Below are 144,179 nucleotides of genomic sequence, written 5' to 3' on the forward strand. Positions count from 1 at the left end.
GATCAGTGGCTGTTCAATTACTGTCCATTTCATGTCGGTGGGTTTGTGTCCTACTTCTAGAAAAAGATTTGTCAGCCTCGTCGCCTGCTTCTGACATCTGATTGAGCTCTTATGTTCAGAAATGAGGATCTTGGTTTTACGCATTGTCATCCCTACATATTTCATGTTACAGGGACAGGTTATAAGATACACAAGGTTCTGACTATTACAGTTTGTAAACCGACGCTGCTCCCAGGGACGTGCAGTACCTATGTCGATACTAGTTGTTCTAGAAGTTTGGGGACAAGCCGCACAGTTGCCACAGGGGTGGTGGCCTGTAACTGCTGGCATATCCCATAAAGTGCCCACTGCTCGAGAAGCCTTAGCCTTTGGTCTTGTATGGACCAATTGGTCCTTCAGGTTCTGTCCTCGCTTAAAAGCGAACAGAGGTGGAGGGAGTTTATCTGTTCCCGTATTCAGGATCCCCCAGTGTTTTTTAATGATCTTCTGAATCTTATTAGACTGTGTACAGTAAGTATTAACACATGTAATTCGATCTTGTTTTTCTTTTGGGGGCAATAATTCTAACAGGCTCTCTCGATTGTTATTGGAGGCTCTGTTATTTGCCCTACGGATCAGGTATTTTGGATATTTTTTAGCTACTAGATTTTCTTCCAGAACTTTAGCATGGTTCATAAAGGATGTTTTTGTTGAGCAATTCCGCTGAATTCTCAGAAATTGCCCGTAGGGCAGGTTATCCCGTAAGGCTTTCGGGTGACAACTCTCATAGTTTAAAAGGGAGTTTCTGGCCATTGGTTTCCGGTATAATTCTGACTGTGGACCAGAAGATGTTGATGTGATCAAGAGATCCAAAAAGGCCAGCTGGTTCTTATTATATTCAATGGTGAATCTCAAGAACTGATTTCTCTCATTAAGCCACAAGTGAAAGCTCTCTAGGTCTTCAATTGTCCCCCGCCATACAACTAACATGTCATCTATGTAACGTTTCCACAGCCGAAGTCAACTGTGGTAGGGGTTAGTTACATTGAGAACATGGTCCTGTTCCAATTTGTGTACTTACAGATTAGCGAGACTAGGGGCAAAAACGCTGCCCATACTATTCCCGCTAATCTGTAGGAAGATGGACTCTTCAAATTGAAAAAAGTTTTCTGTCATTGCCAATGTGGCTAGGGTCATAATGAGGCCAACCGGTGTGTTGGAATTCAGCGCAATTGCTCAACAAAAACATCCTTTATGAGGTCACAAAGAGGTAGGTGTCTATATGACCCACACAACCATGATTAAAGCACTGCCTAAATGTACATTATATGTAGAAACCCTAATACTAACTAGCATGTGTTCTAGGGGCAAAAACGCTGCCCATACTATTCCCGCTAATCTGTAGGAAGATGGACTCTTCAAATTGAAAAAAGTTTTCTGTCATTGCCAATGTGGCTAGGGTCATAATGAGGCCAACCGGTGTGTTGGAATTCAGCGCAATTGCTCAACAAAAACATCCTTTATGAGGTCACAAAGAGGTAGGTGTCTATATGACCCACACAACCATGATTAAAGCACTGCCTAAATGTACATTATATGTAGAAACCCTAATACTAACTAGCATGTGTTCTTAAAAAACATATATAAAAAACATATATAAAGAAACATATATATTAAAAAACATATATATGGAAGTGTTTGCTGTCGAAAGGCAGGGCCCTCAAATGTTTGTACTGAAATAAGAGATCTTTGTCTCTATAGACGTTTACTATAGATTTTCACTATACCTAATATCAATAGTGCAAACTAGGTTGTTCGCAAGGTGGATTTTGAGACCATTTAGCCACCCCTATTTTTTTCTTAAATAAAGTAGAGAGTATACTGTGGGCAGATGTCGTTGCGTATCAATCGAACAACAAAATGAAAGAATCATTATCTCTTTGAAATAAAAGAATAAACAGGAGCGAGGCATATGCAGCTGAGCACTGATAATACTCGATTCTTTTCCGATGGGCTTACGAACAAAGAGAAAAAACACTCCGAGTCCCTTCTTCTATAAATTTTCTCATCCTTCATTTTTTATAGAAACAGACACGGTTTTCAATAAACTTTATCGAAAACATGGCCGGGGTCGAGTCTCTGTACGAGACGATGTTTTCCTCTCCAGGCATCTTTTTCTAAAAAAAAGAAGGGGTCTTAGATGCAGATAAAGACTTCATGTCCCATCAACACTTGCCGTGCGCGCGCATCGAGATGACGCACGGCACGTCAATCGCGCAGTGCATCAATACGGATATAGACGCATGGCTTACACCGGGTCGGTACCTCCCCGAGGCAGCACAGAAGGACGCCAGGGGTACCGACCGGAAGGTAAGCGTGCGATACACCATAACCATGTATGCTTTTGTTGTCTTTGCGTTACAATAGACCTCAGAGAGACGTGTGGCAGACAACTATCTGTTTAAATTTAAACTATATGTTCTTCGTAAGCTCCACGCACGTGCAGCACTCGGTTTGGAGTTACATCCAAACAGGATTTGAACGCTTTTGAAGAGTAGAAAGAATGAGCTTTTTCTGCGATTGTAAAAAATAAACCTAAAACATGCGCCTCGTTTACATGCCGAAATACAAGCATAATGTAATTGCGATTGAAATTTTAAAGCTACTCATTTATGGTATAGATAAACCCCTCGCATGAATATTGTTTGACTCAGAGTTTTAGTAAACGAGGAGTGTGATGTTCGATGAAGGGGTAATGGATCTGCACCAGTGAACATTAAACTCTTCATATCAGCCTCCTTCACGCTGAGAATATCAAGGTTATGTATTTTAAGATCAAACATTACATTGTCTAACAATTGATAACAATTGGTACGCTGTCTTGGTGCTATGAGTAGTGCTACGATAACAGTGTAACCGGTTGGTCATATTAAATCCCCTTTTCTATGACATTCTTGCCCTCTAGAGCGGTGCTCCATTGACCTGCGCTTTGGCCAGGTGAGGTGGAGTTTTTCTCTCCTGCCATATAGGTAAGTGAGAGCTTATACTCTACCTATCAGAGAGTATCTGTGCAATTATGGATGCACCAGACAACAAAATAGTTTATCTCAAAGCTAAATTACTTTATGAATTTTAACCAAACTTATAACAATGTTTGGTTGTGTGTTTTTCTACGTGTTTGTTTGTGTGTTTCCTGATCATCTATCGTTCTGGGGACTTCTAAAGAGCCAGGAGAATGATGACATACACAATACCCAGGTGAAAAAAATCTGTTTTATTTCTTCACTAACACTTAGAGTAGTAGTAACAATGGTCCTGATGAAGCAGCAGGATACCCTTTGCGATCCACATAGTCTGCAGAAACATGTCGACCTTACAAATCAAGCAGTAGTTATTTGCTAAAGCTACTGTTGTGTTGCTCTTTTTATTGATTTGGTCGTAAATAGGTGTCTCATTAAAGTGTTCTTTTTTCAACTTCACTATCCAATTTTAAGTCACACTTAGCACTTATTCACTTCACCACTCTTATACACTGCTCTACAGTTGTCACGTTACACCAAGGTATATCATAGTTCACACTGGGCCTCATTGGTTCGATAGGTTGTTTCCATCTTTCCTATCCACAGTGGGTAGAAAACAACCTTTACCTTCTGGTTGAGAAGGATCCCAGATGATGAACAGGGCGGTACCGATCGACAACTTATGGGTATTTTTCTCACAAAGAAGGAGTACCCATTTGCTATAACACTTACATGTGTTGTGTAGCCTTTGTTTTCAGACACGTAGTTAGTCCATGCTGTTTGTGTGACCCACTGCTACATTTTGTGTATTTAACGAGACGCAGACATCAGCACAAAAACAAATTAGTTCCCAAAGAAACACCTCTCTATCTCTCTCGATGTTCCCTTCTCATAGGACTTCGCACCCATTCAAAAGTTAAAGTTCAGAAAAATGTCAAAGTCTCTGCGCCATAAAAAGAATTGCGCAGACGGACAGCATCTCGGGGTGCAAAGATCAGGTCGAAAAGCAAGCTAGTTTTCAAAGTCCCAAATGTCTTCTTTTATACCCTTTTTCACTAACTTTTCTATCTAAATTCGTAACTCTTATGTCCTAAAACGTCCGTGATTGGTCAATTTAGAGTTGGATGAGCATCACCTCATCACTTTACTGTTCCATTTATGCAAAGTCATCCTTATGACTAGAAAAATAGTGGTGCAATTGTTCACATTTTTACTTCCTTCGAAGTGTCCTTTAAATGGTTATTCGGTGTCCCATTCCCACGAGTTATCTTGCTGACTTCATCAAACTTGGCATGTACTCCTTGAGGCAAGCCACGCTGCCCTTAACCCATACTGCTCAGGCGCAGGCAGCTCGCAATTCTAGTTGACGCATATGTACTTAGACCGTCACCTCGAAATTACAGTCAGCTTCCATTTTGTTTTGCTCACACAGGCCTCAATTTAGGAACTATTACAGAAACAAACACAAATAAACGAAAATTTACGAAATAAAGCCTTTCTGTTTACCTCCCCTTTTTAATAATATCCCAGTTAGTATTTACCTAGCTTTAACCACATCGCTGCTGCACATATTCCCCTCCGGTGCTGAGGGATAATAGCAATGGGTGTGGTCATGACAGAACGGTTCCGTCATCAGCACAGCTCCACTGTGCCTCATGACGGAACTGTTCCGTCATGACCTTCGAAGGGGTTATGCAACACATATGCATGTTTTTACTTACCAATTTTTATGATTTATGCCACACATAAACAGACAAAAAGGACATTCATGTAATTTTCAATTAAATTACGACAAAAGCGTACCTTTTATGACACAATATAAGACAAATTAGTAAATTATGCTTGGCAAATTCATGCAAATTAGTATCCCACATGTATTTGTGTGTGTGCATTCTATTCTAAGTTGGTTAATTTCAAAATCACACGTTTAGTACATATTATTGTTATGGAAAGTGAATTTTACAAGGGGTATACAAAAGTATTTGTTTCCACCTTGCTCCATCAGACCCTGAGCTCAGGCAGGTCGCTCCCTTCATCGCACAGCAGCACCTATGTGTTCTGTCCCTGTGAGCCCGATGCTGCTGCTTGAGGCCCTCCTCCACCCGCAGGCTACCACCTGCACCTCATCCGTGGTGGCCAGTGGTAGGCTGCTAGCTCCTTGCACTGGCTCCGCCCCTTTTTTCCTGTTGTGACTGTGCTTCGGCCCTCGTATTGTCCTTAGTTGCCCTCGTATTGTTATTACTGTATTTTGCCTCTTATTCCTTTTTTACTGTTGTACTGTACTGTGCCCTTTTGTATTTCGCCTCATTCCTTTTTTACTGTTGTACTGTATTGTTCTTTTTGCCTCGCATCCTCTGTCCGCTCTACCCTCTCGCTTTTCCCCCTGCTGGGGCCCCTGCGGCCCCGCCCCCCTGCTCGCCCATTTGCCGCCCGCTCCCAGCTCCCCCTCCCTCTCACCTCCCATTATATGGCAGCCGCTAGGCAGTGAGGAGAGCGACCCTTGACCCTGTCATTAGTCAGGTCGCTCCCCACGCCGCACACCACCACCTGTGTGTCCATGCCCCTGTGACCCCGCTGCTGCTGCTTGCTGGGAGTTGAGGCCCTCCTCCACCCGCAGGCTACCACCTGCGTCTCATCCCTGGTGGCCAGTGGTAGGCCGCTAGCTCTTTGCGCTCGCTCCGCCCCTTTTCTCCTGTTGTGACTGTGCTTCTGCCCTCGTATTGTCATTAGTTGCCCACATATTGTTATTACTGGATTTTGCCTCTTATTCCTTTTTTACTGTTGTACTGTTCTGTGCCCTTTTGTATTTCGCATCTTATTCCTTTTTTACTGTTGTACTGTATTGTGGCTTTTTGCCCATTCGCCGCCCCGCTCCCGCCTCCCAGCTGTTCCTTCCTCCCACCTCCCCTTATATGTCGGCTGTGCGCAGCGGGCGCGCCGCTTGCGCGCCCGTCTGTGCCCGTCCACACCTGGCCCCCGTGAACCACACGACACCCAACGCCGCTACGGTGCCAACACCGTCCACGCAATCAACACCGCACAAGCGCACAACTGCTTTCAGGACGCCCCGAAGCACACCAAAGGAGCCTTTTCCTGCCGGAGCTGCAGCTTCACAAGCCTCCGAGCCGCCAAACTACCCACCGTGACAGGGCCCAACCACTTCAGATGCATACTACTAAACACCCGCTCCGCATGCAAACACGCCGCTAAACTCTGGGACCTGCTCGACACATCCTTCCTGGACGTTGCCTTCCTGACAGAGACCTGGATGAACGCCTCCTCGGCACCCGACATCGCCATAGCCATCCCGGACGGCTACAAGATCACCTGCAGGACTGACCATCGCTGCATCCACTTCACCTTCCAGAAACCCACCACGCACCATCACACTCAACAGATCCCATGCCGCAGCTGGAGCAAAATCACTAAAGACCAGCTGAATACCACCCTCGCATGAAACCCACCCGTCAATCCCACCGACACCGACACCGCAGCCCTCAACCTCAGGTGTTGGATCGACGACTGTGCCAACACTCTCGCCCAGATCAAGAAACCATCCAACAGACACACCAACAAGAAAGCCAGCTGATTCACCACGGACCTCCAGGCCTCCAAGCAAACCTACCGAAAACTAGAGAAGAAAGAGCACGGCATACAGACACCGGACAGCCACGCAGCCCACAAGAACGCCATCCGCAGACACCATCACCTCATCAGATCCGCCAAAAGGGCCTCCTTCAAGGATCGCCTCGATAACAGCGCACACAACAGCAAAGAGCTCTTCAACATCGTGAAGGAAATCTCCAACCCTAGCTCCAATACAAATGACATCCCACCATCGCAAGACCTGTGCAACTCCCTTGCTACTTTCTTCTATCGCAAGATTTCAGACATTCACGACTGCTTCAACAACCAGACTGCCCCGACAGCCACTGACACCTCAGACCACACGGACTCCACCCACATCAACCCCCTGCTCACCTGGATCAACATAAACGATGACGATGACACCATCAAAATCATGAACACCATCCACTACGGCTCTCCGTCAGACCCATGCCCACACCACATCTTCAACAAAGCTAGAGCCACCATCGCAGCCCATCTCTGCAAGGCCATCAGCATCTCCTTCGAGACCACGAACTTCCTGGAGAGCTGGAAGCACGAAGAGATCAACGCCTTACTCAAGAAACCCAAGGCGGATCCGAGGGACCTCAAGAACTTCCGGCCCATCTCCCTGCTCCCATTCCTGGCAAAGGTCATCAAGAAACCCGTCAACAGACAGCTGACCCGCTACCTTGAGGAGAACAACATCCTGGACCCGTCCCAGTCCGGGTTCCGCAGCAACCACAGTACCGAAACTGCCCTAATCGCCACCACCGATGACATCAGGGCCCTTCTGGACAACGGCGAAACCGTGGCCCTCATCCTCCTGGACCTATCAGCCACCTTCGTCACTGTCTGCCACCGCACCCTAGGCACACGCCTCCACAACGCAGGGATCCGAAACAAGGCTCTGAATGGACTACCTCCTTCCTCTCCAGCAGAACCCAGAGGGTCCGCCTCCCCCTTTCTGCTCCGAAGCCTCTGAGATCATCTGCGGCATACCCCAAGGATCATCCCCCAGCCTGACATTGTTCAACATCTATATGGAAGCGCTCGCCCACGTCACCTGACTGCATGACCTCAACATCATCTCTTACGCTGACGACACCGAGCTGATCCTCTCCCTCACCAAGGACCCCCTCACCGCCAAAACCAACCTCCACGAAGGAATGAAAGCCTTCTGCGAGTGGATGAAGAACACCCGTCTAAAGCTGAACTCAGAAAAAACGGAGGTCCTCATCCTCGGCGCCATCCCCTCAGCCCACTGAACATGCATGCAACCTGTGGTTTATCTTCGACTCAACACTCTCCATGGCCAAGCAGGTAAACGCCGTCTCATCCTCCTGCTTCAACACCCTCCGCATACTCTGCAAGATCTACAGGTGGATCCTCACCAAGACACAAAAAACGGTCGCCCAGGCCCTCGTCTGCAGCAGCAGGGACTACGGAAACGTCCTCTACGCTGGAGCCTCTGCCAAACTCCTGAAATGACTACAACGCATACAGAACGCCTCTGCATGCCTGATCCTCGACATCCCTCACCACAGCCACATCACATCCCAGCTGGAGGCCTGCACTGGCTTCCTGTCAACAAGAGGATCACCTTCAAGCTCCTCATCCACACACACAAGGCACTCCACAACACCAGATTGGCATACCTCAACAGATGACTCACCTTCTACACCCCGAAGCGCCAGCTCCGCTCCGCAAACCTCACACTCGTGACCGTCCCCCGCATCCAAAGAGCGACCACCGGTGGCAGATCGTTCTTCCACCTCGCCGCCAAGTCCTGGAACACCCGGCACCTTCTAACCTTCAGGAGGCTACTCAAGACCTGGCTATTCGAGCAGTAGCAGCACCCCTCCTCCCCCCCCCCCCCCCCCCCAGTGCCTTGAAACCCTCGCGGGTGAGAAGTGCACTTTACAAATGTTCTGATTGATTGATTGATTGATTGATTGATTGTAGCAGTAAATCCGGAGGTTAAAACTAGCAGAGCTACAGAGAAGTCTAAAAACTGCCTAAGAAAGGACAACATTGCTTGCAAGTGTAAATGTCCGATTACTGATAATGCTACGAAATGATTATATCAAAGAAAAATAAAACGTTGCACATAATGAAAAGGGAGGGCATGCATTTGTGACAGAATATGGAAAAGATCTGTTAACATAAACCAAAGAGGACCTATGGGCAAGATTAACAATCGCTGCTTGATGAAGTGGATACAATCGACTGCAGATTACATTATATCCCCATTTTCAGCAACAGCTCGATCATTTTGTCCTTGAACAAAATGAGGACATTATAACTATTTCAAAGGCTGAGTTAGGAAATAAGGCAACTGAACTATCACTGTTAATTCATTATGTCTGTGATCTGGATATGACTAAGACTTTGGTGGGGGGAAGCATAAAAATATTTTAGAGGAGTTAGGCGAATGGTTATTAAGGCTTAGGGCCTAATTACAAGTTTGGCGGTCCCTGGGACCGAAAAACTCACAGTGGAGTTGCGGTGACAGTTGGGGACCACTGCATCAGCAGTCTGACCACCGTATTACAATTGCAGCAGTCGGACCTCTCTAGAACCGCGATCCCTGGCGGTGGAGTGGTGGTCTTGAGGCTTCAATATGCATGGTGGGGCGGCTGCAACACGCCAAGTATATTACAAGTTTCCTCACCGCTGGCAGTCTCATGGTGGTTCCTACTCCATGAAACTGCTAGTGGTGAGGAAACAAAGGGGGGCTACAAGGCCCCCTCTTGCCCTATGCATTGGGGTGTTTGCAGGGGGGCACATGTTCTACCCCCCTGTGTGCATGCACCCCTGTTCCTGCATGGCATGGACTGCTCAGTCCATCCCGTGCAGGAATGTGCATTGGTGGTCCTGCAGAAATGCAGTTCTAAGGCTCACATATGAGCATTTGTACTGCACTGCTGCCTGCCCACAATGACGCCCGCCCACCATACCATGAACATACTCGTAATCTGGCATGCGGTGGTCGACTTTGGCGGTCCTGGAGCAGGGCACTGGCGTTGCAGCCCGCTCCATGTCCGCCAAAGTCGTAATCATGCCCTTAGTCTGGGGGAATGGTTTTCTGATTTGCACCTCTTAAAACAACAATACTGTAAAGTTATTAGTGTAGCAGCAAAAAAGGCATCATTACCAACAGACAAAAGTATGTTGTCTTTTAAGAATTCTTGTGCCTTCTGTACTAATATTGTTCATCTTGCATAGCTTGCGTATTATATTACCCTCCCATTAGCTTCTGAGGTACGTAGAAAACATCTGCTGTTTCATATAGGAATATATCTTTATTTATGATTATCAGGGGTACGGTCAAATATATCAGAAGTAAGTCAAATGTATAGATTGTGCAATATTAAGACTAATACCATTCCTCGTCTATTTTTTGAGAGCCCGGGGACATACGATTTGGAGGAGTATATATCTGCTGTTACATGCTGATTGCCAAAAAAAGCATGCTAGCTTATAAATTTTGTTTGCCGCAACTGAACAATTTACTAACAGATGAAAATATTTAGGGAGTTATTTAGAAGCATATTTACACCAAGTGGAGAGAAAAATAACTTATAGTTGTTAGAAAGTAGATTATTTAGTACCACCATTAGTAGTCCACCACAAGTAATAAATTCACTATTCTTTTTAGGTCCGGAAAAGGTTACAGTAATTTAAATCTGAGCTCAAACCCTGATAGCTATAGCACAGAGCAGACAGGCTTAACTTAAGAAAATGTGCAAAGCATTTATAAGTATCAAAACAGTTAAAACGTAAACGACAAGACGCAATAAAAAAACTACTCTCATTTTGATAAAGTAGAGAATACTTTAATAAACAGTAGGACACCAAAACAACAAAAAAGGGAGGGTGGGTGGACTGTAGGTCTTCACTCAGGGATGAAGGGGGAGGGGTTGGGGGAAAAGCATTTGAAAAAATAACTCAGATGTCCTGGTTTCACAAGTTTATTTTCACAGGGGCTGCATAGGGTGAGGGGGTTGTGTGTGACGTTTTAGATGACTGGGAATAGTAGTAAGCAGTTGAAAGTGTTGTCTTGGAATGTTAATGGGCTTCGGGTGAGGGGTAGGAGAGATAAAATAATGCAGTATTTGAAGGATTGTGAGGCACAAATTATTATCTTACAAGAGACACATCCGACGGAAGAAGAGAGTAGAGAGATCTTTAAGGCACAGAGGTGGGTGGCACATGCATTGTATACAAAACAGACAGCAGTTACTAAGGGTGTAGCAAAAGCACAACGTGAGTATAATGATAGAAGAGAGTGTCTCAAGTACTTCAGGAAGATGGTTAATAGTCAAGGCAAAGGTCTACAGGAAGAATATCATATTGGTTGGTTATTATGATCCCAATCAGGATGATACTGGTCCCTTAGAAGAACTATTAAACAAATTGTTAGGGTTCACCGGACAGATTATTATGGCAGGCGACTTTAGTACAGTCTAGTTAGATAAATCTTTAAACAGTAGAGCGTCAACCACTCCCAAAATGTCGGATAGAGTACGTCTAATGATGTTGCAATGGGGCTTGTGCGATATATGTAGATGTAAGGCTGGTTAAAAAAAAGGCTTTACGTATTATAATGAAAAATATAAGCATAAGTCTCGAGTAGATTATTTCTTGGTGGACCGTTGGATCGTGCAAAAAAGGATGAGGTGGTAGAGGTGGAACATATTGGAGTAAACCTTTTAGATCATTCAGCCATCCTGTTATATGTGAGACTAGAGGAGGGAACGATCAGTTCAAGATGGAGGCTGGATCGCACGATCTTGTGTGAGTCAGAGACGATTGAGATCTTAAAGGGGGAAACCAGGGAGTTTTTTTTAGAAAAATCAGGGTTCGGCTAAGATAGGGATTATCTGGGATGGCTATAAGGTGTTCTTAAGGGTTAGTGTAGGCACTTTAGTGGTAGAAAAAAGACAAATATATTATAAAAAAAAGTCTCAGATTTGGAAGATTAGATTCGAAAATTAGAAGCAGTTATAATAAATGCAGGAATTCAGGAAAGTTGTGAAAAGGAGAAGAAGGAAATAATACATTTAAAAGTATGTCTGTCAGGGGTTTTAAGTAGCAGAGTTAAGGAGGAGTGGGAGGCTAACCAGTTGGCACATTATGAATATGGGGAGGGCTGTAGCAAGCCACTTGCCTGGAAGGCAAAAAGTGAACACGTTAGAAACCAGATTAAAGAAATTACTTGTGAAGGGTCAGATGTGGTTCTAAGTGATAGTGGTGGAATAGCCTCAGCCTTTTATGAGTATTTTAGAATGGTATATAAGGAAGATCTGGTTGTTAAGGAGAATGATGTGCTGATCTGGCTAGATAACATGGAGTCACTACCAGAAGAGGAAATGGGGGTATTGACTAAGGAGATTTCTGTAGAGGAATTGGAGGAGCCTATTAGGCTGGTAAGAAGGGGAAGGCCCCAGGGCCGGATGGCCTTCCAGTAGAAGTGTATAAAGTACTGCCTAGCAAGTTAATACCTATACTGAGACAACTTTTTAATGCCGCCTTTTTGTTTTGATTTTGAGTTACCGGAATCTTGAAAGGAGGCTAATATAACGCTAATCCCAAAGCCTGGCAAGTCATTAAAAAATGTGGAATAGTATTGGCCTATCGCTCTTTTAAATGCTGATTATAAGTTGTTGTCGCGAAGGTCATGGCAATTAGGTTAAATGCAGTAATGCCTAAATTAGTCCATGACGATCAGAAGGGTTTCATTAAGGGAAGAACTTAGAAGGAGTTGACATATTCATTGATAGGATCAATAGATATGGCTATGGCTTACCATCTTCCATTGACAGTAATAGCGCTAGATGCCGCTAAGGCGTTTGATTGCGTAAATTGGTTATACCTGCAGACGCTGGTTGAACGCCTTAATCTGGGTGCAAATTTTTGTAAAGTATTGAAAGCTATATATAAGACTCCGAATGCCAGAGTACTGGTTAATGGAATATTGACACAACCGGTACAGGTTGAGCAGGGTACTAGGCAGGGATGCCCCTTGTCCCCACTGTTGTTTGACTTATATATAGAACCCCTGGCCATAAAAATTAGGAGCAGTCAAGGTATATTACACTTTGAGTTTCATGGTTGGAATAAAAAAAAATTGGGCTCTATGCTGATGACATTTAAATTTTTACAACAAACTTGCAACACTCGATGGGGTGCCTGTTGGGTATAATGAACAATTTTGGGAAGATTTCCGGATATAGTCTCAATGAGCAGAAAACCGAGGTTATGACCTGAAATATGGATACAGAGGGGATAGAATGCAAAAAAGAAATTAGGTACTTGGGGGTTACACAAAATATTACAGATCTCACCTAGGTGAATTTTGATAAAGCTAAGAAGGAGATTAGTGCATGCCTACGAAGACAGATGCATCTCCCACTTACATTATATGGTTGAGTAAACTTGGTTAAGATGATTGTTCTACCAAAGATAACCTTTTTATTTGAAACAATCCCCCTTACGTTTCGGAAAGAGTGGTTCATAAGGCTTCAAAGTGAAACTAGTTCATTTATTTGGGTGTCAAAAGGACCACAGCTTTCTTGGAAAAAATTGAGAAGGAGACTGATTAAGGGTGGCTTAGTTTTGCCGGACCTAATATTTTATTCTTGGGCATTTCTCTTAAAGATTGGAAGGATGCTATTAGATTCCCCGTCGAATACAGAGATAGGTAGGATGTTTAGAGAAATGCTGAGAGAAGAAGAGGGAGCAGAAATGGGATTAATGTTTAAATTTGCTGATCCGAAGTATTTTAAGAAGGTTAAATTAAAGGTGCTAAAAGCAATGGCAGCAACCTGGTACCGAATTAGAAGAGCTTTAAAAAATCGGTACTTAAGTTGGTCAGCCCCGATCTGGGATGCGCCAGGTTCTCCAATGTGGGGTAAGGATTTTCTGGCTCAACCACTTAAAGAGGTGAGTATTTTAATGTGGAAGCAGTTGTTTCCGGATGGACACCTAGTTTATTGGGATTGGTGCGAGCAGGAGTTGGGTTTGAGCCTTTCAAGATTTAAATATCTTCAGATCCAGAGTTGGCACCGGGCATCGGGTGAAGAAATAGGTGGTTCAAATGAACTGGAGGAAAAACCTCTGTCTAGTTCCGTGTTCAAAAAAGAAATTGCGCTTTGGTACTGGCTGATGCTTGAAACGGAGGACCATGCTTTTACATTACCTGAAGATCTGTGGGAAGGTTGCTTGCCGGAGACTGCGATGGAAGATCAATGGCAAGTATATATGTCTATGCTATATAAAATAGTCAAACCTGCGTATCTCAGGAGGAACCATTTCTTTACCATGCACAGGGCGTATTGGTCCCCACGAAGGCTGTTGAAATTTGGGTCAGGAGGAGTGGTGGTGTGTCCTAAGTGTGGCAGTCCAAATGAAGTCGACCTTCACATGTTTGTACGCTATATGAAGATTCAAGCCTTTTGTAAAGGCCTGTCTAATATCTTGAAAGTGCAGATCAAGGTAAGCGCTGAATTAATAATATTTGGAAGATTAGATCTGCAGTGTAATGTTAATATGGACGGTGCAAAGTTAGTATTTTATGCTATACTCTTGGCTCACAGAGAGATTTGTAAATGATGGGTAGCTCCTGTCTTACCAACGGACTGTGGCTGGCTTCAATCGTTGAAATATATTGCCGAACTGGATACTTCGGTTCAGATGAGAAAGAGATATGAATTCTTGACTCCATTTCTGTCTTGGTGTGGTTGACGGTTGGGGAAATTTCTTTAAAAAAGTCCAATGTCTTTTATCTGCTTCGGCTGGCTTTTAGTCCCTCTTGTGTAAGCAGGAGGATTTGTCCAGTTTATATGAGGCATGAAACCCTGGGTTGGTTAAGTTAAAAGAAGGGTGAAAAAAAGGCAAATGAGGAAAAGAAAAAAAAATCCAAGATGTGAAAAAGTAGATATGAATTTTCAAGGTTTTAAAGGAAATAGCACCAAAAACTATTAAACGTCTACTGCTGTCATCTCATTGCTCTTGACTAGTACCTACGTGCAAGTTAAGGTCGACTACAATTGAGCATGGGTCAGATATAGCGAGCAGGTTGATTTCTAGTGGAAAGGTTACCTCTAGATTGTGACAGCCTTCAATGGAAGCAGGCAGTGGACTGGCGTCAAGAGAAGGGGCTCGGTGGTGATGGAGTCTGGGGCCAAGATGGAGCCTCGGCGAAACCGTTGGTTTATGCTCTATCAGCAGAAGTCTACGTTTTAGTGCCCAGGAGGTCTTTGGTGTTGATCAGGTCCTCGTCGAAAGCGGCCTTTGCATGGATAGATTTCGTAGCCAAGTGGATAATGAAGTGCACCCTCGACGAATTGGCTGGAAGGTTGGACTTGGTCCCTCAACGGTTGTCCGGGCAGAAGTTTCTCAGCCCCTAATTTTTAGGGTTAGGCCGCAGGAGTACACTCTGACACCATCCAAGTGTTCCAGGACCTCTGGGACAGTCCTTAGGGGTCAAGGCTCATTCTGACAGAAGACAAAAGCAGGATCCAGGGCAGGTCCAGTAGAAACTGGCCAGTTTGGCCCTTCCAGGAAAGTGGGTTTCTTGCAGCTTTTATGTCCCTGTAGCTTAACAGGAGATCAGCCAGTTGACCCTTGGAGTCCACTTCTTAGAACTGGGTACAAGTGGGAAAAGGTCCAGGCATTAGGGTTCACCTCACAGACTTCAACAGTAGGTGCAGTCCTTCTTATCTCTTCCAAGGGTCCAGTAGTGTTCTAAAGAGTGTGGCCGAGGATTTCACATTCATGCCTGGCACTAGTCTGTGGGTGGGGGTGGGGGTAACCATACCCACTTTTACAGTACTTCCTGGGTGCCGTACCGCAAACAATGCAACAGGGCTCTTGTTTACCTAAAATTACAATGGCTGAACCTTTTTCCCCAGTGCAGAGCTCATGTGCCCACCCTAGAGGTGAGGCCAGGGAAATGATCTAAATATTTTAAAACGTCCAAAAATCATCTTTTTAGCTGGTTCCCTAAGTGGAGATAACATTATTAAAATGTAATATTATACCCAATCCTTCTTATGGATCAGCTAACCCTGCTACAGTGAAAACAGCTTTGTGGGCCTTGTCACTGTAAGGATATGCTTTACAATCAAACCTTTACAAGTCCTACTTTAAAATACCATGCACCCTGCCTTCTGGGCACTCAAGGCTTCCTTAAGGGGTCACTTATAGCCACTCTAGTGGTGGTGCAAAGTGTGTTACAGTCCTGTAGTGACAATTACCATACAGGTTCCATGTACACAGTGTACTAATCACTAGTGAATTATACTTAGGGCTGCCAGTTTTCCTTTTTAACAGATAAATGCAGACATAACACAATGTGTTTCCTGTCTGTATTTATTTTTAAAAATGGAAAAATACAAATAATTGTGCTACTTGTGAGAGACTCACCATGCAGCCTTTCATGAACTCCAGGCAAAAACAGAGTAGATATACATCCCAGGCAATTAAACAAAATAAGATTTCCTACGGGCATATGTTAACAAATATTTGTAGTATAATGCTAATATGTACCTGTGGGTGTAGATTTTTGTTATAAGTGGCTGCTTAATTTGCTAAAACGCAACAGGCATCCACATATGAGTCCACATCTAGAGATAAATAAATGTGGTAATATACCATTTTATGACTCCATTTATCATCAAACCACAAAATAAATATGGATAAATACCAATAAAATTGCCACAAAGAAATATGGGTACATACAGACAGAAATGTTAAAAAAAGAAATACCATAAAACCAAAAGCTCTAATAATAGTTTATGTAAATTAGCCAAAATAGGAGTAATGCCCACTTCCACATGCTTTAGGGGTCAGGTCACATGCACTGGGGCCTGGTTAGTAGGGTCCCAGTGCACAGATTCAAAACAAGAGCAGCATCAGTTCAAAATAAATGGGGGTAATCATGCAAAAAGTTGCATTTTCCTCCTATAATCAAGAGGGATTTAAAATGTGTTATTTACTGGTTATTATGATTAATATTGTGTGTATAGCATGGAATGCTTTTACAATTTATAGTTGTGGGTTTTCTATATCAAGTGCTTATAGTGTGTTGCTTATGAAACTAAAATAAAATCATTTAGGATTCTACAAAATATCACCAACTGAAATCTTAAATACAGGCAGATCACCTTGATAAGAAGTAAGTAATGGTATTTCATTTCAGTGCCAGTACTGCTTAGATTGCTTAAAACCATTTGATCAAACTTTAGAATTTATAGAAATTGTATGGGAAGGTGTATTTACAGTAGTTGTTTCCACCAAAGGGTTATAAGCGAGATCAAGCAGAAAAAGAGAGAGAAGATCAAGTTGTCTATAACATCACCTGGAACCACAAGGTGGAAAACAACCCTGTTATTGACAAATACCCATCAACAATTTTATACTGTGTAGGCCTCTCCACCACGAAAAGACTTTTACCATGCACAGACAGGGGAAGAAAAGTCAGAGGGGAAAAATGCACAACATGGCCTTACCTTCCTCAGTCCCCCATAAAAAGAACCTGGCTCCCTACAACCAAGTACACCACCCTCTGCAATTTCTCCCTCCAAGGCCTAGCTCAAATATAAAAAAATAATTCTGCCACCCTCTCTCGCAGCATCTGGAAAGCTCCTCCGATCCAATCCTAAAGCAGTTACCTGGAATCCTGTCACACTTTTTGTCCTCTAGTGGCAACACCCTCTCAGTCCCTTTCCTCCAAACAAAAGTAGCTGATGTCCTGCCATACTATTCATCCACCCTCTGCAACACACTTCTCTCACCTTCCTCCTCTATACAAAATCCTCCTGCCCTGCCTCTTCACTCATTGCACTTTTCCTCCCACCCACTAAGTGAAGCTGCACTCTCTCGATGTGACTGCGTGAGTCAGGGTTGCTCATCACTGTGACTTGCTATTCCCTGTCAGTGAAAGTCAGTGTAGACCCTCAGATTAGAAGGGTAGATGATTGGTGGTTCACCAACAAACCTCATGAATTCCCTGCCTATCTGGTCTGCAGACGCCATGAGAAACTAACAGATCACTGCTCACCTGGCATTCTCTTTGGAGACCAGCAGAGCCTAGAAAAAAGTCAACATCTTTTTTTCACTGCTCTGAAATCAGAGCATTGAATAAGCAGTTTTGAAACCGGTTTTCACTAGAATGGCTCTCAATAACATTAAACATATGTATTCATTGGCACTTGCTTTTTGCCACCAAAGGTTTACATTCTAACCTGCAAAGAAAAATTGATTCTACCTTTTAGTAACATTCTTCCTTGTTTTCATTGCCTTTACATTATTAAACAAACATTTGCAATGCAATCGGTTTCGCCTATAGGACCTTATATGTATTTAGCTATGCAGCACATTAGCCTGGGTCAGGGCCGGCTCCAGGCTCATGGTGGCCCTGTGCAGGGAGCGTAGGTGGAGGCCCCGGAAGAGGGGGTCCGGACGGGGCGGAGCTCAGGAAGGTGTTTCATAATTAAAGCATCTCTTTAGAATACATGCTGCTTTAGGAAGACCACCTTATTCATTTCGTCTTCCGTCTTTAGGGGATTTCTTTCTTAGCATTTTTGCTTTTGGTTTAAATGAAGTATACATAGATGAATATGTTGGCTCTAGCAACAGCAAGTGCACAGTATGCCATGTTATATGTATTTTTATATAGCTAGGGCAACTAGTAGCTGAAGGCAGGGTGTGTGAGAAAAGGCTTCTGGCCTATGTTTATATGCCAAATTAGAGGGAATAGTGAATTGTGATTGCTGGATTGTTAGCCGACCTATGTATGTGTTTGTTTCACTTGGCTGGACTGTTGGCCCCAAGCCCATCCCATTAATTCAACACCTGTCCCACTACCGTCCCACCATTGCACAGACGCCATCAGATGAGTTTTCAGTGCTAAAGGCGGTATTCAATAATACGTTGATCCTATAATCTATAAAATTGTAGAGTGCTGCTAGGAAAGCATTTCGCCTTCATGCCTAAGAAAGACATTTCACAATTGCCGTTCTCCTTTTGTAGAGGTACTTTGCCACAAGAGACGCCTTTGTTGTTAATTGAGGCACACCACATTAAAAGTGAGACTGGCATGAAAGGCATATGATTATGATAACCGTTGACTTTATTTCCCCGTGTGATTTCAAGAGATCGTACTCGGGCCTCATGAGTCGGCCGGGGGGCCTGCCATGCCATGATGCGAAATTGGGCAAAGGGCTGCCTAGTAGTTAGTTTACAAGCAGCACGTCGAGCACCACCACACTCGTGCTTGTACATAAATTAAGTGAGTGCCACAAATGTCAAAAACAAATAATCCAGTCCAGACAATGAAATATAATCAATGAAATGAATCTTTCAGTACATGACGTTTGTACATAACATGATCATTCTGCCCTTACCCGCCAGGTCACAGGACAGGTGCGCAGCGTACACAGTAGGGGTATAACTGACTGAAACAACGTGAATATGGGTGAGTGAAGGTGTGTGTTAATGGTCTGGGGTGACTGTGTGTGCGCGCGCAATATGTTAGTGAAAAGGTTGAATGTCTGAATTAATGGTGTGCGGCTGAACGGGATTCCGTGAACTGAGTGGGCTTCCAGAGAATGGGTGGGTGCACGATTCACTGTGACTGAAGGAATGAGTAAACCGGGGTTGGAGCTTAGATTTCTCGAGTAGCGCTCGCTGCTGACCTCCAGGCGCTTTGTGACTATGTGGATTGTGGGTTACGTGTTACTTAAAGGTAGGCGCTATTCATTTAAAGCGCCTGCAGTTATTGGATTGCATCTGCGCCCGGTGAACATGTCATGATGTCAGGGTGTGTGGTATTACCCATCTGGACAGGCTTCGAGTTCTCTACCTCGAAGGATAACGGGTCGCGTGTGCCCTGCCTTGGTCCCAGCACCGCGCCTACAGACCACCCCAGCGGAGGCTCACTGTACAGACCTCACGGTTATACCGAAAACACTACAATTGAGGGACGCAGAACCCCATCTTTTCACTGCCCCGCAGGGCTGATTAGAGACAGCTCGTATAGTCGGATTAAAAGCCCCACTGGTGCGATAAAACCTACACATTTCTTATTAAAGGACTCTTTCTGGGGGGGGGGGCTCTGGAGCAGGGTCTGAGGCAGGCAGAGGCAGGAGTAGAGGCAGGAAACCATCAGGCACCTCCGATTGTTCCAACACATGCGTTTCCACTGAAGGGCGCGTGTTTCAAGCAGTGCACAATGGGGGCTTAGGGACAAACATGCAGCGCACCGGGCCAGCATGCCCTTGGAAGAGTGGGGTACATGTGCCAGGGGCCCCGCAGCGCCCCGGGCCAGCTCTGGCTGCCGCATCACCCCTCGAAAGAGTGGGGTACATGTGTGCTGGGCTTCCCCTGAGCGCCGTGCCAGGGCTGGGCGGTGTCACTCAACAGTACCCCTCAGAGGAGTGCGGTACATGTGTACTGGAGACCCCCTAAACACTAGGCCATTTCTCTGCTGTCTCAGACGGCAGCCTCCTGGGGTATATAAGTACTGGAGACCTCTAAGCACTAGACCAGCTCGGGCTGCCTCAAACTGTAGCACGCCTGCGGAAGAGTGGGGTACGCGTGTTCTGGGGCCCCCCTGAACACCGAGCCAGGCCTAGGGTGTCTCAGGCCACTTCACGCCTCGGGAGAGCGGAGTAGATGTGTTCTGGCGGCGCCTGAAACTCGCCTGTAACCCACACTGCCCCTGACTTGACCTTAGCTTGGCCGTCCACTGAGCCCCGGAGACAGCTCAGTGGGTTAACGCTCACGCAGCAGCGATCTGCGTGTAACCTCCGTGCTACGGATAGGAATCCTGCGTGATGGGCTCAGCCGTTCATTGCCCTCGGAGGGTTGTACTATGACCATGTCTGCTGCCGCTATCAGTCTTGGTGTAAATTTAGTGAAGCGCCTAGACATTCCTGGATGGATACTGCACGCTATATAAACACAGCAATTAGTAGAGCGAGACTACGTTGGGTATCCCAAGAGGAAACATGGAAATAACAACCCTGAATGAATGAAATGAAGTCTGAAAGGGAGGCTGAGAGGAAGGGGTAGGAGTGTGGGGTATCGGGTATGTGTAAAACTGGAGGCTGGGCTGCGTTGAGAGTAAGCGGCCGCGGGTCAATGACACGGGACCTGTGTTTTCCTGTCTGCTGTCACATTCTAGGGGTCTCCGTCCCCAGTTCTTTCTCATCTCCTGCTATGAGGTAATGCTCCGCTAGTAACACCTATGAAAAACGACCAATTATTTAAATTTTGATCCAGCAAGCATTTGCTAATATAAGCATCTGTTTACACCCTCCTAACTGGTATTTATGGGAACTTAGACGTGAGAGATAAATGGTTTGCCCAGGATGACACACACAATATGGCCTACTGGGAGAGCCGGGATTTAAAAACATCAGGACCCACAGTCTGTTGTCTAAAATGCTGGCACCAGTCCCAACCGCTCAGTTAAACAGCTCAGCAGGATAGGCGCATGCTGCAGAGAGTTAGATATCACTTGTTAACTACACTTTAATCTCCCGACAATTGTAACTCAGCAGGTCACCCGCTTTGGACTGATAACATGATCAGCAATAAATCGGGCAATAAAAACACATATCCTTGCATTAGGTTTGTGGTGTGTGAAGCGGCGATAGCAACATCCACACAAGACCCCAGTCTGAGATCTGAGCTCGGCTGTTGTGAGAAGGGTGCGCTTGCGCTGCGTTTAAGAAGTTGTTTCCACAGGTCTTTGCACGCGCTCAGCCTCTGACTAAAACACGTCATCCCGAAGTCATCATGTCATGTCCCCAAAAGAAGAGAAGTGTTCCTGCCCCTTTATTTCCAGTCTCACACAATCCGCACACCTCTTCAAAGCGCGAAGTATTTTTATATTATCAGAGCGCTATAGAAACAGCATCATGTAATGTAATATAAATTTTCAAGTACAGCGAACATGAGCATGCTATTAATGACACCGCACTATATGTACACGTAACGCATTTAAACACAGAGCCCTCCTATTAAATCAATTATTAAATGCCCGATCAAAACGAGATCCCACAAAATTCGCTTAAATCCTGTCCCCGCTGCATGCGTTGCAGGCTAAAACTGGGAGCGCATCGAAACTAGCCAACTCCAGTACCAAGCGCTATATGATTGCAGTGCCTGTACATTTCACATGTGTTTTCCATGCATCTACATTTCACCTTCGGGAAAAGCATTTAATTGTGGACATGATTTGCAGGCGCCCCCTCAGACTAGTTAACGCCCGGGCACTTATCGTCACATTATCTAAATACATGCTCCATCTGTCCCTGTGGGATGTTTGTATTGCACAAAGTTGGTTTAGAAGCAGAATAAAGTAAAAAATGCTTACACAATGGATATCTGGGTCTTGAAACAGTGGCCCTAGCTGCTAAGGAAGGACATTTCGGTGGTATGTTGGGTTTACCAGCCACCTGCATTCATAAATATTTGAAACATACCAGTCTGGCCCAATATCTGTCTCTAGCTAGACCTAATTTCCACCCTTAACGTCCTTGATATATACCAATAAAAAATAATATTTATATAGCGCCCAATGCAGTAAGTACTTCTTTAATCTGAGGCTGGGCTGCTCAGCTCAGGCTCACTCTCAGCTTACTCCGATCCGACGGACGGACGACGACCACCGACCACCACAGAATGCTGTTATGTTGCAGCTGAGCCAGAGACTAATAGACAAAAGCCACACAAGTTATGCACACGTGCCGGGAAGCAGCCAGGTTAGGTTGAGAGTCTGCGTGCGCGCGCGCTGCCGCGCCGCAGATCACCTTGGCTTCCGGCGTCTGTCTGTGCCAGCCCGCCGACCAGGCTGAGTTGACTGTCATCACCCCGGCACCCCTACTGCCCAATCAGGAGGTCGGTGGTGCGGAGCCAGAGAGGAGGCCAGGGAAGCGAAAGGGGGGGGGGGGGAATGGGGGAGTGACAGGGCTTGCGGAAGTGACAGTTAAAAACTGAAACTAAAAGCCGCCGGGGTCGGAGGCCGCCAAATCCTGCCAGGGGCTGCCAGTGCCACGGATATGTATATGATTCGATCCTCGTTGTGGCGGCCCCTGGGGTTTGGCAGCCCTGTGCAGGTGCACACTTTGCACATGCCTTGGCCCGGCCCTGCCTGGGTGCTGAAACATCTACTGTTCTTTAACATGGAGGGAAAGTAAGCACCAAACTGCGTGACACGCCAGGTATGGGAACATAGAGAGAAATATTGCCTTTCAGCGGGAAATGGTATAGTCCAAAGCTCTGTTTTTAATATAAAATAAGGGCCTTCGGTGGTCATATCAATGAAAATAGAAGATTTGAAAAAAATAATATGGTCTACGGGTGGTCGTGGACGACAATTTGTATGGACTGGAATCTAGAGAATGCTGAAGTGATTCAGGTATTTTACGGACCTCTGCTGGTCGTTTTTTATCAAAGTTAAATAGAGGCAGTTGCCAGAAAAATAAAAAAAAGAAAGTCCCTCAGCAGAAAGCAATTCCGGTATTTTACTGACCTCTGCTGGTCGTTTTCTATCAAGACAGTTGAATAGAGGCAGTTGAACAGAAAAAAGTCCCTAAGCGGAAGCATACAAGTCCTAGGGCTGATCTCCAGAGCCCATAAAGTACACGCACATATAAGTATATACTAAAGTATATACTAAAATATATACAAGAGGTCTCGAATGCTTGACCTAAAAAGGTTAAAAATAAAGAAACAATAGGATGCAGCTATTGTTCCTGAAGCAAACGTGAACACAAGCATAAAACCATGAAAGAAATCCAATTGAAATCTATACTATTTCAAGCATGGATGTCATTTAGGGACGCATGTGCGACCCCTTGCTTGCTCCTTGCGACCTGTGGCACTAGTTTTATGACCACTTGCCTCAAAGGTGGCAAATTCAGTGACTAGAACACTGGGGCATGTCACTATCATAGTTGTCTGGATCCACCATCCTTTTTGGTCCATTTTCATTATGCTAATAATGCATCATAGTGTTTTAATCACTGTTAGCAAAATAAAGAATGAGGCAGCAGGAGCTAGAACAGGAAGTTCTCTGGCAGCTGTGGCAAGTACTTGTAACTGTATGTTGTGTGCATGCATGCAAGTGTGTGATTGTGTCAGAGAAAATGTGTGCGAGTGTGCCTTTATGTGTGATCCTGCGTTTGTGTGAAAATGAGGGAATGACAGGTAGTGAGAATCACTGAGATTGAGGAGCAAATTTAGTATGACTTTGTGCTACTTTGCATTACCATGCAAATGCCACTATGTATAGGTCATGGGTGTATTTTGGCATTCCCACCCTAAAACTCAAGGTTTATGACACAAAGCCCTAGCTACTCAAAATATTAGATACAGCTGTGCACCAAAAAACAACATCTTCTTGAGGCAGGCATTACGCTGGAAAAATGTTTTAATTTCTTCTGACTTGTAAAATGTTGCATGTGCGCTGCACCATACAATTTCACATCTAATGTGAGAACAGTTTTTAAGTTTATCTAGGCATAGTACTTTTGTACTGGAAGCTTTACCTTGAAGTACAAACCCAATGCTAAATAACATGCACACACATTTACACTAGGTTGCAAAGTAATGTATGTGTGGTGCTAAGCAGCCTGTTTGTTACTCAGCGCTGGGAAAGAGAGCAGCAGTCCCATATCCTAGCAGATGTAGCTTTGCAACGCTTTCTTTCCCTAGCGCAATGCAGTGTACTATTTTTTCTTCTTTTTTGAGTCAGTGATGGAGATAAAGTGAGTGAGGAAAAGAGTGACAGTAGAAAAGTGGGATTATGTAGGTGGAATGAATAGGAGTGTGAGGGAGCTCCAGCAAGAATGAGTGAGTGAAACTGTGAGCAAGAATGAATGAGTGCAAGTGAGTGATAATGAAAACATGAGTATTAATGAGTGAATTTAAGTAAGCATGAGTAAGAATGTGGCGTTATGCTTGCGAGTGTGCCCTTGACCTTGGCATACCAGACCAATTCAGGAAAGCGCTATCTGCGATTAAATCCTCTCTGGGTCAGGTGATAAACAGATCTCTTGCCATGGCGGTCATGCCTAGAGCCTGTAAACAGGCAATGGTGATACCCCTGCTTAAGAAACCCACTCTGGACCCGGCTAAATCTGAAAATTATCGCCCTACCTCTGCTACCGTGGGTAGCGAAGATCATGGAGGCTTATGTCAACTCCCTCCTCACTGACTTCCTGACCACTAACAACACTCTCGACCTCTCCCAGAATGGCTTCCATCCAGGCCACAGCAAGAAGTCTTCTCTCTTGGCTGTGACTGAACATCTTTGAACAGCACTGGATGCTGGCCGCGCAACGGCACTGATTTTATTTGATCTCAGTGCCCCGTTTGACACGGTATCCCATGCCATTCTGTTACGACGCCTAGAGGAGGCTGGAATTGTAGGCTTGGCCTTGGAGTGGCTCACCTCATTCCTTGCTCAGAGATTGTTCGAGGTGTCAGCACCCCCTTTTATTTCGGGTATTCATTCCATCAAACAAGGAGTACCACAGGGCTCCTCCCTGAGCCCTCTGCTATTCAATCTTTACGTTCCACCCCTGGCAGCAGTAGCCAAGAGCAAAGGGCTGACCATGGTCTCCTACGCCTACGACACAAAGTTGGTGGTGGCGCTCTCGAAAGACTCTAAGCAGGACGCCCTCAAGTTCCAGAGCGACTATGCAGCAGTCAACGAGTGGATGACCACCAACTGCCTCCAGCTGAATGCGAGCAAATTGGAGGTGCTACTGGTGGGGAAGGACCATGGTCAGGGGAGCGAACTCTGGTGGCCCGAGAGCCTAGGTGGTGCCCCTCCTCCCAAGCAGGTAGTTAAGAATATGGGTGGACTCGTCCCTCAGCTTCCTAGTACAAACGAAAAAGGTGGCAGGGACCTGCTTTGGGCTATTGCGTGGGATCAGACCTCTACTGGGCTTTTTTGATGCACCTACACGACAGGTCATTATTCAGGCCTCGATAATGTTGAGATTGGAATATGCCTGCTCGTTGTTTATGGGATCTAATAAGGCAGAAATTCTTAGGCTACAGAGGGCACAAAACGCGGCTGCAGGAAACCTTCTCGGTCTGCGCAGAACGTGCTCTACGACAGACGCCATTCGTCGACTCCACTGGTTGCCTCTAGCCAGGCGAATTGAGTTCGAGGCTCTATTTAAGGCCCTGAAACATGCCACCCCTGATATACTGGCCAACCTGCTTGTGCTATACATACTCCCACACCAACTTCGTTCCCTGGGGCAACACCTGGCAGTGGTCCCCTGGGTAAGGACATGGGGGTTGCTCTTTCTGTAGCAAGGCGGCTATCCTCTGGAACTCGCTGCCCGCACACATCCGCGGCCTCAACTACCTGGACTTTAGGAAGCAATTAAAACACACCTCCTTCCTGCACTATAGGCCTGCTCTCTGCTCCCTTTGAACTTGTCTGTTGCTCTGCTGTCAGCCCCGGGACGCCTCTTTGCTGGGGCAGCTGTTGTGCTTTACAAGTTGTGGTAACATAATATAACATAACATTACATACCGAAGGTAATTCTAGCCTTAAAGAGGGACCCATGGTAAAAGTCTGACACCAACATACCGGAGGCAGTCCTTCGCATGGCAGGCACCTGTGACAAAAAGTTAAATAAAGAGGGCTCACTAGAGGTTATACTTGGCATTTAATGGCACTCATGACAAATGCTGGCACTGGCATACTGGGTGTAATTCTTGGCATAGAGGCACCAGCTGAAAACTGTTGTCCCTGGCATAAAGGAGGAAATTCCTGTCAAAGGCGGCACCTGTGGCAAAGTGCTGGCTGACACATTGAAAGTAATTTTTGGAATAAGGGAGGACCATCATGGTATATAGAAGGGGAAAATTATGACAAAATGCTGGCCCTGACATATGAGAGACAATTATTGACATAAGAGTCACCCATGGCTTATGGACAGCACGTATGGAAAAACTGAGCATTTGGCATATTGTATGTACTTTTTGGACTAAAGGGGCACCCATAGCATATGGGGAGCACCCATGGCAGTATGCTGGAACTAACACACTGAAGGTACTTTTTAAAATAGGGGGCCCTCCCAGCACATTTTAGAAAAAAATTGGGTACATTTTCCTGGCACGCAATCAAAGTCTTGTGTAGCTAATGAGTGCTTTCTCAGAACATATGGATTTTTTGCAAATTTATGTGAAAACTGTCCTTTAAAATACATCTGGTCCAATGTTTTCAATATTTGCGTGGTGAAAACACCTCCCCAAAATTTTGGAGTAGAAGATTTCGGGCTCACTTGCTGCAAATCAGGGTATTACAGCCTGCCACTTTCAAAAATCCCCAGCCATCACTACAAGAAAGTTAGGTAAACAGTGTTTGATGACCACTGTTTATTTTCTGCCGCTTCCACAGGGACATTACATGTTAGACTTTGTAAACATAATAAATTCAGAGGTGTAATGTGTGCTCTTCTGATTTAATGAAACAATTAACTAACAAAACAAACTTTTTTAAGCAAGATGTTGCCATGTTTCATTATTGTGAATATGTGAAACGTGATCTTAAATTAAAATCGATTAACAATAAGGAATCATTTAGGCCAAAAATACAGTTGGTGTTCAAGATATGATCTATGCCAATTAATACACAAGGAAACACGCACTAGTGTTTTATTTAAATCTCTTTTTCCTCTCCCCATGCTTTATCAACACATTTCTAATTGCAGTACATAGTAGAACTAATATTTCATGACAATTTGTGGTATAAATAAGTGTAGGATCCCAGTGCTGCTGTTTATTTTGTGCCACTATATCCTCTTGGGATGAACACATACTTTTTCATATACAAGTAAGAGAAAATGAGTAATTATTCCCTTGCATATCATGTCAGCACCCTAATACAGGTGGTATCTAAAACAGATGTTTGTCTATGTTGTATTTTTATATTAATAATGCATTTATTATGGAACTTCAGCAATACCAATTATTGTGATGTCATCATGTGACATCACTTTCAAGGAAGATTGAGAGACAAAGGTCATATGATGTACCTCCTATGATGTCATTAAGTCAAAGGTGTGAGAGGTCACTGCTGCTACCCCTGGCATTTTAATGAACCAATGTTCTTGAATTCTAGATTCGCTGACGTAAGTAGAAAAAGTGTTCGCTTTTTTTTACTGGACCTTTAAACATCTACCATACCAAACAGACGTGTGATGTAATAAAAAAGTCAAAATAATCACCCCAAAAAAGTAGTATGTGTATTAAGAACAAAATTGACTATTTTTATTTTAATGTTTATCTGGCTACTGCTGCCATACCTTTCCAAATATCACACGGCAAGGTCACAGTTTTAATTTAAAATCTCAGGATTTTTTTCCAACAGTTGAAGAAGGAGTTTAAGGCTCCTGAATGAAATAGTTATGAAATACAACTTGTACATATATTTTGTCTCTTTTGGATAACACCAGCCGCGGCCCGGGCAGATGAGAGCGGTGGGGCCATTTGGGTGGGGGACGGGGGGGGGAGATTTCAAGAGACAACGATGAGGGAAAATGTATTAGTTATTTAATTTTGCCTCATCGTCATCTGTTGGAATACCCCCATCCCCCCCGCCCTTACATGCACAGGCCGCGGCTGGATGGCACAGTTTAATCACTGGCTTTACAGAGAACTGTTTCGTACAGAACTGGACCCTAGAGAGGTGGTGAACCACACATGAATTTGTTTGATGCAGCTTTTACTAAGTTAATTTACCTAGGAAAGATGTTCACCCATCAGGCAGTAGTGAATAAGCAGAGTGTCACTCTAAAAAGATCATTTTAGGAAGAAAGTGCAGGCTTCTCCCTAAAACACAAGGCACCTAGACTAATCTAAGCTGAACTCCCTTCACCTGGGATCATTGTAAACAATAATCAGTTCTTACACAGCTTGATTTTACTGTACACTTTCAGAACAATGCCTCTGCATAAACGTAGGAAGTGTAATTTCAGCAATTATTTTCCGTTCAAATGGGCTACCACAGGTTGAGGCACTATAGCTGTGTGGCTTTCGTTGTATTCTACTATAGTAAGAAAGCATTCAATAAAAACAGGGTACAATTTTACCATGGGGCAACATTAACTTCTTGTTCAGTTAATGGACCTGTCAACAAGAACATTCCATCTCTGTTAATGATCCCCTATAACAAAAATTAAAGCTAATTATTTTGGCCTTTTCTGGTCACATTCCTTAAGAGGGCCACCAAGCAAGTTGCAAATGAAATAAACAACTGCTGTACAAAGGACTTCAAAAGAAAATAGGAGAATGAAAGTAAGCACAGTGAAAAACCAGGTTGTTTACAGTGGTATAGTAGCATCACATGCTAGCTCTTCAGCAATACCAACATGCTTGCCTGAAGGTTGCTTCTCGTGTGACCAGCAGTGAAGGGGGCTGTGGTGGCAATGTTCATCATCTATTATCATCAAAAGATCAAGCCGGAAACAGTTTTTCAATCCCAGCGAGAAGCAATACAGCTTTCCTTAACATGTTTGGTTCTGAGACAAAGCCAAATACTTTTTGGATGTGTTGTGTAGCATAGATCCTGGAATGCTCATTAGCCATCCATTCAAAGAGTGTCATTTCATTGTTGACGTAGCTTGTCCAGTACCGGAGGTGCAGGAAGCTGAGAGGGGACAGGAGCTTTGCCAGGCACAGGGACCACAATTGAAATCAAAAACCATCCACACACCTGATTTTTGTTTTACAAAAAAGAAAACAATTAAAATAAACACTTCAGAACATTAGAGAGTTCATATGATTTGCTCTGTTTAATGTTTGGATTAACATATATTGGAATTTGGTGCCATCAGGGGCTTATTCCAGGATTTTCCTTCCCAAACTGTGGGTCTGAAAGGTCCAGGAGATTAAAGTGTCACCTCCGGTAGCAGCAGAATATAGGTCCGGGTACCGAAGGATAGAGCGGGGCCTCTCGTCCTGAGCTGTTGCCAGGTGAGGTGAGGCGTCCACCCGTGAAACTGCGGGTGATGACAACAAATCCTGTGGATCTTTCCAAACAAAAAGGATATCACAGGTTTTTGTATGATGTATTGTTCCACTTATACTATATACTTTCTTACACAGTCATCTTGGTCCTGAAGAAGGCCGTGATCAATTATTGATCACCATGGCCGAAACATGTTGACCTTTTGTTCAGACGTACGCGTTCGACAATTTTTTCAGATCATATTTGCACTTGCTTTTTAATATTGACACCTAGAGATAACTATTAAATGTCTTTTTTCTCCTGGTAGCCAATTTAAAATGTCACCTTTTTTGACACATTCCGTGCACTGCAACTCGCTTCACATCTTTATGGATTTTAGGTGATCCAACAATTTGATCTACCAAAACATCCCCGAGCTCCTACCTCACAGTGAGGCGGTTGTGGCCCTTGGTCACACTAGGATTTGTGAACAAGAGGAGATCCCAGATGATGAAGCAGTCCCCCTCGGTGGGTGATGGGATTCTGTCCTCTTAAATAGGACTTTCTTTCATGTCTGAGTAGGAGTGATTTACTTGTACTGTCAGTACTCTGCATCTCCGTTTGGAGATTCTGTTAGACGCGCAATCTTTTATGGTTGATATAGTATTGATTGGAGATTGCGTCCGCGCTGGTCTTTAAACTTTTTACCTGAGACCCTTCACTTACCTAATTTTTGTATTTGATTAAAGTGTCAGCCAGGAGGAAGGTGCATAATGATGACATGATGGGCTCACAAAAATTAATTGAACAAATTTATTGGAATATTAACAATTCAATAACAGACCAATAGTTCACAGATCTGCTTCTGTGAGTATGCTTTGTATTTCATTTTCTTTGCCAACACTTTGGGAAAAGAAAAGCATAATTTAAATTAAAAGTGCACGGAGTTTGTTGACAGAAAGGGATGGCGTGGCTCAATGTTCTTCATATGGCACTTTTTATTAATTACATTTTACATAAAAGCAAACATAATCTAGAATATAAAGAAAGGGCTATCAATACATTATTCTTGTGAAATGAGAACTGAGGTGCATGACATCATGAAACATGAGGTTAGCACCAAAAAACTTCAAAGTGTTGAATTGGATGAGCTAATGAGACAATTGTTAATGCTTAAATACATTCAAAATTATAGAACTGAATGATCGAAGAAGGATGAAAACACTTATGATGTAGTGATACAAAACAAGGAAAGCAAGTCAACCCAAAAGAGTGCAAGTAGCCAAGGTTGGTATAAAATAAGACTTTCGGTTCCATATGATTTTTTTCACAATCATTAGTTGAGTGAGTTTAATCTCAAAGTAAATATTAGTTGGATACTAATTTTATTGTTCTGTTTCCATTAATTTCGTATTAGCAATCTTTGTTTAATGCTGTATTCTTTTTGGATTCTTCCCATCTGTAGATGACACTACAGCAACATCTACCAAGCTGTGGGCTTCACTTTTTTCATATTTTCCCAACTTTATGTTTTTTAAAGTAACCCTTTTCTTTAACCTTTCTTAAATTATTCAGGTGAAAACCCCCTACCCACCCCTCATTTCCACTACCCCTACAAGAAAGTGCAGCTGTCTGGTTTCCTAAAGACATCTTTGAGACATTCAGAAAGTTGACCTAGAAATGCATCACACCCGTTGCTTAACATTGAGTTTGTGGTTTGTAACTTACATTTTTTGGCTTTCTATTTGCTGACTTTATTTGCTGTAGGCTGTCCAGCTTGAGTTTGTCCCTCATGTTGTTCAAACCTTGGTTACTGTATTCTCACACAAACTCGCTCTAAACAGGGATTTAAATCTTGTTCTTATCTTGTCACATTTGCTGCACATTCAAAGACAGAGATCAAGTGTCAGGTTGTGTCTTCCAGGGTGCTTGGTGTTTATTTTTCTTTCTTTGACTTCAAAGTGAGAGAATTTTTGTGACAAACATGCTGACCAGGGGGGGTCTGCTTGAGGAAGGCTCTACAGATATTGTTATTTTTTTTAGCACACAACTAAATAGAAATGTCTTTAAATGAACTGTGCTGACGATCAAAACAGAACATTGGGTGATGACATTTCCACACATTATCGTTTTAATTAACAATGTGCAATTTTACCATGGAACAAAAAGAACTTCCAGTTCAGTTAAACGACCTGTCAAAAAGGAAATTCCATCTCTGTTAATGATCCACTATAACAAAAATTAAAGCTAATTATTTTGGCTGTCCTGGTCACAACCATTCAAACGGCCACCAAGCAAGTTGCAAATGAAATAAACAACTGCTGTACAAAGGACGTCAACAGAAAATGGGAGAAAGCACGGTGGAAAACCAGGTTGTTTATGATGGTGTGGTAGCATCAAATGTTGGTGTCCGGATCGGACATAGTTGCCTGCCGAATATCCACTTGAATGGGAAAAACTAGAACTCCCAGAATGCTAAATGCTAGGGGAGGTCCAGGAAGGTATAAAGCCTCGCGAGGCACGAGGGTCCTCGCACGTGAGTCTTGTCCATTGGACTGTTGCGGTTCAGCGGACGCCCTGTTCCCGCGGAGCCGCTGCAGATTCCTCTGAAGTCCTACGTTGCATTTGACTCCGCGGCTGCGGAGTCGGAGTTCGCGTTATTGCTCGGCTGAGCAAGAACGCATTGGCGTTGAGCTTTGTTTGTTCTTCTTGTGTTTCGGGCTGGGAGACGCTGGATTGCCCCCTCCACGCCCGAACAGGAAAAGAGCCTGTTGTTCGCGTTCCACTCGGCTGAGCGAGAGCGCAGTTGCGCAAAAGCGCTCTATGTTCTTATTTCCTGAGATACGGGCTGGGAGCCGCTGGATTGCCAACTCCTAGCCTCATCAGGTTTTGAGCCGGTGTTTGTTATTCTTTGTTGTTCTACGGGCCAGGAGACGCTGGATTGCCCCCTCCCGGGTTGCTCCCGTCAGTCCAACATATTTTACTTCTTTTCTTCCAATAGGAGCAAACTCAAGGAGCCGCTTTGTATCATTCCGGAAATCAGAGTGAGTTATTCCAGAATTTCTACGGCAGTCGGTAAGATCCGTTTTTGAAACTATACTGTTGCTATTCTCTTATTTAACTTTGAGGAATTCACTAACTATCGGGAGCATCATCTTACTTTATGGAAGCCTATATTCCAGAGGGAATAGAGTGACTGGTATGTATGCCATTGAGTGTGAATTCATATATGACAGTTGTAAATGTATGTCCCCCAGGAATAACCGGTTGTCTTTTGAACCATAGGTCCACCTTGTGTTTGAGAGAAGTATCTCAGATAGAAGAAAGAGTTCATCTCCTGATCAGTTACCAGGTACTGTATTATAATCTAGTGAGACTGTACAGGAGGGTAGAGAGAAGATTGCAAGTATTAATGTGTGCCTTCTTTTGTTGTTACAGGTGTCCCTTCCACTGCAGCTCCAACCCTTACCTTTCCCTCGCTTGATTGCTTTTGTGCTCTTTATGCTTATAGCTAGTCAGAGTGCAGGGACATCAGGAGGTGGACCCCTTTGAGCATCATCCTGATTCTGAGGAGCTGGCAGTCGTGACAGTTGGCTCTTCATCGATGACAATATGAGTGCCTGCTGGTGGACTCTCATCTGACCAGGAGTGAAGGAGACTGTAGTGGCAATGTTCATCAGCTATTACTGTCAAAAGATCAAGGCCAAAAACAGTTTTCCAATCAAAGCGAGAACTGATACGGATCTCCTTAACATTTTTGCTTACTGGGGGAAGCCCAAAAACTTTTTGATGTGTTGTGTAGCATAGATCATGGAATGCTCATCAGCTGTCCGCTCGAAGAGTGTGTTTTCGTTGCTGACATAGCTTGTCCAGTCCCGGAGGTGCAGGAGGCTGAGAGGGGATAGGAGTTTTGCCAGGCACAGGTACAGGAAAACAGCAACGGCCACAATTGAAATAAAAAACTAGCTACACACCTGATTTCTTTTTACAAATAAAAAAACAATTAAAATAAACACTTCAGAACATTAGAGAGTTCATATGATTTGCTCTGTATAATGTTTGGATTAACATATATTGGAATTAGGAGCCATCAGGGGCTTATTCCAGGTTTTCCTCCCTAAACTGTGGTTCTGAAAGGTCCAGGAGATTAAAGTGTCAGCCAAGAGGAAGGTGCACAATAATGGCATGATGGGCTCACATTGAACAAATTGATTGGAATATTAACAATTCAATAACAGACCAATAGTTCACTGATCTGCTTCAGAGAGCATGCTTTCTATTTGATTTTATTTGCCAACACTTTGGGAAAAGAAAAGCTCAATTTAAATTAAATGCTCACAGAGTTTGTTGACGGAAAGGGATGGTGTGGCTCAATGTTCTTCTTCATATGAAACTTTTTATTAATTACATTTTACATAAAAACAAACATGATCTAGAATATAAAGAAAGGACTATCAATACATTATTCATGTGAAATGAGAACTGAGGTGCATGATGTCATGAAACATGAGGTTAGCCCCAAAAAGCTTTAAAGGGTTGAATTGGATGAGCAAATGAGACAATTGTTAATGCTTAAATATATTCAAAATTCTAGAACTGAATGATCGAAGTAGGATGAAAACACTTATGATGTAGAGATACAAAACAAAGCAAGCAAGTCAACCCAAAAGAGTACAAGTAACCAAGGTTGGTATAAATTAAAACTTTTGGTTCCATATGATTTTTTTCACATTCATTAGTTGAGTGAGTTTATTCTCGAAGTATATATTAGTTGGATACTATTTTTATCGTTGTGTTTCCAGTAATTTCGTATAAGCAATCTTCGTTTATTGTTGTATTCATTTTGGATTCTTCCCATCTGTAGATGACACTACTGCAACATCTATTAAGCTGTGGGCTTCACTTTTTTCACATTTTACCTACCTTTATGTTTTTGAAAGTAACCCTTTACTTTAACCTACCTTAAATTCTTCAGGTGAAGATCCCATACCCACCCCTCTTTTCCACTACCCCTTTTCCGGACGCAGCCTACAAAACAGCGCAGCTGTCTGGTTTGCTAAAGACATCTTTGAGACTTTCAGAAAGTTGACCTAGGAATGCATGCCAGCCATTGCTTACCATTGAGTTTGTGGTTTGTAACTTACATTTTTTGGTTTCTATTTGCTGACTTTATTTGCTGCAGGCTGTCCAGCTTAAGTTTGTCCCTCATGTTGTTCAAACATTGTTTACTGTATTCTTCGACAAACTCGCTCTAAACAGGAATTTAAATCTTGTTCTTATCTTGTCACATTTGCTGTGCATTCAAAGACAGAGATCAAGTGTCAGGTTTTGTCTTGAAGGGAGCCTAGTGATTATTTTTCTTTCTCTGACTTCAAAGTGAGAGAATTTTTGTGACAATCATGCTGACCATTGGGGGTCTGCTTGAGGAAGGCTCTACAGATATTGTTGTTTTTCATAGCACACAACTAAATTGAAATGTCTGTAAATGAACTGTGCTGACGATCAAATCAGTATATTGGGTGATGACAATTCCACACATTATCGTTATAATTAACAATGTGCAGTTTTACCATGGAACAAAAGAACTCCCTGTTCAGTTAAAGGACCTGTCAAAAAGGAAAATCCATCTCTGTTAATGATTCCCTATAACAAAAATGAAAGCAAATTATTTTGGCCTGTCCTGGTCACAACCATTCAAAGGGCCATCAAGCAAGTTTCCAATGAAGTAAACAACTGCTGTACAAAGGACGTCAACAGAAAATGGGAGTAAGCACGGTGGAAAACCACGTTGTTTATGATGGTATAGTAGCATCATATGTTGGCTCTTCATCGATGACAATATGCTTGCCTGCTGGTGGATTCTCGTCCGACCAGGAGTGAAGGAGGCTGTAGTGGCAATGTTCATCATCTATTACTGTCAAAAGATCAAGGCCAGAAACCGTTTTCCAATCCAAGCGAGAAGGGATACGGATCTCCTTAACATTTTTGCTCCCTGGGGCGAAGCCAAAAAACTTTTTGATGTGTTGTGTAGCATAGATCCTGGAATGTTCATCAGCTGTCCGCTCGAAGAGTGTGTTTTCGTTGTTGACATAGCTTGTCCAGTACCGGAGGTGGAGGAAGCTGAGAGGGGACAGGAGCTTTGCCAGGCATAGGGACAGGAAAACAGCAACAGCCACAATAGCAATCAATAGCCAGCCAGACACCTGTATTTTTTAAAAACAAAGAAAAAAACATATCAGAACATTAGCGAGTTCATATGATTTGCTCCATTTAATTTTTGGATTAACATAAATTGGAATTAGGAGCCATCAGGGGCTTATTCCAGGTTTTTCCTTCCCAATCTCTGATTTTGAAAGGTGAAGGAGAACGAAGTGTCAGCCAAGAGGAAGGTGCATAATAATTGCATGAGTGGGCTCACGTTTTACTTGAACAAATTGATTGGAATATTAACAATTTAATAACAGACCAATATTTAACTGATCAGCTTCAGAAAGCATGCTTTGTGGTTGATTTTATTTGCCAACACTTTGGGAAAAGAAAAGCTAAATTGAAATTAAATGCTTACGGAGTTTGCGGTCAGAAAGGGATGACGTGGCTAAATGGTCTTCTTCAAATGGCACTTTGTATTAATTACATTTTACACAAAAAGAAATACATGATCTAGAATATAAAGAAAGGACTATCAATACATTACTCTTGTGAAATGAGAACGGAGGTGCATGCTGTCACAAAACATGAGGTTCGCCCAAAAAAACCTTAAAGGTTTGAATTGGATGAGCTAATGCTTAAATATATTAAAAATTCCAGAACTAAATGACTGAAGTAGGATGAAAACACTTATGGTGTAGAGATCAAAACAAAGCAAGCAAGTGAATGCAAAAGAGTACAAGTAACCAAGGTCGGTATAAAATAACACTTACAGTTCCATATGATTTTTTTTCATTTTCATTAGTTAACTGAAATTAATCTCAAAGTAATTATTAGTTGGGTACAATTTTTATTGTTATGTTTCCACTAATTTCGTATTAACAATCTCAGTTTAAAGATGTATTAATTTCGGATACAGCCCATCTGTAGCTGACACTACTGCAACATCTACCGACCCGTGGGTTTCACTTTTTCTATATTTTCCCTGCCTTTTTGTTTTTTAAAGTAACTCTTTCCTTTAACCCTTTTTAAATTATTCAGTTGAAGACCTCATACCCACCCCATCATTTCTGCTCCCTCTTTTTAGGTCCCAGCCTACCAGACAGTGCAGCTGCCTGGTTTGATAAAGACTTCCTATGGACATTCAGAAAGTTGACCTAGGAAGGCATTCCACTCGTAGCTTACCATTGTTTTTCTGGTTTGTAACTCACATTTTCTGGCTTTCAATTTGCTACCTTTAGTTGGTTTACGCTGTGCAGCTTGAGTTCTCGCTCCCATTGCCCAAACCTTGTTTGTTGTATTCTTCCACAAACTCGCTTTCTTCAAACAGGCCTTTAAATCTTGTTCTTATCTTGTCACATTTGCTGTGCATTCAAAGACAGAGGGTAAATGTAAGGCTATGTCTTCCAGATTGTTTGGTGTTCATTTTTCTTTCTCTGACTTCAAAGTGAGAGGATTTATGTGACAATCATGCTGACCAGTGGGGGTCTGCTTGATTAAGGGTCTACCGGTGATTTATTTTTTCTAGTACATAACACAATTTAAATGTCTATAAAGGAACTGTGTTGACAATCAAATCAGTAAATTTCCACGTGTGCTGTATTCGTTTATCAGTAAAACCGTATGTGAGTGCAAATGTAATGGTCATTTCAATTGGAGATGTGCTGTCTGTAACGTCAGTATGCTACCATACCATGCATACTCTATGTTATCCCTCTCCACTCTACTCTGCACCACTCCACTCCACGCCACTGCACTCCTCTCTGCTCCATTACACACTACACCACTCCACTCGGCATCACTGCACTCTTCTTTGCACCACTCCACGCCTCTCTACTTTACCCCTCTCCACTCTACCTCAATACACTCTATCTCATACTACTATGCACCACTGCACTCTACACCAATCCACTCTGTCGCCCTTCTCTGCAACACTGCACTCTATGCCACTGTACACTACACCAATGCACTCTACTCTGTACTGCTCCTCTGTATGCCAGTGCAATGTATGCAAATCTCCTCTATGCAACTCTAATCTACTGTGCACCACTGCACTCTACTCTGAAATATTCTACTCTGCGCCACTGCATGCAGCACCACTCCACTCTACTCTGCACCACTCTATGCCAATGCACTCTAGACCACTTTACTCAAAACCAATACACTACGTCAATCCACTCTGCACCACTGCACTCTACACCATTGTACTCTGTCACTGCACTCTACACCACTTTATTCTGCACCAATGCACTCTAGGGCACTCTACTCTATACCCCTGCACTCTACACTTCATTCTACTCTGAAATAATCTACTCTACGCCACGGCAGTCTACGCCACTCTATTCCATTCTGCACCCCTCCTCACCACGCCACTTTACTCAAAACCAATACTCTTTACGTCACTGCACTCTATGCAAATCTACTCTACATCACTGTACTGTACACCCCTTTACTCTACACCATTGAACTCTATGTCACTTTACTCTGCACCACTGTACACCACTGCACTCTGCACTCGGCAGCACTGCAGCCAATGAACTTTATGCTTCTGCACTCTGTGCCACTGTACTTCACTCTACACCAATGCACTCTAACCACTCTAATTCCATCACCGCACTCTGACACTGCCCTCTACGCTACTTCAGTCTATGCTAGTCTACTCTACCATGCACCACTCTACGCCATGCCAGTGCACTCTACCCCACTCTACTATGCATCACTGAATTCTTCGCCACTGCACTCTACCCCACTCCACTCTGCAACACTGCACTCTACGTCACTACTCTATACTACTCCTCTATCCTGCACCGCTACACTCTACGCCACTTCACTCTACTCTGAAACAATCTACTCTACGCCACTGCACTTTACGCCACTCTACTCCATGCCACTCCACTCAACGAAATTGCTATAAACGTTGCACCACTCTACTCTACGCCACTGAACTCTACCCTGCACCACTATACTATAACCTGGATCACTCCACTCTACTTCACTCTGAAACAATCTACTCTACATCACTGCACTCTATGCCACTCTGCGCCATTCCACACTGCACTAAACCACTGCACGCTATGCCAATTCACTCTACACCACTTTACTCAAAACCAAAGCACCCTTCCCAAACTACTTTGTGCCACTGCACTTTATGCCACTATACTCTACAACATTCCACTCTGTCACTGCATTCTATGCTACCGTACACTACATCATTCTACACCATTGCTCCCTACGTCCCTGCACTCTCCACCACTCTATTCTACTCTGCACCACTGTCCTATGTATCACTGCCCCACTCTAGTCTACACCACACTACACCACTGCATTTTATGCCATTGCACTCCATGCCACTCTACTGCACTCCATGCCACTGCACCACTCTACTCTATGCCAGTGTACTCTACCCTGCACCATTCCACTCTACACCACTCCATTCCACTCTATACCACTTCACTCTACATCACTCTGCAACACTGCTCTCTCCGCCACTGAACTCCACACCACTCTACATCGCTCCACTCTACGACTTCCCACTCTATTCTACTCTGCAGCACTGCACTCTACAACACTCTTCTCTATACAACTGCACTCTACGCCACTTCACTCTACTCTGAAACAATGTACTCTATGCCACTTTAGTCTATGCCACTTTTTTCCACTCTGCTCTACATTACACCAGTCTTTTCTACACCGTTGCACTCTGTGCCACTACTTTCTACACCAAAGCTTTCTATACCATGTTACTCAAAACCAATACATCTTACGCCACTTCACCCTATTCCACTCTAATCTGCACCACTGTGCTGTACACCACTATACTCTGAACTATTGCACTCTGTGCCACTCTACACCATTTCCCTCTGTCACTTTACTCTGCATCACTTTTTGCCTATGGACTCTACACTAATGCACTCCATGCCACTCTACTCTATGCCACTCTCCTCTGCACCACTCTTCTCTACACCACTCTATTGCATTTTATGCTAATGCACTCTACGCCACTCTAATCTACTGCGCACCACTGCACTCTACACAACTTCACTATACGCCTTTCTGCTCTACTATATGGCAATGCACTGCCTCACACTACTATGCACCATTGCACTCTTTGCCACTGCATTCTATACCATTCCAGTCTAGACCCCTACACTCTATGCCACTTTACTGTGCAACACTGCACTTTATGCCAATGCACTCCGCTCTACTGCTCTACACCACTCCACTCTACCCTGCACCACTCCACTCTACATCACTTCACTCTACTCTGAAACAATCTACTCTACGCCACTGCACTCTCAGTCACCCAATCAACTTGGATTTAAAGATTGCGGCTAATCCCCCATGAGGATATCCAGGCCCTGAGAACATGCAGCTAAGGAGTTCGGTTGAACAGCAAAGTCTTGAGTCCTTGCCTGAATTCCAGGAGAGGATGAGGTCCATAGGTGAAGGGGGAGGTCATTCCAGGATTTTGCTGTGAGGTAGGAGAAGGAATGTCCTGCGCTGTTGCTTCGGTGGATGCACGGGAAATTGTGAGGGAGAGGGAAGGTGGAGCGCTGGTGCCTGGAGGGTTGGTTGTAACTCAGGCGGTGGTTGATGTATGCCAGTCCTTGGTTGTGAAGGGCCTTGTAGGTATGGATCAGCATCTTGACTTGACACTGTTTCTGAATGGGGAACCAGTGGAGCATCTTGAGGTGGGGGTGGTGTGGGTACACTTGGGGAGGTTTGGGATGAGTTTGGCCGCTGAGTTCTGTATGGTCTGTATGCTCTTCAGGCAGTGCGGGGTGATTCCTACATAGAATGTGCAGCAGTAGTCTGGCTGGCTGTTGACTAGTATTTGAGTGTTGGTTCATCTGGTGTTGACAGGGAGGCATTTGAAGATCTTACGAAGCATGCGAAGAGTGAGGAAGCAGGCGGAAGAGACTTTGTTGTTCAGGTTTTTCATGGTGAGCTTGCTGTCCAAGATGATCCCAAGGTTGCGTTGTGGTCTGTCGGAATGGGCGCAGGTCCTAGTCCAGAGGGCCACCTGGTCCTAGTTCAGAGGGCCACCTGAATTGTTCCAGGGGGAAGAGTTGTTCCCAAAGATCAGCACTTCAATTTTGTCTGTGTTGAGTTTTAGACAGTTGTTTTTCATCCAGTCGGAGATGCTCGTCATGCACCTGCGGAGGTCGGCCTTCGTGGTGGAAGGGGCTTCTGTTAGTGAGAGGATGAGCTGGGTGTCATCTGCGTAGGATATGATGTTCATTCCTTCGGTTCTGACAATGTTGGCCAAGGGTGTCATGTAGATGTTGAACGGTGTAGGGCTGAGGGACGAGCCTTGAAGGACCCACTGATGATGTTCTTGGGTTGCGAGATAAAAGGAGTCAGGTGGATTCTTTGGGTTCTTCCAGTGAGGAAAGAGGCGATCCATTTGAGGACGTCTCCTTGGATTTGATGTGATGATGCCACTTGATAAGGGTGTGATGAGATACAGTGTTGAAAGCATCAGAGAGGTCTAAGAGGATCAGGGCTGCCATTTCTCCCTGGTGGAGGAGGGTTCTGATGTCGTCCATGGCAGCGATCAGGGTGGTTACAGTGTTGTGGTTGGTGAGGAATCCGAAATGGGTGTGGTCCAGAAGATTGTTGATTTCCATATGTTCAGTGAGTTGGCGGTTGAAGTCTTTTTACACTACTCTACTCTACTCCACACCACTGCAATCAACGCTGCACCACTCTAAACCACTCAATCTCTATGCCACTGTGCTCTAACCAGCAACCAATATGCTCTACCCTGCACCACTCCACTCTACTCTGATGCAATCTTCTCTACGCCACTGCAGTCTACTCCAATCTACAACACTGCACTCTACGCTGCGCCAATCTATGCCTCTGCAGTCTACGCTATGCCACTGTACTCTAAACCACTGCACTCTATGCAATCTACACTACACCACGTCAATCAAAAACAAAGCACTCTACGCCACTTTACTCAAAACCATTACACCTTATGCCACTGCACCTACGTCAACTACTTTGTACCACTACAATTTATGCCACTACACTCTACAACATTCTACTCTATGCCACTGCACTCTATGCCACTACGTGTTACATCACTCTACACCATTGCTTTCTATGCCACTCTAGTCTACTCTACACCACTGTACTATGCATCTGCACTCTACATCACTCCACTCTACGTAACTGCACTCTACGTCAATGATCTCTGCAGCACTCTACAACCTGCACTCTACGACCATGCACCCTGACAATCTACTCTGCATTCTGCACTCTACAACATAGCACTCTTCTGCACTCAACACCTCTGCACCCTACCCTGCAGTACTCCACTCTACCCTGTACCACTTCATCTATGCCACTTACTCTAGGCCACTCTACTCCACTCTGCACCACTTTACTCTATGCCACTGCACTCTATGCTACTCTACGTCACTGTACACTACATCACTTTAGTCAAAACCAAAGCATTCTAAGCCACTGCACTCTATGCTAATCTACTCTGCACCACTGTACTTTACACCACGTTCCTCTAAGGAACACTACTCAACTCTACTCCACTGTGTGACACACCACTCCACAATACTAAACTCTATGATGTTCTATTCCATTAAACTCTGTTCCACTGACACACTATTCTACTCTATGCCACACCACTCTATAGAACTGTACTCCAATCTATGCCACTCTACAACACTACTCTATGACGCTCTACACAACATACTCTATGCCTTTCCATGCCACTTTACTCCACTCTATTCTATGACAGACTACTACACTCTTTATCACTCCACTCTGACAATCTACTCTGCTCTACTTTACTACACTCTACACAACACCCTCTATGCCACTCCACAACACTCTACTCAACTCTATGCCCTTCCACTCTACAGCACTCTACTCCCTCCAAAACACTCTACAGCACTGTGCGCTTCTCCATGATACTCCACCTCACTCCTCTCCTTGCCACTCAACTATACTGGACCCCACTCTATGCCACTCCACAACACTTCACTCCACTTTAAAACACTCCACTCCATGCCATTCTACGCTACCCCACTAACTTTTAGCCATGCTGAACAGCAGCCACTTGGGTGTGAACAAATTAACATAGAAGAGGTTATGGAGAAATAAAATCAAAGCTGGGGTTTGGGATCAAATAAATGCAGTAAGAAAAATAAAAATGTCAAAAATTGCAAATAAAAATAGCAAAGCAGTCGGAGAAATGTACAAAGTAGTAAATGAGCCCTTAAAATGCATATAAATAGCAAAGTACCTCTTCAAATGTATAATCAACAACTACAAAAGGAGTAAAAGATAGCAAAATTCAGAAAGGTGAAGAAAAGATGTGAAGAACTAAAAACAGACCTACAAGCAGATAATAATTGAGCCGCTTTTAAAAGAGGCTGTCTCTTGTTAGTTTATGGCACTTTGCTGTTGCCTGTGTTCTATTTGGAGCCTTTGTATTGTGATTTGCATCTTGGGGGTCTGCATTAAAGGTTTATGCATAATGTCAGCCTCCGAGTCTTTAATGAAATCCAGATTCTCTAGTCATGTTAATATGAGAATCGCAATTTCAGTTCTATCGCACATCTTTGTCTTCCAAACATCATGTTTAACCCTTTCGATGCTGATGACGAGCTCAGCTCGTCATCACCCACGGGTGTCGTGTGCTGATGACGAGCTGAGCTCGTCATGGTGCCACTAAAATGGCATTTTCCAGCACAGGGGGGGGGGGAAACGCCCAGCAGCCATGTGGTTAATTATTTTACACATTTTCCTAAACGGCCTGTGCTGATAGTATGCTATCATGCTACAGCATTTTCAAACAATAACCATTCCTAATATTGCTCCCTGGTTTCCTCTCCCTTCTTATATCATGACTTCTAGCTCTCCAAAACTTCAATAACTGCCTCGTCTAATGGGTATATGATTTAGGAATTTTCAACTAATCCTAATAGATTGTCTAGTTTTCCACATGCACAATGTTCTAAAGAGTAAGAGTACAGTAGTAGCACAAAGGTTGTTTTCCCAATAGCTAAACCTCTATCTAGGCATCCCAATATTCATTTTGCTCGCTTTGAGACTCAGTGATGGTTTAATGACAGTTAAATAATAAAATATGAGAACTCCAAAACCCCTTTCATGTTCCATGACTGATTCACTTGTTGGTGCCAGATAATTGGATTTAGTGATGAAAAGCAGGCAGAGCCCTGTTGAAAAAGGAATCTTAAGTTGGCCAGTTTTTAATTTGTCCAAGGATTAAAACCTAATATTCATGTATTGGTATAGTCTCATGACTATATTCCATAAATAAGGTTCTCAGAAGGAGTTTTGATTCTACACCCTTCCATATAAAGAATATCAGTGTCAGAGGTGAAATATGAGGTTTAAACTACAAAAACAATACCATGTTATTGAATCAATCTTGGACTTCAGCTTATGTGCTGGTGTTGATAATGAGTAAGAATTCCTTCTAGTTAGGGTTTTATGCCCGTAAGCATGGGCTATCTTCGTTTGAGTGAGGATAGGGAGCCTTTGTGACAGTTGCAACACAAATGTATGAATTAATATTTTTGTGTATCATTAACAATGTGCCACATACATTTTCAGACACAATTTTACATCTACAGACTGAATTAATATAATTGCTTTTGAAATTATTTTTCTATGAGGTGTAGAAGTGTATTTATTATTTTTTTTAGTTAGGCTACATTTCTGTTCAATCACCTTATTGTTGTGGAGTTTCCACTCTCCAGTAGGAACTGTGCATTTGTTGGGCAACATAAATGTTGGAACGATGCCAGACTGATTCCTCAGGATATGTTGTCTTATTGACCAGCTAGCTCACAGTGCCACCAAAATAACCCCTAAACTTAGACAGATAACAAATGGTTTTGGCAACCACAGAACACAACAACCCTGACTCCCCCAGGAATCGTGGTAACAGATCTAGAGCCCTTTCGCTCACTCACTCATGCTCTCTCTGAGAAGTATACAATTAATGCACAGAGTTACGTTTTCAATATTTATTGAACCACTGTGATTCTTATATAGAATATATGTGCTGCAATGATCAATAGACTGAAGCAGATAAAAGTAATTAGCAGTATAAGGACAGAAAACAAAATACTTTCACCATCTTGCTAAAACAATGTATATATGCAGACATATAAAATGGTATATAGCATACTCCTACAATGCGTTCACTAACCTAGATTCCTAGGGTGTGTGTTCTGCCAAGAATCCCCTATTGGATGACCCATCCCCCTTTACCTGAAGGGAAGGTATGTAGGTCCAATTCTTGGTCACAGGTTGGACAGCCCTCCTTGCAGAGGGATCCTCAAGCAGCTGGGCTGAGGTTTCAGCGTGTAGTGACCTCGCAATGACAGCAAGTGCTTCTCAGCCATATTTATAACAAAAAGCATCCTTGCTCCCAAGCAGAGACCTTAGTCAGGCCGCCATTGTTTATGATCTATTGATAGCTGCGTCGCATGATGGACAAAAAACAACCGCATTGGCACACTGTATGTTCAGACCTTGTACAAGATGTTCAAGGTGTGATAGTGTTCTTATGAAGTGGAATTTGTAAGCAATGTAGTTTTTGGGAAATAATCCTGCACTGTCACACATCATGCAAATGTGTGTAAAATGTCATTGTGTGAAAGAGAAGGCAACCTAGGAAAAGTGTGCATGTTAAAATGGCTGCATTACTCCCTGGGCCTAACTGAACCACATGACAATATTGATCAAGATGGACGTAATCTCTGTCACTCAACTGTGTCCCCTCCCCCTGCTCAGATCGTCTCTCCGCAGCACATGGTCAAGCTGAAGTAATAATAGTTTATTTTCATTGTTATTATTCTGTCCTCAGTGAACGGTCCACAGTTCTGATGTAACTGGCAACATGTAACCACATTTTACATTTCTTCACTGGGATCTATCTATTCATTCGAAGAAAGTCTTATTGGCAATGTTTCTTGTTTGATCAAACAACTCCAGATGATATTAGCATAGAGAGTGTTGCATAATTGTTTAAGAAAATGGGATAGTGCCTAGGCGTTTAGATAATATGATGCTTATTTTTCTTATGGTCTGATGTACTGAAGAAATTATAAATTTGCTCACAACATGAAGATTTTGCAAAAGGTCTTATTTTGATATGCAAGAATTGTGTGTAAAAATCTTCCATTTTAGGGTAAACCCGAAAACTTTCCTGTTCTACTAGGGATACTGCACGATTCTTTTCTGATTTTGCTGCTCATTGGGAAATAAACTATTTTCGAACTTTTGCATACTCTGTGCAATTGGGAGCTTTTGTGGCACTGATTTTGTACCGCTTATTTCTGAAATTTGTAACCAAACCCTTTAACTTTTCATTAATCTAGAACTCAGTTATTGATCAGGCTTCTTCAATTCAATCAATTTAATCAGTTCTACCTTCAATGGGTTTGATGCTTTGGGAGGTGCCTTAATTAGGCGAGAAATTGTCACATGAAATTGAGGTTTAACACCGTCTCCTATTCAGTAATTGTGGGAGATTTCATTTAGGTCAATTTTTGGGGTACCATTTTGCTCCCACACGGTCGGTGTTGTTACTTGCACAGAATGTGAGATAGTTACAATTATTGACCTACTAATTAATCTAGTTCCTATTGCTCTATAGAGGGTCTTACGCATGCCAGATAACTGCACAGCGACTGACTTAATAAATAAGCTAGATTTAAATTCCCTTTCACTAAATGTATCTTACAAGGGTCTTCATTGAACATCCCTACTGTTGGTGAGAAGGGCTTCACCAGATTTCATGTTAAGACAAAAGTTGGAAGGGGAGAGGATCAAACCATGTCGGAATGACCGCTGTGTCGGAATGACCGCTGAAGTACTGTTTCAATTAATCAAATGTGTCATCCTCAAGTTGATAGCTGTCACTAGGGCCCCTTGAAAACATTTCTGTGCCAACTCCAAGAGCATTTGTCTTCTTTCCCTAGTCATAAGTTTGAGTGTGAAGAACAAAAGGAAAAGTATATCTGTTTGGAAATTTAATAAGAAAAAGAACCTGTAAAAGAACCACGACAGCCAGTTACTAGTACCAAAGTTTGCTTTTAATCCAATTGATTCTTTAACCCCTTGCATGCTTCTATCGGCCAACGGCCGTCGCGCGCACTACCTTTGTAGTGCTTTGCACATCCGTTGGCCGACGAGACCCCGCCCACTCCGCTGAACCGCCGCACTGCAGGGGAATTGCTGCCGCGGTTAAGCGGCTATGGGGTTATGAAATAAATATATATGGTTTTACTGTGATTCCTATGAGCATCTTTCCAGTGCATTAGAGAAAGATTATATTTTTAGAAACTCCATGAGAGAAAAAACTAATTTTTGCAAAATCTCCACACCGGCCAGTAAACAGGAGGGTAGTCTGCCACTCACTGATTTATTGCCATTGGAGAGGCAAAACATATATCAAGGTGTTATGCTTTCTGGGAGAAAACTTTCCTGGGGCCCCAGGGAGGTCAGAGTTTATTAGGCTGCAATTATTATCTAAAGTAAATCAAGGGGGGAGTGAAGCTCACCCGTCTTTAGACCAGAGTCTCAAAGAAATTGTCTCAGAGACCCTCAATCACGTTGTCTCCTCCAATAGTGTATGTTATCTCCATTGGGGTGATGCACTGGATAGTGTCATCATCGGGTCTCTTCACTTGAGTGTTCGGTTCTCCAAATGAATCAAACCGCCACCAGGAAGAGGTTGTCTGGGTGTAAGACAATGGTAAGATCTGGGTGATATGAGTAATATTACCTACTATACCTAAAAGTATGATTTATTGGAAAGGAAGGGATAGAGGTAAGACTAAAAACGTATTGATATTGATTAGGGCAATTAATGGGTCCTAAAGTTCTGGCAAACATGTTTCGGTCTTCTGTTGCCTCTGGAGGTTCATGGCCTTCATAAGGACCGTGAGTGGTAGATCCCAATATTCATTGATTATTGGGGAAATGTTTAGTAAGTATATTAACTTACAGTTCTTCTCTCACAGGCCAGAGACGGAAGAGACATAGAGAGCAAAGGAGCCAGGAGGAACATACCTAATAGGCTACAGACGGAACCCCTACTCTACCTGAACCCCATGGGACTAACCATAACCCATATTGCGTTACAGGCAAGAATAAAGACTATAACACAGAACTGTCATGTCCCCTAATGAGGCCTGTGAGAGAAGAACCATAAGTTAATATACTTACTAAACATTTCCACCAATAATCAGCTAATATTGGGATCCACCACAAGTGGTCCTGATGAAGGCCATGGACCCACAGAGGCAACAAAAGGCCGAAACATGTTGACCAGATCTTTAGATGTTTAGCACCCATTAAGTGTCACTCAGATCCCACCATTGTGTTACACACAGGTATTCTCCCTCCTAGTGAAGGTTTGATTCACTTGGAGAAGAGAACATTCAAGTGAAGAGACCCGATGATGACACTATCCACTACATCACCCCAACGGAGATAACATACACTGATGGAGGTGACAACTAGGTTGAGAGTCTCTGAGACAATTTCTTCGAGACTCTAGTCTAAAGACTGGTGAGGTTCACTTTCCCTTTGATTTACATTAGATTATAATTGGAACGGAGTGGGCCCTATCCAGCTTCTACTCCTTCTCTTAATTAAAAGTCGGCTGCAACTATGCCAACTGGAGTTGTTTACCACTGGGATTCTGAAGCATCAGCCCTATTGGAACTCAAATTTAATGCTCATGTACTCTAGTTAAGAACTTCTCTCTCTTACGATAGAGAGACTGAGCAGCCTAAGTCTTGCTCAAGGAGGTGATGCAATGTCTAGACAATCAGAACACAGGACAGTTCATTACCACCCAATAACTGATTATCTAGTCAGTAACATGTGAATCATTAATCAGTATAGAAACCAGAAATCTATAGCAACTTCCAGGATGGAGATAATACTCCAAGCAACGAAACATCGCTTGTCCCTGTAAACATAATTAGCATGGGGGTGAACAGCCACTGTTATCCAAGACGATCATGAAGCCCATGTCCAAGGCCTTTGAACCAGAGTTTGTGGTCCTTGTGAAAAGACTGGGGTAAATGCAACACCAAATTCTTGGTCTCGTAAAGTTATACTAGTTGTTGTAGATGTTCACTTTGTTACATTTCAAAGGCAAATACATTTTTCTGCTTGTGAAGTAGTGATTTGGGGTTCAGTGACCGGTATAGGAATGTTTCGATGCAATTAATGGTCTGGTTTCAATACATATGTCATTGAACGCTTCAGGACCATTTGAACTGCTGTGGACCCCCATTACAAAGCGAAAGAGTACCCGCCCAATCCTGGCAAGAAAAAACGTCACTTTTTTGGGGGTGCAGGGACAATGTCTGTGGACCAGTGGACTGAGCACAGTCTATTAGAATCCAGCTAGCCACAAGCTAGCTTTCAGAAGGTAATCACTGGGTGTACTACCAGCACACCAGAATACCATCTAGATTGTAACAAGATAATTAAGAGTTCTGCATCTGGAGAACCACTAGTCATGGTAAAGAAATTACAGTACCACTGGTACGCAGAGATCCAATGGGAACTGCACTGGACATTACCAACAAGAAGGGCAAATTTGGAGACAATGTAAATTCTGGAGCACAAACCTGGGGTTTAGATGCAAAATATCTTTGGAACCCTTTGGGCTGGAAAGATGTATCCAGCAGTTCCAAAAATCAGAACAACTTCACCAAACTTTTCCTTCAAATCCCCAGGCCAAGGGGTGAAGCTCAGGTCATCCTTCGAGCACTCTGGTGGCAAGTGAAAGGTGCAAACAGGCTTCCCCATCAGCACAATAGGGGTCACTGATGATTGGGTCATAGAAGCTCACCCTCAAAGGTGACAGGCACTAGTGATGAACCAGATGGCTTTAGTACATTTTTGAGGCCCTGTCTGATGGGATACGTCATGTCCTGCAGCTGTTGCAGTCCTGTGGCAGCTCGCAAAGTCGTCTTAATTCAGCTTACCTTCAGACCTCACTGACGTGCAAGCACTGTTTCTGAATGATGAATTCCAGTATCTTGCAGCAGTCTCTTCTTGCACAGGACTGTCATTGAAGCACTTCCACTAAAGTCTTTGGTCCAGGCTTGGTCTCTGCCTTGCGTGTTGCATCCCACAAACACAAGAAATTGTATCACAGGGCTTACATTAACTATAAAGAAATCCCTGCCCTTCCAGTTAATGGATTAACATGTATTCTTATTTATTTATTTTCTTTTTATTTTATAGGTTTTATTTAGCGCTAACTAGACCCGAAGGTATCAGAGCACTATACATATTCGTCACAAACACAATATAATCAAGTCGCTGAGCATATGATGCGAGACACATTAGATTCTAGTACAAACAGAAATATATACAAAGAAAATGGTTGGGCAAAGAGGGTGGTAACCACATTTTTTTTGTTTTTGGAAGACCTTTATTTCACATTTGTCCATCATCATACAAGGTGTAGTGCATGGCCCACATAGGGGCGAATCAAATATTCAGGAAACAGAGTTATTCGGTATGGATGACACAGCCATTTAGCTGGCAACCCGGGGGTCCAGAGGCATTATACATGGTGGAAGCAGTATTGTCATTTGGAATTGTTCATAATAAGTGATCGGTCTAATTTTCTCTTTTTTTTGGGTGTAACAACAGTAGAAATGTGTCATTCAGTCAAGCATTGTGGCCGTCGCTGCTTATTCCCCGGGATCTCACCTAGGTGCATGTAGAGCTGCATAAGTGCATAGTAAAGCGCGGGTCCCGGGGTGGTTGTGGGCATGTCTCGCGTTTGCAATGCTCAACCGTGCATGACAATCAGTGTGTGGTATAGCTCACTGTGGCATAAAACTACCGGTGAAGGCTCGCGAGTCCAGTTCGCAGCCCTAAAAGCAATGTCCATGTGTGTGGCAGTAGGGCGTGCACACTAATCCTCAGGTCCCAAGCACAGCAGTCAGTCAGTGTTAGAACAGGCGCACTTCGCCTTGCCGCGTGTATGTCCACTGCTTGCGCCGGAGCCCTAAGCGTCAGTACCTCTCCGCACTCCAGATGTAGCATGCTTTTCGTAGTGTGTTGCCGCCTAGTGTTCGCTCTGTCCTCAGTGTCCATATCGAGAGCTAAGTATAAGTCTGGTCGGGGAACTTGACCAGCGGGTAAACTATCCCCCACACGCCATAACGGTAGGGGAAAACTGGGGTCGGGTAATGTATTGCGGTCAGGGAATGGGTGGAGGGGGGGCGCAAAGAAGATCATCGTATGTTGCAGCGGGGGTTAGCAGCCGTCCGGCGGGACGCAGAGGGGCCAGGATTAGGATGACAGAAGCTGTGTGTGGGGAGGGGGTTGCGGGGGGGGGAAGATAGTGCACACCCGGGCAAGGTCTCTGTGTGTGTGTGCGTCCAGCGTATCCATGAAGCAAGCAGTGGTCGCCTTAGGTCATCCCCTGTTCCTATAAACAACAGAGGTACCAGAGGGTCTCAGCAAATGTGCCCAGAAGTAGAGAAAACCAACCAGACGCCCAAAGGCTCTCACAAGTCGCGTCACAGAAAGCTCTCAAGGGATGAGGAAAAATACCCATCAGTCACCATTCGGATCCGCCCTTCATCATTTGGGATTTTATTCGTACCACCCGTCAGAGATGAACTGTGCCACACTCAGAGGTCAACCCGGTGGTAGGGGGTATCCTCAGTAGGTGTAGGCAGCGACAGTGTGGTGTGCCACTCGATGTTAGTGAGTGGCCATAGGAGTGGGACTGGGGTGTGCAGTGCAGAAAAAGTGTGGGAGAAAAGAAACCAAGAAAAAAGTGTGTTTAAAATTGGTTTTGAAAAAGCACTAGACAAAATTTATTCCACGTGTGCTTGACATACCAATGTTAAAAATAGTGCGACCTAAGGCTGTCTGTTTATGTAGACCGCCTGAGGTAAGGGTGGTCGACAAGTTTCAGCAATCTATGGACTATTGCGTCCTTGCATTCATCAGGACCAAAGTACAACAAATGCTACTGCACCAAGTGAAAAGTAAATTAAGTGAAAGGTGACACCAAGAAAACATGAACAAGTGCGCAAGGTCACCTGAATGCTCCGGGTGCCCTGACAGTATGTGTGGATCACTGTGGAGAGAGAAAGGGTTGGGTATAGCTATCAATATCTAGTGGGATAAACAGTAAGTCCATAGCATGTGGATCAAACTTGAAATCACACTGAGAGTGTTGATTTAAAAGGCACTTCATATTAATACCACCAAAGGTTAATGCATTTGGAAAGAGATTTCCAATACCAAATGTCGTAGTTCTTACCTAGATCTGTAAGGTAGACTGGCCTCACCCCACCTGGCAGCGGCTCAGGGGAAAATGAAGCACCGCTCTAGAAAACATGCAGGACACACGTTAAAACACAGCATGCACATGATAGGACAGAACACTTCTCACTATCAGTAACCGATAATGGATGGTCTCAGTATCCTGAGAAAGTGATGTCGTTCTCAGCAGTAACGGAGAAAAAGCTCCGTCTGGGTAGAGGCACCCATGGTGCAGAATACGCGGTAATGCGGAAAGATGGAAGAGCTCCTCTTACCTAACCGTCGGTACTCCGGGCCGGCGTCCTGGCCGTCTGGGGAGGTACCGAAGGCAAGCGCGAGGCTGTTGATAAACCGCGCTACCATTGGTCGCGTGGTCACGTGGGGCGCTTCGTCGCGTCTCGTGAATGGTAAAGACGCGTATAGACCTGCACTCCCATTGGCTACCAGACCTTAGACCCGGGATGGTCATTGGTAGATTGGCTGTTCCGTAGTCAAGGAGACATGGGTAAACATATTCGAGCAAGCGCGAGGCTGTTGATAAACCGCGCTACCAATGGTCGCGTGGTCATATGGGGCGCTACGTCGCGTCTCGTGGTTGGTAAAGACGCGTACAGACCTACACTCCCATTGGCTACCGGACCTAAGACCCGGGATGGTCATTGGTAGATAGGCTGTTCCGTAGTCAAGGAGACAGGGGTAAACATGTTCGGGGGACGGATGTAAACCTGGATATTAACACTATAAGCGCGGTACAGTCGGAAATAAGCTCAGGAATATAAACAGCGTTAAGATCAGATACGCTGAAGGACAAAATGTGAACCTGGATTAACTCTCATCAAGCAACACTCGCAGCCTTCATAATATAAAAGTCGGGCTAAGGCGAAGCGCAACAGAGTGCTGGTAATAGGTTGACAAGCGAGTTAATGCCAATAGAGCCATACATATAGTATCGTGGATAACCCACAAGGATCTGTTACCTTAGACCAGAGTGTCAATGTCAAAGGGAATGATATGTATCTATCTTACTCTTACTGTGGGTAAATCTGGACAGTTCACTGATGCTGAAGTAACCTAATGATAACTGAGAAGGAATTAGTTTACAGTGTAGACCACGGAATGTCATCATTCAGACCCTCTTTATGGGTTTTCAATTTGAGTACCCATCTTTGTTCTTTTTTCATCAGGTATTTGGCCACATCTGCTGTGTGTGTTGGTATGAAAGGTTGTTCCAAAACAGTCCACTTGAATTCAGTGGCCAGGTGTTTTGCCTCCAGGAAGTGGGCGGTTAGCTTAGTGGCTTGTCTGGCACACCGGATCGTACTTTTATGCTCTGATATCCGTATGCGGACCTTACGTGTGGTCATGCCTACATACTTGTGACCACATGGGCAGGTGATGAGGTAGATCACATGATCAATATTGCAATTGGTGAACTTTATTTGCTTCCAAGGTCTGGCAGTCCCAATATCGATCTCCAATGATTTTGTTGTCTGTGCACAGACCTGGCAATTACCACAGGGATGATGTCCCTGGACAGGTGGGAGATTCCACAATGTGCCTATAGCTCTAGGCATCTCATCACGTGGCCTGGTGTGCACCAGTCTATCTCTCAGGTTTGGGCCCCTCTTGAACGAAACTAAGGGGCGAGGAAGGGTTAGGCGTCCAGAGTTCAGTATTGGCCAGTGTTTCTTGACCATGCTTTGAATGCTGTTGGAGAGGCTCCCAAACGTATGAACAAAGGTGAGGCGGTCTAAATCCGGCTTGGGGGGTCTCGGTTCCAGCAAAGCTTCTCGATTGTTATTCATAGCCCTTTTCATGGACCTTTGCACAAGTTTGGGGGGATATTTTCGAGCCACCAGTTGCATGCTCAAATCCTTCGAATGTTTCTTGAAAGCTGTCCTCGTGGAGCAGTTCCTCTGAACCCGTAGAAATTGGCTAAAGGGGAGGCTCTCCTTCAATGCTCGCGGGTGGTTGCTGTCAAATAGCAGCAAGGAGTTCCTTGCAGTAGGCTTCCTGTAGAGCTCTGATTGTAGGCCTTCCGGTCCTGCAGTGATCAGAAGATCGAGAAAGGCTAATTGTAGTTGACCAATTTCAATGGTGAACTTAAGGTGGTTATTCCTACTGTTCAGCCAACCCAAGAATTCTAAACAACTCTCGCTAGACCCTCTCCACACAACAAAGACGTCGTCGATATACCTTTTCCAGGTTTTTAATTTATCGATGAAAGGATTAGCCTGGTTCAGTACATGATTTTGTTCAAACGAGTGAACATACAGATTCGCTAAGCTGGGGGCATAAACGCTCCCCATGCTGGTGCCTGATGTTTGTAGGTAAACCTGGTCCTCAAATTGAAAAAAAATTTGTTTCATGGCCAGAGTGGCACAGGCCATTATAAATTGGACGGGAGTGATGCTGTTTACTTCTCTGGACTCAAGAAGTTGGTGTACCACGTCCAATGTCTCATCCTGCGGGATGGAGGTATAGAGCGCCTCAACATCAAATGAAACTAAGAGGTCAGTATCCGTATCAAACTCGATGTTAGGTATCAATCTTAGCAGATCAGTAGTGTCTTTGAGATAAGTGGGCATTTCCTGCACCATCGGTCTTAAAAAGTGATCAACAAAGGTGGAAAGGGGTTCCAGGGCTGATCCTATCCCAGAAATTATGGGGCGTCCCGGAGGCGGTCGTTGCTCTTTATGAACCTTGGGTAAGGTGTAAAAGTAAGGCATCTTTGGGTGCTCAGTGCACTGTTCCTGACAGGCCTCCTGATACATCTGGAGGAGATCGTCCCAGAGCTGGGCGATGGGGAACTTGCGTAGTCCCGCCGTTTCCTCTCTTAGGAGCGCGGCACTTTCCGCTCGCGCCCAGTTGGTGAAGGACGCTCGCCAGTGCTGTGTGCGGGGGGGGGGACAGCAGATTTCCAAAGTTTGGTAATCAGGCGTTTGGCCGCGATGAGGCCCTTGTCCCAAAAGCGCGCTTGCACTTTATTGGACTTAGTGCGTTTGTATAACCCCAGAATGCACGCTTCCCAGGTGTGTGGTAACCTCTCTTCGGCTCCATGTGAGAGGAGCTTAAGGACTCCCTCCCAGTATTCCCTCACCCCAGAGCAGTGCCACAGCATGTGTAGCAAATCCGCTCCCGGTAGAGAGCAGCGTTGGCAGGCCGCATCCGCAAGCGGGAAATACCTATTGATTTTATCCGGCGTGAGGTATGCGCACTGGAGCAGGTAGTACTGTATAATCTTAAAGCGGGGGTTTCTAGGGATGTTAGTCGGTCCCGCCAAGACCATCGCCCACTCCCCATCGGTCCAGTCCCTGCCCCTGTCCGCCGCCCATTTGTCACGCAGCGGCTGTGTGGAAGGTTGCGAGTGTGTTTGTAACGCCTGAGCCAGCCAATGTATGATGTGCGATCCGTTGCCCATGACATGCAGGTACTGGATATAGCAATGCATCGGGAGTTCTTCCGTCATGTCAACCCAGGAAGCTGTGAACGTGCGTAGTAGCGACGCGTGTTGCAAGAATTGCCCTGCCGGGAGATCTGCGCTGTCAGCCAGGGCTACAAAGGTAAGCAATTCTCCCTCAGCGTACAGGTCGCTCAACGTGTCCACCCCCGCCCGTGCCCATGCTTCCAGGCGCGTTTCCATGAGGATCCCCGCCGGGGTCGGTGTGCCCAGCAGTGGTATGACCGGGGCATACGGCTTGGTCGCTCTGGTAAGGCGTAGGCATCTCAGGAAACATTTCCGCGCCACCGCCAAGTGCAGCTGGGAGGGGCACCGTGTGTGGGTGAGCGGGTGAAACAGCGTATTGATCTGTGTTTGCGTCCATGCAGCCTCGCCCGAGGCAGTATCCTCAAGATATTTGCCACTCAGCCAGTACGCCACCCATTGCGTCTGTGCCGCAAGATAATACAGCTCCAAGTTGGGAACTGACAATCCTCCCGAGTCAGTTGGCATGTACATCTTCGTCAGTGCTACCCGCGGGCGGCCGCTGCTCCATATAAGGTCGCGGAGGAGCACCTCTAGATCTCTAAATATCCTGGTTGGGACATATATGGGTATGTTCGCGAAGTAGTAGAGTAGCCGGGGCAACACAATCATTTTAGATAAAGCTATGCGGCTAGGGACATTAAGCGGGAGGGTATTCCAAAAGCGGACTTGTGCCCGTACCGAGGCGATCGTCCTAACGAGGTTCCCCTCTAAGATATCCAGTGGGTTCCGATAAATCTGTATTCCCAGATAGCGGAAGGAAGTGGGATACCATTGTAATCTGCCCCCGCCTAGTCGTATGTCGCACTCGGGCGTGTCTGGGCCAAAGGGGTTGGCCCCAGATTTGGACCAGTTGACCCTGAGGCCCGACATCTCCTCAAATGCAGCAAAGACGTCAGTGAGAGAGGTGGGGATTGCGGTTATGTCTCTGACGTACAGGAGCAGGTCGTCTGCATACAGCGACACCGCATGCAGACCATCCACCAACGGAATGCCCCAATCTGGCCCCTGTGCTCTAAGAATCGTGGCCAGGGGTTCCATGGCCAGGGAAAATAGCAGCGGGGACAGAGGACAGCCTTGTCTGGTGCCCCTACGCACTCGGATGGCATTGGAGTGTAGCTGGCCCGTGCGCACCCTGACCGATGGTCTGTCGTACAGCAAGTCCACCAAGGCCTCGTATCCTCCTCCCAGTTAGAACTTCTCCGCGACCGCTCGCAGGTACGGCCACTCTACGGAGTCAAAGGCCTTCTCCAGATCAAGAACGAGGCATCCCGCCCTGGGCCACTGCCGGATAGCATATTCCTGCACCCGGAAGAGACGACGGATGTTGTGGGAGGTGTGGCCCATTGGGACAAAGCCATTCTGATCTTGATGCACCAATTGAGGCACATGAGGAGCCAGCCTTCGGGCCAGTGTGGAGGCCAGTATTTTATAGTCCGTGTTAAGCAGCGCCAGGGGGCGGTATGAGCCCACCCTGGTGCCGTCCTTGCCCGGCTTCAGGATGGAGATCAGATTAGCCTCATTCAGCGTCGGGGGCAGGATGGAGTCCTCCGCTGCTGCATTGTACATCTTCAGAAGCTCCGGAATAAGGATATCCGAGCCGGCCTTGTAAAACTCCGCCGGGAGTCCATCAGGGCCCGGTGCTTTGCCGTTGGACAGGTGGATGATTGCCTCACGGAGTTCGTCCGCTGTGAGAGGGGCCCCTAGTTCGTTCTGTTGCGCCACTGTCAAGTGTGGCATCTGTAGAGGGGCTAAGTAGCCAGCAATGTCTGGGTGTGGGACTGGCAGTCTGGATCGGTATAGTAAGGTGTAATGCGCAACAAAGGTCTCATGTATGCGGCGCTGTGTGTACACAATAGCTCCGCCCGTCTCCTGTATGGCCGTCACAGGGGCCGCGCGGTCCTCTTGAGAAATCAGCCAGGCCAAGAGCTTACCAGGCCTATCACTAAGTTGATGTGTCCTCGCCGAGTGTGCAGCATAATTGATATGTTTGAGGCGTTCCAGCAGTGCCGCATGCTCTGCGCGCGCCCCCAGTAGTGGAGCCTCGTCACCCTCCACCGCGTCCCCCTCCCTAGCAAACAAGCCTGTTTCTAGTCTGGTGAGGTCGTTTTCCAGTTGTTGCCTAATCTGGCCCTGTGTCCGCAAGCAGTGTCCGCGCACCACTACCTTGAACGCATCCCATTCCACTTGGGGAGAGGAGGCCGTGCCTGCGTTGTCCTCAAAATACTGAGCAGTGCATGTGAGTAGGGAGTCGTGGAAGGTCGCATCCAGCAGCAGCGCAGGTTGCATTCGCCAGGTGGGCACAGGGGGCAGCGGTTGTTCCCAAGTGATAGATAAAAGGTGAGGGTTGTGGTCGGAGTGTGTGCGGCCCATGTAGTATGTGTCCGTCACGTGGGGCAGTATGTCAGTGGACGCCATGAATCTGTCAAGGCGGACGTGGAGGCCATGTGCGCCTGAATAGTACGAGCATACCCTTGCGCCCGGGTTGCGTGATCTCCAGATATCATGTAGGTCCCATCGCTCCGCCCACTCTAGTAGGTCTTTCGTGGCATTTCTCGTGGGGGCATGCAGTGGGGGGGGGGGCAGGGAACGATCCAATGTCGTGTCTAAGGTGCAGTTGTAGCCACCCAACACCCATGAAGACTCCCGCCAGACCGCCATTGTTTGCGAGAGGCGTTCCAGGAAGCCACCCTGATCAACATTAGGGGACTATAGAGACACCAGCGCTATCTGGTGCCCATCCAGCCTGCCCCGCACGGCTGCAAATCTGCCCTCATCGTCAATCGCAGCGTCCTCGCACACCCAAGGAGTCCCAGGACGGACCCATATCAGTGCCCCTCGCGCGTACGAGGAATACTCCGTGGCGTACAGTTTCCCCCGCCATCTACGGTGTAGTGCCCTCACCTCTGTCCCATTCAGATGCGTTTCCTGTAGCAGCGCGATGTTAATCTTGTGACGTTTCAGGTACGAGTATATGTGGTAACGCCTAGTCGGTGTGTGCATTCCCCTAACATTCCAGGTACATATCTGTGTGCTAGCCATTTGTGTCGTGATAGTCACGGTCCTCAGTGTCCGCCCCACATCGCCCCCACAACAGTTCATCCCGCCCGCCGTCGTATGCCACCTCTGCCACTAGTATGCAGTCGATGTCTCTTGTACTGCGCCTTAGCCTCCAGCAAGGTATGGGGACAGGGAAGAAAGGGAAAACATATAGCCATAACATGGCAACAGGGAATGTAATTCCAAAAGGTCGGCTGCACAAGATGTCGCCGTCCAAACACTCTAATGAGCTCGCAAACTATACAGTTCTGGGGGGTAAAAAGTGACTTGTAACCAGCAACAGGTACAGTATTGTAGTCTCTATGGGAACCATGTGTCCTTCCCGGGCAAGGTACAGAGCCCGCTGCGGATCAGGAGTTGCCCAGTGTCCGCCGCCCAACGCGGCGCCAGCGGCCCGCCCCAGCAGCCACGGGAGGGGCTATTGTTCCATAAGGGGGCGCCTCCCCCACGAGCGGCTCCCGTTGCGGCAAATGTTCGAAGCAGTTCTGCTAGCCAATTGTTCAAGTCCGCGCTGAGGGCGGTCAGATCGTGTGCATAGAAACGAAAATAGTACTTACAGTGCCTGGTGTCTCCCCCAGTGGCAGCAGCAGTCTCTCTCACCAATTAAGGGGTCCGTGATCCGCCCAGCAGGAAACAGACCAGCCAAGCGGCGAGTCGCACAGCGTCGCATCCCGTAGTGAGCGGGAGGGGGCAATCCCGGTCTCATGCTAACCAAGAAGGTCTGCCGTTTGGGGTGTGACGTCCGGGGGTTCCCCCGATTGCTGTGTATCTGGGATGCCGTAGATCGCCTCGTCGTCCGTCAGTGATGCAACTGGGCTAGCATCAGGGTGTGACGACTGTGCCGGGGAGATGTTAATTTCCGCAGCTCTGCGTAGTGCGTCCTGCTGTTCCTGCAAAATAAGGTGTACGGGCGGGGAGTGGATCGAGGCAGGTCTGGACTGCGGCGGCGTCGGAGTCCCGCGGCGGCGTCGTCGTCGAGGTCCTCGGTTCTTCTCCAAGGTAGAGGTCCCTTGCGCTCTCCGCGGAGCCTCAGGCATTCCCCCATCCAGCCAGGCCTCCACCTCATCGGGATTCGTGAAGAAGTGCGTTTTGCCCTGCGCCACCACTCTCAGTTTGGCAGGGAATAGGAGCGAATACTTCAGGTTCCCTTGGTGCAGTCGCTTTTTCACCGCCAGGAAGGAGTGTCTCTGTCTCTGGACCTGCACTGTATAGTCCGGGAAGAACATGACTGTGGCGTTCTCGATGGTAATGTCTCCCATCTTCCTGGCTTCACGAAGTATCGCGTTGCGGTCCCTGTAGTTGAGGACGCGAAGGATAAACGGCCTTGGAGTGGAGCCAGGGGGCAGGGGTCTCGTGGGTACACGATGGGCTCTCTCCACCACAAAGTAAGGCGAAAGTGTACCTTCCGGCAGCAGATCTCTCAGCCAGTCTTCCACATGGCGGGCTGGGTCCGTCCCTTCCCACTTCTCCGGAATACCCACTAGGCGAATGTTGTTCCGTCGCGCCCTTCCTTCCGCATCCTCCGCACGTTCCTCCAGGAACTCCACTCTGTTCAGGAGGTCCTGCACATGCCTGTCCACCTGCGTGACTTTGGGTTCAACGGTTGCCATCGTGCCTTCCAGTGCCGTAGTGCGGTCCTGTAGCTTCTTGTGGTCGGCCCTGAGGTGGGTGAGATCTATCGCCACTCCATCTATCCTAGCCTCCAGGGAGGTGCGTGTCTGCTGGAGTGAGTTCTCCATGCGTTCCATGGCGGCCAGGACACTGTCAAGCTTCGACGCCACCTGGTCCGCATCCATCTTGGCCGTTGTCTTCGTCTGCCTCCCCTTCGTTTGCGTGTTGCCTGCTCCGGTACGTGTTTTCACGCCTCCAGACATGAGCTAGGCAGTGCTTGTGTCGTCGACCCTCCTGTCTCCGTGAGGGGCCGTGTGTCCGGGCCTGGTGCAATGGCGGGGGGGCGACGGGGAGCATTGGGTCCTTATGCGGTCGCTGCTCCTCTTCCGCACAGCGAGCGCGGCGGCCTCTCAGACAACCCGTGCCACAGCTGCGGAATAGCGTCTGTGTGTTGGGAGGGCCCTGTGGGTGTCTCCGGCAGTGTGGATCGGTCTCCTCGGCTCCGTGGTCTGTAGGTCCAGTAAGTGTGCCCCCGGCGCACTCCGGGCGGACGCCTCTGTCATCCTCTTCCGACCCCGGTAGGGTCCACTCGGGCTAGGGACGCAGCCAGAGCAGTCCGATCAGTAGGGCGGTGGGGGGTGAGTTTAGTAGGGCCAGGGCAAGTTATTCGGGCCAATCGTTCTCCACCCTCAGGTTCATTAGGTCCGAGTGCGTCCCAGGCGCTCCGAGTACGACCAAGGAAGCCTCCCAGCAGGGGGCCGCGGCCACGTGCTGCGCCGCCTGGCTCTGATGGTGGACGTCGCTCAGTCCGCCAGGTGCACGGTCCAGGGGTGCGGCCCGGCTACACAAGTGTCCGAGCAGGTGGGCCACCGGGCTATGTGGCGTGTTCCAGGGGAAGGTACGGGCTTCCCGCCTTACCCTCCTAAGGCAGCGTCTGTTTCCGTCCCGCAGCAGGCCTCCGCCGCCGCCTCCACTCCAACGTCGTCAGGGAGTCGCCTTTGGGGCAGCAGTGCGGCAGCCAGGCCGGTCCGCCCGACCCCGCAGCCGTAGAGGCGGTGAGCAGCAGCTCGGGCCAGGTCCGCCAGGCGCCGCGCCAGTCCTCGCGGCCGCGCCGACCGCAGATGTCAGAAGTCGGGCGGTCCCGCCCGCGTGGGCCAGTCCGGAGGCAGCCACCAAGCTGAGCGTTGCTGTGTCCCTCTAATGTGCCTCCTCGGGGTGTCAGTAGGGCTCCAGGTGGTCCTCGGTCCGCTGATGGGCCCGGGGAATATCGGGCAGCCGCGCGGAGCCTCCGCCGCTGCGCCACTTCCAGCAATCCCCCTCACAGGGCCCCTTCGAGAAAGCGAAGCCCCGGCCTCAAATGATTCCGCCTCCCGGCAGGGTACGGGGCCGGGCGGCAACAGGCTCTCGGCAGTTCGCGGTGTGGAGCCCCGCCTCCAAATCCCCTAAAGAGTCAGTAGGGCCCCAGGTGGTTCTCAGCCCGCAGTCAGGCCCCGGGCAGTGTCGGGTAGCCGCACCGCCACCAGCAGGCCTCTTCACGGGGCCTTCCCAGGAAAGTGAAGCCTCGGCCTCGCGTGATCTTGCCCCCCGGCAGGGTCCGAGTTTGGGCGGCGGCCGGCTCTCGGGAAATCGCGGTGCGGAGCCCCGCTTCCAACTTCTCCCAAAATCGCACAGCTTGTGCCCGTGGGTCACGGGCAGGTCCGCCCGCAGTTTCGGGGCTGCAGCGGGAGAACTGACGGAGAAATGGCCCGGTATAGGGAGGCTCAAGCCGGAGCAATACCCAGGCACGTCCTGCAGCATCGCGTGTCAAGCCACGCCCTTTCAAGAGGGTGGTAACCACATGTGGGCAATAAGAACAATATGAGTTAAGGGAGAGAAAGACCTAATAGACAGTAGAAGCAAACAACTGACTGTCACAGAGGGTCTAGACCTAGAAAGAGAGATATTTGAACAGAGTTCAGTTTCCTTATGGGTTAAAGTATGCGTTGAGGAGATGAAGTTTCCTGTCTCTTTTAAAGTAAGAGAAGGAGGGAGTTATGACACTATCCACTAGAGAGTTCTGGCTCTTCATGCTTTTGTGAGTTTGTTGTCTAAATAGTTGGGGGTATGTGACTGAAAGGCTATGAGGGTGAAACAGGTGTAAGTACATCTTCCTTTAATGGGAAGCCAGTTGAGGATCTTAAGGGCTGGTGTGATGTGCTCAAACCGTTTAATACCTGTTATGAGCCGGGCTGCCATGTTTAGAACTGATCTAAGGGAGGCGAGGTGTGTTTTCGGCGTCCCTGTGAGGATGGTATTTCCATAGTCCAGTTTGGAGAGGACAAGAGATTGTACTACCATCTTGAAATCATCGGAGGGAATAAATGGTTTAATTTTCTTGAGGTGTTTTAGTGTGTAAAGCGCTCCTTTGGCTGAATTTTTGATGTGATCCTTCATTGACATGTTTTTGTCCAGGGTGACACCTAAGGACTTTGCAGAGTTGGACAGAGTGAGAGAACAATTTAGTGCATTCAGGTTATTGAGCCAGTCGTGGATTGGTAGGTGGTTACTTTTAGGGGAGAACAGTATTATTTCTGTTTTGTTAGGGTTTAACTTTAGGTGGTTGGAGTTAAACCAAGATTGTATTGTAACTTTAGCTCAGATTCCATTGGACTTGCTCTAAGTATGACAGCATGGAATTTATATGCAACAAAATGGGCTGTAGCACTATCTTTGGTTTGTTTGTGATTTAAAAATGTCTTCCAATTTCTATACTCTGGTACTGATGTAGACTTACTGGTGGCTGGAAACTTTCACATATAGATGTATTTGACAAAAAGGAAAATCACTGTTCTTCAGTGTAGGACTACTATGTTATGACATTAAAGACATTAAAGAATTGATGCTTATAATGAAGTAACAATTGACAGTGAAATTAATCATTGTTGGATCAATTGATCTGGGTTTCCTTGATCTGCCAAATTTGAATGTGGTTCAACCCAACACAACCTAAAGCATCCCTGCAATAAAAGCTGTAACCCACTGGACTTTTCTGTCTATCTACAACTTATGTTACATATAGTGCATTTATATAGCAAATTTTCACCGTTTTTTTATGGTCCTAAAATGCTTCTGAATCTTGACACACTTAACACCTTGGCAAGGACATTCTTCATTCTATAACATTAGCACTTCAGCCGTTGGTAAGAATATATGAATACTTATAACTTACCATTCGACATTCCATACCAAGCATTGGCAAAGCCAAGAGGTCTCGCCTGTGCGAGATCTGTTGGCTTTGTCAATGTTTTTCAGCCATATTATACGGCAGTGCTAGCTTCAGTGCAGCATAACTGAAAATAAAATACAAGCGCTACAATGCGGACAATGCTGGCTCTGTCATACCAAGTAACAGAGAAAATGCCAATACTGATAACATTTATTCAATGATGTGACTCATCATCCATATCAAGAAAATTGATTCAAGGTGGGGTATTGCTACTTAATCGCAATTTTATTTTATAGAAATTCAACAGTTATTACAAAATGTATCTGTTCATACAAAAGAGAAGCATTGAAAAAATTAGAACAATTAAGGACACATCAGACTGCATTCAATAGAACCTTCATACATCCCAAAACCTCAATCATGTCACAGTCAAGAAAGCATTCACCACATTCATACCTGAATCAAACATACCACATACTGCTGATGCGGTGGAAAGACAATACAAACTGGATCTGCGCAAATTATACAATCAATTTAGTACAATTATTCAAGAATATTACATTCCAATCGGTTTATGAATTTTATACCATTCATTAGAAATTAATACAATGATAGGTAATGTACGGAATATGGTAGGGAGTCTGGGAGTGATAATGACTCCTAGATCCTCAAGCAGACCAGTAGAAAAATGGCCTACGCGTTTCAAATCCCCTTCTATTCCTCAGGGATTCTCATCAGGGCCTCAAACACTGCAAGGAGGAGAAAAGAACATGGAAAAGAAAATTTAGAACCAGAACAAATAAAGTGATGATAGCGAGTGGAGGGGGGTTCAATTCAAAGGAAATGCAAAAATGCAAGATTAGAAGGGATTAAAAAGGCACATCAGGAGTCTTAAATATTAGCCATCCACCTGTCATCCACTTACAAAGGGCTGTGGAGATCATTATGTAAAAGATATTACAAGGAAGACCAATATAGGAATCTGATGGAATTAGGCACTAGAAACCAACTTGTAAGGAATCCTCGGGATACAAGTGGTACCTGTTTAACACTAAATTATCTAACTACTTACCACCCAATGGATTGTGTATCGATCCTATGGGAGTGGAAACAGAACCGGCTTCTCTAGGATGACAAAGCCTAAAAACAATCCAGAATGAGTAAGTAAGACTCTTATGAAAGCATTAGCGTTTAGCAAGATACGGGAAACAAGGGGGGTGAAAGGCTTCCCACTAAGTGGCTGAAGTTGAGCAAGCGTAACTCAAGGTTTATGGTGTGCTGGGAACCAACCAAGGACCTGCATCGGGGGATAGTAAAAGGAGGACCCTTGAGGAGGAGTCAAATGATAAATGACATACAACTGGTACAGACTAGCTAATTAACCAACATCTAGTACAAGGTGGACTTGGTTTCATACATTATAAACAACTGAATTATAATACCTCATAAGAGGAATCCAACCGCCACGTATGCAAGGCGGTATGGTGTGGGCGTTTTGAACGGGATAAATCTCCGTAGCCATCAAGAGCAGTAGACACAGCGCATCCCCACTCGGTTGAGGGTCGTTAGTGCTGTCGGGTATTTCTGCAAAACGGGAGGAAAAAGCAGAGCTTAGTATGGACGCAGGTGACGTGTGAACTCAGGGTGGTGTAAAGGATTTAAAATCTCGAGTTTGCAGCACCTTCAGACAAGATAGACCGTCGCTTCGTCTCCGTTGTGAAATGAAAGGGGGCAGCGTCAGCACATACCCGCTTAATCGCGTGTGCTGAAAGAACAAGAATAAGGGAAAATTAGATGGTGACGCCAATGGACCCGAATAATTTGCAAGAGCCCTGTTTAAAGGGGCATACAAGCGATCTAAGACGGTGAGAACCTAGAGTTACCGGGCAATGGATCTTACCGGTAGAGTTTAATCCAGCGGTGTCTCACTTTGTTCTGAGGTCTGTCGGCGTGTAACTTAGCGCTAGTCTCTCGCGCAGGCGCGTTACCATGCCGAGTGGGATTCTCCTTTATAAGGGAGAGGATACTTTTCTACTGGTGGAAACTGGGTGGGTGGGTCTGGAGGGGGAGCAGCGGGGGAGGGGCAGCTCTGAAAATCGACGCAGTGGAGAAAGGATTCCCGAAGTGAAACACTAGAAAAGGAGACACTGAAGAGTCCTAAAAAATGATTCCACAACAGTGGTTAGGTGGCCAGAGCACTGGGCTCGGTTGGCATATAAAGACCATCGCTTGGGCCAAAGCTTAATTGCAATAGGAGCAAAGGGTGGAAGTGGGTAACTGGAGGGGTGAACATGTGTAGCCCGGGTGCGGGGTCACTTGTTCCTATAGAGAGATAAAGTATGGTGCTTCCATTTACATAGATCATAATTTAAAAATTTCAGATAATTCATTCAAACCTGACACAGCCGTGTCAAATTTGACAATCAACAGTGCCTCTCTTTTGGATAGTTTGAGGCTCAAATCGCCACCCCGTGGGTCTTTTTCTATCCTGGAGATGACTGTCCATTTGAACTCATTGAGTCCATGTTGCATCCTGGTCCAATGATTTACCAACGGAGCGTTCTCAACGTTTCTTTTTAATCTGGACTTATTGTTGTGCTTGTAATTCCTCTGACATCATCACTGCTGATGTCTCTGGAGTGTTAGCCTGTGTTAATTCTATGTTCTCTATTCTGATCCTGGCGGTTGCTGAGGCAGGATAGATTTTACTTGTTGTCCTGCATTACTTACACTAAATCTACTCTACTCACGATTTTGGACTGCGACTCTTCACTTCATTTTGGCGACGATCTGGCCTTCCTCATCGATGAAGAGTTACAGCTGATCCTGGTCGAGGCGCTCGTCTGCACACCTTCTCCGTTTCCAGCTTTGCAATTTGCGCATTTCTGGCGTTTCTGTGAGTTTCTTCAGTGTCCGCTTCAACTCGACTCAACTCACAAGGTATATTTTGTTTTTATTTTCAAGTGCGCCTCGACTTTCTTGGGCAGTTGATGTGGCGCGTGAAGACCGACCCTTCCCCGTGCAACAACTCGCGAGCAACCCCACGCGAGCAACAGCGCGCATAATAATTCGCGTCTTTCAACTTCCTGACGCCGTCTGCGCTCTGACATCATCGCGCACACCGTCAAGCGGCCATCTTAAATCTTCTTTCTTCCGCCAACCACAGTCCATAGGAAACTGCTGCTTTTTGCCAACCACGCACTTCCAAACTGCTGCTTTTTGCCAACCACGCATTTCCTATACCCGGCAAAGTTGTTCTAGACATTAAAACTTCCCCATACAAAGGAACTTTCTTCTGAATAAGCGTTTTTACCATTCAGTTGCTTTCATGAATGTCTTCTTCTTCTACTGTTAAATATTCTCACGTTTAAGTGAATTTCTTTTTGCCTGCCTCAGCTTAATTCCGCGATTAAAAGTCTAAATTAAAGACATAAAGTCATAATTTACATGGCAACCACAGCTAATCATACTATTTCTCCTCCACCTGCTTTCCTAATCGAAGGAGAAATTCCTACCACTGAATGGGAGGAGTGGTTAGGTTTCTTTGAAAATTATTTAGAAGCCATAGATGGCCTTAGGTTTCCTGCATCAAGGAAGAAAGATATTTTATTGAATTCTTTGGGGAAAGCTGGACAACATGTTTTCAAATTCTTGCCAGAACTTCGTAATGCAGATGGTGAACTTATTGATAACCCCTACAATGAAGCCAAATTGAGATTGGAAAAATATTTTGGAAAACAAGTCAATATTGTCATGCAAAGACATAAATTTTACACTGCACCGCAGAAGGGTAAAGAGACAGTGGATCAGATGGTTGCTCGTTTAAGGGAGTTATCTCTAAAATGTGACTTTGGAGCTATGGCTGATCAAATGATTCGAGATCAATTGATAGTACAATGTAAGAATAAAAGGATGCAACAGAAATTGTGGGCAGCTAAGAATCCTACGCTTTTGGAAGCTATTACTATTACGAAAGTTGTTGAAGAGTCCGACAAGTGTATGGAAGAAATGCGACTTCTTGAAATAAAGAAAGAAGAGACTGTCAACGTTATCAACAAAGCTGACAAAGACCCTACTTCTAGTGTGGACAAATTTAATACTAAGCCAAAAGTTTTTCTTCCCAAACCTAGGTCTTTTTCTAATAATTCTGGGGGGAGAGGAAAATTTTTGGGGTGTTTTCGCTGTGGTGACATGTCTCATGCTGCTGACTTTCAGGGTTGTTTTGCAAGAGACAAAACTTGTCGTAAGTGTGGTAAGCGTGGTCATATCAGCAAAGTTTGTAAATCTCCTTCTTTTAATAGAGTCAACTTTGTTGAAGATGATTTTGTTCCTCAAGAAATGTCCCTTTGTGTGGAAGGTGATTCTGAAGACAACACTCAGTTTATTTTACAAAGACCAAAAGCTTCTTTTATTCTTAATGGTATTCCTGTTACTGTTCTGGTTGATCCGGGTTCTATGTTTTCTATCATTCGATATAATATGTATAAAGAGTATTGGTCTTCTATTCCACTTTCACACAGTGACATTTTGCCCAAAGGTTACACAGGAAAAGTTATTAAATTAGAAGGAGTCATGGATACTTCTTTTCAATTCAAAGGGAGATCTGCTGTTGGTAAAGTTTATATTTCTGAAGAGGGCCCAGCTATCCTTGGTTGGATACAACAATATGATTTGCATATCATTCTTGACCCAAGGTCTGATGATGTAGTACTGGTCATTGAAGATTTCAATGATGTTGAGACTGTTCTTTTTAAGTTTGCTGATGTTTTCCGCCCTAGTTTAGGTAAACTAAAAGGTTACTTACATGAGATTAAAGTTAAGGAAAATGTTTCTCCAGTTAGGCATTCTCTCAGAAGAATTCCTATTGCCGTTAGAAAAGAAGTAAAAGAAATGCTTGATGACATGCAAAAACAAGACATAATAGAACCGGTGGAAGCTTCTGAATGGCTTTCGCCCGTTGTGGTCACAAAAAAAAGATGGTAAGCTTCGTTTTTGTGTTGACCTTCGTTCATTAAATCAGAACATCATTGTTGATAAGTTTCCTTTGCCCAATATTTCCGAAATGGTCCTCTTGATGGACAAAGTTAAATTCTTTAGTAACTTGGACCTACGGTCTGCTTATCATCAAGTAGTTTTACACCCTGATTCGAAGAAATTTACTGCTTTTGTTACCATTGAGGGTGTGTTTCAGTTCAAGAGGTTGCTATTCGGCTTGGCTTCCGCAGCCAGCGTGTTTCAACGTATGATGCATTCCTTATTTAAAGATTTGAAGCACGTTCATTTTTTCCAAGATGACATCTTGATCACAGGTATAGATGAACTTGAACATAATTGCAATTTGTCAAAAGTTTTGCAAATCTTGTCTAGTGCTGGTCTTACCCTGAGAAGGGACAAATGTCAATTCCTTTTAACTGAAATTGATTACTTGGGGTACACGATTTCACAAGATGGAGTTAAGCCTAAAGAAGACTTACTGAAAGCAATTAGGTGTGCTCCTATTCCTTCTGATAAAGACCAGCTAAAATCTTTTCTTGGCTTAGTGGAGTATTACTCCAAATTTGTACCTAACTTCTCACACAAAACGGAACCCTTACGAATGTTACTTAGGAAGGGTGTGCATTTTGAGTGGGAGACTCAACAATCTCAAGCATTTGAAAAGATTAAGAGTGACATTATAAATGCAGGCATTTTGACTACTTTTGAACCAGGTAGAGACACATACGTTACTGTTGACGCTAGTGCTTATGGAATTGGTGCTATCTTATCTCAGAAGAGTGGTGGGATTGAGAGAACTGTAGCATTTGCTTCACGTTGTCTCAATTCCTCTGAGCGTAATTATGCTGTTATCGAGCGAGAGGCTCTGGCTGCTGTGTGGGGTGTATCCCATTTCCGCACCTATTTATGGGGTATGCAATTTTGTTTGAGGACTGATCATAAGCCCCTTATTCAGATCTTGTCGCCTGGTGGGGCTAATAATGGTTCTCCTCGTTTGATGAAATTTGCAGCTAAGTTGCAGGAGTATACATACAAGTTAGAACATATTTCAGGTTGGAGAAACACCCAAGCTGACTGTTTGTCGCGCCTACCTATTTCTTCTGAAGCTGTAATTGAGGACTTTGAAGATGAAAGTGTGTGTGTAGTTGCTGGTTTTGAGAATGCATGTTCTACTGAGTTTTGTTCCATTTCTAAAGAGGAGTGGCATCAAGCTGTTTTAGAGGATTCTGACTTCAGTGAGCTTGTTAATGCTATTCGTTTAGGTTGGAGAAGAGAAGGGGATGTTAAACCTTCTTTGCGTCCTTTTGTTAAGTTGCAGGAAGAACTTAGTCTTGGTTCTTCAGATGATTTAGTTTTGCGTGGTGAGAGGTTTGTTCCGCCCGTCTCTCTCAGAAGGAAACTCTTCTATCTAGCTCATGAAGGACATCTTGGGCAAAACATGACTCTTAAACGTCTTAAAAGAAACTTTTGGTGGCCTGGTGTTGACGAAGATGTTCGAAGGTGGGTTGAGTCTTGTCTGTTATGTAAAGAGAGTTAGAAGAGGTTGAAAATTATTTCTCCTTTACAGGGTTCTATTGTTAGTGTGAGTGATTTACCTTGGGATAAAATTTGTTTAGACTTTATTGGTCCAATGGATTCTTTGCCTTGTGATTGTAGGTTTGCCTTGGTCCTAGTAGATGTGTGTTCTCGGTGGTTGTGTGTGGAGTTTATGAGAAACATTACCACGGATGCTGTTATTAAACAATTGAGGTCATTATTTTTAAAGGAAAGCTTCCCGAAAGTTTTAATCACAGATAACGGAACTCAACTTACTTCTTCTTCTATGCAGTCCTTTCTAGCCAATCATGGAATCAAGCATGTGTGCACTCCTCTGTACAACCCTCAGGGTAATGGCATGGTTGAGCGGATGCATCGTTTGGTCAAAGGGACTATACAGTTGTCGTTGCAAGGACAGAGAGATGTGCGTAGAGCTGTGGAGGATATGGTTTGGTCTTATAACACCACTGCTCATGGTGTTACTGATCAAGTTCCTTTTGAGCGTATGCGTGGTAGAATTCCTAAAACCAAGTTGGTTCCACAGTGGTTGTGGGAAGGAGCTGTTGTTTCTAAGGTTGTTCCTGGAAAGGTTGGTAGAGTTGAAGTGGGTGACTTGGTTAAAGTTAAGTTGGGCCGTAGAGAGTTTGGTATGAATAAGTTTTCTGATCCTATGAGAGTTAAGGAGGTTCATAAATGGCATGTTGTTTTAGAGAATGGGCAAAGTTGGAACTTCCGTAGGATTGCCTTGTATTCTAAAAAAAGTCTTGTGAATGAAAGTCTTTCCCAGGATACCTTTGTGTCACCTAACTCTTCTCTAGTGACACCCAATTGTTCTAAAGAGTCTTCTTTTGTACCTGAGTCTTCAAAAGGAGCAACTCTGAATTTGGGTCGGGTATCTTCTGGTAGGATTCATCGTGTTCCTAAGAAATGCAATGATTTTGTTCGATATTAATGCTTTTACTTTGTTTTCTTTCTCTGTTTCTTTGTTATCCTTTTGAGTTTGTATCACTTTTTATTTCTTTGTTTGTTTTATTTTTTCCTTTGTTTTAAGGAGAGGAGATATGTTGTGCTTGTAATTCCTCTGACATCATCACTGCTGATGTCTCTGGAGTGTTAGCCTGTGTTAATTCTATGTTCTCTATTCTGATCCTGGCGGTTGCTGAGGCAGGATAGATTTTACTTGTTGTCCTGCATTACTTACAATAAATCTACTCTACTCACGATTTTGGACTGCGACTCTTCACTTCACTTATGTTGCGATATGCGTTGACGCACTTCTTGCTCAGTTTTACCAATATACAAGCGGTCGCACGGGCATTTGATACCATAGACTACAAATTTGGATTTACAGTTGCTAAATACCTCGTGCTTCCATGAGATACCCTTATGTTGGAAGACATTACCCTGTATAGTGGTTTCACAACAGAGGCATGTACCGCATTTGTGGTGACCAAGTATGGGGGCCAATCCCATCATTTGACGGAGGGATGGTTGGATTTGAGTAGGCATCGAGGTTCTCACCAGATGATTAGCAACGCTGTTCTCTCTTTTAAAAGCGAACAACGGAGGATCTCTAAGACTATCGTCTAGATCTTTCACCAAGTGCCAGTTGTTCCCAATAATGCGTTTTAACTGATTGGCGTTAGGGCAAAAGGTGGTTACACATACTTGGCGCTTTTGTTCTAGTTTCTTTTTCCGCTCTAATAGTGTTTCCCGGGGTGTCCACCTAGCTCTTTTCATACAGTTTCTGACCAGTTTTTTGGGGTACCCTCTATCACAAAGTTTGGAAACAAGTTTTTCAGCGTGGTCAGAGAAGTCATTATCGTAGGTGCAATTTCTGCGCACGCGCAGAAACTGCCCATATGGCAGATTTTCTCTTAAGCTTCTCGGATGGTTGCTGTGAAATAATAATGCCTTGTTTCGATCTGTTGGTTTTACAAACAGTGTAGTGGCCAACTTGCCAGTTTTGGGGAACACCTCCACATCCAGAAAAGAGATCGGGTGTTCTGGCATTTAGCCATTGATGGAACAAAATCAAATTGTGTGGCTCTGTCATACAGCTTTTTTTTACTTTGCTTTCAGACATTTGCGACATAGCTAAAACAAGCATTTGCAATGCAATAGGTCTCGCATTAGGAAACTTTGAGCTATTGGTATTGTAAATGAAATTTTTTTACATGTATGTGCTGGTTTTGAAAATAGCGAAATTAATTGCTTTGTCATTTACAATGCCAATACTTTTAACTTTCGCAAATGTGACACATATAGCATTTGTAATGCAATATGTGTTGTATTTACGTGACTTAGATGTATTGATATTACAAATAAAAATTGCTTTTAATTTTTTTTATAATTAATACTTAAATAAATGTTATTGGCAATAGCTTAAACTTTTGTAAATAACTTTTGTGAAGATTATGTTCAGTGTATTTTATTGTGACGAAAATCCAAGAACAGAACTGAAATATTAACATCTTTTTGTGTCATTTGTAATAAAGCTTGAAACATTGAGAGAACATATTTGAACCAGTTGTTGTTGAATGGTTGCACAGATTGATGCTGTGGTAACGCATAGGGATGTTGTGGTGCCCCTGAGTGAAACTGTGGTGGTGCAATTGATAGAGTGTAATTATGCCGCGTGTAATTATGTGGCACTGAGTGGTTTTTGGAGTGTATGTTGCGTTGAGCGCAGTGTAATTATGTAGCATATAATTATGTGGCACTGAGTGGTATTGTGTGGAGTGTGTGTTGCATTCAGTAGAGTGTAATTATGTGGCGTGTAATTATGTGGCACTGAGTGGTTTTTGGAGTGTATGTTGCATTGAGTGCTGTGTAATTATGTGGCGTGCAGCTATGTGGCAAGGAGTGGTTTTTGGAGTGTATTTTGCATGGTGTTCAGTGTAATTATGTGGCGTGTAAATATGTGGCACTGAGTGGGATTTGGAGTGTATGTTGCATTGAGTGCTGTGTAATTATGTGGCACTGAGTGGGATTTGGAGTGTATGTTGTATTCAGTAGAGTAATTGTGTAGCGTGTAATTATGTGGCACTGAGTGGTATTTGGAGTGTATTTTGCATTGAGCGCTGTGTAATTATGTGGCGTGTATATGTCACTGAGTGGTATTTGGAATGTATGTTGAATTGAGCGTAGTGTAATTATGTGGCGTGTAATTATGTGGCACTGAGTGGTATTTGGAGTGTATGTTTCATTGAGTACAGTGTAATTATGTGGCGTGTAAATATGTGGCACTGAGTGGGATTTGGCGTGTATGTTGCATTGAGTGCTGTATAATTATGTGGCACTGAGTGGGATTTGGAGTGTATGTTGTATTCAGTAGAGTAATTGTGTGGCGTGTAATTATGTGGCACTGAGTGGTATTTGGAGTGTATGTTGCATTGAGCGCTGTGTAATTATGTGGCGTGTATATGTCACTGAGTGGTATTTGGAGTGCATGTTGAATTGAGCGTAGTGTAATTATGTGGCGTGTAATTATGTGGCACTGAGTGGTATTTGGAGTGTATGTTTCATTGAGTACAGTGTAATTATGTGGCGTGTAAATATGTGGCACCGAGTGGAATTTGGCGTGTATGTTGCATTGAGTGCTGTGCAATTATGTGGCACTGAGTGGGATTTGGAGTGTAAGTTGTATTCAGTAGAGTAATTGTGTGGCGTGTAATTATGTGGCGCTGAGTGGTATTTGGAGTGTATGTTGCTTTGAGCGCTGTGTAATTATGTGGCGTGTATATGTCACTGAGTGGTATTTGGAGTGTATGTTGAATTGAGCGTAGTGTAATTATGTGGCGTGTAATTATGTGGCACTGAGTGGTATTTGGAGTGTATGTTTCATTGAGTACAGTGTAATTATGTGGCGTGTAAATATGTGGCACTGAGTGGGATTTGGCGTGTATGTTGCATTGAGTGCTGTGTAATTATGTGGCACTGAGTGGGATTTGGAGTGTATGTTGTATTCAGTAGAGTAATTGTGTGGCGTGTAATTATGTGGCACTGAGTGGTATTTGGAGTGTATGTTGCATTGAGCGCTGTGTAATTATGTGGCGTGTATATGTCACTGAGTGGTATTTGGAGTGTATGTGGAATTGAGCGTAGTGTAATTATGTGGCGTGTAATTATGTGGCACTGAGTGGTATTTGGAGTGTATGTTTCATTGAGTACAGTGTAATTATGTGGCGTGTAAATATGTGGCACCGAGTGGGATTTGGCGTGTATGTTGCATTGAGTGCTGTGCAATTATGTGGCACTGAGTGGGATTTGGAGTGTAAGTTGTATTCAGTAGAGTAATTGTGTGGCGTGTAATTATGTGGCGCTGAGTGGTATTTGGAGTGTATGTTGCATTGAGCGCTGTGTAATTATGTGGCGTGTATATGTCACTGAGTGGTATTTGGAGTGTATGTTGAATTGAGCGTAGTGTAATTATGTGGCGTGTAATTATGTGGCACTGAGTGGTATTTGGAGTGTATGTTTCATTGAGTACAGTGTAATTATGTGGCGTGTAAATATGTGGCACTGAGTGGGATTTGGAGTGTATGTTGCATTGAGTGCTGTGTAATTATGTGGCACTGAGTGGGATTTGGAGTTTATGTTGTATTCAGTAGAGTAATTGTGTGGCGTGTAATTATGTGGCACTGAGTGGTATTTGGAGTGTATGTTGCATTGAGCGCTGTGTAATTATGTGGCGTGTATATGTCACTGAGTGGTATTTGGAGTGTATGTTGTATTCAGTGAAGAGTAATTGTGTGGCGTGTAATTATGTGGCACTGAGTGGTATTGTTTGGAGTGTATGTTGCATTGTGTGCATTGTAATTATGTAGCATATAATTATGTGGCACTGAGTGGTATTGTGTGGAGTGTGTGTTGCATTCAGTAGAGTGTTATTATGTGGCATGTAATTATGTGGCACCGAGTGGTTTTTGGAGTGTATGTTGCATTGAGTGCTGTGTAATTATGTGGCGTGCAACTATGTGGCACGGAGTGGTTTTTGGAGTGTATTTTGCATGGTGTTCAGTGTAATTATGTGGCATGTAATTATGTGGCACTGAGTGGTATTTGGAGTGTATCTTTCATTGAGTACAGTGTAATTATGTGGCGTGTAAATATGTGGCACTGAGTGGGATTTGGAGTGTATGTTGCATTGAGTGCTGTGTAATTATGTGGCACTGAGTGGGATTTGGAGTGTATGTTGTATTCAGTAGAGTAATTGTGTGGCGTGTAATTATGTGGCACTGAGTGGTATTTGGAGTGTATGTTGCATTGAGCGATGTGTAATTCTGTGGCGTGTAATTATGTGGCACTGAGTGGTATTGTTTGGAGTCTATGTTGCATTGTGTGCATTGTAATTATGTAGCATATATTTAGGTGGCACTGAGTGGTATTGTGTGGAGTGTGTGTTGCATTCAGTAGAGTGTAATTATGTGGCGTGTAATTATGTGGCACTGAGTGGTATTTGGAGTGTATGTTGCATTGAGCGCTGTCTAATTATGTGGCGTGTAATTATGTGGCACTGAGTGGGATTTGGAGTGTATGTTGCATTGAGCGCAGTGTAATTATGTAGGGTGTAATTATGTGGCACTGAGTGGGATTTGGAGTGTATCTTGTATTCAGTAGAGTGTAATTGTGTGGCGTGTAAATATGTGGCACTTAGTGGGATTTGGAGTGTATGTTGCATTGTGCGCAGTGTAATTATGTGGGGTGTAATTTTGTGGTCCCCCCCAAAACAGTATCCATAGAGATGTAATTCTCTTTCCAATGAATATTGCAGTGAAGTCAGAAGCAATACATTCGTTAATTTATACATATATGGGGAACTGTAACTTTAAAACAAGGTGTTAGTGATGCTGCCCACCTAATGCTTTCGCCTTCACCCCATGCGAGCAGCTGCTTAGCGACCATCCTGTGAGTCCAACCGACTGCGGTTCCCTACATTACTCGAAGTACTGCTGCACCATGTGTGCTGCTACTGCTGTGGAATTACCCTGAGTACTGCTGCTGCGCTGACCGTTGTGAGTAACCTGCGTGTTCGCTCCTCAGCAACGATACAAATGCAGAGCTGCTGTGTAGGCTGGGTATGCAGAGTTGCCCTGTGGTTACTTTGTTTATACTGCTCGTCTGTGGGTGTGGCTGCTCTGTAAATCCGTTCTCTTTATTACTATGTGAGCGGCTGTTAGTACACTGATAATCCTGGGTGTGCAGCCGAGCTGCGATTACTGGGTGTGCGAGTTTCAATCGCTTCACCGCGTACACCTGCTCTGTGGTTATGTGTGTACTATTACTGTGTGACCAGTTTCTTTACGCTGCTGCTGCTCGGTGGGTGCAGCTGCTTATTAATAGCCTGCATGTACCAGTTCTCCCAGTAGTCTGTCTGCATGGCTGCTCTCTGCTATGGCTGGGCGTGGAGGGATTCTGCGTGTGCGACTGCTCAGTGACTACCAGGTGTTTATGGCTGCTCTGGGATTCTCCTCTGCTCGGCTCTATGGAGGTTACTTTGTGTACATCTGTTCTGAGATGACAGCGTTTATGGCTCCTCGCTGCCCCGCGTGCTGCGATTACTGGGTGTGCGAGTTTCAATCGCTTCACCGCGTACACCTGCTCTGTGGTTATGTGTGTACTATTACTGTGTGACCAGTTTCTTTACGCTGCTGCTGCTCGGTGGGTGCAGCTGCTTATTAATAGCCTGCATGTACCAGTTCTCCCAGTAGTCTGTCTGCATGGCTGCTCTCTGCTATGGCTGGGCGCGGAGGGATTCTGCGTGTGCGACTGCTCAGTGACTACCAGGTGTTTATGGCTGCTCTGGGATTCTCCTCTGCTCGGCTCTATGGAGGTTACTTTGTGTACATCTGTTCTGAGATGGCAGCGTTTATGGCTCCTCGCTGCCCCGCGTGCACTGCTCTTTGATTACACCGCGTGCTTTGTGCAGACCCTCTCGTGGACCACTGTGCACGGCTCCTCTGCGGTTTCAGGGTGTTCTGGTGCCCGTTGCTGCGGTTCTGTTGGGGGGGGCGGGGGGGGGGGGGAGGATCTGTGATTAATTAATATACGTATCTGGCTGCTCTGTGACTGTTCTCGGTATACTGTCAGTTGCCTCAGTACGTACGTGCTGTCTTTTCCTCCATCGCACTTCTCAGATATCCAATGCAGTTGTCCTTTCAGATGGGCCCGGCTGTTTTGAAATAGGGTAATGGAAAGAAGTGGTCCTTTATGATGGCTGGGTTTAATGGCTCACCATTCGCCTGCATACCGAAGTGCGCCCCTGCCACTTCCAACGAAAACTGCTACGGCCAGGACCGACCGCCCCATCCAGTCGGTCGAAGCCCCTATTGAAACAAGTATGTGGTATTGAAAAGGCAAATAAGATGTGCGCACGCACTGATGAAAACGAAACTAAGCGTGGGGGCGGGACTTCCGTCTTGTGCGCGAATCAGCGCCCAAGGAGTTCCTGGCCCGAGTAGCAGTGGTGACGCGGGGCTCCCATGCCCGAGGGAGAGCCACGCGGAGGCTACAGAACACCGGATTGCTGGTAAGTGGGACTGTATTCGGGAGCGGGGGGGGGCGTGTGTGTATGCGACGGCGGGGGAGTGGGGGCGCGTGTGTGTATGCGATGGCGGGGGTGGGTTCTCTGTATGTATGGGTGCGTGCATGTGTGCTTGTGTGTGTGTCTGTGTGTGCGTGTCTGTATGTGTGTGTGCAGGGGGGGCGGCAGCGTGTGTATGTGCGCGCGCGCCTGTGTGAGTACAGGGGGTGGGGGCTGCCTGTGTGTGTGTGCGCCGTGTTTGCATGCAAGCCGGGACTGTGTGTACGTGTCTGCGCAAGCGCGTCCGAGAGGCACGCTCCCGCGGTGAAATCTGGAAAGGAAAAGCGCGTGGCACATTGCTGTCCACATTCCCAAATACGGGCAACATTAGTTGTCTTGCTGACAGCTTTCAATGCTTTCGCATTGAATGCTAGGTCAGCTCGACCTAAACATTAGCAAAGCCAATAAATCTCGCATATGTAAGACCTATTGGCTATGCCAATGCTTGTTCATTATTTTGTCCGTTTTTTCCTGCTTCTCACTTCCGAGCAGATTTTTAAATCCTCTGTCTTTTCTAATCAGTTTCCAGTTCATATTCTACTGCTAGAACCTCCAGTACTCAGCAGTGCGTTTTCTCAGCTCGAAGTATCAGACACATGTCTAGGGTCTTGCCAAGGAAACACTCAACTCTTTACTTGGTGCTCAGTTTTGTCAATAAACCTCCTGTCTACGCACGTTGTAGTGGCAGGTCACGGAATTGAGAGAGAGAGTATAAAGTTATATGCCCAGGATTACACTATGCACAGTTAGTAGCAGGAAGGCGAGGATAAGAACTATGATTTTCTGAATACACAGCCAGCAACTTACCTACTGGGCCGCATCTTCTCCAGATGCAGTTTGTCTCTTTAGTAACAATATTTTATTTTAGTAGGCACTGCAGAAACGATGCTCAGAAACAGGCCTTGTGTGGTTAAACCACTTGTTGCCGCGCTTACAAAATATCGGTTAAACAAATTGCCAGTCTTCTGTGTTTTTCTTCCTCTTTGCTGCACGCTCTGTCACTAACCAAGCCACAGGCAGGCAGTTTTTCTAAACCTCAAAGATGATTTAGAAACCAGAGCTGGTGCTAGAGACATCCTCAGACTTTTTGTCTTGGTGTTTCTGAAGTTCTGCAGTTGTTTGACCTTTTTTCCCCCCAGCAACTTTTTGCTAATTTCTCTTAATTTCCACCATAGTTACTACGATGTAAGCGATGCTGAGATTATTTTTAGGGCAACAAGACAAGACAAATAAGCCATCGAAACGAGACTGGTAACCGAGGGTATCGGTGCACTAGAGGGTAAGTCGGCATAGAGCGTGGGGATTTTAGGTTCTGCCACTAATATGAGCCGGGTCGATCAGTGGCGAAAAAAGTAACAAATATTGTCAGCGTCACGGAGTCGGCTTTTGCACAATGCACGTGCACATAATTCGTGCACAAATTTACAGATCACAAAATGGTGCACATTTGCATGCAGGCACACAGACATCCATGCAGACACAGATCTACAGGTACACTGCTCACAGATCTTCAGACATACAGTCACGCAGGTCAGCCCAAGTACACAGATCAACTCACTGTCAGACAGGCATAAAGTCCTACAGAACACACACAAAAACTCACAGAAACACCTCCCAGAAAGCTCGGGGAGTGTGCCCTTTGGTTTGCCAATGGCGTTCAGAAATGCTGTTTAGCACCCCCATTGTTGTGCAGCACGGCTAAAGAAAATACATTTTAAAAAGACGCTATGAGGCAGTGGTTGCGTCATTTTGTTGGTGCGAATGGGTTGGGGCGGAGTGGGGTTAGCGATATGGTGGGCCGAGATGAGGCGAGGGAAGCAACACAGGGGTTTGGGGAGAGGCTAGGAAACAACACAGAGGGTGGAGGTAAGAAGTAGAAGCAATGGGCGAGAGAGCAACATGGAGCAGGTGGATGGGCAGCACATGAATGCTCAGGCAATTGGGAGGTAGTGGGGCGGGGGAACTGGTGAGACAGGGGTTGGCAGAAGTACAGGCAGACTAGAGAGCAACGTGGAGCGAGTGCAGCAAAAGTACAAGGGTGAGAGTGTGTAACACCTACAGCAATGGGACGAAAGAGAAGCACACTAGGAAGAGAGCTGGTAAACTCATGCATTCTCTCATTCTTAACCGCATCGCTGCGGCAGCTTTTCCCGCTGTGTGGGGCAATTTTTAAAAAGCCGCGTTACATGACGAGCTCAGCTCTTCATCCGCACACGACCACCGTGGCTGATGACGATCTGAGCTCGTCATCAGCAGCGAAGGGGTTAAGATAAAGGAAAAAAGTGGGTCCCTAAAGGGAGCAGCTGAAAGACACAAGTAAATTGGCAATGCGTAAGGCAATGGAGAGACACAAGATGGATAAAATAAGCCAACAAATAACAAGGAAGCAAATGAGTGACAGGAAGGCCAACCAATGGTAAGCAATGTGGGGGCTCCAAGCCCCTGTCTATTCTTGGTAAGCCCACAATATGTCTCACAACAGGCAGCATATGAGCTGCCTACTAGCCGCGCTCTAAAAAATGATTTTCACAAGGCTCAAAGGTCAGAGAATAGCTGGGCTACAAATAAAAAAACTGAAAACTACCGTATCAGCGCCATACTGCTGTCCTAGCCAAAATAATGGAAGCAGAGCAAGTGTCCTTTCACCACATTGTCTCTTTTTTATTACCCTAAAATGTCATCAAATACTAATAATGAAAGTAGAAGTAGCTCTAGACGGGCAGGAGGTTGCCTCCTTATGTAAACTAGAGAGAAAGTGGGTCTCTGGGATCCAAGTAGAGTATTAGGCTCACATGAGGGCAGCGAGGCCGGCAGGGTAACTCACACGCGGCAGGACGATTTGCTCTTATCCTGTCAGGGTAGGAACCAACCCAGCGCCTTGCTTCTCACCCTTGCATGTGCAAGATGCCAGTCTCGTTGTGGTCTGAGGAATGACCTGACTAAGGCGTGCCCTACTGTGGCTTGTCCACCTTTGAGAGCCTCTGGGAGGAAGGGGTTAAGAAGTGAACCCCTGATCAATATTTGGCTTCCTTCTATCTACCAGAAGGAGATGGAATCTGGGCCTTTTTTAAAGTTTGTGTAGTTTCTGTTCAAGTAGCCTCGATTGCTTTTCCACTTCCTTCCTCCTTCATGGAATATAATTATTCGGCAGAAGGCAGTACCCTTGCATTTAATAAATATATTAATAAACAAAATGGTGCCTGGCTACTGCTTATGTCCAAAACAGTCATAGTATAAGGACCCTTTTAAGGATATCTATGGGGATAGTGTTTTCCTTAGGTTTTTGTAAAATCCTCCCTCACTTATTCAAGTGTCATGCTTCATCGTCAGGAACCCTGGGCAGTACTTCATACCCGTAGTGCGATACAACCTTAGTAGGGAGTGTCTTTCGTGATCAATTGTTGTTCAAGTGGAGATTTTAAATTACCTAGGGGACTTCACATTCATTAGTGAGAGTTCACTGATATGGTTAAAAAGAGAGGTGAAATATGAGATGGTTATATTGACTCACACGCCATAACATATGTCCAAACGTGTTTCAGCCTTCTCATGAGCTCAGCAAGGGTCACAGAGGGTCGTCAGGGCACTGCGTCTCAAACATGCGCTTTGGCGTGCGAGGCACACAAATGGGTTTACGTGCAACACACAACATGCATCACTCATGTTATTTTCTGTTGTCATTCAGTTGTGGGTATATTCAGCGACCTATCATAGTTGGAGAAAGGCATGTTAGACATAGACGGTCCCCGGTTGTCCATCGTCACGGTGGGCGTGTGCGTCGGACAGACCCCGGCCGTCCGATCTGCGTACGCGTCAAATTCCATGTGCACCGCTGCAAAGCGGTTAAATTATTGAGCAAGCTCCTTTCCCCATTACCCACAGTACAACACTGCACACATCACACTGCACTCATGAGTCTCAAAAAGCTGCAAAGTATGGTTATAAACTGACCACGTCTCACCAGTACAGGTTTTGTCATGGTTCACAAATCTTTCTAGATACCCCAAGTGCAGACAACTCCCGAAGAAAGAAAAGCACAGACAGGCAATATTTTTGAACTTACAAAACTGGTATGGATCACAGGCGATTAATGTATAACAGAAAAAACACAATTCTGTATAAGTTTTTCAAAGATGAAGTGTTTTTTTTTTATTAACAATAATCCTGCCTGATTATGAAGGGGCTCCTAATGCTCGCCATTTCTTCATGCTGATATTACGTTGCCTGATTCACTAATGGTAGCATCTCAGAGATGCCAATACCGTCCTAAAGCTGCCTGAATTTGTCGTGGCACACAGATGGGCGCTTGCCACTTGTACCATGGAGCTAGGTAGCCGATAACCTTACTAGGGCAGGCATTCCCACACACACTCACAAAAGGCTTATTGTATGTGTGTGAACTTCCTATACCCAGCAGGAGCCTCTCTTAACAAATTAAGGCCACCACAATCTTTACATCTATCCAAATATGATTCCACTCATTCCAAAAGACAGATGTGCTTTTCTTTTTTATTGATGCCATTAACAGTCCTCGTTTTATTTATTCATAAATCTCTTCTGTAGTGTTCGTATCTAAATTTCATTACTGCAACCCCACAACAAGATCTGGTGGTTACAAAGATCCAGCAGATATCAGTAGCAGATGGAGATCTTTAAAAGTGGTTGAACCACCAAACTTCCCTCTAGTTATTGTTTTCTCTGTGCAACAAAAACCTCTTGGTGGATGCACATTTAATGGTTGTGTGTGCAACTGAGTGATACCAGCAAACATAATACTACTTTGTAATAAGATTGTCACTGCCATCTCTCCATACATTTAAAAATTGTTTAAAATGGTAAATTGAAAGCACATTTCCCTCAGTTCTTTCTAAAAGTAAGACCTTTAGAAATTGTTCTCAAATGGGCCATGAATTGAATCTTTAGATTCTGACAACTATATCTGGGTCTAGAGTGCCTACGGAGAAGCAGAAATGGTGTAACCCAGGAATAACCATAGACCCGGTATGTGGATCACTGTGGTCCACTCAGAAGCAAAGCAGAGATAGCTCACCCCAAGGAATGATAGACCCCCATAGTAGTGGTTCCATGGGATGCACGCCTAAGAAGAGAAGATGCAAGGCCAGCCACAAACTCTACAATGATGGTTTATGCTGTAAACACAATCAGCAAAGGCACAACTTACTTGAGTGGGCGCTTATGACGAACCAATGAGGGGAGGGGTTGAATGTAGTCTTGCAGAGGAAAATAGAAATAAGCATTAAGACAAAAGGTGAAGCAGGAGTGGGTAAGGAAGAAGGGAAAGGGAAAATAAATGGAGGGAACATTGGAGTGCGCCTGTGCAAAGGCCCTATGTGGTCCTGCCTGGCCCAAACAGGGAAGGCACCACATTAAAACACCCTTAGACTCACAGCCCCATACCACGATCTCACAGGAGGAGAGGTTTAACAGTGCAGTGTATGACATTGACTGCTGGGTGAATCACTTGAATGACTGCTTTTAGCTCATAATGGCATTGGAAAGTAGGCATTTGGAGAAAGAGTGGTTGTGAACAGGGTCACCTTAAGGATCATGGGGGTCCCAATCAAACAAGGAATATTTTGTGCGCCCCTGTTTGGAACAGTCGTCGATTTTATTACTCTTTCTCTGCTACTTCAAGCAGAAATGGTGCCAAACAACACTGAATGATAGTTAAAGTTTCAGAAACACAGTAATAAAAAAAAGATTAAGTATGATTCGCCCTGCAGTCAAAAATCCTTCAGATGACCCCACAGAGAGAAGGGCATAGTAGGATGTACAGGTGGTCAAGAAAGAGGGAGAAAACTTGATAAAGAGAAATAGACTGAGACGAAATTGAGTGAACGTTTGCTGTCTCTTGGGGTCCCTTGGAAGGCAATTGCACTTTGCACATGCCTTGGGCTTAAAACAGCTCTACTTGAGGAGAGATAAACTGCCCAAGTGAGATAAAACTGTGGCGAATGGCAATTGTTAGAATCACAAAAGGCCCTGTTGGTTGAAGAGCCCCAAGACGAATGCCAAGATCTAAAAGTTTTAGCTACAGTAAGGTTTCTGTTTCCCCCCCAATCAGACAGTACTCTGTAAAATTTAAATGAGGCGATATAGCATCAAAAAATACAAAATGCAAATTAGGGTTCAACCCATGTATTTGTGCCTGTTCAATAGGTGTCAAGAAGGGACCTTGCATGCCAGCTGATCCATCTCTGTAATCTGAACCCAGGTGCATTAGTCGATTTGAAGCAAAATAGGACTACAATTCCAAGAATGCACTAAATGAAAGCCCTGGACAGGAAACATGGCATCCCGCCAACAAGGAAGACCTGGCAACTCCACCTCCATTTGAATTCTGTTGTAAATGCTCCAGTGATCTGTACATAAAAAACACTCTTTCATGCGTGTTTAAGTACTTTAGGTGAATTTTTACGTGTAACTGTTGTGATTACAAAAAAACGAATTAGCTGAAACCTCAATATCGTTCTTATGTTTAAAAGTGGACTAAGTTTAAATAAAGTATTGCACTCGCCTAGCAGCAGAGACTCAGAATGTATAATTAGAGGGCACGCGGGATAGATAGTGACTTTCAAATAGATGCCTGCAAATGGCATTTTATGGCTGGCCTCCACCACACCCACAAACTGAAACAAATGTACATGTGCTTTATGTTTTATAAAGGATGTGCTTTACATGTCTTATGATGGTACATTAGAAAACAAATTCATGCCCTTCGCTCAAGAATCTTGTCACGACTTCACTTTCAGAGAACTCAGTTTCAAATGTACAGTGCCCGTCTGTCTCTCCCAGGAAATGAGTTGAGGAGTTGTACTCCCTTATTTGACATTTATTCTTTCCTGTGCTAAAGTGAAGAGAATCAGATTGCATTTTTGGAAGCTCATTCAGCAGACAGATTCGTGAACACTGCATACAGCTTTTAAACAGCACACACGATTGATGCTTTTTGTTTTACGGGCACAACTTGTTTTTTGTTGATATGCTTTCATTATAAATATAGTATTAACCGGACACACCTGCGTCTTGCTTTCACACTGGCAATGTGCGTAAATCCCATTAAATTGTGCTGCAGTTTCAGAAACACCAGGCCCCTTTGTTTTTCTCTATCATCAAAGAACCGTGGTGGGTGTAGCGTTTTAGAAGTAGGGGGCGGGGGGGGAGGGGGGGGGGGGCACGCACACTTCAAAACATCGGTGAGGGGCTATAAACAGGAGGCACAATAACGGGACACACACTCGTGGTGACTAGTGCGGACCGGAAGTCTCGAGCGACCCCGGCCCCTTTATTTAAGCTCTCTGGTCACGCCTGGCCACAGAGTGATACATAGTGTGCATCTAGTTCCGGGTGCTCACCCAGCCGGGCGAATGACTAGATTGCTACAGTGGGGAGGGAGAGCCACGCCTTACACAAGCAGGGCAAGGAGGCTGTGGCATAAATAACAATTTGCCTTGGGCAGCGAACCTTTTGTTTGCATGTCCATTCACGGTTCACCGTTGTTGACAGCTCCTCTCCTATCAGCCGTATCTTTGTTTTGGTGATTTTTAGCCGCCCCCCTCCCCCTGCGTGGTGAAACTCACACAGTGTGCGGCCGCCCAGGCACGCCACTTAGGGGAACCTAGGCAGACGTGTGTTTGTGCATCACTTTCTTTTCAGGGGAATCATTGCTGATGCAGTAATTAAGAATGTGCACCATTTCAAAATAACTATTTTAGACTTTGTAGATCCTCCCTAGCTATTCAGTTGCAATTCACACCTAGACGCGATTACTCGTAGATAAAACTTTGTGAATTGGGCCACAAGTGTGTTGTGCACATGAAAAGTTCCCTTTTCGTTATATTCCTATGAATATTTCAGAGACGACGGTAAAGCTCTTTCATGGCTAGTGTTCAAGAACAGCCCTCATTTATTGTTAGAAATATTGAATTATCATAAGTAAATAATGAAATGTCTAGTAGTACTCTCTGAACCTCTGTATTTAATAATTAAGAGACTTTTGACCATGCCCTATGGATCCACCCAGTACTTTAAATTTCAACGAAAAACAAAAAGCATACTCTTCCTTCAAAGGTTTTGCTTTGTGCATTATCATTCAGAGATCAGTTTTAGAAGGTCTCTAGCTCGTAATCCTCTTCCCCAAATTGTAGCAACTAATGTCCCAAAGTATACGTTTACATATATATCAGAATTGCAAGGTATTGGTCAAAAATCCATGGACTGAATGAACACACATAGCTTCATAAAAATAGAGTTTGTATTAGAAAATTAGGCAAAAATCCCTTTTTAACAGATTTCTGAAATGGCTCACAGGAACAGGCCATCACGTAAGATCCAATGTTGTAAAATGCAGTGTAAGGCAGTGCCTTTCCAACCTCAAAGCACACCATATTAAGAGAAGTGTTAGTACTACATCCCCTACAAGTCTGAAATCCTGGAACGAGACAGGCGTTCAAAATCCCAAATAAAGTATATCTCTTTCATGCTTCCACGCCTCCTTTTATACAAGGTTTCATGGCGCAGCCACCCTGGCTTCTGTGAGCTATGTATTGGGATAGGTGGGGCACTGCCCACACTACCCAGCAGGCAACATCGAACCCTCAATACATAATAATTGTCAGAATCTTGTTCAGAGGGCTATGCTGCAAGCAGGAATTACTGGGTCCAACTGTGGTGGATGAGTTCTTTTACCCCGTATGTCCCAAGGCTCAGTCTATTATGGGCTCTGAGCAACTGGGCAAAGTACCCCTTCAGCACTTGACTTTCAGGGGTAGCGGATGCTGAACAGTCTATGGCTTCTCGGGAGGAGGTAGGTGTAAGGCGAGCACAGACCTACAACTCAAAATACATCCGGCAACTCCATTAAATGATTGCCCAGTCAAATACTTATTTTTATGTAAAATTGAGAATGTATCTACTAACACAAAGTACAATACAACACACTGTAATCAATATACACAGCCTTCCTGAGGCAAGCCCACTAATGTTATCCGAGTCAGCTTTCCAGTCTCACTTCCCTGTTTATAGCTGAATGTTATACCCAATTTAGGATTGGCAATATCCAAGATAGGTTAAAGCTTTCAAGTCTCCGAAGTTCTATAGGGGCTCTTCAGTAAGATTCCCAAGCACCTGCACTGGAGCATCAATTCAGAGCAAGTTCCTCAGGCCCGATAGCCCCTTTGTCTGTCTTACCTGCTCTGGTTAGGTCCAGATGGCAGAAAGCTGCTGCTGCAGTGGCCACTGTCCTCGGAACTCCTCTGATGCTGTAGGTCTCTCATGGGATCCAGGGACAGAACTCTGATGCTCAAAGATAGGATAGTTGAACTTGTTGCTTTCATTCTCCACAGGACACAACCTGTGAGGTCTTCTAAATTGCAAAGGGTGACGGCTCTCTTCCTTCTTCAAAGCCCCTTCCTACCTAGCACGCAGGTAGAGTCCCAGCAGTACATACAGGACAATAGTTCTCTCTTTATGGCATAAAGTTGTCGCGGGCTGCACCAACAAGGTGATGGCCCTCTTCGGATCACAGTGCAGTATCAAGCAATGACCCTACTTCTCCAACAGCACAGTGCCAAGGGTGATAACGCTTATTTTTCACCGTGCCCCAGTTTGACACAGGGGTCATGAACTGTGGCCCACGGACAGCAGAGTGATTGGTGCCGTGGTCCAGATGGACAAAAATCTAAATTTTCACTCCCAAGATCCATACGAAAGGATCCCCGCTGGACTTTGTTCCCTCCAATTGATCTCCTTCCCCTCACAGGGCCCACTGGTCTTGGGTCAGGCTGAAATTGGTGCTACAGGCTCCAGGCGAGTGTCCTTGATCCTCCTGGGTGAGGTCCCATCCCCAAGCATGGGAGACTGGCAGACCTGTAGTCCACAGTCCCGGTCAAACCATGTAGAACTCATAATGAGCTTCTTCGCACTGACGTACAGCTTTAGTTTGCCAATATGGGAGTCTCAAGCTCCCCTTTTTATAATCAACTTCCAGACACACTTGTGATTTAGTGTTTCTGTATTTGAAGTTTGTGTTGTGGAGTTGCTCACTTTGAAGTGTGCACTCCTTTGTTGTGCTTTTCCTCCAGAGAGCAGCCTATCCGGCAGGACATCTCCAATCTTGATAGTCCCAGCTCAGGCCAAGGATGTCATCCTCAATGATATGTGCTTCAAAAGGTTATCAAAAGGCTCCATCCTTGCTTGTTATGATTCTCCTATCAGCCAGCCTCATCTCCTTCCCCAGTTGTGCCCAGGCCCCTCAGACCAGTGACTTCCTTTCAGAATCAAAGAGCTCCAATGGAAGTGCACCAAAGAGCCTGGGTCTTCTTTCCTCCAATGTCCAACTCTCAAGCATACTAATATCCTTGCGCACACATGGAACAGTTCACGCTATTTCTCCTGCTCTATATTCTTTCTCAGGCACACGCACATCCTCGCACTGCACACAACGCAATGCAGGCTAAGGGTTTAGTTAAGCACACAATAGCAGAAATTTACTGGAATTCGCCAACAGGCAAACTCTAGGTAAAATAGACCTGTTCACTCAACTCACAGAGATTGAAAATCATCTTTAATGAATCACAAATTAAACTGTAAGGTAGGCTCCATCAAATCTAACCTGACCATTCAGTCTGCTAGCAGGTAACTAGACTAGGAAGTGTGAATGACCAACTGACAGGAAATTGTGGAAAAACGGACAACCATTTAACATGCTTTAATTCAGCATCTCTCACAACACCCATATTCAGTGGTCCTGGTATGCGTGGCAGGGCTTTGTGGCTAAGACACACATTTTAAATACAAGCCAGGCCTGACTATATGTGAACATGAACACAATGTTTCCCTACAGAGTGTGTGTAAAATGCTTGCAGCATTGAAAGACAACTGTTTGAATGGCAATGCTAAGAAAATGTGTGCTTCATTGCCATGTTTTTTTTCTAAACTGCATTTATATATTAAAGATAAAGAGGGGTCGGAAACCCAATGTACCCTTGGCGGGCTTGGGCAAATAATATTGATAAAGTGTTTGAGGGTGCCAGCAAGGGATTTTGCTTGTAAGAATAATCACCAGATTCCAGACTTGGATCTTATTTACCAACAATAATCTGTACAATCAAATTATTATCTGATCTAATTTAAATATAACAGCCAATTAGGCAGAAAAACCATTTAAATGAAATAGTTAAAGTACAATATGAAAAATATGAGAAATATAAAAAATATGAAAAGCACGGGAAATCTTATAGAAAAATATTTATTTTATATTTTAGATCATAAATTTATAGGGTACATATCAACATTTCACGTTGATTACAATGCTTTCAAATGAAAAAGAAAATGCTAAAGTCTTCCTATAATTCATTTGAAAAAAGTCCAATCTAACAATAAAAACAGTAAGCAACACTTATTTTGTTTAAAGTAAAGGCCACTTAAATAGTTGATAATAGATGGAGAAATGGAACCAATAGTCGACGTTTCGGTCTTCAATTGTATTAATCTGTAAGACCTTCTTCAGGACAACACAATAAGCATGTGGTAGTGACCCTTCATCAATGAATCCAATTGTGACCTTGAACATCCAGTATCGTTTAAAATCTCAGTAGCAATCCTGATTTTTAATCTCGTTCTTCTTGGCTCCTAGACTGATCTGCACGTAGAATTTCTTTTTCCGAGACCAGTCTTTATCAAAACACGAACGTCTCTCGAAGTCAAGCGAGTCCGAACTCGCGTGACTGAGAGACATTCGTGTTTTGATCCGGCAGGTCTCTGCATTTCCGCATTGCACGTCAACAATTTGTGCTTATAAATTGGGAGCAATAAAATCGTCAAGAAATAAAAATAAAGACTGGTCTCGGAAAGAGCCCCCCCACACAGGTTTCTTTAATTTTTTTAAAAAGAAGCCCAGGGGTGGTGGTTCTCTGAACACGCCCAATGGTGGAGGGATGGGCTTGAATAAAAGTTGGTTAACGATGCATGCAGGTATTGTGTGTGCTTTCCTTGCCCAGGAAGAAGGGGCTGTGAGCCCTGAAACGCGTCAGCGGTGATAATTAGTAACACAAAGAGAACCGGAAGGCTGCATATTAGTGTCGGATGGCAGAGGATGGTAGAGTGATCTCCTAATGCTTCAGAGCAATTTGCTATTTCTATACCTTGCACAGCTACCCGGCCGTGGGGAGAGGCACCACCATTAGCAGGTGAATACATTGATCACCAGCTAAGAGAGGCCGCTGTCGGAACTGCTCGTGACATTGTGACACCATTCTCATAATGTTGATTGAGCCTCCCTGCTCTCATTTGTGACTCACTTAGAGGCTTTAACAAAAAGACAAAATTGTGAGAACACAACGAACTTACTCAAAGGATATTTAACTTGCATGAAGAACTCCATCCCCCATGATACACCAGGGACAGTGTTACATGAACACGCCCAATGGAGGAGGGATGGGCTTGAATAAAAGTTGGTTAATGATGCATGCAGGTATCGTGTGTGCTTTCCTTGCCCAGGAAGAAGGGGCTGTGAGCCCTGAAACGCGTCAGCAGTGATAATTAGTAACACAAAGAGACCCGGAAGGCTGCATATTAGTGTCGGATGGCAGAGGATGGTAGAGTGAACTCCCAATGCTTCAGGGCAATTTGATATATATATATTATATATATATACATATATATACTGACATCTAGAGATGTACTCTTCTTGCAGCAAGCAGCAGAGAAGCCTTTTGGGATGGAAAAACCCCCTAAATGCTGACAGATGTGTACCCCTGCCTTGAGTGTCCCAACTGTATAGTTACCTGGACCCCTGGCAATGAAATTTGGTCATGCATGAGTACCATGATCTTGGCCAGTCTTGCAGAAATATGGTTTGCTTACACCGGAAGGGGCACACCAAATACTACCCATGTGATGGCAGAGAGGTACTGCTTCTACCTGGAGTTACGTGACACAAACACATTCACAGCTTGTGTTCAGTAGTAATCAGACCTGCAAGGGTAGTGTGTAGTGCTGGACAGCATGTGAAACTTTTGTGTGCATGATGGGATGTACGTGAGTGTCTGGCACATAGCATGGAGGTCTGTGGGTTGCATCTTGGAATCCCAAATCCTGAAGAAGCTTCTGGAGCTGTGGATTGCAACTGCCATACAGGAGATATAGACAGACGTTATTCTTGAATGCTGGAGTGGGAACGAACACTTACACACATTTTTAATAATATTTGTGAAATCTCAATCTTCAATTAACAACTTTCATTTGATCAGCCGGAACATGTTTCACCCTATAAAGTGGCTTGCAGGCCAAGAGCCTTTTCAAGACTAAGAGTGATAACCTTATGCGGGTGATCTGATGCCTCAGTCATTTTTATAATATTTTTGAAAATGGACTTCGTAATACAGTCGCTTGGAGAATAATTGCAGTCATCCAAACACAAGTTTGTGATTATGTGGTACATTAGGCACATGGGTCAAGTGAATGTGGTACAGAATAATGCAGGCTGATCAAGAGAAATTTGTCAATTGAAGATTTGCCTTTCAAACTTTATGGGGCATACTTCAATGAACGTTGACAGCCAGGTGTGATTCACGGTTACACCCTTAGCCTATGTTATGGGTCAATCAGATTGGAACCACTCCTACTGAGGCAGAGTGTTTCTTTAACAAAGGGCAGTGCAGAGGAGAAGCGGATACTGGCAACCTGAGTTTCATAAGTTCAGACATTGGGCTTCTTCCCAAGAGAGGCCATGCCGAAAGCCTTGGGCATGCTATGTAAAGGACCGAACTTCATGGATTACAAAGGTAATTCCACACTCTGTTTAACAGCACTGTTCATCAAGCAAAAGGAGGTCGCAAAGACTTCGAACTGGTAACCATGGTCTGCCAGTCACCACTCTGGCTGAGTGAACATCACCCAGAACACCAAGAGCACTTGCCATGTATCTGGGGCAACAGCCTTCTGCCTGCCTACATATACCGTTACAAAAAAGGGTAAACCCAATTAATATGCCTAGGACCTGGGTATAATGATGTACATTGAGAGGGGGTCCCAGTACACGTTCACTTAAAAGCAGCAACTAACAGTGCAATAACAGTGGGATAAAAAATACGCAGAATATTAACACAAAACAAATCAGGCAATCATGCGGGTACACTGTTATTTAATCACAATGGACCTTGCAGGATAGAAAGGTTTTCAGGATCAAAATGTCAAGCCAAACGGCCTTATTGGTCAAGAATCAGATACACATAGTTTGCTACCATAAGGAGCCAACAAAGAACCATGCAAATGTCAATCAGCATTTAGATTGCCATGCTACAGCGGCCTTCGTGAACGTATTATAACTGAGGCACGTGCTGGCGTAATTGTAGGTTGTCAACGTTTAGACCCCAATGCGGTGAAGGATCACTGGAGATCTTACAGGGGGTCTTCCTCAGGATCGGGGGTGATGGGTAGGGTAAACCAATAAGGCCGTTTGGCTTGACACTTTGATCCTGAAAACCTTTCTATCCTTGCATGCAATCACACCGACCCACCCCCCACTTTCTCCCTCATCCCTTGGGGCACTAATTTGTGTTCTTTCAAATAAGCAATGTATTGTGTTTTTTGCAAGGTCCATTGTGATTAAATAACATTGTACCCGCATGATAGCCTGATTTATTTTGTGTTTATATTCTGAGTATTTTTTATCCCACTTTTATTGCACTGTTAGTTGCTGTTTTTAAGTGAACCTGTACTGGGACTCCCTCTCAATGTACTGCCTACATATACCAGAGTGTTCTTTGAGGAGGAGGAGGAAAAAGTCTGGAATGTGCAAGTCCCAGAGCAGATCCTGGTGACTGGATCTCGGTGAGCAGAGTGTGAGGTATCTGGTTCAGTCAGGACTGGCGCTAGGAAAGAGCCGTCCAATCTCTGACAAAAGGCTGTAACCCACGCCAGAGCCTGCAGTAAAATTGAGGGCCACTGCCTGGTGTCACTGATTTCATTGGGGCCTTTGCCTTTGTCTGTGACCCTCATCTGCCAGAAGTGGGGCGGTGGGACTCTTGTGGCAGTAGCCCATTCCCATTGAGACTGTTTGGGCATTGCCTCTTGCCAATGAGACTGTTGGGGCTGTTGTTCATTGCCACTGAGACTGTTTGAGCAATTGCCTCTTGCCAATGAGACTGTTGGGGCTGTCATCCATTGCAACTTAGAATATTGGGGCCATTGACAGTATATGTTACCCCGTATGCGGGGGGGGGGGGGCACTGAGACCGTTCGAACATTCACCCAAGATATCCGACCTCATTGGGACCAACGCTGAAGACCCCTGATGCCACCAGGGAGCCATAAGGAACATTTGGTCCCACTCATGTCTGAAGATTCCCCGCAACCAACAAAGGGATTTCGAGCATGGCCAGAAGCTGCCCTGCAGCACCACTGTTGCTTCACCACCTTACTTGCGAGAACCATGAAGAAGCCACTGCACCCAGAAGCTGTTATCTACTCTGACCGCCTCAGAGTGCTGACCTCCCCAACCACGGGAGGACGTGGTGCAGGCTGCTCATTGTTGGAACGCAGGGGAGACGCCCCCCTTCCCTGCAACAGAGCACTTCTGAAGGGTGCCTTTGGTTAAGACTGAAGCAGACTTGTACAAGCTCAATGGTTTACTACCCAGGGAGCTGAGCTTTTACGGTCAAAGCCAGACTTTGATGTGTACACACACATGGGGTCACCTACTGAGCCACTGCCTGATATCTGCCAAAAATGCAGTGTTTAGCATGGAGGAGAGAAAGGGGGAGGGAGGGGGAGTGTGCCTGTGGTGGCACACGGCCCTGTTCAGCACTAGGGAACTAGGCTTGAGAGCCCACTGTGTAGTATATTTATTATGTTCAGTTTGCATATATAATAAATACAGCTTTACTATGTAAAGTAAGTAGGGGGCTGGGCAATCAACGTATTGTGGTCACTGTGGGTATTTTGAATTATGAGCTTATGCATACCTTGTGCCTGCATCCACCTAAAGAGACTTAGAATGTTTGACCCGCGCTACTGGCCCAGTTACTCAACTCAAAGCCCATAGTAAGCTGCGACCCAGGACAAAAGGAGTAAAAAGGCCAAAACCCAGCAGGTGGGCTCAGTAATTCTTGTGTGCCCTTTCAAAGTGGTTTTGACATGGTCATATCTACATGACGGATTACTGTAATATTTGATTTGTGCTATTCCTGTATTGGACTATGGTTTTGGTTCTTGCAGTGTTACTTAGGAGCTTTGGTTTTCAACAATATTTTGTTGATGTTCTGTTTAAATTACAGCTCTTTTCCATGCCAATTTAACAGGACAAGTCGAAATGGTATGTACTTAACCCCTTCGCTGCTGATGACGAGCTCAGCTCGTCATCAGCCACGGTGGTCGTGTGCGGATGACGAGCTGAGCTCGTCATGTAACGCGGCTTTTGGAAAAAAGCCGCACAGCGGAAAAATAACCGCCGCAGCGATGCGGTTAAACTGACTACTTTTTATTACACTCAATGCATTTATTGGGGAACTTGCACCAATTTTGGAAATGATCTTATAGTAAAGAAAGAGATTGAATAATCTAATAGAGTCTGGCCAGCTAGCCGTCTTAGAAATGGTCTTCTACCAAAACATTTACATTTAATATTGACCTGCCAAAATATTGTGGCCAAAATATAGACTACAACGATTGTCAAGAAAGAATATATCAGTAAATATAAATTTACTATTCTTAATTCCACATATATTTACCTTCATTTTTTTTTTAAAAACCTAGTTCATTCCATTTTCTAAAGAACAAGTATAAGGTCACAAAATTAAATGTATATCATAAGTTCATCAGCAAGTACATAGGGTCACCCCAACAGTACTACAACAGCAGCAGGTAGCGGTTTGTGCCGAGTACCTGGCCGTTCTGGGGTGCGACAATAGAACTTAAGGCATGTGTGCTCTTCTATGTCAGTGTGTCTAGTGCACCATTAACGCCGAGTAAATCCAGGAGGATTGTCTTATGGCAACAAGTGGCGCTGTGTGGGGCAGGAGGAGCCTCTAGTGGTTGTTGATCGGACTGGGCTTCTGTGGCTTAGGTCCCCCAGACCTAGGTAAGGGTCCCCCCGGGGCAGGAGAGGGGGCTAGTTGGCAAAACTGATCTAGCACTGTGTCCTAGGAGCTGGAGCCAAGGACTTTGCATAGTCGCTAGGCCTCCTCGTATTTGGGGGCCTCGCCCTCTGCTCGTCCCCACTTATGACAACTTACCCTCAAATCCATTGCCAGAGTTCTCTTCGCCGACAGGAGGGCTAAGCTGGCGAAGTGGGTCTGCACCTTGTTTCCTTTCTGGCATTTAAAGATGACAAGGCAGTCAGTCTCTCATGTGTCCAAATCTGGGAGCTAAGTGATGCTACAGAGGGTCGCATATATATAAGACCATTAGGGGAAAGCGAAAGGGATGGACAGGACTAGAGCCTGTGGCGTAATACAGTGTATGCCGAACAACACAGGGAATAGCAGAGGTGTGCGTGGGGGAAGTAGCGGTTGAGTTGGACAGGTGTTAAGTAGACCTTGTGAAGGACAGAGAACTGCATGCTTTTTAAACTTGCATTCTGAGAGACCGGAAGCACCACAATTGAGGGACTTCTAAAGCCTATTACCACTCTTTGTCGTTTAACACCCTCCCAATGTCGTCCTCCCACCTAGAGCAGAGGGTTAAGAGTGAAGGATGGGTTTGTTCCCTAAGTGCCTTGTATGTGCCTCCCAGTGCCCATTTGAAGCAACGTGTGGAGGTCCGCGTGAGTTGGGGGCTCGTCGTCCGCTACAGACCAGAGAGTGCAAAGAGTGTTGTGGAGCTGCCCGTACATGAGGAATTGGCCTGGAGGTATCCTGTGGTCCTCTCTAACTTGGGTCATTGGTAAGTAGTCGTCCTTCAGTAAAATAGTCCTGGTAAGTAGTCATCCTCCAGTAAAAAAGTCATTTTGTCTAGTGGGAGCTCATGCCATTTGGCCGGGTCTGGTGGCTCAGTAGACGAATGCGTCCACTGCAGGGGCCTGTGTTCGACCTCATGGTCACAGGTTCAAATCCCGGCGGGTCCACTCAACCTTTCATCCATCTGAGGTCGATAAAATGAGTACCATTGAGTTGGGTAACAATAAACATCTGTTATTCAGTGCCAAGATACCTACGGGTGAACGTGCGCTTTACAAATACACATGTTATGTTATGTTATTTGCATAGTTCCGGTGCACAGTACGTCCCAGGGGTGCACGGAAGTCCTTGCAGTGGGCGCGAGGGTGCATATGGTGTAATATGACACGTAAGGAAATATACCCTAACCATACATCGTCGCGATGGAGGAGTGTGTCTTGAAAACAGTAGGCTATGAGCCACGGTTGCCGTGAGGGTGCAAGACTCCTGGCCAGTCCCAACCAAGTTTCATCCCACCAGCCAGTGGGATATCATTTACGATTGGGCGCCAAAGAATACGCTTCATAAGAACGGGCACTACCCCATTGCCCCCCATCCCTATTGGCAGCTGCAGCTTCGCCAATGCAATGCGGTGGTGCTTATCTCCCCAGAGCAGTTTCTCAATAGAATGTCCAAGTCTTAGAAGGAGAGGGGAGGCGATAGGGAAAGGCACGTAAAATAGTACAGGAGTTGGGGGGAAGGATAACCATCTTTGATAGGGCTAGTTTTTGTGTTACTGCTAGTGGGAGCAGCTTCCAGAAACATACCCAGGGTCACAGCAATGACAGGGTTCGGCTCCAGTCGAAGGGATCTGCGGCTGAATGGTATAGGTGTATTGCAAGGTACTGGACTGTGGTACCTCGCAAACGAAGTGCAGCCCTGCCTAGTGTCACCTCTCAAGTGGGGTCCCTGGGCTTAACAGATTTAGCCCAGTTAACGTGGAGACCCACTACATTGGCAAATTCATGGAACATGACACACGGGGGGAAAGGTCTGAGCGTATGTTAGGGAGGCAGAGCAGCAAGTTGTCCACGTATAAGGACACCGCATGTAGCCCATCGACTAGGGGGGATACCCCATTCTTATCCCTCCCGATGGAGACTAACCACGAGCGGCTCCATCTCTATCATGAACAGAGGAGGAATAAGGGGCAACCCTGTCTGGGCCCCAGCTCATCGAGAAGGCCGGTGAAATGATCCTTCTAAGTCGCACTCTGGAAGAGGGCTTTGTGTAGACCAATTTCATGTACTGTAGGAGACGGGTGCCCACCCTCATGAAGGCCAGCACTTGAAACAGGCACTCCCATGTCTGCGTATCGAACACCTTCTCGAGATACAAGACGAGGAACGCCGTTTTGGCATACACAGCTGGGGCATGAGTCTGTAGGTAGAAGAGACCCCAGATGTTTTGGGAGGTACTCCAACCGGGCACAAAGCTGTGATGGTCAGGGTGTATTAATGTACAGAGGACCTGGGCATATCTGTCAGCTAGAACCTTACCAAGTATTATCTAGTCAGTTCCAAGGATGGCATCAGCCCATAGGAGGTTAACAGGGTAAGGTCTCTGTCTGGATTTTGCAGGGAGACCATGTTGGTGTCAAATTCTGGAGGCAAGGGCACTCCACTGCACATCAACTTCGTAAGCATAGTGGTACGAGATATTCCGTCCGGTGTTCCTCGCTCAAGGGGGCCTGGGAGCAGAGAATGTGGTATAAGCATACATATAAAGAGTGGGGTGCAGAGTAAAATAAGTTAACTGGTCATTGGGATGTTTTGCCTTCCAACTATCTGCAAATGTACAATGTTTGCCCAATTGGCAAAGCGTTCTGAATGTGTCTGTGTTGGGGAGCGAGGCAGAGTTGGGTGAGAATGGTACAGATGGAGGACTAACACATAATTTTAGTCTCCCCCAAGATCCATCGGATGTGTGTTTTTTGAAGCCAGGATCCCAGACAGTGTGTCCCAGAAGGAGCCCTGGTCTGGGTTGGAGGCACAAATGCTGCTGAATATCTGGAGCCATCCAACTGGCCCTCCATGAGCACAATATGTCCCTCCCAGTCTATAGTCATGCCCAGGACCTGAAAAGGTACCCCCGGTTAAATTCAGACCATCGCACCCTGGACATATGCTGAGAAGGTGGTGGTACTCCAGCGCTTTTGTAAGCATTGTAGTTCTGGTCTTATGGTGTGGCTCTCCAGTAGGAAGATTATATGGGTGTGCTGGCGCTTAAGGTATGCATATACGGCATATTGTTTTCGAGCTAAAAGCATGCCTCGTACATTGAGGGTGAGCAATCTATTGAGTGCATGCTTAGGCATGGAAGGGGTGATAGAAAGAGCCCGACTGGGCTCCTGTGCATGCATGTGGGACTTACCGCAGCCTATTCAATGGTGAGTGATTGCGCTGGTCTCCGACGCAGTCTGCATTTAGTAACATGACCCAGGTACAAGTGTTGGGTATTTATTCAAAGGTGTGGCAACTGAGGAGAACAACATTTGTGGTACGCACAAACATGGCAGCGCAAGCGATGAGAGAATAGCAATGAAGAGACGTGGCGATGAGGAGGCGCTGGCTTTGGACACCGAGGCCCAACCGTGGTCTGCCCCCTGTAAGGAAATTTGAGCGTGGGCAAATTGTGCAGGGGAGGGGAAAAAATGATTGGTGGGGGCGCCCTCTGAAAAACAACAGTTCTCGTTTGATGGGTAGAGACAGTAGGAGGGGGTCTGGGAATCACAAAGAGGTCATGAGAGGAATCAGAGTCTTCTTCTGTGGTGAAGATATGCTGTCCTCCCTCCCAGTCTGTGGTCCATGCTTCATATCTGAGGAACGCTGCGGCTTGAAGTGCCCGCTGTCTATCTGCAATGATTTCCTCAAGAGCCGGGCCCTTTGAGGGGTGTGAAAACAGCTGAGAGAGGACCCCGCTTCCCTTGTGCTGGGGGCAAGGCAGTTGGTGAGCTGCCACGCTTGTGTCTTCATAGGCGGCGGTGGTGTATTTGTCTACCGAGTTCCAAGCCTCTCCAGGTTTAGAGAAGAAAATTGAGGTGCCATCTACTAGCAACTTAAGGCGTGCGAGAAACAACGGAAAGTATTGGGCGTTTAACTGTCTCAGCTGCTTCTTTACCCCCAAGAAGGTGGATCCTTGCTGCTGTACAGCCTGGGTATAATCTGGGAAGTGCATGACAGTCTTGTCTTCGATTCTCAATGACCCCTTCACCCTGGCAGCCAGCAGCAAGGCGACCTTGTCTTTAAAGTGAAGGAGTTTTGCAAGCATCGGACACAGTGAAGGGCCTGGTGGTGGCCGTTGGGCCGTGACTCGATGGGCTCTATCTAAGGAGTACAAGGGAGTGATATCGGCCAATTCAACAAATGTTCAAAAACAGATCTCCAAAAACCATATGGGATCACAGCCTTCGATGCCTTCAGGCAACCCCAGGACCCGAATGCTGCTCCTTCTGGAGCGGCCCTCCGCATCGTCAACCTGTTCCTCAAGGACCTGGCTCATCCTCTGCAAATCCTGGATGGAGTGTTGATCTTCCACCATTTGCGGCTGTAGCAAGGCCAACGCCTTCTCACCTTCCGTCTCACTGTTCACCAGTTTGCAGTGATCGTCCCATAGGAACCCCATCTCATCCATGAGGAAGCATAACTTTGCCTCCACAGAGACACAGAAACTTTCTATTGCTTCCAGGACGGTATTCAGTTTTTCCGGCACAGGGGGTATAGTGTGTTGTATGCCTTCAGAAGAGAGGGTATCTGAGACCGCCAGTTTACGGCATCCATAGGGGCGTGAAAAGTTAGTCCACGTTTGGCCCTACAGAGAGGCCTGGTACCTTGTGGGTAGCTATTGCCTGGGACGAGTTTAGCGGGGTGGTCAGCCAAGAGTCATCCCTCTGCCTTTAATCTCCCATTAGTGATTGTCTGACAGAGTTTTGTATTGTGGACACTAGCAACGTCATGGGAGTATTGCAAAACAACTGGTAGGCCTCAAAATACTCCAGATGCCCCTCCCTCACTGCTCGGCCTCATCGTAGGGTGCTCAGTCTGTGGGAGGCGGAGGTGGGGATTGAAATAAGGAGGGAGGGGAAGCCCCTCGCCAGCCCTCCAGCTGTGCTGCTGGAGACTGCGCTCTCGATGGGACAACAAGGGTGGGGGAGCGGAATGTCCTTGACTACGATCTCGCTACAGGGGACGGGCAAGGGCTTGCAGCCCGTTCCGAGGCCTCACTGGTGTCTGTGCTACATATATTTACCTTCATGATGAGAATATGTATACGTTCTGGTCACATCACAAACCACAAGGCCAAGTGGTTTGTAAAGGTCACCAGAATCCAAAGATAGAAATATCAGACCATATTACACCTGGTACAAGTTATGAATTTTTTATATTGCATGTTTATTTTGGGGTCGTTAGTGTGACCAAGCTGTTCAACAATGCAACTAACAATGGAAACTGATTGGAACTAGAATGTCTAGATTTTGATTACCTTTCTTGAATAAAATGCTGAAAAAAGTGTCTGATGGCAAGATTTATGAGATTGTGTGATTTACTGACTGCAGAATCATACATTTGCTGAATTTGTACATAATCTGCAAAATTTGCAGATTTCACCAAAACTGTTGTTTCTAGCTAAAAATGAATGAAGAGAATACTGTCAGAGAATATGCTGCATAATCTGTATTTTTTGCTGCGTAATTTATATAAACTTGCTACATAGTTTGTTCTTCCCTGCCACAAAACTTAGAATCCCTGGTTATGTAATTGATCTGCTCAGTTGTGTGGGCTGTCATTATGAGGATAAATCCTTATTACAAAGGCAAATGTGAAATATGTTCCATATTTCATAGTTCCCTATGTTATAATGGTTTTTATGGCCCTATATTTTGAGCAATAATAAAACACCAAAATATGTACTATTCAAAGTAAGCAGATGTTGGGTAAATAACAGAAAATAAAGACTTGCCTTCGGTATAGTGATATTCGATATTTTAGTCACTAAATTTGACAAGTCGATATTTTTATCTGACAAACTGGAAATCAGTAACAGTGAAGAAAACATAGCAACCTTACTATAATGCGGTACTAATGGATAGTTCATAATAAGCTATCTGAAAATCAAACCTGAAATGCATGAATCACAAGGTACTAAAATACTATCACTCTTCCTTTTTGATAAGACGCTAAAGGCATCAGTTACCCTACGAGGCACAGTGAACAGAGCAGAGCTAAGAGCTTGACATCTTCTGCTGACTCAAGCAGCTTGTTAGATTAAAAAAAACGCTTATTACAGACGTCAAGCGAAGAACGAATTCTTCTTTAGTTGCGCCTACTTAAAGATCAACTGTGAAGACTGCCACACCAGCTCGTGCTTTACTTCAAAGGCAGATTTAACAACCATCGGTTATACGGCTAAAAAAAAAAACTCGTGATGGTCATGTGCTTATTTGTGAACTGAGGAATGTTCGTGGATGCACGAGATACCGGAACAAGAGGGACCCAGGCCATAATATAGGTATAGAGGGGTTCAACAAAACTCTTCTGCATGATGGGAGAGTGAATAACTACCCACGCCCTTCTCCTTCAACACCACCGAGATTTTTACCTTTTTGATTAGTTTAACCTTGTTTATCACAAAAGTAATGAGTGTCCTCATTCCAGTATCAAGAGGGTACAATGAGAAGTATAAAATGTCTACCAGTACAATAGGTATGATAAGTAACGGGCAGACCACACAAATAAGTGTTACAGAGATACCTTACTGGCTGGACTTCACCTATCGATGAGAAGGAAGTGCTGTTTACACAGGCCTTTGCTAAATAAGGTAATGGCCAGAAAATGCGGCTGGAAAACAATTCAGTTTTCATCGAACTAATACTTAATTTGAGACTTCAATCGCCACATTGAAACCTAGGTAATGTTTGTACCAATAACGAGTGTGCTTTGCATCAAACGGTGCCTAGTGACATCTGGGGTGGGGGAAAGTAGTATACCTGGGGTGCCTGAGAATATCACAGAGGCTATGTAGTGGGAAACGATACTCCAGTATAGGATGAAAAAAACGCCGCAGTGCCTCGTGTTCTGCATTTAGAAAGCTCAGGGTTGGAAACTTGTGTCATAGTGGCCACAGTACAGAAAAGTAGTTACACAATTTACCTGCTACATTCAACGCAGGAGGCACTTCCCCATATTGCATATTCTACTCAAGTGGCTGCCTCAGTGGAAATGCTTCAAAGACGTTTTAGTCATTGCATAACTTCGAGTATGTCTTCACCCTAATTAATTAACTTCTCCCTCCCCCCTGTTGTGGCCAGGACAACTGGATTATGTGGGGGCTTGTGTCAACTAAAACAGGAGGTCAGGATGGGCATTTTAACATTTTAGGAGAGATCTGGGTGTATCTGTGAGGCGCGGCGGCCTCGCTATGTAATTAATTAAGGGTGGCTTAACGAGGAGGTAATGTGCGCACACCCAGCTTCGGCCTATAAAAGGCATGACGAAGAAACCTTTTCACTACACACATGAGGATCTGCAGTAACGCGTTAGGCACACAACAGTCCAAAAAAATTCAGTTTCTCCTTGCAACGTTAAACTGTGTCATGGGCCTCTCCCAGCCCACTTGGCCTTTTCTCTTAAAGGTAGGATCCCGACAGAAAAAGATAGCTGAATACACATTGTTCAGTACAAATGGATTTCTATAGGAAAGCTCGTTTTATCTAACACACAAAAGGTGGGCGAATGCAAAATAATAGTTGTCACTTAGCTTCCCTTTAAAACACAACACGAGCATTAGAGACTGCCTCACTCTTTAATTCCCCTCGGAGGCAAACTTAAACTTCTCTATTTGGGCTTTTCTACCAATCTCTAACTTTAAGCTGTCCTTCTATTTATCAGTGTTTATTGTTCTCTTATCCTCGAACTTCTCTTTCATTTTGTTACTTTCACTTCTCGTGCACAACTCTGCTGTTATCTCATCCTCATGTCACACTCCCTGCTCTCCATCGCTTCTGCCCATCCCTTCAAGTTTTCTGTCTTCCTCTCAGTCTCTTTCCTTCTAACACCCTACACGAATTGTTCATTTCTCCTTCTCCATCCCTCAAACATACTCTTGATATGTCCTCTGCCCTCTTAACCCGCTCTTGTGGAACTGTGAATGATTTACAGAACTTTGAATGCTGCCAAAGAGACCCGTGTCAATAACTATTAGCAGCTCATTGAAGACTGGGTCGCGTTAGAATACCTGCTGCTCTGAAATCCGTCCCTAATCCGCTATTCAGAACAAAACTACATGTATCTAAATACAAATATAGGACAGGGTGCATTACTGGCACTAGGTAAGGGAACATGGCATCTTACAGACCTGCTGAATTCACAGACACAAGCCCGCTGGATGGCTCAGTGAAATAACTCTCCCTGCTGACATATGCGTTGATCTGCAGCAGATCATGAGTCTGAAGCAAGGTCAACTCAGCCTTCCATCATTCTAAGGTTGGTACACTGAGTACCGGTTAATTGGCATACGTCCCATGTGACCACAAGTCACACTTTAAAGCAATACTAGCATTTTGCCCAACATCACAGTGCTTTCTGAATCTTGTGCTTTTAACACTGTGTGTGATTTGATTTGATGTTTTAATTTATACGGCGCGTGAATGCCCGAGGCAGGCAGCTGCTGTCCGGTTACAGGGAGAGTACCTGCACTTACTTCTCAGGAATGCTGCAATACATTTAATTGGAGAGTACCGGCAATCCTCTAGAGCAAACAGGTACTCTATAGACTGAGGGCCTTATTTATGAAAACTGTTCCATCGATGTATGAAAACAACGATGCAACAGTTTTCATTGTGCTCTCCTTGCGACATGATGGATGCGTCATATTTCCTGTATGACGCATCATGTCGCAAGAAATTACAGATACGTCAGTATTACTGACGTATCTGTAGGCGCAGTAATGAAGCATTATTGGATTATGTCACAAAAAAGAACGCAACTCCAGCAATGTCGCCTTTCACACGGGGCAAGCCCCATGTGAAAGGGCCGGCGTCAGTCTTACGCCAGCTTAGACAGGCAGGCTTAAAATTTTGACGCAGTGGCGTCCTAGAAGTGGCACAGCTGTGCCTCTTCTGCAAGGCTTTTTAAGTGGGAACGCCTACCCTGCATACATTATACCTGACGCAAGTATAATGTAGCGCAGGGCTTACAAAGTGACGTATCTGCTTAGATGTGTCACTTTTAAAATAGGGTGCAGGGGCATTTTTTACCCGCAAATGCATCACAAAAAGTGACGCAACAGCAGCGCTAAAGTTTTACAAACAGGGTCCAGAGCACACGAAAAGAGTTCCTTGAAACGTAATCATATGTGTAAAAGAAATAAGATTGAACACAAATGGTTGTTTCTATTTGCTTTTATAGGTGATCGTGGTTCTCCTTGCAGAAGAGATCCAAAGAACATAAAACCAGCCGACACGTGTTTCGTCAAACTCTTCAGGGCTGAATAAGTATCAAAAGGGGTAGTATCGGGGGACAGGTGATAATTCCAACCCAGTCCAAGTCGGGTAAATGTGAGGAGGCCAACTACGGCTGTAACGTGATGAAAGGTCACAAGTATAGAGTTCAAAAGACGGGCTGAAATTATCACCGGTCCCCCGATACTGCCCCTTTTGATACTTATTCAGCCCTGAAGAGTCACGGGTAACTACCCGTTTTGACGAAACACGTGTCGGCTGGTTTCATGTTCTTTGGATCTCCTCTGCAAGGAGAACCACGATCACCTATAAAACACCTAGAAAAGCAAATAGAAACAACCATTTGTGTTCGATCTAATTTCTTTTACACATATGATTACGTTTCAAAGAACTCTTTTCGTGTGCTCTGGACCCTGTTTGTAAAACTTTGTGGAGGGGGACTAACCCCACTCTTTCTCAGGGATTTTGGGATCCCACTGACCTAGCAGCACCGTTCCACATTTGTATTCTTCTCCACTCTCACCGCTCCCTGATGAGCGCCAACCATTTCTGAATACTAAAAAAAACCTCGCAGAACTCTCACAGCAGCGCTAAAATGTCACAATGCCTTAAGGCCCTGAGTACCTGCACTTCTATATTTCCATTCAAAGCACTGTGCGTGTAGGCTGAAACATCCCAACATGCAACCTGTTGGTGCTTACAGTTTCACGTTGTGCAGCTTCGCTATGATGCTTTCGGGTCTAGCTAGCGATATAGAAACCTTCGAATACATAAATACAAATCCAGGACTTTGCGAAGGTGGCACAGGTGATGGAGTTGCATCAGGAGAGAGTATGGAAACATCTACTATTTACAGCTGTTACAAGTGCTATATTAAAGAGACATTATTATTAGCGGCTCACGCTCACCTGAGACTGGTACCGGAGGTCCAGGAGCACCCCCTCTCTCACGCGGGTCAGGTTGGGGCGGACGAACTGCGGGCAGGGGAAGGAGGCCAGGATCTCCCTGCGCTCGGCCCTGCTGACGTTCCGGAAGAAGTCGTACTGGTCCACGGAGGCGAACTCGCTGAGCGCGCAGACGTAGTAGGCGCCGTTGAGCAGCGTGACGGCCAGCCAGGTGATGGGCGCCACCAGGGCCCGGCTCGTGATGTCGCAGAAGACGAAGCAGAGCAGCTTGGACTTCATGAGGCGGCTGTGACGGCTCTGCTCCACTGGCGCCGACGACGTGTGCGTCGTGCCCGTCAGCAGCCGCCACGTGTGGTCGTTGAAGACGTAACCCACGATGAGGAGGATGAGCGCGGGCACCCCGATGAAGGCTAGCCCATAGTACAGGTTCTTGGTCGCATGACAGGGGCAGCTGAATGCGAAGAAGGAGAAGAGCTGCTGGCCGCCGATGGTGAGCAGCGCTACCACGGCGTTAAAAATCAGCGATTCCTTGCTCTTCAGAAAGGACAACAGGCCGCTCCAAGACATAGTGGCTGCCTTCTCTGCCGTGTGTTTTTGTCCTCCTTCCTGGCCGGCCTCTCATGCTCTTCAGGCAAGCTGCGGTTACCCGACCCGTCTGGTTTTGTTTTCTGGGTGTGCCTGCGCCTGAAGCCCGGCCCACTCATTTCTTTCCTCTCCCCCTGCTTCCCACTAGCCTGATGAGCCCGGGAAGGCCGCGCGACAAAACTTGGAGGCCGTAAACTTTAACCCCCCTACTGTATTTAAAGACCATGTTAGGGCACCACCAACGCATTTCTGCCGGAGGAAGAGGCGTGCCAAGTAACTTCTTTAAACTTTAAAAAGCGCGCCTGGTATTTAGTTGCACATCACTTTTGTGCACAGGCATGCATCAGGCATTCTTTTCATGTTTATGTTTTCATAAAGTGGTAAAACGTGAAAGCACCTAACTTGGAGTAGCTTTAGGTGGCAGATAAAGATTTTGCCTAGGTGTCTGTGCAACTCTACGTTGTTGTGAGTAATGAAAATATTTTATTCAGTAAGTATTTGCAGTATTGCTTTTTGCGCGTTTGTAATATAGGATTGCTTTGCAGTCCGTGACGACTAGAGTGGTGTCACTACCATCACCTCAACCCGTGGCACAGCAAGTGTGACAATCGTGCTTAGGGGATTCAGTACATCCCTTACAACGCTGGGCCTTGGTGCACCCTTGATAGCTGCATTCCTATCCTTAATGGGCTGGTTACCATATTTTATCTCACCATCATTTTGTCAGTGAGGAAGAAAGAGCTGCGTCATGTAAAAGCGCAGATAACTCTATTGTGGTTATTCAGATGCATTAGTAAGGGCACTAATGGGCTGAATATGTTTGCTTATGTGACCGAGCCAGAGAGACTGATGTACAAAAATAAATATGATTTAAAAAATCCTTTATGAGTACAAATATTGTGGTCGTAGAGGCAGTGCCTCAAGGAATAATGTCCCCAGGCCAAACTACTTTCACCACAAAGAACGCTGGCAAACGCACACTGCACAAACTTTGTTAATTCTCTTGAGACCACCCAGGGAGAACGGAAAGAGAAATGTATATGGTCTTGCTGCGCAGTTTCAGTCTTCTGTCATACGAGAGCTTTGAATTCTGGCTTTCTCGCTTTATCAAACTGTGATACTCGGCAGATCAGGTGGTCTTCCTTTACCTCAGTTCCTCTATTAATATCCTATTGGGAGTGCTTAATGGAGATTCAGCTTGAAGTGTTCTTCATTGTCCCCAAATCCCAATCATGGTTGCAGTTCGATGTTTGTTTAGAAACATAGAGCAAAGGTCTACCTGGTCAAAAATGGTTTTGATCCTCCAGGGGATCTGGGTATGGGCATCATACATAGTGGGCCGAGTCTTCAATATGGACCTGGATATAACCCGATACTACCCCTAAGCAAAGAGTCTGGATGGAGCCTGGACCCTTTGCTAATATCAGCCCTGGAAAGTGTTTTAATACCATCCTTACACCCGCAGTTTACTGTTTAGGGGATATTAGTGCGCATGATTGAGAGAAAAAAAATACCTACACATCCACATCCCAAAAATAGTCTAATGAAAAGGATCCTAATGGGAACAAGGAGTGTTGAAACCAGTCTATGCTACACACACTTCAATATTTAGGACCGGCCTGAAGACCCGGCAGGAGCTCAAAGAGTAATTACCACCCAGAGCACTACTCCAGTTTATACAGCCTACTCTAATGACTGGGGCTGGATTGCTACCAACCTAGCCCAAGAGAAACGAGACATGCCTAGCATAAAACATATGGAGGCATGGAGAGCAAACGTTGTGAAAAAAAAACAATTTAGTGGCCTAGAATGTGGAAGGAATTACCAAGATTCTATAGAGTGAGGCCACACTTGAAGTTTTGGAGAAAAGAGACATTATCTGTCTTTAAGAGATATTGGCGCTAACACCCATGCCACTATCTAGGTACGCTGAATACCACAAGCGCTGCCAAAAAATCCCATCTATTTGGGAGACCCCCTGCAGATGTATCAATATACATCAAGCACCCAGTAAGAGTATTCTTTTTGGAAATAAATATTAAATCAGAAATTCTTTAAGCAGTAATTCTAAAAGACTCCATAGGCACTAGAGGAACCTAGTCAATACTAATCGTCAGTGCCTACTTTAATACCCATGGTAGCTGTTGGAAAACGGGGCAGCATCTGTGAGGCCTCCACAAATAACATGACTACATTTGTCCTTCACTGGGAACCAAACACCCCATTGTAGCGCCTGACTCTCAGAGGGTAGTGTTGCAGAGCAGTCTGAGGCTTACTCAAGGGAGGTGGTGTGGGCTAGTAATCACCATTTGCAGGTGCGCAAAAATAACACTCAATAATTGATTGTCCAGTCTGTACTTTGCTTTATAAAAGTAAGAGTACATTTATTAGACACACACACACTCAATACTATACACCAATTTACAAATATACATTGGCTGATGGAATTACTTTTTAACATTGCATATCATCTCCACCCCTCCCGCGGGGGAGGGGGGGGTCTAGGACCACCACTCCCATGTATGCACATCATCTTGCCCCCAATGCAGTGAATTGGTCTTAACCTGGAGCGAGGGCCCTGCGCACTGGCACCATCCCAGTGGCGGCCCCCTCCATTACCTCAAAGAGCATTAAACAGGCTACACCTGCCTTGGTGACACATGACACTGACTGAGCATCTCCTACTGACCATACAGTATGCACCTCTACATCTTAAGGGCTAATTGTCTGGGGTCTTCACCTAAACGCAGCAGCAAGAATACATGTTTAAACACACTTTAAAATGACATGCATTGCAATTACAATCCCTAAAGGCATCACATATGATCACAGGATTAAGTTGTAGATACTGCCAGACACCCTAGCAAGAGTGTCTAGCCACTTTACTTATGACATCACCTTACACCAATACTTAACATTAAACATCAGTCCCTCTAAAAGAAATAACCATTAATAACTGCATTTCAGTGCAATTACACCTCTTCACCTCCAGAGGATGCCCTTCTGCAGACATCCCCAACTCAGCCCTTCACTCCTTGATGCAATTATCAAATCACCCTCAGCTGAAGAACAAAAGTTCCAGTCCAGAAGGTGTTAACTGCAAGTTGAGCCCTGTAGGGGTTGATTCCTTTGAATCCCCAAGACACTTGTGTTTGGAATTTGCTCTTCGTGCTGTGGGGAGACTGCGCCTCTCCAGCAGCTCCCCAGCACCTATATACATTTAGAGTGGTGACCCCGTTCTCCTGGGGCCACAACAAGCCAAGAAAACGCCGGGTTGCCCTTGCAGGCCGGTGCAGGCATTATGGGCCTGTCCGCATAAATGATGAGCGACTCTCCTGCTGCTTCGTGGAGAGCCGCGCTGTGGCCTCCGGCTGCGTCTTTGGCCTCAGTGAGGGGCCCGGACCCCAGGTGAGAGGATGCGGCTCGGGGAGCCCACCCCCTGCCGCTCTGCCCATTGTTAGGGGGCCCGGTCCCCCGACGCCGACTTTGTTGTTCTGAGAGTCCCGGTCCCACCCGGGACCCTCGCGTGTCACCAGTGTTGGAGGGCAACCCAGGGAGCCCACCCCTGGCTGCCCGGGCCGGCTCCCCGCGCAGTTAGCACTCTTCTGTGCTGCTGCGGGAGCCGGCCGAGCAGTTCTGGTCTGCCCACTCCGGCGGGCAGATGCGGCCTCAGCGGTCCCGTCAGGACCTCGGGGGAGTGCGGTTGTGCAGCCGCCTAGTCAAGCCAGGGGTACACCAGTAAAATCTCCATGCAGTCTCCTGCATTATGAGTTCGCTATGGGTGAGGCCCAGATTATGAGACTCCCCCACAGTAAAAGCTCAACAATTAGGTGCTCAAAAAGCGAAAAACAGTAGCACACACCGGAAAAACTAGAAATGTTGGTCACCTGGAAAAACGAATAAAGTCATACAAGGGTTCCGAAATTATTCTACTGGGAGACTTCAATATGCACTATCTGGGAGAAGACGGCATAAGTATTATGGGACCCAGTGAAACTAATCAGAGAGTCCAAGCCTTCTTGCAGCCGTACAATCTGGAATCAGCACAGATTACAGCAAAAAGGATCAAACCCGGACTTAATTATCCTCACTCCTTCAATAACCAAACCACAATTGATTACGTATTCCTGAGACAGGGGCTAAGTGAAGCCATCACAAACTTTGATAAGTGCCAAAGGGCAGCGAGCAATCACGCCACTCTGATGGTGCATCTGACCTTATCAGATGGGAACCCGAAACTATTACACGTACTGGGAAAAACAAAAGGCGAAGAAAACTTTAAACTTCAGCGCATGATCAAATAGTCACCTGTATCTGTAGCAAAGATATATGGATGGAAGAGCTACTGAAAAGGCCTGGTGTATAGTGTGTCAAAAGTTGGACATTATCAAGGGCTTGACCCCTCTGGTTTTGGAGTTGTGTGCACGCTCCTGCAAGAGAACAGCCCAAATAAAATCAAAAAGGCAGCAAACTTCTCCCTTGACTTTGTGCCAGAGATTTTTTTTAAAAGAGCTTAGAAACCAAGGGCGACACTGAGGGCAAACAACAACTTCAAAACCATCATTTCAAGGCAGGAATTATCTAAAGGAGAAAAGAAGCAGAAGCAACTGGTATGGGAGAACAAGAAAAAAATCCTTGAGGCCGAGTGGATTAAAATCTTCAATCTAATAGCAGCGAACAAACTCCAACAATTTTGGAAGTATGTCAACACCTTTTGCCAAGGGAGGATCAAAAGTGAAAACTCTGTTCGAGCAGAAAGATGGATAACTCATGTTACGACCCTCTACCACTGGGGGAAACATCCTTTACGACGCAACTTTTACCACGCAGTGCCTTTACAATACAGGTTTTTCAACGCAAGTCATTACAACGAATTGCGCTAGGGGGCGCTGTAGGATAGGTAATAGTTTAATTTACCATCCAACACCTTCCTTACTATCCACGGGGACTGGAGTTGGAATAGTAAATTAAACTATTCACTATCCAGCACCCCCCAACGCAAGTCGTTGTAACGACTTGCGTTGAAAAACCTGCGTTGTAAAGGCATGCGTGGTAAAAGCATGCGTTGTAACAACGTACATCCACCACCGGGCCCCCAGACAAGCCTCCCCACACAAGTTACTTTCCACAGATAACTATGGAAGCAAAGAAGCATAAGCAACTTGTATGGAAGAACAAGAGAAAAATCCTTGAGGCCAAGTGTATTAAAATCTTCAACCTAATAGCAGTGAACAAACACCAGCAATTTTAGCAGTATGTCAACACCTGATGCCATGGGAAGAGCAAAAGGGCAAACTCTGTTCCAACAGAAAAATGAATAGCTGATGTTACGACCCTCTATACTGTCCTCCCAGACAAGCCTCCCCCTGACAAGCCACCTTCAACACATAAAGCAGTGGCAGCAGACGCCGCCACAACAGATGTAATATTAGAACTTCCTGTACCAAACCACCAGATGGTCAACAAGGTCCTGAAAAAGATCAGAAAGAACAAAGCCCCGGACCAAACAGCTCACCTGGGTCATTATTTAGAGAAGATCCGCAGTTCTGGGCCTCGGTTCACGCCCGTTGTATGCTGAATGTAGACTATACGAAGATGGCCCAGACTCATGAAGGGGACCCCTACTGCAGCCCATTTTTAGGTCGAGCGACCTATCTCAATGCGCATGCGCATTGAGAGCGGGAGCTCGATATAAAGGGGTTTAAACAGAGGTTTAACTAGCTGGCGATTTGGTGCTGTGCCCGTGAAATGCTCGTGCACAGCATCAAATCGCCAGCCATCTGCCATCTGTTCCCCAGCAGCTCCGCCCCACAAGCTTCCCCCAGCGTGCGCTCCGGCTCAGCCGAGCCGCACTCCTCCCACACCTCTCACCCACAAGTGAAGCTTCACTTCAAAGCATGCCGTTATCATTCATTGTTTTCACGGCCGGCCTCCGGCCGTGACTCGCATTTCTCCTTCCTTCCAGCGCTGGCTTTCCTCCCACACTTCTCACCCACAAGTGAAGCTTTTTTTTTTTTTTTTTTTTTTTTTTTTTTTTTTGGTGTTCAAACTGCTTTATTGATAAAAGTACAGTAGGATACACAGCTTGAGGCGCCCACAACCCGGAGGCCGGCAGCAATAGTGGAGCAACATTACACAGCCTTGTAGCCGGCATCCCGGGGGCCCGGCGGCACATCACAGAAATAAATAGTGTCACAGCATCGTCCGGTGGAGCAGGTCAAGGAAGGATGTGCTGCAGTCGAACAGGTTTTTCGTGAGCGAGAAGGGAATCCCACTCTTATTTTTTGTAACATGGAAAACAAGAACCAAGAAAAAGAAAAAAAAAAACCCAACATCTCAACGAGGTTACGTGTAAGCGGTGGTGCATTACTGTGCGACAATAATGTATGGTAGTGGTGTAGTGTGGTGGCTCTGCCAGGTGCCATTGCGCGGGGTGGTGAATGTCCCAGGCTCAAATTTCTAGGTTAGCGGCAGTTCGTGGGGCGACAGTGCAGAGTTACTAGGGGGTATGCAGGACAGCACTCCCCGGAGGGGGGGGGGGGGGGGGGACCCTCGTCTACGTGTCTGGGAGGGAATATAGGTATAGGAAGGGGCGAGGGGGCAGCACCGTGAAGACTAGGGCCACACGCTCTACGAGGAGACAGCAGGGGCACAGAGGTCCCTCAAGTGGAGGAAAGCAGCACGTGTCCTCCATAGCCAAGCATCAAAATGTAGTGAAAAGTATTATTGTGATTGGGAAATGGTGGGCTCATCGCCCGATAGTGTATCATCGTCCGAGCGTTTAAGCAGGTAGTGTACCAGCGGGTCCCAAATGTTCCTAGGTCTACTTGTGAGAGGCAATAATTCAGAAAAAGTGGTGTGTTGATCCTGGCAATATGTTAGGTCAGTTAGCCAATCTTTGAACTTGGGCGCTCTGCCTCTGCTCCAACGGCAAGAGACACGTCGCTTGGCCAGGAGGAATGCTATGTCGGCGAATTTTCTGCATCCCTTAGATATGTGCTTTGTATATCCAAGGATGGCTACCAGAGGGTCCGCAGGAATCTCCTCATCCACCATCTGCGCAACAGCCTCAATGACCTGTCGCCAGTAGTCAGCAATCTGGGGGCAGGACCATGCCAAGTGGAGAAAGTCAGCATGCTCAGCTCGACATCGTTCACAGCGGTCACTATCGGCCAGCCCGAATCTGTATTTCCGGACCGGTGTGTAGTAAATCCTCTGCAGGTATTTATAATGTATAATTTTCAACCTGCAGCTGGCAGAGATGCGGGAAGTCAATGTACAGCAGTACTTCCATTGGTCGTCCGAGACCTCAGTGTCAAGTTCCGCTGACCAGTGCAATCGGGCGGCAGAGACCGGTAGAGGAGCAGCTCCGCGATATTGGCGGTAGAGCCCAGAGACCAAATGGGCCCCATCTTGTGATTCCAAAAGGTGGTGTAGCGGTGGTAAGGTCGCAGGTTCAGCAGGGTAATCTGGAAGGATGTCCCGCATCCCAGCGCGCAGACGAATATAGTAAACGAGTTCAAGGGGCGTGTGTGCTTGCATTTTGAAAAAAAGATCCGCCGTTTTGAAAAGTCCGTTGTGAAACAGATCTCCCCAGTAGGTGATATGGAGTTTGTCACAGAGCTGCCGGAACCCCAGTTCCGATAACAAGGCAAGTTTTGGGTGATAGGCTAGAGGAAGTTTAGGGGAGTAGGGCAGCGTGCAGAGCAGCCGCCGGGCGATGCGTCGCCACGCATCTAGCGTGCAGGAGACCGAGGTATTCGAAGTAGAGATGGAAGTCTCGGGACAGTGTATCAGGCCGTTCAATGGAAGAGGGTGTGCTATCCAATCTTCCACTGCTATGTGTGGCATGAAGGGGGTAGGAGCCATCCAGTGGTAGGCAAAATGCGCTTGTGCGCACAGGTAGTATGCTTCAAAATCAGGGACGTCGAAGCCGCCTTGGTCATAGGGAAGGGTCAACGTGGACCACTTTAGTCGGGGAGATTTGCCACCCCAAAAGAGTCTGCGCAGTTCGGCGCGGAGTGTCTTGAAAAAAAAAGCGCCAGGGTAGTAGGGGATATTGAGGAAAAAGTACAGGAAGCGGGGCAATATCACCATTTTTATGAGGGAGGCCCTGCCAGCCATGGAGAGTGGCAACGTGATCCACCTGTCGACGGAGGCGGCCAGTTTGGTTATGGCCACTCCATAATTGGAGCGGAGTGTCTCATCTTTATCCCGTGCCACACGGATCCCCAAGTAGCGAAGATCATCTCGGCACCACACCAACGGGTAATCCAGTGGGAAGTCACGTACCGCATCCGTAAGGGGAAAAAATTGTGATTTTGACCAGTTAATGTGAACACCTGACAGTCCTCCGAAAAGGACGAACTCACGAAGTAGGGGGTTAAGGTGTAGCTCCGGGAGCTTGACATATAGTGTGATGTCATCCGCATAGAGGGACACATCGATTTGCCGCTGCAAGCATTGTATCGCTCCCTCTCGGTGTAATTGGCGCAAGCGGCATGCTAGTGGTTCGACCGCAATAGCAAACACTAGAGGTGAGAGCGGGCACCCCTGGCGGGTGCCTCTCGTGAGGCTGATGGGTGACGATAGCTTCCCATTTATCAGTACTCTCGCCGTGGGATCCGTGTAGAGTAGACGTACCCAGGCTAAGAACAGTTTAGGGAAACCCATGCGGGCCAGGACCGAGAAGAGGTAGGGCCATTCGACAGAGTCGAATGCCTTGGTAGCGTCAAGGAAAACAGCCGCCACTGGGACATCAGGATGGACCGAGCGAAGTAGGGAAAAAAGGGTGCGGAGATTATGGGAAGTGGATCTACCCGCCACGAAGCCAGATTGGTCGGGCAGGACAATTCTAGTCATGAGCAGAGAGAGTCTCGTGGCGAGAACCTTGGCAAGAATCTTCACATCACAGTTTAGAAGGGAGAGTGGACGGTAAGAGTCACAGGAGGTAGGGTCCTTGCCAGGTTTCAGGAGAGAGGTGATAACCACCTCGCGCATAGAGCGGGGTAACACCCCATCAGCTAACGATTCAGTGAAGACTTCGCTAAGCACGGGTGCCATAATATCAATATAAGCTTTGTAGAATTCGGCTGGGATGCCATCGAGCCCTGGGGCCTTCCCATTCTGGAGGGACATAATGGCCTCGCGAACCTCCTCGAGCTCGAAAGGCGCCGCAAGGAACTCTCTATCGCCATCACTGAGCCAGCATAGCGCTACGTCATTCATATAGTCAGCGTATGGAGCATCCGCCTCTGCCTTGGAAGTATATAGTGTTGAGTAGTGCGTCGTGAATGCAGCGAGTATCTCATCCGATTCTCTAGTGACAGTGCCAGTCTCATCAGTGAGCTCTAATATGGTGTTGTGTTCTCGTGGTGTACGCGTGAGTGAGGCCAGTACCTTAGCAGGTCTATCCCCTTCACAGTACTTCCGGGCCACCCAGTGTTTGCCCCGGTATTTCGCCTCCCTGGCAGCCTCCTCCTCATACTTGGATAGTGTGTCCCTAAAGGATATCTGTAGGTGTGGGTCATCCCCTGCCGCCATTTGGAGCTCTAGTGTTCGCAGCTCTCCTTCTAATGTGGTAATGGTACGTAGAATATCCCGCAGGACCCCATGGCTTTTAGAAATGCAGAAGCCCCTTATAGTGACCTTGAAAGCTTCCCATATGTGTTCCACTGATTCCACTGAGCCCTTGTTTCTAGGGAAGAAATCCCTAATCTCCTCACCCAACTCCGTGCGAAAAAGCTCATCAAGAAGCGTATCTGGGCCCAGCCTCCACTGCGGTCTCGGATTGTCCCACCCAGGAGTCCGGAACTGCAGTCTAACAGGGCTGTGATCTGAATAGGTTCTGGGCAAATGGTCAACTCCCAACAGTTCCTTAGTGATGCCCCGGGTTACCAAAAAGTAATCCAAGCGCGCCCAAGTCCCGGTGTGAGGTGTAAAGTGCGTGCCCTCCCGTCCGTGGGGATGTAGCTGTCGCCAGGCGTCAAACAGACCACCCTCCTCCATCACCCCCTCCAAAACCTCCCTAGCTCGGGGCTTGTAGGAACTAACACCATCTGCCCTATCTAGTGAGGGCACCAGGGTCAGATTAAAATCACCACCCCAGATGACATGTCGTGCTCCGATTGAAATAATTTTGCCCCACAGTGTGGAAAAAAAAACAGGTGAGTCAATATTCGGTGCATACATTGAGACAAATAGATAGGTGTCATGTCCCACCCGCCCCCACAGCAAACCATACCTCCCCTCCCTGTCCGCTTCTTCCCCAATGAGGTGGAAAGGTACACCACGGGCGACAAGAATCGCCACACCTCTTGCATAAGACGAATAGGAGGAAAATGCGCGGGTCCCTGCCCATTTCAGTCCAAACGGGGTATTACTGCGTACGGGCATGTGTGTCTCTTGCAGCATAGCAACTTGTATATGATGTCTATTTAAGTAGGCAATAACATTCCTGCATTTCCGAGCATCGTTCAACCCCCGAACATTCCATGAAAGACATGTCAATCGCGCAGTCGAGTTCACAGCAGCCATGGGCACAGCGACAGTAAAGAAGAAGGAGCCCAATTGGGCCAAACCATGAATCCACATCCGCACCCGAAGAGCCAAGTCCCATACCAGACCAGTATATATATACACAGTTTATGCAATGGTAACCTCACGAAGTCCAATCCCCCCCCACCCACCCCAGCATCCCAAACATGCCAGCAGCCATGAAACCCCCAAAAACGACCCCCCCTCATTCCCCTCCCCCCCAACTTCGGAGTGGCAAACAGCCAAACAAACAATAAGTCAGCGGGGAATACCCGACAGGGGAACATCTGAAGGTGCGCGCTGCCACTATCCGGCCCGTAGCTCCAGTCTGTACCACCCTCGGTGGAGGCTAGGGCAGAGAGAGCGGTCCTTGGTATACGTTACCACTGGGGGTGCGATGTCCAGTAAGTTCGACACTCGTGTATCTTCCCATCTCCCAAATGGTGAATCAGCGCCAACCAGCAGATAAGTACGTTGTTGTCGTGGGTTGAAGTTCATAAAGGCAATTAGTCCTCCTGGCGTTCTGGAGGCAGTTCATCATTCTCTAGTTCGTCCTCAGGTGCCTGGTCGTCCCTGCGTGCTCTCCGGATTGACTTAAGGTAATCCTCGGCTTTCTGCGGGTTGGTGAAGAAGCGTTGCTTGCCCTGGTGAGTAACTCTCAGCTTCGCCGGATACAAAAGTGCATAGTCTATTTGGGCTTCCCGCAGTTTCTTTTTCACTGGAAGGAATTTGCGCCGCTCATCCTGAACCATCGGCGTGAAGTCAGGATAGATGGAAAATGTGATGCCCTCAAACCTCAGCGATCTTTGTGTCCGGGCTGCTCGAAGGGCCGTGTCGCGATCACGGTAATTCAGAAGCCGAGCGATTATAGGCCTCGGTGGCAGGCCAGGTTGGGGCATAGGCGCCAGCGATCGATGGGCCCTCTCCACTATGAACTGGGATGAGAAGGCTTCCTCTCCGATTGAGCCCTTGAGCAATTTCTCCACATAAAGCTCCATTCTGCCTGTGGCAGTGGATTCCGGCACGTTAGTAATGCGAATGTTGTTCCGGCGGCTTCGCGCTTCCAAGTCCTCATTCTTTGCCGCAATTATGCGGAGGAGGTTATCCATTCTCGCCAACTGCGTCGTGTGGGACGCGGCGGCGTCAGTGTTGTCGGAGATTCTTTTTTCCGCAGTTGTAAGGCGCTCCTCATGGCGGTCCACTTTATGGACCAAGGCGTCCAGTCGGGCTGTGACGCCGTCCACCTTCTCCACCACGGTAGCGAATCCTTGCCGCATTTCCTGTAGCAGGTTGGTAATGTCCGCAGCAGGGGCAACAGGTGGGGCAGGTTGCGGGGGCGGCTCGCTGGGTCCCGGGCGCATCTGCGTCGATGTGTTGCCCTTGCGAGAGTTATCAAAGCTAAGTTTAGGCTGGCGAGTGTCAGGTCGCCCCATGGCGGTGCCCCGAGGCAGGTGAGGGTCCAGATAGAGTAGAAAAGGTAGAAGGAGCCAAGCGGGCGATAAGCAGCCAGCTGCACGTCAGGAGGCCTCAGGGTCGGAGCTCAGCAGTGTCACGCAGCATGTACAGTGCCACCAGTAGCGCCACGTGTCCGACAAACGTATAATGGTAGCAGCCGCCCGTTTTGTCTTGGGCCTCCAGCAGCAGTCCCAGGTACCTGCCAGGTAACGTGAGATTCGAGGCACCGGTCCCCGTGTCGAGTCCCAGGGTCAAATCCAGGGAAGCGCGCCCCACCAGACGCTATCAGGCGCAATGCAGCTCACCGGGTAGCACCTTTGAGGTATGGCAGTTAGGCACCCCGATTGCAGTCGTCAGCGCTTCCAGCGCTCGGAGGCCTCGCAGCGCCTTGCAGGCAAGCAGTGCTGTAAGCGACAAGGGGATCCTGCGCAGATGTGGCTGCCCCGTCCCCTGGCCGATGAAGCTGGCGGGCAGCGCCGCGCAATTCCGGGCCCGCGGCGTCACGAGGGACAGGCACGGCGATCTGGCAAGGCCGTGGCAGCAGGCGTCTCGGCAGGAGCAGTTCTCATGCTTCACCGGTGAGGCTTCGCCCGGGAGGAGACCAAACGGAGGATTGCAGTATCCGCTCACCCGCTCAGCTTCCACCGTACACCGGCTCAGAGGGGTGAGGCAGGCAAGGTCTCAGTGCCACCTGGGCGCCTCGTGGCAGGCCCCGGGGTCGCGTAGCTGTAGTAGCCGGGCGCCCTCCTCAGTGAGCTCCAGGGCAGGTGTCGGGCAGTTTTCGGGAGCCCGTATCTTCGGCTCTGAGGCTCGCAGCCGCCCCAAACTTTGGACGAGTGTAGGGAGCACCCTCTGGATGCAGGATCCGGACTTCTGGAGGTAACACGGCACCCCGTGGCGTAGGATCAATGCAGGATTAGTGTCCAAGGAGCGGGAGCTGCAGGTCTAGGCAGCCATTCCGCAAGCGCGCCCTCTAGCGCCCCCACCCACAAGTGAAGCTTCACTTCAAAGCATGCCGTTATCATTCATTGTGTTCACGGCCGGCCTCCGGCCGTGACTCGCATTTCTCCTTCCTTCCAGCGCTGGCTTGTTTTTATCATGTCCCTTTACTTGTAAGGCAATCCTTGATACATCAGTGCCTTCTAAGCTTAACCATAACTGCCACTCATTTTCACTTCCTCACATACTGACACGCTGAGGCGCAGGCACTTAGCACAGCACGAGAACAACTCTTCTCACGGAGCATTTAGCAATGTACTGAAACACACTCCCCATGGTATTTCCTATCAAACAACACAATTCCACAAAGTGACATGCAACAGGTCGCTTTGGCGCCTTTTCTGGGTATAAAGCACTATATGAATGTAAACCCATAACAATACCCGAGATGGTTGCCATTAAGGGCCAATGAACATTGAATTAAAAGATATCAGAGTTTGCACGTGTGGGAGGGTAGCATGTTACTGTGTAGCACAATGCATTCTTTTTTTCTCTATAAATCACAACACAGCACAATTAGCTGTGTGGCGAGCTGTAATTGGATATTTCATTACATTTGCAAAATACTTTTGTATTTTTGGGCCTATACCATGCGATACTTCGCTTTATAACAAATATGCATCACACAGGATGCATTGGAACACCGGAAGCTAATACCGCCTGGAGACCTCCGGTAGCCCTGCTGTGTGGTATTACCTCCTTTACGATCTCCGTGGGTCAGAATCGGAATAACTTGGTAATTGCTCATGTTCAACACAGTATCACGCTGCAAAACGTAGAATACGGTGTGTTTTTCCCTTACATTTTAAATCTTGGAAAACTGTGGTAAATGTGTATGGAAAAAAAACAAGGCTATTTTATGTGGTTGGGTAATCTACCAGCCAGCCAACTGAAAGCTTCATGGCACCTTCTTCCAAACAAGCATTGAAAATGCAATAGGTCTCGCCTTTGATTAAGTTAAAGCCATTTGCTTTGCTAATGGTATTGTATAGCAAAGTAATTGGCTTTAACTTAATCAAAGGCGAGACCTATCGCATCCACCTCTGCATCCACCACCACATCCACCACACCCACCACAATCACTTCCACCACCACCACTTTCACCACATCCACAACCACCACATCCACCACCACCACATCCACCACATCACCACCACATCCACCACCTCCACATCCACCACCACCACATCCACATCCACATCCACCCCGTCATCCACCACCATCCCCACCACATCCACCATCAACACCACTACCACATCCACCACCACCATATCCCCCAGATCCACCACTACCACATCTATATATGTGTGTGTGGCTCTGTGTGTATGTGTAGGTGCACCCACCACCACCACACCCACCACCACTACATCCACCACCACAACCACCACCACCACCACCACATCCACCATCACCACCACATCCACCATCACATCCACCACCATCACATCCACCATCACATCCACCATCACCTCCACATCCACCTCCACATCCACCACCACATCCACCACCACATCCACCATCACCTCCACATCCACCACCACATCCACCACCACCGCATCCACTACCACCGCATCCACCACCACCACACCCACCACCACCACACCCACCACCACTACATCCACCACCACATCCACCACCACATCCACCATCACCTCCACATCCACCTCCACATCCACCACCACATCCACCATCACCTCCACATCCACCACCACCACATCCACCACCACCGCATCCACCACCACCGCATCCACCACCACCACACCCACCACCACCACATCCACCATCACCACCACATCCACCACCACATCCACCATCACCTCCACATCCACCATCACCTCCACATCCACCATGACATCCACCGCCACATCCACCACCACATCCACCACCACATCCACCACCACCACATCCACCACCACCGCATCCACCACTACCGCATCCACCACCACTGCATCCACCAGCACCGCATCCACCACCACCACCACCGCATCCACCGCCACCGCATCCACCACCACCGCATCCACCACCACAACCACCACCCCATCCACCACGACCACCGCATCCACCACCACCGCATCCAGCACCACATCCACCATCACCACCACATCCAGCACCACATCCACCATCACCTCCACATCCACCATCACCTCCACATCCACCATGACATCCACCGCCACATCCACCACCACATCCACCACCACATCCACCACCACCGCATCCACCACCACCGCATCCACCACCACTGCATCCACCAGCACCGCATCCACCACCACCACCACCACCGCATCCACCACCACCACCACACCCACCACCACCACACCCACTACCACTACATCTACCCCCACATCCACTACAACCACCACTACCACCACTACTACCACCACCACCGCATCCACCATCACCACATCCACCGCATCCACCACCACCACATCCACCGCATCCACCACCAGAACCACAACCACCACCACCACATCCACCGCATCCACCACCACCGCATCCACCACCACATCCACCATCACCACCACAGCCACCATCACATCCACCACCACCACCACATCCACCATGACATCCACCGCCACATCCACCACCACATACATCACCACCACACCCACCACCACCGCATCCACCACCACCACCACACCCACCACTACATCCACCACCACATCCACTACAACCACCACACCATCCATCACTACCACCCAATCCACCACTACCACCACATCCACCACCACCACCGCATCCACCACCACCACCGCACCCACCATCATCACATCCACGGCATCCACCACCACCACATCCACCACCACATCCACTATCTCCTCCACATCCACCATCACCTCCACCATCACCTCCACATCCACCATCACCTCCACATCCACCATCACCTCCACATCCACCATCACCTCCACATCCACCATGACATCCACCCCATCCACAGCCACCACCCCATCCACCACCACCACCGCATCCACCACCACCACATCCACCGCATCCACCACCACCGCATCCACCACATCCACCATCACCACCATCACATCCACCACCACATCCACCATGACATCCACTGCCACATCCACCACCACCGCATCCACCACCACCGCATCCACCACCACCACATCCACCACCACAGCATCCGCCACCACTACATCCACCGCCACATCCACCGCCACCACATCCACCGCATCCACCACCACCACATCCACCACCACCGCATCCGCCACCACTACATCCACCACCCCAGCCACCACTACCACCACCACCGCATCCACCACCACCATGGCATCCACCATCACCACCACCACGGCATCCACCACCACCACATTCACCGCATCCACCACCACATCCACCATCACCACCACATCCACCACCACATCCACCATCACCACCACATCCACCACCACATCCACCATGACCTCCACATCCACCACCGCCACATCCACCACCGCCACATCCACCACCACATCCACCACCACCACCACATCCACCACTTCCACCACCACCGCACCCACCACCACCACATCCACCACCACATCCACCACCACCACATCCACCACCTCATCCACCACCGCATCCACCACACCCACCACCATCACTTCCACCACCACTTCCACCACCACATCCACCACCACTTTCACCACATCCACAACCACCACATCCACCACATCACCACTACATCCACCACCTCCACCACCACCACATCCACCACCACATCCACCCCCTCATCCACCACCACCACATCCACCATCACCACCACCACCACATCCACCACCACCATATCCCCCAGATCCACCACTACCACATCTATATGTGTGTGTGTGTGTGTGTGTGTGTGTGTGTGGCTCTGTGTGTGTGTAGGTGCAAATGCAATGTTCTTGGATTTTTGTCACAATAAAATACACTGAACATAATCTTCACAAAAGTTATTTACAAACGTTTAAGCTATTGCCATTATAAATTACAATAACTTTTATTTAAGTATTAATTATTTACAAAATTAAAAGCCATTGTTATGTGTAATATCAAGACATCCAAGTCACGTAAATACAACACACATTGCATTACAAATGCTATAGGTGTCACATTTGCAAAAGTTAACACTATTGACATTGTAACTGACAAAGCTATTAATTTTGCTACTTTCAAAACCAACACATAAATAAAAAGTGTCATTTACAATACCAATAGCTCAAACTTTCCTAATGCGAGACCTATTGCATTTCCAATGCTTGTTAAGAAGGGTGACAACACTCACCCCAGAAATTTCAGGCTAATTGCACTGCTGAATACAGAGAGAAAGCCTATGCCAGCATTCTATTTCAAGAGTTAGCTAAATGGGCATCCGTTGAGGGCCTGCTGCCTTTTTCCTAAACAGGATTCCGAGCAGGAGGATCAACTGTGGATAACATAGTGCCCCTCTCTTATATAGCCCATCAAGCCATTACACACAACACTTTGGAGAAGTGTGGCTCACTGGTTAGAGGAGGCAGACCTGGAAGCAGAGGTCAGCCCGGGACCAGGCTTCAATTCCCAGCTCGGCGGGGTCTTGAGTCCTAAAATGTCCATGGACTCGACAGTTCTCGCTCCGGTGCCTACTCGATTCATGGGCTCACACTCTGCGACTCTGGGCAATAGCTTGCTTGATCTCCACAACAGCCCTTCGCGGCGGGATGCCTGGCTTTCACCTTGCGAATACCCTGCCGGGGTTATCTCACAGAGGAATACCAGGATGGGTTCCCTAAGCAAGCGCTTAGAAACCGCTTGGTGATTTGCGCTATATAAATTCCTGTACATTTACATTTACATTTGCCCTTTTTTGCCTGCTTTATTGACTACACCGCAGCCATCGACAGAGTAGTCCGGAACATACTCTGTCAGAAACTGGAGAAGTGGAACATCTGTCCCAAATTACTGAGACCCATCATTTCACTTTACACCAGGACATGGGTATGGGTCAAGCTCTATGGAGATATAGCAACAGCAAAAATCATACCAGCCGAGGATTAAAACAGTGCTGTCTGCTTGCCCCAATCTTATTAAACTTAAACACAGCTGACCTGGACCCGGTACTATTCAACGTGAACCTAGTCATCCAGAGGATTGGAGAAAGGAAAATTCACCTCATGCAATGTGCAGATGGCCTTGTGCTTGAAGATCACACAAAAGTCGACTCCAGAAGATCCTGAATGCACTGAACACACATAACTTAAAGAATGATCTCATTGTCAATGCAAAAAAAAGCAACATTTTGATTTTTGGATGTTACCCGAAAAAACGGTCTTGAAATGGAGGCTCGAGTCACAGATGCTTTACTGTGTACAGAGCTATAACTATCTTGGGGATTGGCTTGGTGAAACGGCAAAACCAACCCTACACTTACAAAAAAAGGAAGATTAAAGGAATGATGGTCATACATGTACTTCGCAAATTAAGCAACAACCTTGACAACCCAACAACCTCGGCCTTTAGGTGGGTGATCAGGGCAGAACTGCCCTTGGTCAACTCGTCACAGCAAGCCTTTCCAGGTATGCTCACACTTACAACAAGGAAACCCTACCTTCTAAGGAACCAGGGTGCATATTTATATCAAAAAACAATGGTTCCAGTGGAACAGATAAGAGTATACATAATAAATACTGAACAATGTCAAATAATAATGTGAAGGTTACTTAGGATGTAAGAAGGAGAAACAAACTCATGACACCTAATGAATTACCATCAGTTGTTATTTTTGCAAAAAATACACAATAAAATACACTGTAATGTACATATCACAACGTGAAGATTTTTAGAAAGAAGGAAGGGGATGAAAGGGGGGGGTCCCAAGTATAAAGTGTGAACCAAAGGAGTGGTTGAAGCACATAGAGAAGACAACAAGTGACAATATGTGCACGGTTTCAACAGGGGTGTATTTACAAGGAATTGGGAAAATGACCAATTACACAATATTCAATAATTTAAACAATGACTATTAAATTCATAGACATTGACTGAGAGGTTCATTCCCAAAGGGCGTCGACGGCGTTTCGACCCTTTACAGGATAGAGGGTCTCATCAGGACAGGGGCAGTGTGGGACATCTTTTAATGACGGGCTTGTGGTGAGAAGGTGCCAACCATGCGTGAAAGGAAAATTAATTGTACTTACAGTGAACCCTGCTGGGTACACTGTAAATAGTTTAGAAATTCAGTCTACAGAACTCCCGAGGCTTCGCCGGGAGCAACGCTTACTTTTAACCCCCCCTGACCTTGGTCTTCGCTCGCTCGCTGTGCCCCTCAGCTGCGCTTTGGACTTCCTGCGCACGGCAGCACTTTTTACCTGCCTCCATCTTCTCCCTTCTGCACGCCACCCAGAGCGCCTCCCGCTGATCGTCTCCTCCTGAGACGGGCGAGATCTCCATCTTGGGCGGCTCTGGGTCAGCGGTGCAGCGTTTGGGCCACTCCCCCCCAGACTAGTACTTAAGGCGCACTGTGGACATCGCGCTGACCATTCAGTCTACAGAACTCCCGAGGCTTCGCCGGGAGCAACGCTTACTTTTAACCCCCCCTGACCTTGGTCTTCGCTCGCTCGCTGTGCCCCTCAGCTGCGCTTTGGACTTCCTGCGCACGGCAGCACTTTTTACCTGCCTCCATCTTCTCCCTTCTGCACGCCACCCAGAGCGCCTCCCGCTGATCGTCTCCTCCTGAGACGGGCGAGATCTCCATCTTGGGCGGCTCTGGGTCAGCGGTGCAGCGTTTGGGCCACTCCCCCCCAGACTAGTACTTAAGGCGCACTGTGGACATCGCGCTGACCATTCAGTCTACAGAACTCCCGAGGCTTCGCCGGGAGCAACGCTTACTTTTAACCCCCCCTGACCTTGGTCTTCGCTCGCTCGCTGTGCCCCTCAGCTGCGCTTTGGACTTCCTGCGCACGGCAGCACTTTTTACCTGCCTCCATCTTCTCCCTTCTGCACGCCACCCAGAGCGCCTCCCGCTGATCGTCTCCTCCTGAGACGGGCGAGATCTCCATCTTGGGCGGCTCTGGGTCAGCGGTGCAGCGTTTGGGCCACCCCCCCCCTCTGTGTGTATGTGTAGGTGCACCCACCACCACCACACCCACCACCACTACATCCACCACCACAACCACCACCACCACCACCACATCCACCATCACCACCACATCCACCATCACATCCACCACCATCACATCCACCATCACATCCACCATCACCTCCACATCCACCTCCACATCCACCACCACATCCACCACCACATCCACCATCACCTCCACATCCACCACCACATCCACCACCACCGCATCCACTACCACCGCATCCACCACCACCACACCCACCACCACCACACCCACCACCACTACATCCACCACCACATCCACCACCACATCCACCATCACCTCCACATCCACCTCCACATCCACCACCACATCCACCATCACCTCCACATCCACCACCACCACATCCACCACCACCGCATCCACCACCACCGCATCCACCACCACCACACCCACCACCACCACATCCACCACATCCACCATCACCACCACATCCACCACCACATCCACCATCACCTCCACATCCACCATCACCTCCACATCCACCATGACATCCACCGCCACATCCACCACCACATCCACCACCACATCCACCACCACCACATCCACCACCACCGCATCCACCACTACCGCATCCACCACCACTGCATCCACCAGCACCGCATCCACCACCACCACCACCGCATCCACCGCCACCGCATCCACCACCACCGCATCCACCACCACAACCACCACCCCATCCACCACGACCACCGCATCCACCACCACCGCATCCAGCACCACATCCACCATCACCACCACATCCAGCACCACATCCACCATCACCTCCACATCCACCATCACCTCCACATCCACCATGACATCCACCGCCACATCCACCACCACATCCACCACCACATCCACCACCACCGCATCCACCACCACCGCATCCACCACCACTGCATCCACCAGCACCGCATCCACCACCACCACCACCACCGCATCCACCACCACCACCACACCCACCACCACCACACCCACTACCACTACATCTACCCCCACATCCACTACAACCACCACTACCACCACTACTACCACCACCACCGCATCCACCATCACCACATCCACCGCATCCACCACCACCACATCCACCGCATCCACCACCAGAACCACAACCACCACCACCACATCCACCGCATCCACCACCACCGCATCCACCACCACATCCACCATCACCACCACAGCCACCATCACATCCACCACCACCACCACATCCACCATGACATCCACCGCCACATCCACCACCACATACATCACCACCACACCCACCACCACCGCATCCACCACCACCACCACACCCACCACTACATCCACCACCACATCCACTACAACCACCACACCATCCATCACTACCACCCAATCCACCACTACCACCACATCCACCACCACCACCGCATCCACCACCACCACCGCACCCACCATCATCACATCCACGGCATCCACCACCACCACATCCACCACCACATCCACTATCTCCTCCACATCCACCATCACCTCCACCATCACCTCCACATCCACCATCACCTCCACATCCACCATCACCTCCACATCCACCATCACCTCCACATCCACCATGACATCCACCCCATCCACAGCCACCACCCCATCCACCACCACCACCGCATCCACCACCACCACATCCACCGCATCCACCACCACCGCATCCACCACATCCACCATCACCACCATCACATCCACCACCACATCCACCATGACATCCACTGCCACATCCACCACCACCGCATCCACCACCACCGCATCCACCACCACCACATCCACCACCACAGCATCCGCCACCACTACATCCACCGCCACATCCACCGCCACCACATCCACCGCATCCACCACCACCACATCCACCACCACCGCATCCGCCACCACTACATCCACCACCCCAGCCACCACTACCACCACCACCGCATCCACCACCACCATGGCATCCACCATCACCACCACCACGGCATCCACCACCACCACATTCACCGCATCCACCACCACATCCACCATCACCACCACATCCACCACCACATCCACCATCACCACCACATCCACCACCACATCCACCATGACCTCCACATCCACCACCGCCACATCCACCACCGCCACATCCACCACCACATCCACCACCACCACCACATCCACCACTTCCACCACCACCGCACCCACCACCACCACATCCACCACCACATCCACCACCACCACATCCACCACCTCATCCACCACCGCATCCACCACACCCACCACCATCACTTCCACCACCACTTCCACCACCACATCCACCACCACTTTCACCACATCCACAACCACCACATCCACCACATCACCACTACATCCACCACCTCCACCACCACCACATCCACCACCACATCCACCCCCTCATCCACCACCACCACATCCACCATCACCACCACCACCACATCCACCACCACCATATCCCCCAGATCCACCACTACCACATCTATATGTGTGTGTGTGTGTGTGTGTGTGTGTGTGTGGCTCTGTGTGTGTGTAGGTGCAAATGCAATGTTCTTGGATTTTTGTCACAATAAAATACACTGAACATAATCTTCACAAAAGTTATTTACAAACGTTTAAGCTATTGCCATTATAAATTACAATAACTTTTATTTAAGTATTAATTATTTACAAAATTAAAAGCCATTGTTATGTGTAATATCAAGACATCCAAGTCACGTAAATACAACACACATTGCATTACAAATGCTATAGGTGTCACATTTGCAAAAGTTAACACTATTGACATTGTAACTGACAAAGCTATTAATTTTGCTACTTTCAAAACCAACACATAAATAAAAAGTGTCATTTACAATACCAATAGCTCAAACTTTCCTAATGCGAGACCTATTGCATTTCCAATGCTTGTTAAGAAGGGTGACAACACTCACCCCAGAAATTTCAGGCTAATTGCACTGCTGAATACAGAGAGAAAGCCTATGCCAGCATTCTATTTCAAGAGTTAGCTAAATGGGCATCCGTTGAGGGCCTGCTGCCTTTTTCCTAAACAGGATTCCGAGCAGGAGGATCAACTGTGGATAACATAGTGCCCCTCTCTTATATAGCCCATCAAGCCATTACACACAACACTTTGGAGAAGTGTGGCTCACTGGTTAGAGGAGGCAGACCTGGAAGCAGAGGTCAGCCCGGGACCAGGCTTCAATTCCCAGCTCGGCGGGGTCTTGAGTCCTAAAATGTCCATGGACTCGACAGTTCTCGCTCCGGTGCCTACTCGATTCATGGGCTCACACTCTGCGACTCTGGGCAATAGCTTGCTTGATCTCCACAACAGCCCTTCGCGGCGGGATGCCTGGCTTTCACCTTGCGAATACCCTGCCGGGGTTATCTCACAGAGGAATACCAGGATGGGTTCCCTAAGCAAGCGCTTAGAAACCGCTTGGTGATTTGCGCTATATAAATTCCTGTACATTTACATTTACATTTGCCCTTTTTTGCCTGCTTTATTGACTACACCGCAGCCATCGACAGAGTAGTCCGGAACATACTCTGTCAGAAACTGGAGAAGTGGAACATCTGTCCCAAATTACTGAGACCCATCATTTCACTTTACACCAGGACATGGGTATGGGTCAAGCTCTATGGAGATATAGCAACAGCAAAAATCATACCAGCCGAGGATTAAAACAGTGCTGTCTGCTTGCCTCAATCTTATTAAACTTAAACACAGCTGACCTGGACCCGGTACTATTCAACGTGAACCTAGTCATCCAGAGGATTGGAGAAAGGAAAATTCACCTCATGCAATGTGCAGATGGCCTTGTGCTTGAAGATCACACAAAAGTCGACTCCAGAAGATCCTGAATGCACTGAACACACATAACTTAAAGAATGATCTCATTGTCAATGCAAAAAAAAGCAACATTTTGATTTTTGGATGTTACCCGAAAAAACGGTCTTGAAATGGAGGCTCGAGTCACAGATGCTTTACTGTGTACAGAGCTATAACTATCTTGGGGATTGGCTTGGTGAAACGGCAAAACCAACCCTACACTTACAAAAAAAGGAAGATTAAAGGAATGATGGTCATACATGTACTTCGCAAATTAAGCAACAACCTTGACAACCCAACAACCTCGGCCTTTAGGTGGGTGATCAGGGCAGAACTGCCCTTGGTCAACTCGTCACAGCAAGCCTTTCCAGGTATGCTCACACTTACAACAAGGAAACCCTACCTTCTAAGGAACCAGGGTGCATATTTATATCAAAAAACAATGGTTCCAGTGGAACAGATAAGAGTATACATAATAAATACTGAACAATGTCAAATAATAATGTGAAGGTTACTTAGGATGTAAGAAGGAGAAACAAACTCATGACACCTAATGAATTACCATCAGTTGTTATTTTTGCAAAAAATACACAATAAAATACACTGTAATGTACATATCACAACGTGAAGATTTTTAGAAAGAAGGAAGGGGATGAAAGGGGGGGGTCCCAAGTATAAAGTGTGAACCAAAGGAGTGGTTGAAGCACATAGAGAAGACAACAAGTGACAATATGTGCACGGTTTCAACAGGGGTGTATTTACAAGGAATTGGGAAAATGACCAATTACACAATATTCAATAATTTAAACAATGACTATTAAATTCATAGACATTGACTGAGAGGTTCATTCCCAAAGGGCGTCGACGGCGTTTCGACCCTTTACAGGATAGAGGGTCTCATCAGGACAGGGGCAGTGTGGGACATCTTTTAATGACGGGCTTGTGGTGAGAAGGTGCCAACCATGCGTGAAAGGAAAATTAATTGTACTTACAGTGAACCCTGCTGGGTACACTGTAAATAGTTTAGAAATTCAGTCTACAGAACTCCCGAGGCTTCGCCGGGAGCAACGCTTACTTTTAACCCCCCCTGACCTTGGTCTTCGCTCGCTCGCTGTGCCCCTCAGCTGCGCTTTGGACTTCCTGCGCACGGCAGCACTTTTTACCTGCCTCCATCTTCTCCCTTCTGCACGCCACCCAGAGCGCCTCCCGCTGATCGTCTCCTCCTGAGACGGGCGAGATCTCCATCTTGGGCGGCTCTGGGTCAGCGGTGCAGCGTTTGGGCCACTCCCCCCCAGACTAGTACTTAAGGCGCACTGTGGACATCGCGCTGACCATTCAGTCTACAGAACTCCCGAGGCTTCGCCGGGAGCAACGCTTACTTTTAACCCCCCCTGACCTTGGTCTTCGCTCGCTCGCTGTGCCCCTCAGCTGCGCTTTGGACTTCCTGCGCACGGCAGCACTTTTTACCTGCCTCCATCTTCTCCCTTCTGCACGCCACCCAGAGCGCCTCCCGCTGATCGTCTCCTCCTGAGACGGGCGAGATCTCCATCTTGGGCGGCTCTGGGTCAGCGGTGCAGCGTTTGGGCCACTCCCCCCCAGACTAGTACTTAAGGCGCACTGTGGACATCGCGCTGACCATTCAGTCTACAGAACTCCCGAGGCTTCGCCGGGAGCAACGCTTACTTTTAACCCCCCCTGACCTTGGTCTTCGCTCGCTCGCTGTGCCCCTCAGCTGCGCTTTGGACTTCCTGCGCACGGCAGCACTTTTTACCTGCCTCCATCTTCTCCCTTCTGCACGCCACCCAGAGCGCCTCCCGCTGATCGTCTCCTCCTGAGACGGGCGAGATCTCCATCTTGGGCGGCTCTGGGTCAGCGGTGCAGCGTTTGGGCCACTCCCCCCCAGACTAGTACTTAAGGCGCACTGTGGACATCGCGCTGACCATTCAGTCTACAGAACTCCCGAGGCTTCGCCGGGAGCAACGCTTACTTTTAACCCCCCCTGACCTTGGTCTTCGCTCGCTCGCTGTGCCCCTCAGCTGCGCTTTGGACTTCCTGCGCACGGCAGCACTTTTTACCTGCCTCCATCTTCTCCCTTCTGCACGCCACCCAGAGCGCCTCCCGCTGATCGTCTCCTCCTGAGACGGGCGAGATCTCCATCTTGGGCGGCTCTGGGTCAGCGGTGCAGCGTTTGGGCCACTCCCCCCCAGACTAGTACTTAAGGCGCACTGTGGACATCGCGCTGACCATTCAGTCTACAGAACTCCCGAGGCTTCGCCGGGAGCAACGCTTACTTTTAACCCCCCCTGACCTTGGTCTTCGCTCGCTCGCTGTGCCCCTCAGCTGCGCTTTGGACTTCCTGCGCACGGCAGCACTTTTTACCTGCCTCCATCTTCTCCCTTCTGCACGCCACCCAGAGCGCCTCCCGCTGATCGTCTCCTCCTGAGACGGGCGAGATCTCCATCTTGGGCGGCTCTGGGTCAGCGGTGCAGCGTTTGGGCCACTCCCCCCTAGCCACTCCCCCTCATGTGTCCCTATATTATGATTGGCCAGTCCCGGCAGCGCAGCGGACGGGCGCAGCGGGCGCGACGAAGGCGCGCCGAAGTTGCGCCTAAGTTAAGCCCGTCTGCGCCCGTCCGCGACGGGCCGGGACCAGGGGCCTCTGATTCTGTCCTTCCCTTGGTGTACTCCTCTGCCCAACTGCTTTCCTGCTCTGCCCCTGTCCCTCTCTCTCCCTCTGTGGTTCAACACTTATCTTCGCACAGCATCTATGTTCCCAACCCTTCTTGTTCATGCCCCGTCTCTCCCACTCCTTCCTCCTCTATTTCTCCTACTTCTCCTGCTACCGACTCCACTTCCGGTTCTCCTGCTGTTTCTGCGATCCTCCTAAACACTCGCTCTGCTGTTAAAAATCAATTAGCCCTCTTCAACCTCTTGGACACTGATTCTCCGGATTTCCTTTTCCTCACCGAAACTTGGTTCTCTTCCGACTCACTCCCGGATCTTCTTGCTATCCTCCCTAGCTCCTACTATGCCCTTCGCGCTGACCGCCCTGATGGTAAAACTGGCGGTGGTGTGGCGATGATAGTTCGCTCTTCTATGAAGTTCCAGCTTCTCCCGCACCCCCGCATACCCAGTGTTGATTTTTTGGTGGCTCGCTCTCTTAATCTCCCGGTTCCTCTTACGGTGGTACTCATGTACCGCCCCCCTCAAAGCATGCCATCATTTGTATCTACCCTGCAGGACCTTCTGGCCACTTTGGCTGTAAATAATTCCTCGCTGCTTCTGCTCGGAGACTTTAACTTCTGGCCGGGTGATCTGAGGGAGGACTCCTCTTCCAAAGATTTCTCTGCCACACTGCGGTCCTTTAATTTCTCACCTCACGTCTTGGCCCCTACTCACACCCACGGTCATATCCTGGACCAAATCTGGTCCTTACGATGTAATCTCTCGGCCACCTCAATTCTTCCCTGTGTCTGGTCGGATCACTTCATGATCTCCTTCCCCATTCACTTGGCCCAAGCCGAGAAAGCCCCCTTGCCTAAAAACATCTTGGCTCGGAGCTGGAATAAGACCGATCTTAATGATCTCTCTTCCTTATTGTCGTCATCTGCTCCTACCCTGACTGACCTGCCTCTGGATAGTCAGGCGGATGCCGTCACCGCTTGGCTCTCTTCCGCTTGCGACCAGGCCGCTCCTCTTAAAAAGATTAAATATGCTCGCCGCCATGACGCTCACATGTGGTTCTCCAACGACCTCAAATCCCTGAAACTTGACCTCAGGCGCTCGGAGCGTCACTGGCGACGCAACTACTGCCCTACCCTTCGCCTCAAATACAAAGCCCTCCTCAATAACTACAAAAAAGCTATTTTAGCGGCCAAATCTAAATACTTCACTGAGCGAGTGGCCCTCTCGGCCAACAAATCTCGCGAGATCTTTTCTTTAGTGCACAGTCTTGCCACCTCAGACCGCGCCTCTCTCTCACCTGCCCCCTCTCAATCTCTTTGCCACTCTTTAAACGACTACTTTATCAATAAAATCATCACCATCAAGGCCAACATTCCTATTGTGTCTCGGCCTGACTCATCTGATCATTTTCACCCGCCCTCCTCTGCCCTGGATCACTTTGACCCAATCTCATCTGAGCTCTTCCTTGACCTGCTTGTCAAGGTTAAGTCTGGCTCCCCTGCGGACTGTGCTCCTGCACGGATCCTCAGAACCCTCTACACCAGCTGTCCCGTTCCCCCCCTTACCTTTCTCAATTCTTCCTTGGCTCTGGGTTGTGTCCCTTCTTCATTCAAATCTGCCATTGTTCTTCCTATCTTGAAGAAGGCTGGCCTGGACCCCTCCCTTCCATCTAATTTTCGGCCTATCTCTCTTCTCCCCTACCTAGGGAAGATCCTCGAGAGCTATGTTACTTCTTGCCTCTCCGCCTACATTGAGGACAACCATCTCCTGGCTTCCCACCAGGCGGGTTTTCGACCCGGCCACTCCACTGAGAGTGTGGTCCTCGCGGTCCTGGATGAACTCAAGGGGAAGGCCGACAGCAACCTCCCCCAGGCCCTAGTCCTTTTGGACTTGTCCGCTGCGTTTGACACGGTCGATCATGCCATCCTTCTCGACCGTGTCAGCGCAGCGGGCATCCAGGGCACGGCCCTCTCCTGGATCGCGTCCTTCCTCCAGGGCAGATCACAGGCAGTCCACCTCTCTGACTTTTCTGCTCCTCCCCTTCCGGTCACTTCTGGGGTCCCACAGGGTTCCTCTCTTTCCCCCCTTCTTTTCAACCTCTATATCCGCCCTCTTGTTTCCTCCCTTCTTGAGCTGGGGGTCTCGGTGTATAACTACGCAGATGACCTCCAGCTAGTCTTTGATCTCTCATCCCCTGCTGACTCTCTTCCCAAACTCTGCTCTACTCTTGTTTTCATTTCTCAGTGGATGAGCTTCAATCATTTGAAGCTCAATCCCGATAAGACAGAGCTCGTCCTTACTGGTGGCTCGTCTAATCCTTGGTCTTCCGTTCACTGGCCTCTTTCTTTTGGCCCCCCTCCCTCCCCTGTCCCCTCTGTCCGGACTTTGGGCATCAAGATCAGCAATGACCTATCCATGCATGCCCAAATTAGTTCCGTTGTGTCCTCTTGTTTTTCTTCCCTTCGCCTTATCCGTAAGATCTCCCGGTTCTTTTCTGTTGACGCCCTCAAAACCATCATCACGGCCTTGATCACATCCCGCCTGGATTATGGAAACGGCTTGTACGTAGGCATCCCTGCCTACGAGACTCGCCGTCTCCAAGCGATCCAAAACCAGGCGGCCCGCCTCATCCTTCATCTTCCTAAATCTGCCCACATCTCCCCGGCCCTTAAGACCCTCCATTGGCTTCCGGTTCACCTTAGGTCCCAGTTCAAACTTGCCTGCTTGGCCTTTCGGGCGCACTCTCGCACTGCCCCGCTTTTCATAAATTGTTTAATCTCTTCCCATGCTCCTAGCCGCTCTCTTCGCTCTTCTTCCCTTTCCCTTCTTCACGTCCCACGTTTTCGTAAATCCCGCACCGGGGGCACCCGATTCTCCGTGCGGGCCCCCCAGATCTGGAACAATCTCCCTCTTTTTATACGTTCTATCCCTATTTTTTCCCACTTTCGTAAAGCCCTCAAAACTTTTCTTTTCCTTCAGGCCTTCCCTGGCTAATTTCTCTGGGATCTTCTGTTTATACTGATTTGCCCCTAGCGCCAGGAAGCCGCTTGGCCGCAGTGCGCTCTAGAAATATTTTTTTCATTTCATTCATTTCATTTCATTTCATTTCATTTCATTTGATGGAGCACAATGGAGTTAATCTATATCGAGCCAACACGCAGTGCATCCGTTTTTGAAACGTATTGCTCAAGTGCTGCGATGAGCACGAGTCCGGCGGTGACCAGGAGGATACCTGTTAGTCACCGCGATCCTGCTACCGTTCGATTCATTCGAACGGTAGCAGGATCGCGGTGACTAACAGGTATCCTCCTGGTCACCGCCGGACTCGTGCTCATCGCAGCACTTGAGCAATACGTTTCAAAAACGGATGCACTGCGTGTTGGCTCGATATAGATTAACTCCATTGTGCTCCATCAAACTATTTACAGTGTACCCAGCAGGGTTCACTGTAAGTACAATTAATTTTCCTTTCACGCATGGTTGGCACCTTCTCACCACAAGCCCGTCATTAAAAGATGTCCCACACTGCCCCTGTCCTGATGAGACCCTCTATCCTGTAAAGGGTCGAAACGCCGTTGACGCCCTTTGGGAATGAACCTCTCAGTCAATGTCTATGAATTTAATAGTCATTGTTTAAATTATTGAATATTGTGTAATTGGTCATTTTCCCAATTCCTTGTAAATACACCCCTGTTGAAACCGTGCACATATTGTCACTTGTTGTCTTCTCTATGTGCTTCAACCACTCCTTTGGTTCACACTTTATACTTGGGACCCCCCCCTTTCATCCCCTTCCTTCTTTCTAAAAATCTTCACGTTGTGATATGTACATTACAGTGTATTTTATTGTGTATTTTTTGCAAAAATAACAACTGATGGTAATTCATTAGGTGTCATGAGTTTGTTTCTCCTTCTTACATCCTAAGTAACCTTCACATTATTATTTGACATTGTTCAGTATTTATTATGTATACTCTTATCTGTTCCACTGGAACCATTGTTTTTCCAGGTATGCTGGCAGCCGAACTCAACAAGCTCCAATGCATGGGGGTTTGAGAGAGTGTTTCAACTGCCTTCCTACATGAGGAACACCTTGATTAGACTCAAATTTAGCTTCATCAATCAAAAACTCGAGTGTATAGCCCCCTTGGCGTAATACTATTATCAGATAACCGCTGCCCCAGAGAATACTATGAAAGCAGTCCTAGAAACAATCTTCATAAATAAGAACAGTCCCTGGTCTATTAATCTCAAAATTGCAAAGGAGACGCTGCAGCTTGAATTAGAGAATGGGGCTCAAATATCACCACGTATACATCCATCAAAATTGCGAACAAGAAGCAATTGCACCTCCGCTCATGTGAAATAGACATCAAAGCTTTACAAGAGAGGGACTTACATGACTCCCTAATGGCACCTCAAACAAATCAGTCATGCACTGTAGGAAGGTGGATACCTGACTATGGTTACCCCAGATTTTTTGCCTTGTGTTTAGCTGGTTTTCGACTTAGTTGGCCTGGTTCCCTGCTAATCAGGACCCCAGGCTATCTGCTCTCTCTATAAAATGGACTCCATGCACCCTAGGTGCATAACCAATCTGGTACTGGACACTTTATCAGCCCCTGTACAGTGCACTATAGGTGCCCAGGGCATAGGTGCATCCAAGGCCTACCATGGGCTGCAGCATATCTTTTGCCACCCCTGGCTGGTCCTTAAGTTGACACAACTGGCTGATCACTCAGCTGGTGCAAGGTGGTGTAATCACCCCTTGCTTAGATATAGTATACCTATATCTAAACATATCTGGACACATATATACCTATAAGTCACTCCTATGGCAGGCTTTAACAATCCTGGAGGCAGAGTGCTTGGTTTTATGTGAGATAGTGCTCTAGCATGAGCTGAGCCTGTCTGCAGCTGTCGGGACCAACTCCCTTAGCTGTTCCGGGATAATGCCATACCATCAGTGTTCCCAGTAACGTGCGCGCCTGCGCGGGCGCCCACGTCTGATCCCCCGAGCGCGCAGTGCTGAGTGAGGAGCGCGCATCCACAGCACATCTTAGGAGAGCATTTGCGCCGCCGCTTTCAGAACAGGAGCGGCGAGAAAAATTGAAATTTCCGGCTTCTGGTGGCTCCTGTACTTGCTGCGGTTTTTCCTTCTCAATGGAGCACAGCTGGGGGCTGTTTGTGGACTATTGTGAAAATGTTCTTGTTAATTGCAGCACCGTCGTGCGCTGCATTTAACATAAATATTTTCACAATGGCACACAATCAGCCCGCAGCCGCGCTCCATTAAGAGAAGAAATGCTTCAAGTTAAAAAGCACGACGTGTGCTTTACACGTCATTCTTTTGGGCTTGATGCATGTCTTCCCTTAATGGAGCGCGGCTGAGAGCTGATTGAGGGCCATTGTGAAAATATTTGTTAAATGCAGCGCACGACGGTGCTACACTTAACAGGAATATTTTCACAATGGTCCTCAATCAGCTCTCAGCCGTGCTCTATTAAGAGAAGACATGCAACCAGCGCAAAAGAACGAAGTGTAAAGCACACATGGTGCTTTTGGCTTGCTGCACACCTTTTGTTAATAGAGTGTGGCAGATTGTGTGCCTTTTTAAAAGTTTTCATGTTAAATGCAGCCCCGTGCATCAGTATGTTAGGCTCTGCAATTAACATGAAAACGTTCCAAAAGGCACGTAATCTGCCGCCCTCTATCAACAAAAGGCATGCAGCAAGCCTAAAAACATAACGTGTGCTTTTACAATCACTAATATATGCTAGTGATTCTAAAGGCACACCTCATGCTTCTAGACTTGCAGCATGCTTTTTTTGTTAATAGAGCGTGGCTGCGGGAAGATTGTGTTGTGAACATAACTAGACTACAAACCTAGGAGGGGAGACATGAAGAAAGTGTCCAAATCTGGGAGCTGTATCTGAAACCAAATAAGTGAAATCCCGATTTGATTTTGCATTAGATTGTATATAGGTTTTCTGATTTGAGATCGGGGTGTGGGGAGGAAAGTAATGAGTAATAAACAGGACTACTCTTGCAACATTTTAGATAAATTAGCTATTGCTTTGCATCTTATTTTCACTATGGAAAAAAGCATTAATCAATGATAGAGTGCATGAATGAAAGACAAAATGAGAATGTGGCAGTGTTGTATAGTTTTAGTATTTAATCATATTTATTGATACTAAGAGTGCCATTTATACATAAGCTGACAGCACAGGCCATATTTACCTGCACCATGGTAGACATGTATTTTACTATATGGAGGTGCAACCTAGATTTTACTCAACCTGCTTCAGCCTTGCTACTCTCTGCCATGTTCACCACCATGTTTATAGCAGCAGGGCCTCCTATGTTGATGTTACAGTGACGGGACAAACTAAAAAATTCCCCGTCCCTCCCAAGTTACGCTGTCGCTGATGCCTGATGCCTGTACTATAGACTACACCTGAAGGAATCTTGTACTGTGTATGTGGCTGTGGTTTGCACAGTTGCTGCTCCAAAGACCAAGTGTGCACTCTAAGCGACACCACATCATTCCATTCCCTTCAAAGATGAGACCATATGAAGCCTATCTGCATATGGGAGCGTAGGGCACATAACATAGCGTGTTTACAGCGGACAGGACCATACATCAGCAATTGTGCACCACGGGCAGAACCATAAAGTCCTGGACATGTCAAAGAGTACAACACAAAAACAAGCCCACACTTTAGATAGGATCAATAGTGCAAGGAATGCATGTGTCAATCTGCATGGTTGGCCTGACCCTATCATAGTTAGCAAACATGGGGTCCCATGTTTGGAACCCTGTGACATCACGCATGCACTGTGGACTGCAGTTAGTCTGCACAGTGGAAGTACTCCAGCATGTCAGCCTTGCAAGAGCCTGTCTCTGCAAACTAGAGGTGGGCACCTCAACAAGCAAAATAGCTTGTTCCTTTAGTAGTTTTCCATCACACTGGGTACATTACTGTCACTAGCTTACGTCAAAACTATAAACATGGTCTCATATCTAGAGGTTGCCATAGCGCAAGGTGGCACTGCAAGGCTTCAGCCCTGTGCCAACAACTGATAACTTCTCAGAGTTATGAGATATTGAAGGTTGCAGATCCGTCTAGAAAGGGATGCAATGGAGGGAGTGCACGTGGCCGTTCCTGGTTAGGCAGGGTCTTGTACACACAGGGAACTCAAAGGCCTCCCAGGCGAAGGCTGCATTAATGATACCGACAGGCTGTACAGCTAGGAGCAGAGCATCAGGGTCATGGAGATTCTCAGCAGTAATCTTGGCTAGGACAGAAAGGTTCCCATGTGGTGGCAACTTACACCAGCCCCCTCTGGAAGTCAGAGAGGCCTCAAATGCAGCAAATGCCACTTATAATTGGTCACTCACAGGCTTGAAAGTTACACCAATGGTTAGGCGAGACTTGCAATTGTAGCCCATGGCTCGCCAAAGCCCAGAACACCCAGATGGCTCAAGTAGAGTGACCCCCAACCAGGTTTGCCCTGATGACCTTGAATAATTCTTAAACAGATTATTGCAAATAGCATTCTCCTTTCATTTATTTTTAATCTGGGTAATGTGTGAGATTGTATTATAGACATTGTTTGACAAATGTGTTTATTTTAGATTTAAACAGGATCTCGGATATGAGAAATGGGAGGATGTCACAGTGATTATTTGCAGTAGTATTAGTGGGTTTCTACTGTGTTCAATATTTAAAAAATTCATCACTATCCTTGAATATTAACTATAAACACATTTGGAATTTGAACCAGTGTGTCTGGGCACTGTTTGTGATCTGGCCAAAAGGGCATGAGAAACTGGATCATAACTTCAAAGCTGATCCGCACAGAGGCCCCCAAAATACGTTTGCGCTCAAAGTCCTTAAGATGTCCCTGAGCCGCCGCTGTGTGGTTAGTTAGTAAAGAAGAGGTTCACTGGCACTGTGGAATGAGGCTGGTTGCCCCGTTTTCTTAATATATATATATTAGTGTAGCTTTGTCGAGGTTGCAGATGCTCTGCACTGCACTTTTTCATTTCGTACAGGACACAACCATTGTACAGCAGTCACCAACACGAAGGCCACCCTCCTGGCTGGACTGGCCTTAGCAGACATCAGGCATTTGCCTGGAAGACTTGGGGTCAGGTTTTTTAGCAGTGGGGGCCAGTTGTGTTACTGGGGGCATTTTTGCAGTGATGCTGCAATATGGGCCCTCAGTAACAAAAGCACCAGTGCTGGGGACCAGGTTTAAGCAGTAGTGCTTGACACTTGGCGCCCCCACCTCCCTCCACCCCACCTCTGGTGGGTGGGAGCCAGTGCAGCAAAATTACCAGCGCTACTTTTTTGGGTTCCCAGTCCGGCCCTGCCTGCCCCATCAAACAGGCCTCCTCCTTTCCAGTACCTAGGTCATTTATCTGCACAATCAAGCAGGAACTCCAGTGTCAAAACCCCTGTCGCTGCACCCACACACGCTGTCGGGTTCTTGGCGCACATTGGTGTGGCTGGAGCGCACAGAGACCTCACACTGCCGCACACAGAGGAAAAAAATTAGAGGGAACATTGCATACCATATACTCTTAAGTGCATTATAATCCTTGCGGTTATGTGCTAACTTTGGTTTGGCTTTATCAAAACATGTCGTGTTTGGTGTCATACAACTTGGAATACTACCCCCTCGCCAGTCCTGGCGATGGGGGTAGCATTTCACCCTTCTAGAGGGAGAAGACATGTTACTTTACTAAAACGCGGTTAATCCTAACCAGAGCCCCAGCATCACAAAATGGATGCTGCTGCCACAGACACGAGTCTGACCTCCTGCTGCTGACCGAAACTTGGCAGAGGAAGCCTGGACAAAGTGTTTCCTGTCACAGGGAGGTGTCACACCTCCCCAGACAGGAGATAGTGGATTGTAGCAGGGAGGGTTGAAAGAAACTAGACACTGCCTGGGGAGCATAAGGCTTCCCCTTGCATAATCCGGTCAAACCGGTTCTGGAGTACACCAGCCCCAGTCCCAGCGCGACTCTGGACAAAAGGAAAGGGGTGTAATCACCCCTTGCTTAGATATAGTATACCTATATCTAAACCTAAAACTGGACACATATATACCTATCAGTCGCTCCTATGGCAGGCCTTAACAATCCTGGAGGCAGAGTGCTTGGTTTTATGTGAGATGGTGCTCTAGCATGAGCTGAGCCTGTCTGCAGCGGACCAACTCCCTTAGCTGTTCCGGGATATTGACATACCATATACTCTTAAGTGCATTATAATCCATCGCGGTTATGTGCTAACTTTGGTTTGGCTTTATCAAAACATGTCATGTAAGGTGTCATACGATTTGGAATACTACCCCCTCGCCAGTCCTGGCAACGGGGTAGCATTCCACCCTTCTAGAGGGAGAAGACATGTTACTTTGCTAAAACGAGGTTCATTTTAAAAGAGCCTCAGCATCACAAAATGGACGCTTCTGCCACAGACACAAGTCTGGCCTCCTACTGCTGACCGAAACTTGGCAGGGGAGGCCTGGACAAAGGGTTTCCTGTCACAGGGAGGTGTCACACCACCCCAGACAGGAGATAGTGGATTGTAGCAGGGAGGTTTGCAAGAAACCAAACACTGCCTGGGGAGCACAAGGCTTACCCTTGCATAATCCGGTCAAACCGGTTCTGGGGCACTCCAGCCCCAGTCCCAGCGCGACCCTGGACAAAGGGAAAGGGGTGTAACCACCCCCTTCCTGGGTCCCACCCATAGGAGGTACCTAGCAGGTAATCCAGCCCACTAGATTGGTATAAGAGTGGGAGCAGTGCTAGTGCACACAAATTATCCTGACTGAAACTTATGAAACAAAACTCTGGACCCTTTGACATCCTACTCGACGTAGAAGACTGAAGAATCTCCCTTGTGGTCAAGGAGTGACCACCCTGTGCAAACAGGCACCATCTAGCACCTCACCGCTTGCTTTGTTGCAGTTCCTGCCAGAACTCGAGCGACAGAGATCGACAAGACCAGCTTCCGTCGACTCCCAGCAGCCCGATCCACAGTCCCAGCGAATCTGAGACCCGTGGAGGCGACGTGGAGCGTGGAGCCGGCTATCTTGGAAAAACGACGAAGTGCTGACCGTGCAGCTTCCGAAGCTCCCTCGAAGCTGTGCATTGGGGTTTGAGAATCCTCAGCCCCGAGCAGCTTTTGCACCAAACCTCACCCCGCCACACTCACAGAGTACTGCGTGGGGCCCTTCTGCACTTTTCTGCTTGACGCATTGGTCCGGTCGCTTGCCCGTTGGCTACTGGCCCCAGAACCGACGAACCACGAAATCTAACTTATGAGTCTGGTTGCTGCAGACTTGCCTTCGCTCCCCTGAAAAGGAGTACCCGCTCTGACCTTCCTGGTCCGAGTAAGAAGCGATCTTCGAATCCTGCGTGGGTTGCGCTTGCCAAGGTTTGTTTGCTCCGATCCGGAAGCCGACACCGCCGACAGCGAGAGCCTTTAAGGGACAGCTCGTGATCCACTCCTGTACATCCTCGGTGCCCTAGAGTCCACGTGGCAGCGGAGACAAGCTTCACAACATCGACCTGATTGCGCCCGACATTGCCTGGTTCCTTCCTGGTTCCACCCTGGTCACTGCTGAGTGACCCAGACTCTGTCTCCTCTGCTTTTAGGTCATCTACATCTTCGATCCACCCTTGGATCACACCGGACACTTCTCTTCTGGACGCCTGCAGCATCTTCATCTCCAGGTACATCAGACTGCGTGACGAAACCTGACACTACTTTGCACCAGTGCACCTGCTTCCTGTGGGTGAGGTAACTCGTGAACGCCGGTGCTCCTGCACTGGTATACACCTCTAGTCTAAAGTTTGGTAATCCTAGTCCAGTCGGAAGACTCCTTTAACAGTAACTTTGTAACTTTTACGCACCATTGACTTTGCATTGGTGCATGTGTGTGCTTTCAGCGCTGCACCCGAGTCCCGCGGGCTTTTACCGACTTCAGCATTGCTAGTCCCGATTGGTCCCAGCGATTCCCCAGGCCCTAGGCCTGACCACTGTTCGATTAGTGATACTTATACCACTATTTTCGTATATGGTTTGCGTGGCCCCTGTGCCTCATCCATAATTGTGCAACTTTTATATGTTTAACTGTGCTTTTGTTTAAACGCTTGTGCCTCTACACTCATAAAGAGTACAGAGGATTATTCTAGTAATAAATACATATATTTTTATAATATATAACTTGTGTGGTGTCCTTTCATTTGATATTACAGGATTGTGATTGGTAAAACAGCTTGCTTAACACGACCTCTTGAGTTAAGCCTTTAAGGCTGCTTAGTCCATGCTACCCTTAGGATAGCTTGTCTATAAGGTTGACTTACAACCAGACACCATAAGGGATTGTTTGGACTGATACAAGGTGCCCCCAGAATTGGAGACATCATATATCAGGCCAACTTCTCACATGCACACAACATCTTCAGCACGCACTGGGCAAACGCGGTCTGATTCAAATACAATTTTTTGGGGGGCAGATTTATATAGTGTGAACTCGACCCAAAGGTATTGGAGCGCTTTACATGAGCACCAGTTATGTTACACAAGGACACATTCATTTTCTGGTAGGCACGAGGAAATTAAGTGATTTGCCCAGAATCACAGGATGCTGAGCCGGCACAGTGGCTTGAACCTGGGTGCCAAGCTCCAACGTCAGCAACTCTGGCTGTGAAGCCACATACTCTCCCACTATGGGCAAGACTGGTGCCACTTCCAATAAAAGAACCGAACCTGGGCTGGAAAACTATCTGAAACATTACATTCTGCAGATTGTATGACTATAAAAGGGAATCGCTTGCCAACATATAGTTTCGCTGCCCAGCACTGCACCTCTCCCATTGCACTCTCTTGAGGCCACTCGATTGGTTAAAGATGCTCAATATCTCTTATTCACACTGGAAACTGTGGCTGAGATGGCCAGATTATTATTTTTTTTAATAACATTTTCATGTACATTGAAATTGAGCATTCAAAATAGCATCTTATAAGCATAGTGTACAGATAATCAATCGTGATTGACAGTCAGTGAGTGGCAAGTTGATATCATACAGATATTTGTAAATTATGATGAAGCATCACTTGAAAAACTAAAGGCATATGACAG

The 144,179-nt window shown here is 46.6% G+C and overlaps 1 protein-coding gene across 1 annotated transcript; it reads right to left on the minus strand.

Annotated features, from left to right (window-relative positions):
* Positions 1-34,533: 34,533 nt before the first annotated feature.
* CALHM4 (calcium homeostasis modulator family member 4) lies at positions 34,534-105,531 on the minus strand. Its single transcript, XM_086927371.1, has 2 exons — positions 104,871-105,531; positions 34,534-35,801 (listed from the first exon to the last, which is right to left on the minus strand). Exons 1-2 carry the CDS (start codon positions 105,432-105,434, stop codon positions 35,391-35,393), a joined length of 975 nt encoding a protein of 324 aa, XP_086783497.1. The 5' UTR covers positions 105,435-105,531; the 3' UTR covers positions 34,534-35,390.
* Positions 105,532-144,179: the final 38,648 nt, after the last annotated feature.

Source organism: Lissotriton vulgaris, chromosome 6 (genome assembly GCF_964263255.1).
Source record: "Lissotriton vulgaris chromosome 6, aLisVul1.2, whole genome shotgun sequence".
NCBI classification, from domain to species: domain Eukaryota; kingdom Metazoa; phylum Chordata; class Amphibia; order Caudata; family Salamandridae; genus Lissotriton; species Lissotriton vulgaris.

Bases quoted from the DNA above. Each gene is read 5' to 3' on its own strand.
- CALHM4 (XM_086927371.1), bottom strand. From the start codon at position 105,434: ATGTCTTGGAGCGGCCTGTTGTCCTTTCTGAAGAGCAAGGAATCGCTG. The intron at 35,802-104,870 runs GTGAGCGTGAGC...TAAAAAATACAG, and splicing joins ACCTCCGGTACCAGTCTCAG to GTGTCTGGCTGGCTATTGAT.